Source organism: Zophobas morio, unplaced genomic scaffold (assembly GCF_036711695.1).
Source record: "Zophobas morio isolate AGI-343-1 ecotype UQ-CSIRO unplaced genomic scaffold, CSIRO_AGI_Zmor_V1 ptg000243l, whole genome shotgun sequence".
Classification (NCBI taxonomy): Eukaryota; Metazoa; Arthropoda; class Insecta; order Coleoptera; family Tenebrionidae; genus Zophobas; species Zophobas morio.
In genome coordinates, this window is record NW_026972347.1 from 311,145 (window position 1) to 440,873 (window position 129,729).

General features: G+C 35.0%; 18 protein-coding genes and 2 long non-coding RNA genes across 37 annotated transcripts; 8 read left to right on the forward strand and 12 right to left on the reverse strand.

Annotated features, from left to right (window-relative positions):
* Positions 1–2,766: 2,766 nt before the first annotated feature.
* Positions 2,767–3,139, reverse strand: LOC135146568 (uncharacterized). Its single transcript, XR_010283875.1, has 3 exons — positions 3,033–3,139; positions 2,906–2,966; positions 2,767–2,838 (listed from the first exon to the last, which is right to left on the reverse strand). It is a non-coding gene; the product is annotated as an uncharacterized LOC135146568 (long non-coding RNA).
* A 204-nt stretch (positions 3,140–3,343) lies between these two features.
* Positions 3,344–6,837, forward strand: LOC135146622 (uncharacterized). Of its 3 annotated transcripts, XM_064078750.1 has the most exons (11): positions 3,344–4,073; positions 4,364–4,440; positions 5,029–5,144; positions 5,214–5,407; positions 5,839–5,910; positions 5,974–6,117; positions 6,188–6,250; positions 6,305–6,341; positions 6,402–6,508; positions 6,574–6,672; positions 6,762–6,837. In XM_064078750.1, exons 1-11 carry the CDS (start codon positions 3,543–3,545, stop codon positions 6,768–6,770), a joined length of 1,449 nt encoding a protein of 482 aa, XP_063934820.1. In that variant the 5' UTR covers positions 3,344–3,542; the 3' UTR covers positions 6,771–6,837. The 3 variants fall into 3 exon arrangements, with proteins under 3 accessions (XP_063934820.1, XP_063934819.1, XP_063934821.1); XM_064078749.1 differs by having other exon boundaries at positions 6,305–6,508; XM_064078751.1 differs by lacking the exons at positions 6,574–6,672; positions 6,762–6,837 and having other exon boundaries at positions 6,305–6,379; positions 6,453–6,492.
* An 81-nt stretch (positions 6,838–6,918) lies between these two features.
* Positions 6,919–8,821, reverse strand: LOC135146626 (uncharacterized). Its single transcript, XM_064078759.1, has 12 exons — positions 8,794–8,821; positions 8,667–8,729; positions 8,532–8,589; positions 8,293–8,347; positions 8,146–8,243; positions 7,975–8,097; positions 7,811–7,914; positions 7,633–7,756; positions 7,476–7,580; positions 7,361–7,425; positions 7,208–7,310; positions 6,919–7,156 (listed from the first exon to the last, which is right to left on the reverse strand). Exons 6-12 carry the CDS (start codon positions 8,093–8,095, stop codon positions 7,026–7,028), a joined length of 753 nt encoding a protein of 250 aa, XP_063934829.1. The 5' UTR covers positions 8,096–8,097; positions 8,146–8,243; positions 8,293–8,347; positions 8,532–8,589; positions 8,667–8,729; positions 8,794–8,821; the 3' UTR covers positions 6,919–7,025.
* Positions 8,822–16,837: 8,016 nt separating this feature from the next.
* On the forward strand, positions 16,838–23,653 carry LOC135146609 (uncharacterized). Its single transcript, XM_064078730.1, has 33 exons — positions 16,838–16,897; positions 16,965–17,119; positions 17,229–17,539; positions 17,596–18,082; positions 18,130–18,289; positions 18,345–18,444; positions 18,492–18,575; positions 18,639–18,750; positions 18,810–18,946; positions 19,005–19,296; positions 19,362–19,500; positions 19,565–19,670; positions 19,727–19,865; positions 19,917–20,035; positions 20,089–20,247; positions 20,304–20,411; positions 20,467–20,587; positions 20,637–20,751; positions 20,802–20,863; positions 20,925–21,012; positions 21,071–21,151; positions 21,204–21,361; positions 21,414–21,633; positions 21,685–21,849; positions 21,908–22,026; positions 22,079–22,254; positions 22,307–22,395; positions 22,480–22,624; positions 22,680–22,918; positions 22,979–23,090; positions 23,145–23,251; positions 23,309–23,421; positions 23,470–23,653. Exons 1-33 carry the CDS (start codon positions 16,859–16,861, stop codon positions 23,573–23,575), a joined length of 4,863 nt encoding a protein of 1,620 aa, XP_063934800.1. The 5' UTR covers positions 16,838–16,858; the 3' UTR covers positions 23,576–23,653.
* Positions 23,654–26,467: 2,814 nt separating this feature from the next.
* On the forward strand, positions 26,468–28,301 carry LOC135146612 (glucose-induced degradation protein 4 homolog). 2 transcript variants are annotated; one of them, XM_064078733.1, is made up of 10 exons: positions 26,468–26,543; positions 26,687–26,777; positions 26,893–26,952; positions 27,090–27,157; positions 27,215–27,353; positions 27,458–27,538; positions 27,623–27,672; positions 27,726–27,834; positions 27,902–27,998; positions 28,057–28,301. In XM_064078733.1, exons 1-8 carry the CDS (start codon positions 26,527–26,529, stop codon positions 27,787–27,789), a joined length of 570 nt encoding a protein of 189 aa, XP_063934803.1. In that variant the 5' UTR covers positions 26,468–26,526; the 3' UTR covers positions 27,790–27,834; positions 27,902–27,998; positions 28,057–28,301. The 2 variants fall into 2 exon arrangements, with proteins under 2 accessions (XP_063934803.1, XP_063934802.1); XM_064078732.1 differs by having other exon boundaries at positions 27,726–27,998.
* A 5,360-nt stretch (positions 28,302–33,661) lies between these two features.
* On the reverse strand, positions 33,662–34,386 carry LOC135146640 (uncharacterized). Its single transcript, XM_064078769.1, has 5 exons — positions 34,207–34,386; positions 34,089–34,156; positions 33,947–34,017; positions 33,801–33,846; positions 33,662–33,748 (listed from the first exon to the last, which is right to left on the reverse strand). The coding sequence occupies exons 1-5, from the start codon at positions 34,350–34,352 to the stop codon at positions 33,705–33,707; spliced, it is 375 nt and encodes a 124-aa protein (XP_063934839.1). The 5' UTR covers positions 34,353–34,386; the 3' UTR covers positions 33,662–33,704.
* Positions 34,387–36,676: 2,290 nt separating this feature from the next.
* On the forward strand, positions 36,677–39,168 carry LOC135146620 (uncharacterized). 5 transcript variants are annotated; one of them, XM_064078748.1, is made up of 11 exons: positions 36,677–36,773; positions 36,841–36,879; positions 36,952–37,019; positions 37,121–37,196; positions 37,324–37,364; positions 37,548–37,583; positions 38,403–38,486; positions 38,537–38,566; positions 38,628–38,698; positions 38,759–38,843; positions 39,029–39,168. In XM_064078748.1, exons 2-11 carry the CDS (start codon positions 36,867–36,869, stop codon positions 39,143–39,145), a joined length of 621 nt encoding a protein of 206 aa, XP_063934818.1. In that variant the 5' UTR covers positions 36,677–36,773; positions 36,841–36,866; the 3' UTR covers positions 39,146–39,168. The 5 variants fall into 5 exon arrangements, with proteins under 5 accessions (XP_063934818.1, XP_063934815.1, XP_063934814.1 ...); XM_064078745.1 differs by having other exon boundaries at positions 36,841–37,019; XM_064078744.1 differs by having other exon boundaries at positions 36,677–37,019.
* A 659-nt stretch (positions 39,169–39,827) lies between these two features.
* Positions 39,828–44,458, reverse strand: LOC135146616 (uncharacterized). Of its 5 annotated transcripts, none has more exons than XM_064078737.1 (17): positions 44,317–44,458; positions 44,022–44,123; positions 43,800–43,910; positions 43,449–43,527; positions 42,903–42,963; positions 42,521–42,572; positions 41,881–41,945; positions 41,590–41,635; positions 41,492–41,534; positions 41,066–41,434; positions 40,914–41,011; positions 40,782–40,860; positions 40,652–40,714; positions 40,371–40,466; positions 40,228–40,310; positions 40,095–40,154; positions 39,828–40,015 (listed from the first exon to the last, which is right to left on the reverse strand). In XM_064078737.1, exons 1-17 carry the CDS (start codon positions 44,425–44,427, stop codon positions 39,881–39,883), a joined length of 1,653 nt encoding a protein of 550 aa, XP_063934807.1. In that variant the 5' UTR covers positions 44,428–44,458; the 3' UTR covers positions 39,828–39,880. The 5 variants fall into 5 exon arrangements, with proteins under 5 accessions (XP_063934807.1, XP_063934806.1, XP_063934808.1 ...); XM_064078736.1 differs by having other exon boundaries at positions 43,800–43,919; XM_064078738.1 differs by having other exon boundaries at positions 39,942–40,015; positions 40,075–40,154; positions 43,800–43,919.
* Positions 44,459–45,434: 976 nt separating this feature from the next.
* LOC135146639 (coiled-coil domain-containing protein 6-like) lies at positions 45,435–46,377 on the reverse strand. The gene is made up of 5 exons (XM_064078768.1): positions 46,149–46,377; positions 45,905–46,054; positions 45,717–45,845; positions 45,519–45,622; positions 45,435–45,462 (listed from the first exon to the last, which is right to left on the reverse strand). Exons 1-4 carry the CDS (start codon positions 46,296–46,298, stop codon positions 45,521–45,523), a joined length of 531 nt encoding a protein of 176 aa, XP_063934838.1. The 5' UTR covers positions 46,299–46,377; the 3' UTR covers positions 45,435–45,462; positions 45,519–45,520.
* A 12,716-nt stretch (positions 46,378–59,093) lies between these two features.
* LOC135146605 (synaptojanin-1-like) lies at positions 59,094–64,330 on the forward strand. Its single transcript, XM_064078725.1, has 33 exons — positions 59,094–59,114; positions 59,203–59,261; positions 59,357–59,443; positions 59,502–59,632; positions 59,685–59,789; positions 59,890–60,004; positions 60,281–60,364; positions 60,438–60,485; positions 60,548–60,615; positions 60,667–60,744; positions 60,896–60,985; positions 61,033–61,144; positions 61,218–61,279; positions 61,339–61,428; positions 61,507–61,582; positions 61,664–61,707; positions 61,789–61,840; positions 61,899–62,010; positions 62,068–62,123; positions 62,184–62,256; positions 62,317–62,394; positions 62,443–62,507; positions 62,564–62,707; positions 62,765–62,842; positions 62,896–62,961; positions 63,021–63,142; positions 63,196–63,300; positions 63,350–63,459; positions 63,537–63,603; positions 63,664–63,715; positions 63,776–63,878; positions 63,937–64,205; positions 64,269–64,330. Exons 5-33 carry the CDS (start codon positions 59,733–59,735, stop codon positions 64,283–64,285), a joined length of 2,493 nt encoding a protein of 830 aa, XP_063934795.1. The 5' UTR covers positions 59,094–59,114; positions 59,203–59,261; positions 59,357–59,443; positions 59,502–59,632; positions 59,685–59,732; the 3' UTR covers positions 64,286–64,330.
* A 6,917-nt stretch (positions 64,331–71,247) lies between these two features.
* On the reverse strand, positions 71,248–73,877 carry LOC135146624 (WW domain-binding protein 11-like). The gene is made up of 14 exons (XM_064078756.1): positions 73,824–73,877; positions 73,699–73,730; positions 73,269–73,359; positions 73,113–73,207; positions 72,975–73,059; positions 72,663–72,857; positions 72,570–72,614; positions 72,437–72,514; positions 72,240–72,390; positions 72,072–72,180; positions 71,890–72,016; positions 71,455–71,834; positions 71,366–71,401; positions 71,248–71,302 (listed from the first exon to the last, which is right to left on the reverse strand). Exons 1-12 carry the CDS (start codon positions 73,861–73,863, stop codon positions 71,695–71,697), a joined length of 1,188 nt encoding a protein of 395 aa, XP_063934826.1. The 5' UTR covers positions 73,864–73,877; the 3' UTR covers positions 71,248–71,302; positions 71,366–71,401; positions 71,455–71,694.
* A 1,284-nt stretch (positions 73,878–75,161) lies between these two features.
* LOC135146613 (eukaryotic translation initiation factor 5-like) lies at positions 75,162–77,587 on the reverse strand. Of its 2 annotated transcripts, XM_064078734.1 has the most exons (15): positions 77,486–77,587; positions 77,396–77,408; positions 77,277–77,330; positions 77,101–77,223; positions 76,955–77,049; positions 76,818–76,895; positions 76,618–76,747; positions 76,485–76,565; positions 76,224–76,421; positions 76,083–76,171; positions 75,927–76,034; positions 75,824–75,876; positions 75,577–75,768; positions 75,467–75,516; positions 75,162–75,410 (listed from the first exon to the last, which is right to left on the reverse strand). In XM_064078734.1, the coding sequence occupies exons 3-15, from the start codon at positions 77,305–77,307 to the stop codon at positions 75,283–75,285; spliced, it is 1,356 nt and encodes a 451-aa protein (XP_063934804.1). In that variant the 5' UTR covers positions 77,308–77,330; positions 77,396–77,408; positions 77,486–77,587; the 3' UTR covers positions 75,162–75,282. The 2 variants fall into 2 exon arrangements, with proteins under 2 accessions (XP_063934804.1, XP_063934805.1); XM_064078735.1 differs by lacking the exon at positions 77,396–77,408.
* Positions 77,588–77,781: 194 nt separating this feature from the next.
* Pbp49 (PSEA-binding protein 49kD) lies at positions 77,782–79,664 on the forward strand. 4 transcript variants are annotated; one of them, XR_010283889.1, is made up of 9 exons: positions 77,782–77,926; positions 77,986–78,149; positions 78,224–78,255; positions 78,621–78,688; positions 78,746–78,885; positions 78,960–79,062; positions 79,111–79,279; positions 79,334–79,465; positions 79,539–79,607. XR_010283889.1 is itself a non-coding variant. In XM_064078760.1 (9 exons), exons 1-9 carry the CDS (start codon positions 77,910–77,912, stop codon positions 79,659–79,661), a joined length of 954 nt encoding a protein of 317 aa, XP_063934830.1. In that variant the 5' UTR covers positions 77,782–77,909; the 3' UTR covers positions 79,662–79,664. The 4 variants fall into 4 exon arrangements, 3 of the variants coding, with proteins under 3 accessions (XP_063934830.1, XP_063934831.1, XP_063934832.1); XM_064078760.1 differs by having other exon boundaries at positions 79,111–79,284; positions 79,358–79,465; positions 79,514–79,664; XM_064078761.1 differs by having other exon boundaries at positions 78,800–78,885; positions 79,111–79,284; positions 79,358–79,465; positions 79,514–79,664.
* Positions 79,665–81,014: 1,350 nt separating this feature from the next.
* Positions 81,015–81,682, reverse strand: LOC135146625 (uncharacterized). Of its 2 annotated transcripts, XM_064078758.1 has the most exons (5): positions 81,616–81,682; positions 81,517–81,557; positions 81,320–81,456; positions 81,205–81,268; positions 81,015–81,141 (listed from the first exon to the last, which is right to left on the reverse strand). In XM_064078758.1, the coding sequence occupies exons 2-5, from the start codon at positions 81,529–81,531 to the stop codon at positions 81,022–81,024; spliced, it is 336 nt and encodes a 111-aa protein (XP_063934828.1). In that variant the 5' UTR covers positions 81,532–81,557; positions 81,616–81,682; the 3' UTR covers positions 81,015–81,021. The 2 variants fall into 2 exon arrangements, with proteins under 2 accessions (XP_063934828.1, XP_063934827.1); XM_064078757.1 differs by having other exon boundaries at positions 81,517–81,638.
* A 9-nt stretch (positions 81,683–81,691) lies between these two features.
* Positions 81,692–94,467, reverse strand: LOC135146587 (uncharacterized). The gene is made up of 74 exons (XM_064078707.1): positions 94,352–94,467; positions 94,078–94,283; positions 93,633–93,752; positions 93,496–93,583; positions 93,344–93,444; positions 93,157–93,209; positions 93,037–93,094; positions 92,919–92,974; positions 92,751–92,864; positions 92,608–92,700; positions 92,487–92,554; positions 92,324–92,433; positions 92,139–92,272; positions 91,997–92,082; positions 91,786–91,937; positions 91,642–91,729; positions 91,459–91,583; positions 91,258–91,400; positions 91,075–91,202; positions 90,953–91,023; positions 90,688–90,904; positions 90,534–90,628; positions 90,386–90,479; positions 90,239–90,327; positions 90,006–90,180; positions 89,890–89,951; positions 89,752–89,831; positions 89,566–89,690; positions 89,406–89,511; positions 89,266–89,350; positions 89,167–89,217; positions 89,000–89,119; positions 88,680–88,936; positions 88,296–88,620; positions 88,131–88,241; positions 88,045–88,078; positions 87,948–87,991; positions 87,817–87,891; positions 87,641–87,766; positions 87,483–87,593; positions 87,337–87,428; positions 87,115–87,276; positions 86,915–87,060; positions 86,732–86,852; positions 86,518–86,676; positions 86,365–86,460; positions 86,218–86,313; positions 86,067–86,163; positions 85,915–86,009; positions 85,617–85,856; positions 85,447–85,562; positions 85,273–85,387; positions 85,101–85,213; positions 84,819–85,041; positions 84,661–84,764; positions 84,533–84,601; positions 84,417–84,482; positions 84,273–84,369; positions 84,101–84,218; positions 83,898–84,044; positions 83,765–83,836; positions 83,652–83,707; positions 83,545–83,597; positions 83,404–83,489; positions 83,256–83,346; positions 82,955–83,194; positions 82,816–82,902; positions 82,647–82,764; positions 82,478–82,598; positions 82,317–82,424; positions 82,186–82,267; positions 82,063–82,130; positions 81,850–82,003; positions 81,692–81,797 (listed from the first exon to the last, which is right to left on the reverse strand). The coding sequence occupies exons 1-74, from the start codon at positions 94,465–94,467 to the stop codon at positions 81,692–81,694; spliced, it is 8,406 nt and encodes a 2,801-aa protein (XP_063934777.1).
* An 8,682-nt stretch (positions 94,468–103,149) lies between these two features.
* Positions 103,150–109,142, reverse strand: LOC135146588 (tubulin-specific chaperone D-like). The gene is made up of 31 exons (XM_064078708.1): positions 109,022–109,142; positions 108,730–108,966; positions 108,537–108,647; positions 108,330–108,449; positions 108,238–108,276; positions 108,015–108,111; positions 107,748–107,866; positions 107,568–107,689; positions 107,338–107,504; positions 107,154–107,223; positions 106,923–106,984; positions 106,762–106,823; positions 106,586–106,708; positions 106,378–106,513; positions 106,224–106,330; positions 106,056–106,154; positions 105,783–105,983; positions 105,690–105,726; positions 105,451–105,634; positions 105,291–105,392; positions 105,126–105,234; positions 104,969–105,078; positions 104,762–104,907; positions 104,565–104,703; positions 104,394–104,514; positions 104,212–104,332; positions 104,074–104,152; positions 103,907–103,999; positions 103,807–103,850; positions 103,602–103,746; positions 103,150–103,255 (listed from the first exon to the last, which is right to left on the reverse strand). Exons 1-31 carry the CDS (start codon positions 109,097–109,099, stop codon positions 103,150–103,152), a joined length of 3,486 nt encoding a protein of 1,161 aa, XP_063934778.1. The 5' UTR covers positions 109,100–109,142.
* A 3,474-nt stretch (positions 109,143–112,616) lies between these two features.
* On the reverse strand, positions 112,617–112,959 carry LOC135146599 (uncharacterized). The gene is made up of 3 exons (XR_010283883.1): positions 112,878–112,959; positions 112,768–112,806; positions 112,617–112,682 (listed from the first exon to the last, which is right to left on the reverse strand). It is a non-coding gene; the product is annotated as an uncharacterized LOC135146599 (long non-coding RNA).
* Positions 112,960–116,924: 3,965 nt separating this feature from the next.
* Positions 116,925–121,650, forward strand: LOC135146607 (uncharacterized). Its single transcript, XM_064078727.1, has 29 exons — positions 116,925–116,995; positions 117,052–117,301; positions 117,351–117,479; positions 117,596–117,655; positions 117,708–117,803; positions 117,855–117,897; positions 117,957–118,072; positions 118,132–118,238; positions 118,296–118,392; positions 118,449–118,512; positions 118,573–118,694; positions 118,751–118,816; positions 118,883–118,998; positions 119,058–119,163; positions 119,226–119,312; positions 119,365–119,492; positions 119,543–119,623; positions 119,681–119,752; positions 119,812–119,920; positions 119,980–120,125; positions 120,187–120,247; positions 120,300–120,349; positions 120,412–120,488; positions 120,548–120,591; positions 120,656–120,787; positions 120,843–120,976; positions 121,029–121,208; positions 121,290–121,426; positions 121,576–121,650. Exons 5-29 carry the CDS (start codon positions 117,716–117,718, stop codon positions 121,640–121,642), a joined length of 2,430 nt encoding a protein of 809 aa, XP_063934797.1. The 5' UTR covers positions 116,925–116,995; positions 117,052–117,301; positions 117,351–117,479; positions 117,596–117,655; positions 117,708–117,715; the 3' UTR covers positions 121,643–121,650.
* Positions 121,651–125,903: 4,253 nt separating this feature from the next.
* Positions 125,904–127,475, forward strand: LOC135146601 (uncharacterized). 2 transcript variants are annotated; one of them, XM_064078722.1, is made up of 9 exons: positions 125,904–125,945; positions 126,009–126,105; positions 126,177–126,217; positions 126,271–126,329; positions 126,385–126,453; positions 126,506–126,756; positions 126,812–126,895; positions 127,059–127,300; positions 127,375–127,475. In XM_064078722.1, exons 1-5 carry the CDS (start codon positions 125,927–125,929, stop codon positions 126,442–126,444), a joined length of 276 nt encoding a protein of 91 aa, XP_063934792.1. In that variant the 5' UTR covers positions 125,904–125,926; the 3' UTR covers positions 126,445–126,453; positions 126,506–126,756; positions 126,812–126,895; positions 127,059–127,300; positions 127,375–127,475. The 2 variants fall into 2 exon arrangements, with proteins under 2 accessions (XP_063934792.1, XP_063934791.1); XM_064078721.1 differs by lacking the exon at positions 126,385–126,453 and having other exon boundaries at positions 126,506–126,624; positions 126,685–126,756.
* Positions 127,473–129,659, reverse strand: LOC135146600 (nucleolar protein 58-like). Its single transcript, XM_064078720.1, has 9 exons — positions 129,538–129,659; positions 129,315–129,481; positions 129,147–129,257; positions 128,772–128,931; positions 128,523–128,713; positions 128,151–128,473; positions 127,909–128,099; positions 127,564–127,849; positions 127,473–127,507 (listed from the first exon to the last, which is right to left on the reverse strand). Exons 1-9 carry the CDS (start codon positions 129,657–129,659, stop codon positions 127,490–127,492), a joined length of 1,569 nt encoding a protein of 522 aa, XP_063934790.1. The 3' UTR covers positions 127,473–127,489.
* Positions 129,660–129,729: the final 70 nt, after the last annotated feature.

Consider the following 129,729-nt stretch of genomic DNA (forward strand, 5'->3'; position numbering starts at 1 on the left):
AAAAGGGAAACAAAGTTTTAAATTAAAAATATACTAGACTGGTATAGCAAAGGATTTATTAAGAAGAGTTTACACAATAACCCAAGTATTATGCTATAGTCACTTGAGAAATTTTACTTTTCTCGTTTTTTTTTAGTTTACGTTTATTATGTTTCTTCGCAAAACGCATATTTCTTACAAATTTTGGATCAAGCTAATAAAACAAAAATAAATTACATATTTTAACAGCTAATTGAATTAAACAAGACCCCTTTCAGCGATCGGAAGCGATGAATTTTTGGCTTCTTGATGCCATTTCGGTGGTCCTTAGCGTTTTGGTTGTGATTTGTATGGTTTTTTGACTTAGCCATGTTGAAAGCCTAAAAATTTTTTAAAAGTTTAAGGTAAATAAATAAAAATTAATAATTACGTCGACACGCCTAAAACGAAGGGAGTACTAAAGGAGACTCAACCATACACGTGCTTTATGTTTTTTTACACAGCTTTACTAGTTAAGAAAAAACGTGTAACACTATTTTTGTGTGGGGCTGACTTTTCATTATGAGTGCCGCAAATCTATTACATGTTTGCTTTTACTTACTTTTTTTTTTGAGTTTCTCTTTTAACGCAAGTGATCGTAGAGAGCTTATCGTTATTTTGTAAGCTCTTTTGAAAATTTAGAAAAGAGTTAATTTTTACTGTTTACTAAAGAAGGTAAGAATTTGTTACGAAAAGTACTAGTCTTCCATACTTTCTCCTTCAAGTTTTAGAAAAACTGTGGCCCACTTAAGAAATTATATTAATGGGTTTTAAAAAGTATGGAAACAAAATAACTTAATTTGTATGATAAAATTTTGGAAACAAAATTAGTAGTAGTCATTAATCCTTTGACTTTAAAATAGTACCAACTATTTTTTGGACAGCAATAACAATAATGATTTTATTATTAAAGCAATATTCGAATTTACGACCTTTACATGGGACTAAATGAACATGATCGTGCCCATGAAACCTCAATGCTACTCTCGCCGAGTTAATGTTAAATGTGGGGCTTCTTGTAAGCTTCGTATATCGATACGGAGTTGATGAATAAAAAGTACCGTTAATGAGTGTTCGTTAAATAGACCGAAGGGCTTAGACAACAGGGCACCTACCAAATACAAACTAATATTTAGACGCTGTTATTATTAAGCATAGTGCATATACATGTAAAAAAACTGCGAATGTTGTACTTACGAACTTTTAGGCCAAAAGGTAGTCAAAAGTGTTGACCAGTTTAGAAAATAGTTTATTTTTAGATTTTAAGGAAAAAGGCTTAATTTCTGTAGAAGTGTGGCAAACGAAGAAAGAAAAATTTTCAATTTAGCTTAAAACTGTCCTTGAAATTCAGGTCACAGTCGAGTCACTTTTAAATGGTTTTACAAGATTTTACTAGTCTCTTTCTTCCTGAAACCCCCCTCTTCAGAAGTACATTCTGTGCCTGTACTATTGGAATCATAAAGGCTGCCTTTCCTTTTCGAAATCGAGTATAAGAAAAAAAGTTAAACAGCGTTTGCCTTCAAGGTACCACTGCTTCCATAACACCGCTAAAATAAATCCTGTTCTATTATAAGCGAATGTTGCTAATAAAATCTTCCTTAAGTACTAAAAGAGCCTAGACCACGCTGCAAACTCGTTACTTATGGCTATAACTGAACAAAGCACTATATTTAATAATAAAGTCCTTTTATTGATCTCATATGAAGATTGAGCCTTTTACGCTCAGTAATCCTTATGACTCAAAAATGCTCTTTGAAATGCAATCAACCTTAATAAGATAATACTTGAATTTTCGCAATTTATTACGATGGAAGATATCGATATTGCCTTAATATGTGTAATTCATACAGAAAACTATCATAGGATAGTCGTAAGTCGTTGACGTATATATCGCAACGATAAAAAAAGTAATACTATGACCTGAAAGTCAATAACCCTTAAGGTTATGGAGTTATTACCTCTATTCCTTGTTGCGAAATAGTCACTTTCTTTGGTTTACAATAAGCTACTAAACTGCGGACTTGCACGTTTGAAACTGCTTCTTGGTACTTGCATCGGGTGATATTAATCGGAAAGATCCGTCTATGAAGTAGTTGTTTTTTAAATTGTTGGAATATTCGTACTTGTAAATATACGCTTCAGCTATACTATTACTAGTCACTATGAACTCTGTTTTATCTAAAATCTCTCACATTAGAACTAAAGCCAGTTCCCCTGGTATTCCAGAGACTATTAAAAATATATTGAAGCTGTTGTACTATTGTGATCAAGCGAGTACACAACAGTTTATTAAGCATTAAAGAGCTGTATGGAAAGTATTATAAGCTGGAAAGATTTATAAATGAAGCCTTGGTTCTTATAAAGAGTGTATTTACTTCCGGTTCCAAGCTTCTTGCGTGTACCGACCGCGAAGAGGCGCAGAGAATTATTATAATTTTTTTTTTCCAGGTCACTAAAAGAAGAAACTATCCGCACTTTAAAGGGAGTTAGAAGATCATTGCAGTTCTATTTGCGAGAATTAAATTGGTATAGTTATTATATTTTCGAAATCATTGCGGTCATCAAATCATTTACAAAATGTAAGGTAACTCCAGCCTCACTGCGGTAATGAAATGGTTCAAGATTATCTAAAAAAAAGTCTTACAATTTATTGAGCGAACTATGTAAAGCTCTTATAAGGAAAGAGGGATAAAAAGAAGGAGATTTAAAAAAGGACTGCATGAACAAAAAAAACCTAGGTATTTACTACAGGCAATTTGTGCTGAAATTAATGATAGTTTCTAACCCCAGCAGTTGAAGTACGTTAGGCATCCCCATGTACTAAATAAAGCGCGTTAAGAACTATTAAAGCGCAAATTATTGTAACAAAATTTTTAGGATATGCTACCTTAATATGGGATTCCCTGCTCCTTGAAGGAGACCTACCACTTTTTGGCTTGATGGAAAGTCTAACAAGAATGAAGCAATGATTTGAAGGTAAGGGTCATCATTAGAATTTATGTTATACATACTACCTTCAAAGACCGAAAAAGGGGGTCGCGTCTTTGGTATCGGACCCAGAACCAAGAGTACGCGCTTCGACGCTTTTAACTGCTGAGCTACGACAACAACTCTCGCTTCAGGTATGATAGCTTTAGGCATTTAGCTCGTTAGTTGTCTTTACTAGTATATAACTATTTTTCTGGTGTTCCATCGAGTCAAAAACTTCTATTACTCGAGCTCTCTGTCGGGAGTATGGCGCGTTTATCATCAAGCGCTACGTGGCTATGTACTATTTTGTGCATTTTGGGCGCGGATGGGGTTTTACGTGGACTACCAACACAGTTACCTCTCTCAATGAACACAAACCACTGAGACAGAGTTAACCTACTACGTTGATACTTAAACAGTATTATCTAGAGTTATAAGAGCTTAAAGTTAGGGGCCTTATATTTTCGCTATCGTGCTTTAAACTTTTTATAAGCGGCCTTGGACATATACTTTTTACATCGAAAAATTTTTTATGCACCGCCGTAATATCTGTAATGCTAGAAGATGACTTAAGCCTAACTTTAAAGAAAGAGACAAACTATGTAAAAGTAAATTCTGGAATAAAAACTGTTAAGGAACTTCCCCCTTCTCCCAGGAGATTGGCTTACTGTTGTGATGGTCCTTCGGATGAACTAGTAGGTGCAGAAGAAACCAGTAATAGAAGAACATATCCTTCTCGAACTCAAGCTATTAAGTTTTTAAAAAGTATTACCCTTACTTCTGAAGTTTCTAATAAAGGATCGTACACTTTTAACTCTATAAACAACAGCGCCAATGCCTCCTATATAAGACTTTTCAGTAACTACTTACCTGAAGAAAGTTCTCCTACTAAACTATCAGTAACCGATCATTCTATTATACAAGTTGTTACTGAAAATTCAAAGGCTATCCCTACGAGTCGCTCTGAGAAAAATATATGTACATTCGAATTTCGGTGTAAAGGGAACGAAAAAAGACTCATTGAACATAATGACTCTCCTTTGAAGGCACGTCAAAAAAAGGAATTTCCAAGCCCCTTATTTAAAGTAAATTTTTAACTTGACCACCTTATTTAAAAATAGAAGTAACTAAATCTATCCTTTTTTTCTTTTCTTTTCTATCATCTAGTTAGTATTGCTTTGTTAACTTGTTGTTTTTGTTACATAAGAATATAGGGTATAATAAATCTTTAATTGCCTTTGTAAGTGCTCTTTATTTTTTATTTATTTATTTTAATATATTAAAAAAAGATATGTTTAAAAATTTAATCAGTTGTATATACTTTTTATATATATTATATCAGATTTTAAGCTAATCTACTTTATTTCGGCTTAAGGCGCATCTTAAGAAAGGTAGCGCTAGTGCAACTTCTTTTTTTGTCGACTCTAAAGAATCTAGCACCCCTTTTAAGGGGTAAGTTGTACTATTTCTTTAACTATCAATTATTTGTAGATTTACATTAATAGCACTACCGTTGTGCTACATATAATTAAAATATTTTCTGTTGGTATACTTAGTATTTACTATTTATTATTATTGTTTTTATTTTGTATATGTCACTTATCACATTTTCGACTATTTTTTAAGTCCTTTTATTTTTTCTTCCCACCAAGGGTAATATTTGCCATCATATATCCTATTACAGCACCTAGTTTACCTTGAGCCAGCAGTACGCTTATGTGATCGCCTTGAATTAAATTAGGGTGCCTAGCTATTAGTGTTATGAGTCAGGAGACTTTTTGCTATTGCAAGTTTGTCTTGTTTTGGCTCAGTAGCATAATTCTAACTAGCAAAGAGAGGGCGCTTCTCGGAATATTTTGTTTATATTTGAACCGACTACTTTTAACTAGCGTTTGAGCAGGTTTACCTTAGAAATAATATTCCTGAAAAGTGGTGGCGTACACTGAGTATTTTTATAAGGCGTTTTATTGCTTTTTTAATTTCTATATCTTCAGTTTACGTTTACTTTTTATATTATCTAATATGTATGACATAATTTAGCTCGAATACAAAACTTGAGGCCCCTCTTTCCGTGACGGTTATTGATGTAAGCCAACTCGCAGCCGCTCTGGAAGAGCGCGTTATACTGGTGTCAAAAAGATTTGCTCCTTTTGCAGGTCCGTATTTCATGTAAAAGTAATGGACATTGATTTATTTGTTTATTCACAAATGTTTTTACTATACAGCTTTCAGTGTCATTGGCTACAAAAAAGAGTCTCAATCACGTGAATCCTTTTCTGGAAGTAGCCGAAAAAATTTTGAAGAGTTGAGCACTAAAGGATTAAAGAAATCCTTTAGTAGCCATAAGTTTAAGCAGCTAAAGAAAACAGCCATTTCTTATAAATATCTTTTTGAAACAACGATTGAAAGTTTCTATAAAGTATTAATTTATTATCTATCTACTGTTTACTGCCTTCATATTTTAAAGCTGTGTTTCACGTAAAGATATTTTGAGGGAAGGTGTGAAAAAACTACACACCTGCCAACTTTAGCTTGTAGGCCTTAACTTAGCCTTGCACATCCCGAAATCTGTTGCAGTTTATTTACTCCATTAGGTAGAAAGCAGAATCATAACGGTTACCATAAAGGGACAATGAATGAACTGGTTTTCTCGACAACTTGGCAAGGCGAATAAAAAAAACGATTTAATATTTGAGAATGTAACTTCATAAGAAAGTTCAACCGTGTTAGTATAATAACTGCCTTTTGGTGTAACTGTGAAAGTTATATTAATACTTCTGCTGAAAGCGTGTACAGTGTTAAACCACCTTCGTAGTCCTCCCACTTAACTTTATTACTTTCATTCTTAAGGGCTTCGTTTTAGATAATCCGGAATTTCAGTTGGGAAAGCATAAAAATGTAGCCTTCCTGTCGTCTTATGTGGTACTAACCAAAAGTAATTAACTATTATCGCTCTCTCTTTATTATTCTTCCTGTCTATATCAGTCTTCCGTTATACAGTACGTAAAGCCTGCTGACCTTAAAAAAGATTTAAATGAACAATTCAGAGAGAAATTTCCGGATGTTGTTATTTCACTTTCCAAGTTAAGAAGTCTGAAACGTGAACTTTTTTATATTATTGTAGTAGAGGTGAAGTTATGTATTTTGTCCTGCTTATTTTTATAAAACGAAGATATTTACTGGAACTACACATATCAAGTGTAAGCTGGAAGTGTCCTCTGTAGCGCTGGCAGAACTTTATTTTGAGAAGTTAACCAAAAAGGCCCTTCTATTATTATATTATATATATCCATTATACTAACGGCCAGCTTTGCAGGGATTTGTTCATAAGGGCAACCGCAAGTTAGTTGTTGGTATATACTCCTCTTTGCTCTTGCAAACACTATATAAGGTGAGGTTCCTCTGTTCCACAGCTACATGTGGACTCCTGGCGGTTAAGTTCAATGACCACAAAACGGCTACAGGAAGCATAAAACAGTTGTGCGACTCTCTAGAGAGAAACTTGCACGTGTCCAAAAAGGTCAGTTATTCTTCCACTATCACTGCAGCGGCTGCTTCGGTTTTATTTAATTATATACTGCAAAGGAGATATTTTCATTTGAGTTTGAAGTGTTTTCTAGACTAGAGTTCTCTCTAAAAGCTCCTTTGGATAAAGTTATGGAACGTTACAACAAACTTGTGGAGGTAATGCTATAAATCTTCCTGCTGCTAATACTTAAGTGCCATAAAAGATTGTTCGTTATATATGATAGCTAATTTAAATTATTTATTAGAATCTCTAATGATTTTTACTTTAAACTCATCATGGAGCAACTTTGTTACCTCAACTAATTTAAAATATAAACTATTAAAATAAAATTTTTGTTGACATAAATTAAGTTTACCGTACAAAATTAAGAAACATTAAAATTGATATTTTGAAAATCACGATAGGAGGAAACCAATTTATAATATACGTTATATAAACGGAAAGTGCAAGTTAATTCCGGCAAAAATTCCTATGAAAAACGATGCTGAGTTGCTATGCTATGTGAGAGCTAACCATGCGAAAGACGAGTCGCAGCCGTTAAAATCCATCCATTTAAAAGAAGATTATGTTCGTGCTGACACTTTACTAACTTTGCCATGAGATCGGCACTTATCTCCATTTTTTCTCCAGTCGAAGATGCTTATAAAAATTTACCACTAAAAAAAATAAAGACCAAACATGGTACGAAACTGTATTCCTTTTCAAAAGAGTCTTCATCGCTAAAAACAAGCGCGTCCTCGTTGTTTCCCCGCCAACACATTTTTACGGGATCGAAGACCATACCATTTTCCACCTTATAACATTATAGTTGTAACAATAACAATTAATAGCAATAATAATAACTCTTGGCAATAAAGTGGACTGAGTGCTTAACGGGGCGATCAAAGCAGGTCGTTTTCTTTGAAGTCCTTATACAAGTATGTAAAGTGCAACGTACTTGCAGTCGCAACGAAGGTACCATTGTACTCTTCCAGCGAATCACTTCCCTTCTCGCTGCACTGGCTGGCACGCCAAGAGTTAGTTTCTCTATCAAAGGACATCTTTCCTACTACAACGCTAGAAGCTAAAAAGAAAATAAAAGTTTATTTTCTAGGAGGCGTATCGAGGTGAGTTACAATTAAGCTTGCCATCAAGCGGCACGGAAAGTTGTACTGACTCGCCCTCAAACTCTTCATCAAATTCAGAGAAACTAAGACTAACGCTGGATGGAAAGTCCCTTCCTCCTGAGCTCAGCAGAGTCTACAAGTCCACCATGGAAATTTCGTACTCAAAAGCTTATATGCGTATCTTTACAGCAGCTTTAAAGTCGGTGTTTTCTGCTTGTGTTGTACTCTGGAGAAGAGCTTTTCTTAAGTGTATCAAGTCGTTCGGTAGGTCAGTTGGTTTATCGCGTTCTACTAAAATATAATTAAAGTATAATTAAACTATAAAGCAAATCAAATAAAAAGTTATAAAACTTTTTGCATAGCGCGTGCTAGTGGCTTTATGCAACATATCCGTGTTAAGGCCTTCTTTAGGAACTACCAGATCATCATAAGTTTCCTCAGTGGGAGGGGGCACTATCGGACCGCTAAACATCTCTAGTAAAAGCATAATAAAATTAAAAAAGGTACGCGATAATAAATTACGTTTTGGTGTTATTTCCTCTTCACAATCGGAATCAAAACTAAAATTGGACGCTCCAGAATTTTCTTTTGATGTTTCTTGTCGATCAGTTCTTTTATTTCTAGGAAATGCAAACTTACTTTAAGAAGAACTCGTCATAAAAAACTAACAAGGAAAGCTGGCCTAGCTTCAAAACAGGTTCCTCATCCGAAAAAATAAAATCTTCTTTTATTCAAAATATATGAAAAAAATTCAAAAAAGAAATTTTGATTAAAAAACTTAGATGAGTCTAAATAATAATAAAAAAATAAAAAAAAAACATTCATATAATATAGACAGCGCAATAAATAAAATACAATAAGTTAACAATACTAAAGAAAGAATAAACAGTTGTAAGATAAAATTTTACCTTCAGCATTCTCAAAAAACTTGCCGTCGCCAGAACAAATAATTGGCGTTGTAGACAACTAATTGATCAGAATTAAATTGATAAAAATAGAAATATAATGTTAAAATTGCTATAAATTCCGAAAGAAATATAAACTTTATTATTAGTAAATGAACTTTTCCTTAAAGCCAGAACATCAGGAGTAATAAGAATTGGTTCCTTTTTCATATAAAATATATCAATGTAAACAGTAAGGAAGTAATTATATTGGCCTGAAGCTTACTTTGCTTTTTAGACATTTCCCATATTTATAAAACAAAAGATCATTTTCAGTGCTTGGTCTAGTATTAGAATTTAAAGTGGTTTTGGGAAAACAGTACTCTTTTTTATTACTATTTTGGTCATCAGTTACTTTCATGTTGTTTTCCTTTTCAACTGGCACTTCATTTATAAATTGAGCTTCTTTCTCAAAAGAAGAACTGCCAACAGGCAAGTTTATTTCTATAAACGAGTCTTCTCGAGAGAAGTTGGTTGGCTCTGAAGTTGCAATACTCGTTCCTTCATCAAAATCTAGTGTTTTTTTACCGTCAACTAAAATTTGACGAAAATTCAAATGTCTTTTCTTAGGTGTAGATGACATCACGTACGTTGAAGGACTACTAAATTCATGCGGATAAGCTTCCTTATAAAAACTTTCTTCCTTTTTACTTCTAGAAAAATGGTTTTTTTCATTGTAAATATTGTCATTGTAAATACTGCTTTTAAAGTCACATCCCCAGTAATTTAAATCGTCCTCAAAGTCACTACAGAAGCTCAATGTTTCTTCAATGTCTTTAAATAAGTTATGACATTGGAGTGGGTTGCTATAAACTTCTTTTTCTTTATTAATCTCCTTCATATCGTCTGAAATAAATTGCGACATAACCTATGAGAAAAATTCACTTTGTGATACATACAAACTTTCCAAGGAAAAATAAATATTACAACTATTCCAATAAATTTAGTCAAGGATAGGATGAGATAAGCCGCTAATACATAAAACAAAACAAAAAATAAAATTTCATCCTTATAATATTCTTGAATTCCTAGTAAAGTCTTAACAATAAGGAATAAAATTAGCTTTAAAAGGTAAAAAGCAGAAAAAAAAGTAAGGTAAAAACATATTCGTTAAGACTATAATATTATTTATAATAATTGAATATTAAAATTGAGTTATGTCCCGAAAAACTTATATAAATACCGTTTTCAAAGGTGAGCTGGAAATCTGCCACCGGTAGAACTCATGTTTATTCAAAAAGTATATATATATGGAAAGCATTGAATGATAAAATATAATTGTCAAAAGAACTATAATAAAATATTTTAAGTTAAATGCTTTTAAAAAAATGTCCATAATGAGTGACAATAGAGGGCATAAGACCAAAGAAAAACACAAGTCATCTTCTAAATGGACGTGATGGAAATGTAGTCTAAAGTGATAAAGCTGGTCTTAATTTTCAAGACAAGCTGCATGTGCTCCTGTCTATAAAAAATGCCTATGAAAGTTATATCATATTACAACAACGTACATTTTACAGCTAGCAAAAAATTACTTTTAATAGATTTTCTCTTTTATACTTCTCATTACACTCCCTACAATTACTCTTTATGTATAAACGTTTAAGAGCTTGTATGATACTCATATTTTTATTTTACCAGCTTTTAATAATAGTATAAAAAACCTTTTGTTGACAATTATAAAGTGTAACAAATTAGTGTCACGAACTATTTTTCTTTTATTAGAAGAGCATTATACTTATAATCTTTTTTATTTCTTTATTTAATACAGAGAAGTTTGTTTAATAAAGAAAGTAAAAATGCTCAACTAGTATTCCCTTCTATAAATGTTTTTAAGGGCTTTATTTAGAGCTTACTTTCAAACATGCAAATTGAATAACTATAATCAATACTTTCGTTATTACATGGTTATTAGTAATCTCACAGTTCAAAAAAACATTAGAATAGTAATTTAACCTTCCTATCAAATTAAAAACAATAACGCGCAGACCTTAGGTTAGGAAATAAATATATTTTACTATAGGAAAATATAATAATGATATTAAGAGATAGAGAAGTTAAAACAGGTTTTATTAATAGGGGGGTTTCTTCAGTCCAACTCCATACAATTAAAGTTATATCTACACCCTCTCCACCATTCGATCACCGTAAGGAATCCAGAGGTAATTACAATCACCAGATATGACTCTACCTTAAAGGGGAAAGCCCTGTTAATAAAAAGCATTTGTTATAGATTACCCATTTTCGTACATTTTAAAAAGAAACCTTATAATGTACCTGCAGCATTAAAAAAGAAATAGCTGGATAGAAACTAATACTAATGGAACATGAACAAACTAATACAAAAGTATATATTAACGAAACACTGAACGAGACGCACAAGAACAACATAAAGAATCTGACTTCAAAAAACTGTCTCGAGGCTGGCCGGTTAAACCATGAATAGAAGATAACGAACCAAACACTAAATTGGAAAGGTCTTAGACCGTTAGAGACCGGTTCCTGAATTACCAATGATCTTTAAAGGACACTAAAGCATTTATGACCCATAACTGCCTAATTTTTACTGAAGGGATGAACTTCACAAACTCCAGAGGAAAAAGTAAATACAAAATTGTAGCTTCGATGAATTTAGCTCATTAATGGATCATGGCGGTTTTGAGGTTTAAGAAACGGCGGGTGATTATAACCCCCATATAGAAGCCTTCAAAAATTTAAACCAACGTGCAAGCTAACCTTACAGCAAAAGAATGTAAAAAATCTCCTTAAATAGATAACCAGAAAACTTTTCCTTCCTTTTAAGTCATCTTTCGCCTTCTACTATCTATATTTTTCATAATATTCTTATACATTTTAACTGATATAACTACTTTTTTTTTTACGAAAATTTGTCTGTATTCATAGTCCACGAGAATTATACCTAGTCATGCATAAGTTGCATCCTAGACAAAGAAACTTATTGGGAATTGTGTCTTAAAAAATTAACGAAGTTTCATACAGCCTAAAAGATTTTGAAAGGCTTTTTTTGTAAAGATTTTTATTTATAAAGATAAAAAGGTACGAATATATTTTGAGCAAAATTAGGAATACGTTATCACCATAAATATTAAAGCATATGTTTGTATGTGGACGACTGTGTTGTACTGGGAAATTATAAATCCTCTTTTGAAAAATGAAATCAGAATGCAAAATATAAGAATGCAACAAACTTGAGAAAAGGTTAGGGCTTAGGGATTAACATAATGATCTATAATGATCGAGCCATGAACCAAACAGTATTATCGAACAACGCGCTTCTAAATTTTATATTGGCATTAAAAAAAAAAAATTAAAAGTATCAATCCCTACCTGCATTAAACAGAAACTCCCTTTAAAATCCATTATAAATCATATTTACCGAAGTTTAGTTGAGTCGCTAAGCAAGTCTGAAAAATGGCAAAGAGTTTCATATACAAAATTTTTAGTGAAATACCCCTCCTTCCGTGCATCCATCCAGTGGGGTACAAGAAACCCCAACCTTAACAGTGGTCACAGCTGTACAGAAATAGACAGGGTAAGCAGGTAACTTCATGTTTGAAATCTTCTTATAACACCAGGTTATTTAAGAGCTCTCGTCCTGGTTAATTAGTATAAACTATACCTGACTTCTAACAAAGTTAATGGTTGCATAACAGAAGGGCTAAATTAAATAGGCTAACTTTTTCATTTCAACTCTTTTTAGCTAGTTTTGACTTAGTAAATGAGGAAAAGGAAGCAAGAAATTAAAGATTTAATGACACAAGAAGGATTATAGCAGGCTCCCTCTATGAAGAGTTAAAGCGATTTTGGAGTCTTTATCACTGCTCCTTGTAGGCATTGTATTTAGGGTTTTAGATTGTTTTAACTGAATCTTTATACGAATCCTTCCACGTCCACCCTATTTAAGTAACCTCAAAAATAACACTTTAGTTGTTTGTATAACTAATAATTTTCGCAAAGATAGTTTATCAGATACCATAAGGATAAGAGCTTGAAGGAGGTTGCAATATGAATGTTAGTTTCAACTACAACGAGTTTAGTTCAATGCACCGGTTAAAAGATTTAACGTAGACCAGTTAGCGTTTTTTTTACGATTATATGTTAACTTAACGATATCATCTCCCTATTTAACGGTGACAAAAAAGATTAGTAAAGCTAGTAAGCTGGGGGAACCGCTTACATGAAAAAAACAACGACTACTCGAAACACCACCAAACGGTAGATCATCTAAAACCAGGCACAAGAGCGGGGGGGTGGGTGGAAAGTTCTAGTGCGATAATTTAAAGGTGTGCAGCTTTATAAATATAACTTAGAACTACACCCACCCCAAATTAATATAAAAATTAGTAATTTTAAAAACTTTTAACTAAAACAAAAATAGAGAGGCAGAACAAGTCTGAGACAAAAGTAGCTAAAATTGGCCCGACAAAAAGAGTAACAAATTTCGCTTTAGTCTCTGTCAGGTACGTAGTAGTTTTTAATTTTTGTAAACGTACAAATAATAAGAGCTACAAAAGTATTAGTATTAAGATTGTCAGTTAATGAATTTTAACGCTGAAAATATCACAAGTAGGAGAATCACACCCTGGAGACAGGCAAATTAGGGTATAAGACACCTTTTGAAATTTTATTTCTCGGCTAGCCCTCTCTTCATTGATTTTAATTATAATAGGGTTAAGTTTTGTTTGGTCGGTTTTCAGCTTCTATATATATATTCGTTTTATAATTTTTCTGGTTATTATTATAAGGGTGCGGTTAAATTACATTTTACTATTGGTACAATCTTGTTTTTAGCTTTTAAATCAACTATAGTAAAGTAAATTGCGGTTTACTATCATCGTGTTCAATATTGCTATGCCGAAAACGAACTGTCGGAAATAACTAGAGTCTTCAGCTTTAAAATCCAAGCTCACTTTCCTAAGCACGACTTAAAGAGGATGAATTAAGCAGTTCTTGCGGCTATATAGGCTTATAACTTTCTCAATTTGAACGTTTACAAAATCTTTAAATATTGCCTTATATATGTAAACCATTAGTTAGCCCTCTTTGTATTTTTAAATCATTATTCCCTTTCACTATTAGCCCTTCGAAGTATGTGAGAAGTCATTTCATTGTTAGTTTTATCAGTTGAAAGTTAATAATAATATACTTAATTATTTTAAAGAAATGATCTTTTGGGTTAAAGCTGTTGAATTTACCAACAAATTAAAAACCCCTTTTTTTATCAGCTTAAGCTAAGGTCGCACAAAAGTTTAAAATCCTTAAAAAGAGAAAGTAGAGGTTATAATTACTATCTGTTTATTGTAGTAGGTACTAAACTTTATACTGCTGGTCTTTTAAAAATTAGCTCATAGCAATAAATACAATTAACTATAACCCTGCTTAAACTTTTCTTAGGCTTAATATATATAAGCAAGTTTTTTTAAAGAGAAAATAATATCATAAAAGTAAGTCGTTTGTTTTTATGATCGGTTTTAAATTGATAGCTATAGTATATTAGTCTTATACCATTTCTTAGGGAATAAATAGTAAGACATAACTTGGTCGCCTTGCGTTTAAAGACTTCCTCTCTTGCGAGCTATCGTGAACAAACAAACCCGCGTACTGCTTAAGTGTACAAGTAGGGTTATCCTTCGAGTATAATCATAAATATAACCCATTTATTAGTTTTAAACTCAAGTTGAATAGGTATTATAATCTATACTTCTCGCTACTCTAAGTTATTAAAATTAACGTTATAGAGTTAATATGAGAGTCTTCAGAGCTCTTTTATTATAGAAATAGCATAATTGTATAAAATATATAAACGTTTACGGTGCTATATGATTATATGACCACGCATCACTTAGTTATATTTTATTATTTCATTATAAAACCCATAAATATATTCAAAAAAATTATTTTTTATTAAGAGTCTATGAGTATCTTAAAATTGCGTTTACTAATTTATTACTAATTTATGAAGATATACAATTTAAGTATTATAGTTAAGCGTAAAAAATTCCTTTTAAAAACTAATCAAGCAAAGTTTTCTAAAGTAAACAATTCTACTATTTAACTTCAACACTATTAATATATTGACTTAGAGGATGGTAAAGATTAAAAAATTGTCTTAAAATTGTAACTTAAAACCCACACATTAATTAAAGTAAGGCTTTATAGCCTTAAAAAGCTAATTTTTCCCTTTTTTAAGGAAGGCCTCCACTTTACAATGATGGTTAAAAGCTAACATTTATATGCTGAATATAGTGCTTTAATAATAGCACTGCCTCTCTTGCTATAGTACAACACTTGCCCACTATTATCACTTGCATGACGACACAGTGATGGTAGGTGTTAATGGAAAAAGTATGTACACAATTTTTACCCAAGGTCCCTAAATTTCGCTTATGATCTGCAGTTTATCGTTGCCCCCGTTCTAAAATCGTTCATCTTCTTTGGTCTTAACTATCGCCAGTTCTACACTCAGCAACTTAAAAATGGGCGAGCAAGAAATCGTGTTAGAAACACCCCAATTTGACGCTCGCTTCCCGAATCCTGATCAAACGAAAGCATGTTGGCAATATTACATTGACTACCATAAAGTAATTCTATACAATAGTTTTTTTTTATTTTAATGATTCTGAATAATATGCCGTTTGCGGTTAAACAGATTTATAATATTGCCTTCTTTATAATATTTGTTTTCTTCATACTATTATTAATTACTTTTTTCTTTTGTTTAATACAAACATAATAAATGTAAGTATTTTAAAATTATAATGTTCTAGTGCATAAAAATGAAAGGAGGGGATGCTTCTCCCTGCATCCAATTTTACAGGGCATTTCGTTCCTTATGTCCTAGTAGTTGGGTGGACACATGGGACCAGCAAAGAGAAGATAATAAATTTCCGTGCACTATTTAATAGGAGAAAAAAACTATTAAAAATTTATTAAATTGAATAAAATTGTCTACTTGTAATGGGTTTTCGCAAGTTCGTAATTTTATAATAGCTTTCAAACTTTATGACGAGTACTTTGAAACATAAATTCGCTTTTTCCGTTCTTTATGATTTTAAATTCTATGACAAATATTTTTCGAACCTCTAATTTCACGTTAAATTACTAAATAGTATGACCGGGCTTTATTTTATATTGGTTTAAATCAATATAAAATTCATGTACTGCTAATTATTGAAGAACCCCCTCCCGAAAAGTGTTATAGATATTAAACTTAAATTACCTTTTTTTTTAAAATAGATCGAGATTTCTTTTATGTTGTAAGGTTATGTAAAGGATCTATGATCATTCAAATCAAAACTGAAGAACTGAATAATATTTCTTAAAACTGAAGGCAAAGTTTCTTTAGCCTTATGTTGCATATATTCTTATATTAACAAGCCTGCAGAAAAGATATTCACTAAAAAGTGAATCTCCTCCTGAAGTACGTAAAACAAATTTTTGAAATTCTAAGTGTCTTTAGCAGCTTTAATAGTGATAGCGCAACGGCACGTTAGCTGGTTATGAGACAAATAACACAAAGGCAACTCCAGTAAAGGCTTTATTAAGTAAGTTAAACTAGCATGTCTTTCAAATATTTGTAAAATTGCAGATTTAATAATATGGGTTCCAATAAGTGAATATCTTTTTCTTTGAATTTTTCAAATATTTCAAAACTTGAAGTTTGTGCTGAAGTAATTATGTAATATAAATTTTAAAAGCGGTATATTTCACAACAGGAAAACAAGTATTGTTACTTAAAGCTTCTAAAAAAGTATATAGTTAGGATAATCAATACTGTACTTAGATTTACTTAGTGCAGGCACAACACGCCATAAGGAATCAAGACCTAAAGAAAAGAATCGGTAGATGAAGGTTGTGGAATTAAAAAAGGAATGCAGTTAGACAAGTGCAAACACACGTACTTACTCCGGTGTATCAGCAAATTAGCATAAACGAAGAAGCCATGTTTTTTAATAAAAACTAACTGAGTTCAATAAACGATACGTCAACAAATCTAACCAAATATTTTTAAAATTCCTCATCCATGATAATTTTTTATATACCCATTTTAAAATTCATACTTTCAAAAATATAGATTATACTAAAAAATATTTTGGGTCGGACTAACAAGAACAATATATTAATACATTCTTTGGTTCGGCGCAAAGTAGCTGGGGGTCCTCGAACTAATTTTAGCTGACCTCAGGGCTTCTTATACATGGAGGCCCTACGGTCAAAGGCTCTGTGATACACTCTAATTAGCTTGAACCTTTAGGCTGCTTTATAACACAATGGTGTTGAAGGGGGAGGCCGACTTAATTTTTCATCAGGTATTATGACATATAAATAAAGCATTGTAAGTTATTGCTATTATATCTAACATTATTATCTTTGAAGATATCAAGCGTTTACTTTGGTATTTATGATGACCAGGAACTTGTTAAGTTAAGCGTTAAAGAAATAACCAACCCCATTCCCTTAGATGACTTGCTTAATCCTACACAAAATGGCTTGTATGATCCGGCTTTAGGGCCTTTTAACCCTGGAGACATGTAGTATACTTACCCATACAATATTATTTAATCTAAAATTTTTCAATTTTTATTTTAATTAAACTTTGCCAGTTTACCTTTATTTTTCTAATTGAACAATTTCTTTTAGATGCAAAACTTGTTTTTTAAGTTATATGCATTGTCCGGGTCACTTTGGTCATATTAAGTTGTCGCTTCCTGTTTACAATCCAGTTTTTTTTAACACAGCCTTTCTGCTTCTTCGAGCTTGCTGTTTTTATTGCTATAACTTTAAGGCTAGTAGACTTGAGGTCTACGAACTTCGTTCTCAATTATTGTTGCTCCAGTACGGCTTACTCAAAGAGGCCATTGCCCTACCATCGCTGTTAGATAGTTACATGGACAGCTTGGAAGAAGCGGTTGATGAAAATAATTTGGGGAAGACCCGTATACACTGCATAGGTATAAATATTTTTTTACTTTATACTATTTGATTAGTATTCATTCTTTTTTATCAGATTCACTTTTAAAAAGAGTTTTTAACGAAAATAACATTTATAAAGAAAATAAAAATAAGTCTGTCAATACTATTCATATAAATGCTTTTAGACAGAAATTAGTCGCAGAGTTTTTAAAAAATTCAAGCTTTTCAAAATGTAAAAACTGCTCTGGCATTAACCGTGTGCTAAAGAAAAACAAGTCGAGCAAAGTCTATGTACTTCCCCTAACTCAGAAGGATCGAAAGAAAATGCTGGCACATAAAATATTTCTGCTAGATAAAGAGGCGCCCGACTCAGCTTTTGTTTTGAACCCGAAAGAAAGTATTTTGCAGGAAGAGACAACACTTCTTTCCGCACACAATGCTAAATTATTGCTGGAGAAAGTGTGGGACACTGAGCATCCTTTGCTGTGTAAGCTCTTTCGTAAAAGCGTCTTGAGAGCGCAGAGGCGCCTACCGTCAATGTTTTTCATCGAAACTTTGGCCGTTTCGCCTCCTCGATTCAGGTTGGTTATTTACCTCATTTTCACATAGAAGTTTAATCTTTTTTTAGGCCCATCTCTCGTTTAGATGAGAAAATTTTTGAGAATCCCCAAACAACCTCTTTAAAAAAAATAATTGAGACGAGCAACCAGTTATTGAAGACTCGTTATGAAGTTTTTCAGGTCAATAAAAAAAGACAAACTGAAGGGGCAGAAGAAGGCAATGAGAAGGTTTCAAATATGCAGCCTGGACTTCTAACAATAAAGTTTACTAGTAAACTGTCAGCCCTTGTTTGATACGTACCTTTTCCTTTGGAGTAAACTGCAGAATGCTGTTAACGTGCTAATTGACAGTTCTTTAAGCAATACCAGACAAGCGCCTCCTGGTTCTATCGTAATTTTTATTTTTCATATACACTTATCTTGCGCGCAGGAATTAGACAGCTTTTGGAAAAGAAGGACGGCCTCTTTCGAAAGCACATGATGGGAAAACGCGTGAATTATGCCTGTCGCTCGGGTCTGGCGATTTAAATAACTGTTACCTGTTGCTTCTTATATGCTGTTTGCGTGGGGATCACAGTTATATCGCCTGATCCGTATATCGGGACTCACGAGATTGGGATCCCCATGCTCTTCGCCACGGACTTAACCTACCCCCAACCGGTGACAGCATGGAACATTAATGAGCTTAGGCAACTCCCTCTTGTGTCTTTCGGCTCCTTTGAGAATAATGTACTGCCATCTGACGAAGGCAATTGGTCATCAACGGCCCATTGGTCCATCCAGGAGCGACTCACCTCATCACCGAGAAGAATGCTACCATCGCACTCGGGAACATAACTTTAGAGCAGCGGACGGCACTTGCAAACCAATTACTGACCCCTCCAGGTATACGCACTTCTCTTTTTATCCTAAAAAACCATTTAGTCGTAGAGGCTTTGTATAGAAGACGGATATTTCTGTAACGGGTCCAACAAAAAAGTTCTGCGCCACATCAAGAACGGGGACATCGTCCTGGTTAACCGGCAGCCAACCCTCCACAAACCCTCCATCATGGCTCACACTGTTCGCGTGCTGCCCGGAGAGAAGACCCTGCGTCTGCACTACGCCAATTGCAACACCTACAACGCCGACTTTGATGGCGACGAAATGAACGTGCATTTTCCTCAATCTGAGCATGCTCGCGCCGAGGCGTACTTTATAGCGAACACTGATAACCAATATTTGGTGCCCACCAGGTTGCTTATGCCTGTTGATAATTTCGCTTTCGCGTGTGTTTTGATGACTGCGCGCCCTTCGACAGTGGGGCCCCGTTGCGAGGTTTGATACAAGACCACGTTTGCTCTGGAGCCGTATTGACTGCACGAAACACTTTTTTTTGTCGAGAGCAGTACCAGCAACTTTTGTATGCAGCTCTTTCAGATCAAGAATCAAAAGTTAAGGTTGATTCCTGTTGTTTTTGTTGGCGCTCTTAGTACAAGCATAATATTAGCGTCTATTATTTAGTTACTCCCGCCTGTGATATGGAAACCCCAGCCTTTGTGGACCGGAAAGCTTTTGGTTTCGACTATTCTACTGAACGTTACCCTGAGAGACCGTGACGAATATATCGGTTTTACTGGTCATCTTTCATGGTGTCATCGCTTGAGAGACTGCTTTATTTGTTAGGCATCTGTTTAAATAGTATCAGCAAGACACCAGCACATGTTTGGGGCCCAAACTGTGAAGAGAATGAAGTTGTTGTGCGAGGCGGAGAATTGCTGTGCGGGGTTTTGGATAAATCACAGTTTGGTGCCTCCTCTTATGGGTTCATCGTTCTTGGGGCTCTCTCTCCGCCTGCCTAGGACAATCGTTATAGACTGGTCCACGCCGTTCAGGAGCTGTACGGCGGGGAGGTGGCGGGTGCATTGCTTACTTCCCTCGGGCGTTTGTTTACGGCTTATCTTCAGTTTCGTGGCCTTTCTTGCGGTGTTGAGGGTAAATTATTACTTCTCATGGCCTCCTCCTAGTCATTACATATTGTATACTAGACTTGGTGCTGACCCGCAAAGCTGAAAAGAAGCGAACTGAATTTCTCAAAAGGTCGCATTACATTGGGAAAGAAGAGCTCGCTAACGTGTCCTGCAATGCCTCCGTTTTAACCGAGGAGAGAGCTTCAAGAGAAGTCTTACAAGAAATTTATCGGAGCAGTTAGTTATATCATTATTTATATTTTGCCTTAAATTCTCACTACTACTTTTCTTAGGCGAAAAGATGGCTGCTTTAGACGCCGCCATGAAGTCAAGCCTTAATAAGCTTACGAGTGACGTTATTTCAAAGTGTCTTCCCGTTGGGCAGCGCAAATCTTTTCCAGGTCCCGCCTTTATACTAAGTTGCTGCTTGTGCCTCCGAGGGTTGATTGTTTGCAGCCAACAACCTCTCCCTCATGATTTCAACGGGAGCAAAGGGGAGTTCGGTGAATTTGAGTCAAATTTCTTGTCTACTTGGCCAGCAGGAGCTCGAAGGGAGACGTGTCCCAATCATGAAGAGGTCCGACTACACCGCTTTCGCTTTTCTTCTTACTCTAAACATGCGTCAGTGGGAGATCTCTACCCTCGTTTCTTCCCTACGACGCATCCTCTCGGAGCTCCGGCTACGTTGTCAACCGTTTCCTTACTGGCCTGAAACCGCAGGAGTATTACTTCCACTGCATGGTAAAGCAGTGTACTATCGACCTGCACCGGAGCTTCGTTATTCTTTGCAGGCTGGTAGGGAGGGTCTTGTGGATACTGCCGTGAAGACAGCTCGCTCTGGCTACCTCCAAAGGTGGGTCACATAGAATTTTCTTCTCTCTCTTTCTTCTCTTTTTACTGTTTATCGTCCTCAGGTGCCTCATTAAGCATATGGAAGGGTTGAAGGTTGCCTATGATCTTACTGTGCGTGACGGCGACCAATCCATTATTCAGTTTATATACGTTACGTTCACGTTCTTTGCTGCTTTGTCTTCTACGGTCTCTATTATTTGTTTATTAGGGGGAAGATGGTATCGATGTTTTAAAGACCTCGTATCTCAACAATTTCGACTTTATCAAGATGAATGAATCCTCGATGCTTGTAACGGGCGTTATACACACACTATAAATGCACCTGAAAACGTATATTATAGGCGAAACTAAACTTTGTGCAAATGCAAAGAGCAGTAGACACAACTAAAGCTATAAAGTATTGGAAAAAATTGAGAAAGTCCAAGCGTAGTGGCAATCAGCTTCCACCCGTTTTATCTGTTTACTCGCCTTCACTTTTTCTGGGATCTGTTTCGGAGAAGTACGTTCATAGCCCCTAAATATCTCCTTTAGCATTTCCATCCTCTATAAAGGTTTGCAATTGATATGAGAACTTTTATTTCCCGCGACAAAGAGTGTAAGACCAAGAAAGAAGCCGTTAGTCGCCTTCGGTGGCTGTCTTACGCGAAATACCGCCAGTGTCTCGTGGAGCCCGGCGAAAGTGTGGGTCTGCTTTCCGCTCAGTCTCTTGGGGAGCCCTCCACCCAGATGACATTGAATACTTTCCATTTTGCTGGCTTTGGGGCTATGAACGTACCTGCCTGTCATACTTTTCTCTTCATTCGGTTTATATTTTTATGAAAGGTGACTTTGGGTATACCTCGACTGTGTGAGATCTTAATGACGGCCAGCCGTAACATAAAGACCCCGATGATGCGCGTTCCCATAAGAAGCGGCCCTCGTTGCAAGGAGCTGGCGGCTAATATCAAGCACAGGCTGAATAAAATAACCCTTTCCCAAGTCTTACACGTATGTTGGTAGTAGTCAAGCATCTGCCCCACTGCTTCCTAACCGATAATTTTTGGAGAATGTTGAAATCGTTGATTGGATCTCCGTTGATAAAGAAACGGGAATCCAAAAACGCTTCTATCGTGTAAGACTTAATTTCGACAAGGACGTGCGGAAGATACCAAACCTGGATCTTTGGTTTCCTTAAAACGGCCTTTGCCTGCTCCTTGTAATAACTTTTCCGCTGTAGCACTTCCACTCTACTGAATGTTGTGGAGAACAGATTTATCCGCCTTCTACTCACATTGATTACAAGAACTTTAAAAATTAAGTCATCTTTCGTGCGAGTTAAGAATGCTGATCTTCTTGATAACACCGGCGACTCCAAGGGCGCCGCTGACAACCTCGGAAATTCGGGGGTTGATGGTTGACCTTTTCTTTTTGTTTATATGTATTGGTCACTATTCTTCGATAATAGAGGATGGCGAAATTGACATCGAGGGGGGATCAGACCACCACAAGGAGCCCTTCACGACTAACCCCATGCAACTTAAAGAGGAAGGCCTTCTTTACGATGCGGAAAACCTTTTCACAGCAAAACTTCTTTCATTGCCTTGTCTTTGATTACTATGTTTACAACAGGAGTCTGACGGAGACAGCAGTTCAAGCGACCAGGAAGAAGGTAGCACACTCTCTATTGACAACGACTCGGACAGCTCTGCCATTTCTGACGATGACGACAAGGCAGTACAGTTCGCACCCTCTACTCAGGATTTACCGGAAAGTTTAAACTACGGTATTGCTGAGTAAGTTATAATTTTTAAATTTGTGTAAAGTTATTCGCTCGATAGACTCTTCTTTACGCTCGAAGCGGATCGCTCGCTTGCATGCATTATCTTCGCACATTTCTGAGTATGACTATGACGAAGATGGCAACTGGGCTGAACTTACCTTGAACTATCCTGTGAGCACGCGCAAACTCCTGCTTACTTCACTTATCGAAAGTATGGCGGACTCTGTGGTTATTCGTTCTACTTCGGGCATTAATCGCTGCGTCGTCAGCGAAACTTCTGTCGATAATGTAGACCAGGCAAGTCTATTGGGCAGAAATACTTTTTTTAAAAAAAAAAAGTTGCCACCACCACTGTAGTTACTACTGCAAACAGAAGGTGTGAACATCCCCGAAATGTGGAAGTATTATAATATTTTGGAAATGAACAAAATCATTTGCAACGACATTCATCAGATCCTGGAGGTCTACGGTGCGGACAACCATCCGCTTTACATTATTCCGGGATAAATTTTATTCTTTGTAGGCGTCGAGGCTGCTCGAATTACAATTGTTAGAGAAATTTCCGAAGTTTTTAAAGTTTACGGCATTATTGTTAATGTGCGACACCTCTCCGTTATAGCGGATTTAATGGCTAGTGCGCACACACTTTTGACGCTCCACTGCTTACTGAACAACTTTATAAGATAGACTTTCGAGGGCGGTTACAAACCATTTAATAGAATGGGCCTCCAAGCTAACACTTCGCCTTTCTTGCGAATGAGTTTTGAAAGCACAATGAGTGTTTTGCGGGAAACAGCCTTGTATATAATCCACTTGCTTTTGTACTATTTCTTTACATATATAAGTAGAACTGGTGATTGTGACGCAATCCTCACCCCATCCTCGAGTTTGGTCGTCGGCAAGCCTGTAGAGTGCGGAACAGGCGCCTTTGAGCTTGTTCAAGCTTTTTGTTAAGGATCTGAGTTGTCCGGTTATACAACACATTTATTACCGAGTCGCATAACTATTACGAATAAAAACTACGTCTGAGAACTATTTTTTCCCTTTCTTTTTTTTATCATATGCATTATTTCCCGATCTTTTGTCTTGTTCTTGAGTGCAAGCTATTTCGGAGATATATGTTAAGGGTGATAAATTACTTGTATGAGTGTATACAGTCAAAAAGTAGCTAATTCTCTTGTGGCATTCACTATCTAACTTTATGAGTCCATACCATAGTATTATCAAACATAAGTAACATCCCTATAAACCGAGAGTTTTCAGAAGCATTTATTTACTGAAAGGGCTAGCAAGTCTCACCAATGAGTTCATAAAGGATCGACAGGTTTTTTTTAATTACCTACGAGAAAAAATATACTACTTCTGCAGGTAAAACTAGTATACAACGCGTAAGTCGCAGCAAGAAAGCAGCTCCAGCTACAGAAGTCGTCAGTCAAAGACTAAACAACACAGGGAAGGGACTAACGCAACCTGCCCGAGTAGCACAAAGCCGAAGCTACAGTCCATCATGACAGGTAAGCTAAAACCTACCGTAAGGCTAGAGGGGACATGGAATCCTCATTAATTTTTTAAGAGCAACTTTTACTAGCCGTGGAAGAACGCACTTATCTCTCCCCCATATATGTTGGCCTTAACCAAGAGCTTGACATAAGAAGTTATTATAATTAAAACCATTGGCTTGTTCGTTAAAGGAGCTTCTAAATTTTAATACTTATACTAGCTATCCAATTTCACCTAAGAATCATTGAGGGTGACATGACAAAAGCAACGGTAGGCGAAATTCAACATGCATTCCATAAATGGGACGGCTCCCTATTGATCAGCTTAGATATTGCCACCCATAGGTTGATCGCGAGGAATTTTATCCACAACGCGCATTTCATATAAGGGCCCTCTCTTCGGACCCACTTTAGGATAATAACCTGGAGGCAGAGGGCAATTCCCACTTCACTAATGTGCAGTAATGGCACCATAAATGGTCACTCTAACAGCCGTACTCCCACTAAGAGTGAAAGCCTACACCGTTGTCTTGGCCTTAAAAAAAACCGCTGACGCGTACCTCGCGATAACCTTAGGACTCAAAGTTAATAAGGACCTTCTACAGGTCTATTGCCTGCTTAACGTTCTACCAAGTTTAAGAGAAATTGTTTCCCACCGTGCATCACACACTTATTACTCTCCGAAGTACATAGTCACTAGTCGCTCCCCTAACCTTAGCCCAAAGGACTATAATAACCGTATTAATAAACCATTGTTGGTAAGGACCCCATTGTACTCTAGCTTACTATTTTCTTTTAGCTACATTACTAAGCCTCAATGTTCTTCAGTAATCCCGTTGAACTTGTAATTATCCCTAGCTGGCATTACGACTTTCGCCTCAAACCACGTTAACCGAAGTCAAAGAATAAGTATCGTAGATTAATGCAATGCGGTTAGTATAATTTTACTATATATTTGTCACTCTTGCACTAAATATCGTCAAAGCAAAGTTTGTCAGTTTCTTAGTTGCTTGCTCTTTGGAACTTAACGTGCCTTTTGTTTATCTGTCCATCCGCCACTGTTTTATCGGTGATTTTGACTCCAGTGGCCCTCGCCTTGAAGTAGTTTGATTACTTTACTACTACGTAAGAAAGTTAGCAAGCATGACTCTAAGAGTAGCTTCATAACTATTTTCCACGTTACTTTTACTTATAAATTACTGACTAGTTTTAAACAATTCTTTTTAATGTTGGATGGTTAACTACAGTAAGGTTCTCTACTTTAACGGAATGAAACTAACTAGCACTCGAGAAATGCCAGCTAAATTTTTCAACTAAATTATAACGAATAGATATTTGTAGGTTTTTTCTTTTTTATTACAGTTTTGTATCGGTGGGGGAGCCATCAACTGACGCAAAGACCTCTGGTCGTATTCCGCAAATCGTTCTCACAGTTACTAATACCCAGTTTTTAAGCCTGTTAAAACATTGTTTTAGTAATCACAAAAGTTTACTGTACTATTTGAAAAAAAAATCATTTATTATGATTTAATAAAATGTTCTGGTTTTCATTTTTTTTAAATGAAATTTTTAAGAAAATGATTTGTCTACATATGTCAAAAGGGGTGGCTAATGTGGTAAAGCTTTGAATTGTTTATTTTTTGGAACCATTAAACTTTTAAATTTACGGAGAACTATAAATACCGTGTAGGAATAAAAACGTTGTTGAGCATAATTAAAACATTTGTATTATAGTGTTTTTAAGAAATGTTTTCTCTGTATATTAAAATATTATAAAGCAAGTAAATCTTGGTTTTGTAGTTTTCATAATTACTTATAAATTTAATATAGAAAGGTAAAACAGGTTTCGATATGTATAAGGGGGAAAGAAAGCTTTAATAATACTATGGGCGGGTATGCATGGCTGTTAACACAAATATGCTCGTGCCTTGTAAATGTTGCTCTTAACAGTTGCCTTAGAGTTAAAGTAGCTACCTTCTATATTAATATGGAACCTTTTAAATACTTTCATGGAGGTTTAGATAAAAAGTCAGCCCGTTTAAGGGATTCATCAAAGTTCTATAGTAGTAAAGTAGTGTTTTTAAATCTTGTTTTGTCCTTAGTTTCTTGGTTTAAAGCAGTAATTTGACCTACCTTTTTTTTTACCGTTTAGAAATTGTAAAAGTAGCTTATAGAGGAAGCAGGGCCAATTTATATATTTTACTATATAAGAGTTGTAATTTGTTATTTACTAAATAGATAAAAGACTTAGGCTGACTGCAAGCGGTTTGGGCGATTAAATAATCTTTTGTTATTGGTTTAAGATAAGCACGCGACAATGATTGAAACCGTTTCAGTTGGTCGTTGAAGTACGTACAGTTTATTTCTTTGCCATTATCTAAACTCTAAAGGACGCCCCTAAGTTTGATGCCCGACTCTCGGCCGTATATTTTTATTTTTTTCGTTTTATTTGTTTTTGTTTTAAATCCATATGATAAATGTTAGCTTTACCTATTTTGCCACTTCGTTGTACAGTTCATATCAGCAATAAATATTTTATTAATTTTTATTATTATTGGTTAAAAAGGAAATATTTTGCTTCCCTTTTCCCAGGAGCTCATTACGTAGGCCAGCAAAAGAGCAATCACAATAGTTTCGAAGTTGAAGTGGAGATAAAAGTATTATTAATCCCTTTTTTTAAAATTTATTGTTATACTAATGTTTATGATCTTTATATTTTGAGTGATATATTTCCCACTTAGCTTTCTTTGTTTAAAATTTTTATTCTTTCAGCATGTAGATCTTAGTGATTCTTTTTTATGTGGTTACCTTCGCATAGAACATCTTACCGAGGTGGTAGCCGTTTTTTCTATAATTGTTTTTAAAGATTACTATTTTATCCTCATTTTTTTTCTTTTAAAGCTACGACTTTTGCCACTTATTGAGTCACAGTAGTTTTTGTAATTAAGTTATAATTATCGTTAATATAGGAGTTTCCAGTTATCACCACATTTTTTGAGGCGGACATTATTGGAGAGAAGTACTCCTTTTTGACAAGGTATGACTCTATTAAATGGTTTACAGTTTAATATTGTTGTAATTTCTTTGTAATCAGAAAATGGGATACTAATGAAGAGGTAGACCGTAAACACTGGGAGAAGTTCGAGCCCTTTAAACAATACAGCCAAGTTTTTAACAACGAAGATTTCCATTATGACTTTTATAACTCGCAGTACATTTTTATGAGATGGAAGGTTACTGTTGTGCAAGAAAATAAAATAAAAGCTTGTTTGAGCTTCTGTGTTAACAAAATTTGTTTATTATCAAATATTTACTGCTGCTTTTTGTGTAAAATTAGGAACAGTTTCTTGTTCCCGACCATCGCATAGAGGACATTGCAGGCGCGAGTTTTTCAGGCTTCTACTACATTTGCTTTGATGTTTTTATCTAAGCCTCACTTTTTCTTTTTTCTAGCATATGTTTTTTATTGATGGTCTACTTTTTTATTATATTTTTTGTTTAGCGAGTCTCTGAAACTTTTCAGGGTTTCTACTACCACCAGAAGTCTCAGTGGTAAATATATTGTTTTATGCGTAAACTTTTAACTGTTTAATACGTGCCATCAGGTTTCAATCTCTCAAGTTAAAACGCATATTGAACAGAACCTTTCCGGTATTTGAGTTTCGCTAGATTTTACAATATCAAGTTTATTGTCTGCAGCACCGACTTTTTTAGGTGTAACTTATTTTATAATAAAGATTTGTGTCGCGTGGGAAGTGTTCTTTTATCCTTATACTTTTAGAAAGAGTTTATCGAAGTATGATTGTTATGGTCTCAAAGAAACTGAAAGGGATATTTAACGTGCTACAATTATAAATCGGGCTTAGATCCCGCGACCGGTCAGATAAAATAATAGAAAAGCTATCAAATAATTGTTTCAATTGTTTGTTATTTGAGAGCTTGGACTATTTGTGCACACTCGACACTCTGTTACCAGCTGGAGAGAGACTTGAAAATGAAAACAAATTTAATGCTTTATACTTTGATGTCACAAGTATTGAAAAGTACTCAAATGTCGACTCCAATCGCGCAATAACCTGACAAATTTAACCTTGGATTTCGTAGTGTTTACACATTGGACGCGTCAAAATGGCAGGCTTAAACAAAATTGCTAAAAAAAACCCCCAAACCCTTAAGTTCAAAAGGCCGTTGATACTAGTACCTACCATTTATTATAGATACAGAATTATTGACCGATGTTCAATAGTATTGTTAACACTAAGTAGTAACACTAGTTTACCAAGCGACTTATTTAATTTTTTTAAACAAGGTAAACCATTTTGAATAGGTATTTTAAGCATAATCTTTTTTACGTTGCTATCCTAAATACGTAATAAGAAGAAAAATGATTACCTTAAAATCCAGCAGTGACCACGATGTTTAAGTAAATTGAGTGTGAGCCTGTTATTTTCAGAAAACATATTAGATGTTAGCACATAAGCTACTCTTAATTGATTAATAAGTCTTGGACTCTTATCATGCTGTCTAGAACATACTTTTTTAAAAAGTACCCTTAGGCAGGTTATTATCAAAATAGATAGCTTTATTTTTCCATAGATGTGGCCTTGAAAAGGCAGCCCGTTTGCAGAGAAAGAACCGCTCCGAAGCCTCTCACGTGGGGGAGTTAACTTAAGCGGTTTTTTAAGTTATTACACTCTTGAGGACTTTAGCAAGCTAGTGCAAAAAATAAATATATGATCCAAATGAAAAAAGGAGCAGGGGTTACTCTCAGATCTAAACCCCTTAACTAAAGCAGCTGGCAGTCAAGTTCGAGACTTGTTCAGAAGAGGAAATAATTCTAGATGAACCGGAGATCTATGTTTAAATTTAAAACATACCGGATTAAGCAATGCATTAGGTCCCCAAAAAAAGACCTGGCTTGTAGCAGATAAAGTTTTTAAAATAAACTAAAAAGTAGCTCTTACCCTTATTTTCTTGTTATTTACTTACACTTAGACAACAACGGTTATTTATGTATTTATAAAGATCGTTTTTTAGGTGCTCAAATGAGTTACCATCTCCAATACTCGAGCCCTCGGGCAGATTCAGTCATCTAGGAGTATGAGTTAAGCTATCAGCATATTACGTGTCCCCCACGTTTAATTTAAGTTTTTACCGGGCACTACCACGTCGACCAAGGTTTTTGTGCGCCCCCCTCAAGACCTCTAACATAGGTAATCCTCTTAAAGATGATTAGTGTGTTCAGTATCCGTTCGTAAAAGAAGACGGCATTGAATTTGAAGCCTGTTTAGCGGCCCAATTCATAGTTCGCAGTGTGGTGCATCATGGCGCCTTTGGTAAGAAGTGCAGAAATTTACTTTGTAGCACATGGAGCGAGGACGCTCATGTCGGTAAGTCGAAGGGCCAAGCAGTAAATGCATACTTCATAATCGACCGAATAAACAACGCATATAGACTTGACTTTTTGGGCAAGAAAAAGCTTACTTATTTTTTTTTGCTACACATTTGATTATATACACCTCACTTAGGTCGCTGCCTTGACCTTTGGCACCATGTAATTACACGCGAACGCCACGCCAGATTACAATGATGCCCTCTAGGTATTTCGCTTAAAGGCATCTTGAAATTCCATGCCTTTGAAGGTCAACAGCGGCTTTCAATGTCGATACCAGCTAGCAAGAGCGTCAAATTAAAAAGCTATAGATGTTGACATAGCAGGCCGGGTAAATTTAATGAATAATAAAATATTCTATGACCAGAGTAAAGGACTCCCCACCTATAAAATTTTACTTGGAATAGGTCTGTTGCTCTTATAGGAGAGGTGATAAAGAGAACTTTGCGATCCCTCGCTGCGAGACAAAGACAGTGGAGCGTCCACTCGCACACTGTGATTGTTTGGGTGCGACTAAAGCCTCGTAGTTCAAGCGGGATTGATAAATTGGGCGACCTGCGTCACAGACCTTAATGTCGTACTCGTATAAACGCTTTTTTGACGTCGAGAAAACAGTGCTATTGGCTTTAATAATAAAGTAAGCTCAAGTAGTTTACTTGCTCAAGCGGGTAAGTAGTTGAATTACAGAGCGTCCTTTCCAAATTTAAATGAAACTTTGGTAAAATTTCATGAGCGCCAACCACCGCCTTTAAACGGTTTAGAAATACTACTCTAGCCGCTCGTCCGTGACCCTTGGGCTGAGGGTAGGTGTTTAGCCTTAAAAACCAGTTGCAGGGGTCTTTGGTAACCTCGCGGCTACCACAATTTTTCCATGGTACGCGCCATAGTCACTACCGGCAATTGGATCTCATCTATTATATTCATTTCCAGAGCGTAAGCTGTTTTGGCAGAAAATAAAAACTTGGTTTAAGAGCGCATTATGGGCAATATTGAGTAGGTAGACAGCATTGTCCATCACTTTTAGCTAGAAAACGCTATTGCGCAGTGGTGGATGTGAAATATGCGGTATATTCAACTTGCCACACGAATTCCCAAGAGTAGGCTCGACAATTGCTACCCCGCCTCCACATTTTATTTGTCTATTTACGATTAACATTATAGGTGCACCATCAACTTTTTCCTAATGCGTTAGGTGCTACTTTATCTTCCACACGTTCAAAAAGCTAAAAGCACTCGGATGACGCACCGCGCTCGTATATTAGCGTCTTTAGAACCTTAAAAAGGCAGTAAACACAGTTTATGTAACCTTACGTGCCCTCATAATATAGGTGTGAGCTTCTGTCATCACATCATCAAAATCGGCAACCCCTTTGCTTAGTAAAACGGAAGTTTCCAGCAGTGTCAGGAACGACCGAAGCGCCTATTAGGTTCTCGGGTTTATTTGCTCTAATTTGTACCACTTGAAAATTATCTTTAATGCTTTCTTTCCGTCGCCCAATTCGGGCAGGATAGGTGATCATTTCATGCAACCCCTTTATACTCGTTAAAAGACATTTTTAAAACGGCAAATTTAAGCGATTCAGCGTAACTCTAAATTCGAGTTTTCAGCAAATGTATTTTTATTACGGTTTGTTGCTCGACGATCCTTTGCGGTTAAGATCTTAGCGTAGAATGACTGAAAATTTATGTACAGTAAGTGCTTTAAGACCAAACGGCGTTGAGCGGTTTATTGGGGTCTTATGAATTGCAATCACACTCACGGGCACCTGTTTAGCCAAGAAGAGGATATTCTCTACTGCCTTAACCCCCTGGAGGGATGGCAGTGTTTTTAATCGGTGTTAAACTTTTTATCAAGATAACAACTCCCCGCCGCTAGTATAAACTGATCCTGGTGAATATCAAATGGTGGAAAAGTTAATGGCACAATCAAGAAGGGTTTGCTGACAACGCAATAATCTTTTCGCTTTGCAATTACTCCTGCAACTCATGTTTTTTTATGTTGGACCCCCCCTCACATTCCAGGATAGAATTAGGATGGTCGACGCGTTTGTGATTTAAAATGCATTACTAACAAATCCTAAGTCTCTTGTTATTGTTGCCAGCTTTGAAATTATCAGGGTGAATGACATTAGGGATTTTAGGAGACTCGGTGTGATTTTCCTTTTATGGGGCGCATATAGTTGGGGTAACGATACAACAACGAGCGTTAGGGTCGACTAGAATTTCCTGCTATCAATGACCTCCGCGCGTCACACTTGCAAGTCGCGGTAGTTAATGAAAAGGGTCACGCCACAACCGCTCATCAAGTGGGTGTTTCATGCAAATGGCGCACTCCGCAGTCAAGTGGTCTTTACAGGATTAACACATCGTAAGGAAGCAGCGGAGAAGCTTGCAATATGCTATGAGGTCTGGCAACCTTGGCATCAGTCAAGGCGTTTGCTGCTTCGTAGTTCTTCCACTCCGATTTAATTAATGAGACACTTTTCATTTTTAACAATATTGGCTGTCCGGAACAAAGTAGATGCAATAACACTAGTATTAACGGACGCTTCTCCGTTCATCGTTATTAATGTCCTTAGTGTGCAGTCGTGCCACTCGAAGAAGTATGGATGTGTGATGCGCGCAGATCCGTCTCGACCATCAAATTGTTGAGTTCTCAATAAATTTCGGGGTCAAAAACATGTAGGTCTTTTCCTCAGACAATTAATCAATAAAGTGTTGTAATTCTGATTACGCATGAGCGTTTTTATAACGCTCGTTTATTAGTCGTTGCCGAAAATAATTTAATTCTACTTTTGCGTTTTAGAAAGGGTAGTGAGGGGGGGGGAGGGCTATGTCGCAGGATGCTGCTACAAAAAATGACTGTTCGAGTGTAATAAGGGCAGTGTAGTAGCGGTGTCCACCTATGACTACTAAAGCTTTTGAGGTATCTCTAAGTATCTAATAACTTTAAAAATTGGCATTACTAATACTAGTGTTATAATTACTTTATTACACTGATGTACTTGTTACTATTAACATTACCACACCACAAGAATTTTATTTATTCAACCTTATATTACTATTATATTTGGTACTATCATTTATATTATTTAATAACGCTCTACCTTAGAATTTTTGTTCATAGGTATTTACTTTATTAATCTTTTTCAAGGTTAATAGCTTCGTTTTCTGTAGCCTTTATAGTCTCACTTCCTTTTAATATTACTTAGAAGACCTGAAGCTGTTTAGAATCTGTAAGGGCGAATAATAACTTTTATTGCTTGTTATTAATCTAAGTTCCTTTTAAATTCTTTAATAATAGCTAAGAAGTTAGCTTTACGTGCTCACTGCTCGTCTTCAGCAAAAGGAATTACTATTTAAGTAAATATATATAAATATTAAGCTTGATAAGCTTGAGTGAGGTTAGCACACCTACCTACCGCTCTTCCTATAACACTAACTTAAACCTATATCCAATTGTACTTTCACTCACGTTGTTAGCTAGGAACCAACCACTTTAAAGAGGCTAAAGGTAAACGCGTATTATTTTTCTGAAGAAATAATCGAGATCTAAAAAATATTTTCGTAATAGGAACTATTTCCTCATCTAAGTTATGACATAGAATCTTACGTAATAATGTTAAAAGAATGTTTCACCAGTTCAAAAGGCTAGTCAACTTAAGCATCAAATTACGAATATTGTCAAGATCCCTGTATCACGACTACGACACAATATAACTCGTAGGTCTTAAATCATTCAAATTATTCAAATATAAAAAAAGGGGAAAAAAAAATTCATCACTAGGGTGTCTATTCTTTAGTGCCAATATAACCTTAAGCCCTTGATAATCATATGAAATATTAACTTTCAATAAGAAACAGAATAAAAATCCATATGAAAAAATTGGAAAGCGAGAGGCGGCCTGTCTTCGCTAAAAAATAGAATGTAACTCTTTAACCTTTACCATTGCAGGCCTTGTCTAACATAAATAAAAGTTACGGTTAAGCGCTTCGAATAAAATCCTTTTAAGAAAACTATTATAAAGTCCTTTTTAACTATAAACGATAGATAGTTAAACATAAAAAAGTAAGGTAAGTTGACAAAGTATGGTGATAACTTAAAAATATTTATTAAAAACTCAATATTAAGAGAATGCGAAGACACAAAAACTCAAATAATAATTTTTAAAAGCTCCGCAGTACAATATTTTTATGCTTTGGACTTCTTTTTTGAAGTTAAGGCAATCTTTCTGGCTGTTGTAAACGTAATTAACCCCTCAAAAACAAATTAACACAACATAAATACCTGGCTTCGGCTTTTTAAAACAATTCCACGGGTAATCCTTCAGTTTCTAATAAAACAAAAAAATTAATAAAAAGATTTAAGGCTCAAAATACACAGCTGAAATATAGTTTAAAGGTATGACTATAAAATAGATAAGCAAATTGGACCTCTTCAAAAGATTTTATGTGCCCGATGTTTTTCATGTACCTTTGTGCAGCAAGGAAATCCAAACGCACATCTTAGCAAAAAGTAATTTTCGCATATAATGTGGTATATAAATCATATATGCAAAAAGTTTTGCAAACTTACCTGGATCAACGTAATATTTAACAAGTTCAGGGCCAATCCTCTTTCTTGTAAGATACTTTACTCCCGATCTACAATAATTTTGTATAAGTATATAATATAACCTTTTAAAAATTACAACTTTATGTTAGGTTCCCGAGAATTGTAAAAAGGCCTCTCAAACAAAATATTTTTAAAGTGAAACAGTTGATTATTGCTCGGGCCAAACTTGCAGGATGTTTCTCCTATTATTTTGGGCACCACGGGTAGTAAATTAGGCTTAGACATAACCGGTAATCCCGTAATATAAGTCAAGCTTATGCTAAATGGACTACAGGTTACCAGACTATCATCCACTTACAGTGAGGAAATAAAGCTCTTTCGCTCTTTTTGTCTGCATTGCAGAAACCAAATTTAACGAGTCCTCGTGTATAGTCAAGTTTTAACGCAACCGTACAAATTAAATCAGAAGCCTATTAAGAACTTCAGCTTCAAGCATTACCTTTTTGCATATTAGTGAATCAGCATTTTGAATTGTTGAAATATTATCTCGTCTTTACATTATAATAGCACAATTATATTAGTCTGTTTACCTAGTACTATGCTAATTTTAGAAATGAGAAGAGAGCACTATTAAATTCTAACATTCGTAAGTTAGTTAAAGCATACTTTGACTCACTGATGCACTATCCAATGTATGCAATACTAATATCATAGGCCAGCTAACCTCAAATAGTGATACCAATGGTGTTATTTTGGATTACTCGCCTTTGTAAGCATTTTCACTAGTTAATTTACCCTCGTTCACCGGTAGCTTTCGGACGCCTCTATTGACTACTGATACATAACTAACTGTAGCTTCATGACATTGATCATCTCAGATAGATCGAAAGAAAGATATACTGAAAGAATAAACTTAGGTTCGGCCAGAAGTATGTAGACAGGTCAAAGGTAAACGGCGGGTGCAATCTAACAGATTAGTTATTCAATCCGGTATCGTGAGTTGTCACTGTAGCTTAGTGGTTAGAGCATTGTTGCGCAATCTTAAGGTCGCGGTTCGACTCCCGTCGGTTATAACTCGCAGTTTTCTGGTTTATTGGTTATGTGTACAACTTACCTACAAACAAAATTCTGATACAATTATCGCTAGTACCTGAGCAGTAGCATTAGTAGAGTAAAAACCAGTGGCTTAAGTCTATAATACAGTTCTCAAAAGAAGCGTGTGGCACCATGCTACATCGGACAGCCAATATAATTTAAACGCACCGCTTGAGGTGTTGGTAGCCTTTACCCTCTTGTTTACTAAGGTTGCGACCTGTGTCAAACAAAAAAAAACTCTAAAGACCCCTTATAATTGTTTTCTCTAGCTCAAAGGTCCCTGTGTAAACACAAAACTTAATCCACATAGGATCACGTATTTCTAGTCATTTGGTGTAAAACTATTCTATCGGTGTAATAATGTTATAATCATTAGTAACTTGGGCAATTACCTAATTTTAGGGGCTCTTCATCTCCTGGAAATAAGTAAGACACTGCTTTTTAATAGGTTTATATTCATAATCTAATTTTGTAGCTTAGCTTAAAGGTGGTTAAAACCGGACCGCTATAGGTTGTGTTTAAAGCAATAAATGATTGGAACTGTTCTTATTATTGTGAACAGTAAAGGCGCCAATAAATATCCTCGTGAGCCCCCTATAGTTCGCTAAAATGAAAGTTGCGTTATCTTGAATACTGAATAAAAATCCTTTAATTGAGGATGTTAAGACTCGATACCTTAATAAATGATTTCCTGCCCCTTAAGGTGGGCGTCCGCTTTTTGGCGTGGTGAAAACCTAACAGAGGAATGAGTACAAAGCTCTATCAACGAAATAGGAACATCCAGTTGGGTCGACCCGTACAATGAGTTGTAATGCCGTATCTTATCAGTCACCTTTTTAACATCTAGAAGTACGAACGCGTTGACCTTTTACTATTTAAGGCTTTAGCTACGTGCTCAATAACTTTAATAGCTTGACTTATGCACTACTAGAAAATTTTCCCCTCTTAGCTCTTTCTTGGGTAGGTACTAGAAAGTTATTGTAAAACTATACACTTAACTAAAGCCCTGTTTTTTTAAGTTATCAAATACAGTTAAATCGCAGCGTTTATATAACTACGTTAAGTTATTTGATTAATTATCTCAATTAATTTTGGGTTATAACGTGTAATTAAGTTACCATTAAAGAAAAAATTTTTTTTAAACATGTAAGCAGCAGGCTTTATACAATTCGTTTTTAACTTTGTATCACTTTAACTTTTGCAATATTTTGATTTATTAGCAGGGAATATTCTGTATACCCCTGGGGCCTTGTTGTGACTAGCTTTCTATCACGAAAGGGCGGTAAAATCAGAGTGTTAAGTACAACCCATAGTAAGCCAAACCATGTAAAAACTGTTATATTTTCCCATACTCTAAAAAGTGATCGCCCACTTTGAGGGGGCAGGAAAATTAAGAGTCTATCAAGCTAAATAAGTAAAACCATCATACTGGGTCGAGAGTTTTTATCATAGCCGGTTAAAAGCACTGAAGCGCGCCTTAAGCTTGTGCGCGGCTGTTTTTTTTCAATCTTGGATTGTTAACTTTGCCCTCATAACTTCTATTAGAGTTTTAAACGAAAACAAAGTCTGCCGTATGTCCTCTCTCTGTGTTTGGTGCGAAATAACGGCGCGGTGTCGTGATAACATCATTTTTGAACTTAAAAATTAAATTTTTTTTAATAATCACCTAACAAAGTAGAATATTGATTGAAAAGCATTCAAGATATGAAAAACACGGGTAGATTTACAGATTTCAACTTTATTTTAACGAAGGAGAATAGCAGTCTTGAATCTATTATATATGGCGAAGAGATTCCAGAAATTGCTTCCGATGAAGAAGGCCTTGCAGGCACCTATGACCGTACTTTGCTTAACCAGGTTCTTATTTTACGGTTGCTGCAGCCAGCATAAATGGTGTCACACTTACCGCTGGGCTTATTTTCATAAAATCAATTCACTTTTGCTTTCTAACCTCCAAGAGTTCACCGGAAAGTTACACTGAAGAAAATAAGGAGTCTAGTCAGCAGATTTCAAAGGTTTTGGATGAGTTTGGAAGTAAATATTACAAATTGTTAATAGTTTTTTACTTTTAAATTGTTTTTTCACTTTCATAAACTAACTTGACAGTTATTTTCTAATTTTATATCTTATATTTTGCCTCTTATTAATGCGGTATATCAAGATAATAGCCTGGAGGGATTGAGTTTTGAACGGCCAGATGAAGTTAGTTAGTTAGTTAGAATTTTTACTGTTACATCTAGCACATATACTAACTTTCCAATCTATTTTTTAAAACTTTAAATAAATATAAAGTTATATATATATAAAACTATATATTCAGCTATTTCTAACTTAATAGCATTCCTTATGTTAACTAAATTATTTGTTTAAACCATTTTTTTACAGAAAATTCAGTCCGAAAATTTTACCAAGCTACAAGAGGTCCTCAATTAAATTTTTAAGAATAATTAGTAAAGCTATTCCCCTCTTGTTTTCAATAGAAAACTATTTGCCTAAATATACCTTTTTAAAATAAGTTAAAAGAGCTAACGTTACTTTGTTTTTAAGTTTGATATATAATTGTTCGATACCAAATCATGTAATGTGTGGTTGCTTTACCTGCAAAGTGTCGTTGATGTAGGAATATAACACAGTTATTATTCTATATTATTATAATAAGTGACTTCTCGTTTTAATCCGAGCCAAGAATTAGAATTTAACTTCTAAGTATTGAGTGTATAACTCTCACCTTTTGATCTGGTCATTCTTTAGATAATATAAAACATTTTAATTTGTATCAGATTGTTCAATTAAGTTTTCATGTGTAGTACAAACTTTATTTATTAAATACTTTTAATAGTGAAATTAATCCTTTTTAGAGTCACTAGAATTAAAGTTTATATAAATCCTAGAGGTAACGAAATTAATTAAAATTTATGGAAAAATTATTAAAATTTTTTTAAATATAACTTTTAGTGAGAATTTTTTTTTTGTTAAAAAACATAGTTAATGGTGATTTGAGCTTTTGAATTAATAAGTCAGAAGGGTTTACCTATAAAAAACTGGTTATTTCGTGAGACCATTGTGACTTTATTTGAATACTCTGTTAAATAATATATGAAAGAATGAAAAAGTAAACATTTAGTAGATTACTGTGAATCAGTTTATCAAAAAATTAACCTTTTTCTTGGAGTATGTAACGAATTTTGCAAACTATATTGTTTCAAGTTACTTTATAATTTTTTTTAAATTTTTTTATAGGTAAAAGAAACTTTAGAAGTCGAAAGTAAAAGTTTACAGCTAAATTCCAATAAGATTGACGACTTTTTTTTTCTTTTTCCGAAAGTATCATATATACATGTAATAAAATTTTTATTATTAACTACTCTAAAAAGGATTCTTTGCTGGTAGCTAAGGCCTTGAAGGTTAATACTAATTTGCTTTGATAAAGTTAAAAAGGTCTTACTATTCCGCTGCTCTCTAAAGATGATTAAGCACAGAAACCATGTGATAGCTCATTTAAAAAAACACGTGGAAAAACAAGACAGAAAACTCGAGTACTAATTTGTTTGCTGATATTTGTATTTATAAATAACAAGTAGCCCATGTTACACTAGCGACTGTTTAAATCAGCTTGAAAGACTTAAAGCCCAAGTTCGAACTAAAGATTTAATTATTGACAAAATTTTCAACGATCTGAAGGTTCTTGCTTTTTTACAAAATTCGTTAAATTATTATTTTAATTAATGTGAGTTGTTATAAGTACTTTTTACCAATTTTACATTTCTTATTTGAAAAGAAGCTTTCTTATTTTTTTTTTTAATTATTATTTTTTAATAGTTTGTAAGTCCAGCTATATAAATAATAACCTAATTATTGACATAAAGACTGCTAAACAGATCAGCGAGGTTTATTTGGGACAAATCAAGTTGTTTAAATTAAGCGGGATTGAAAAAAACTTTCTTAATGAAGAAATAAAAGGCTGTAGCTTCGGCCGCGATTGATCTATCGTCTATTTACCACAAAACCAGTGAAATATGTTTTTATTTAGAACTTGAAAGTTATTTCTACCAAAATATTACCCTTAAAAACTTTAGTAAGTTGTTTGTGACAAACCATGTAGTAGACCACTCGTTGACAAAATATTTAAGGTCAACCATGACGTATGGGTACACTTGTGTAGTTGCTCTAATTGCCTTAAAGTAATAATACTTGGGCAAAAGAAAGTTATAAAAACTCTTCAAAGGTAACGACCATACTGGGAATATTTGTAGCAATACAAGAAAAGTATTAGAAAAAAAGGAGGTTAACGAGATTATTTTCTCTTTTCCCGTTCTAAATTTTAAAGTCTAATATAAGGTTATGTAAGTCAAGGTTTTTAGTACTCGCTTTCATTAAATTACTACCTGTATGGACTAAAATTTAAAGAATCCACTTTTCTAACATAAACGAGCCATTTTAACAATTCTCTTAAAAACTTAGTTAATAAGTTGCATGGGTAATCTTAATCTTAAAAACTTTGAGTTATATACCCACCTTTGCTACAGTGCTCTTTTAAAATCAAGTTAGATCTTAAATAACTTGCTGTTAGCAGACATGCGTCACCTAAAAAATCTACCTAAAACCTTTATAAGGCATAAAAATTCATTGGTAGAGCAGAAGTTAAACCCAACCTTCCTTTATTGCAATCTCCAGATAAAAAAAGTTTTTAATAGCAACACAGATTTTCAAATAATATTTTAAGATCTTTGAAGCAACTGCACGTATTTAGTCTGCAACAAAAACAATTTTTTTTGTTGGTGCATCAGAGCAAGTTCCTCTTCTTCCAGGGCAAAGCTGTACTGCGCTAGAGAACACTTGGCTCTTGCTAATTCCTACAGAGAGTGTTAATCATTCAGCTTTATATATCCTATATGACTTTGTAGTCAAATACGTGCAGAACAAATCAACTACCAAGGTGTAATCTTCAGAGTTATTATATTCTAGCAGGGACAAGGTTTCATTATTAGATCCCTATTTTAGAAAAGTGTGATAAAAACTTGTGTTTGTTCATGTAAAAACCTTATAACAGTTAAAAAAAATTTACTAGAGTTGAAGAAAAAGGTGCAGGTTTAGCGGCACATTCCTTCCCACATGCAGCCTCAATATTAGCCAAAATGTCAGTATTTTCTATAGAATTGATAAATATATTATATAATATTTCCCCCCGTTTAAGTACAATAAAAATGCCTTTCTTTATTCTCTCAATTTTAAATTTTAGAGTTGAAATTTTTTCAGTGTACTTCTTTTTAAACCTCGAGTTGCCCTGAAGTTTCGCTTGAAGTTCTGTAGTATGAATTTAAATTTTTTCAATCTCCAATGAATGCACTTAATTAAATAACTTGATTGTACCTAACGGTATATAATATTAAAATCATAATAGTTATAGTTCTCAGAATTAACAATACATAATTTAACGACCAAACAACTCTAATATATACAGAGTGAATTTAAAAAGTTAAACAAATAACTTTTTATAGCAACCAACTTTTCCTTTAGCAAATCATTCTCCTGTTTTTTTGCCGCTAACTGGCCTGTAAAACCGGACAAGCGGGTTATAGCGACTAACTTTTGCTAATTGGTTAATAAAATAGCACTCACTTTTCAGTTTAAGGAGCTCGGAACTGCTGTTCTCATGTCTGGTTATGTAATAGTCGTTGATCAGCATGGCGTTGGTAGCCTGTAGAATTGGTAAACTGATAAGTAGACACAAATGTGGTTAAGTGTATTTACTTTCAACTCTTCTAACTCTTTGCCCTCTGCGGAGGTTATAGCGGTGGCCCCCCCGCGAGATGGTGAGGAGGCTGCTTGGAAAAACACATCACTTCCTTCTAATAAATATAAAGGGGAATAAGGTTTCCTCATTTATTGCTGTTTATGCTTACCACTGATGGCCTCCCTTCCATCGTCATATTTTCTTATTTCTTGCTCTCTCCCGCCGCTTTTATGATATTCTCTTGGTTTCTTTTCTTCTGTTTCCTTTCTCTTGAGTTCTTTTCTCTCTATCTCTTTTTTTTCTTGTTCTTCTTCGACTTCTTTGCTTTTTCGCTCAGTAATAGCCCGTTCCTTCTCTTTCTTCGCCTCCTCGAGTTTGTTATCTCCAATCTCTTCTTTTCTTTTATAAACTTCGTTTGGTTTCCCAAATTCTTCCAATTTTTTCTTTATTTCAACTTCTTGATTGGCAACTAGCTCTTTTTGCCTCTCTCGCGCAGTTGTAACGGGACAAAAACTTTTTTGAAGTCTTTCAGAGCCACCTCAGAGATAAATATAAAACTGAATATCAGTATATTTTTATAAATTATTAGAGGAACCAAAAGTAAAGTCTTCAACGCTCCTAGAGTCGTTTTCATCTTTCTTTTCAAAAATATAATTTAAAGATTCTACCAACTCAATAAGAATATAGTTAAACCTTTTTATCGACATCCTTTGGAGTTACTAAACTCTGCGCATTTATTCTGTTATAGACAATTATGAACTTTAAACATTATTATATAAATTATGTAGATCTAGAATACTTTACAATAAAGGGTAAACTTTAAGATTATATAAGTTAAATATAACTCGCAAGGCTTTAAATATTTTTAAAAACTTTTTAAAAAAAAAATAAATAATAGTCAGGTTTTTTTTTATTTAACCTTAAAGTTTTCTTAGTTTACTTATAATAAAAAAAACAAAATCAAACACAAAAGCATCGCCGGACGTTGTAAAGCTTTTTGAGGTGCTTAGATTACTCAGGCCACTTAAACAGCTAAGCGCGTCTTCCTCCTAAAATAAAGAGATATAGAACGGAATATAATCTAAAATTATAAGTTAAAAATGTTAAATTAGAAATATTAAGATAAAAACTTTAGAAAATCAAAGTAAAACCAAATTAACAATAAAATCTTTAACATAAGTACATATCAAAAAAGTTTAGCATCCAACCTTAACTTAAAAATTATTATTAAAGCAACTATAAAATACCAAATTTTTTTTAGAAGAATTCAAAAGTTTCCAATTAAGTGCGCTTTTTATAATTTTTAATAACTTATAAATAAAAAGTAAGAACGTTTCAAGGGAAAATCAGTTATTTTCTAATTATTATTTATATATTAATAATTTTTTGCTACACAATTGATTAAAAAAAATTTAACCATTTTATTAGCCACTAATTAAAACCTTTTATAACTTCGATACGATTTTTATTAACTAATATAAACGCTGCAACAACTTAACTAGAAAAGATTGCCTCATACTATAAAATAAACCGTAAAAGTAATCTCTAAAGCTTAAATAAGCCCTGTGCAATGATAATCACTTATAATATTATAAAAATAATTGAAGAAACTAAAAAAGAGAACCTTAACATCGTCTTTGAGAACATGAGCAACAACGCTCGCATGGAGGTAACACCTGTGTATAATAGAAAAAAAGATATCGCCAATAGTAACTGAAAATAGCATGAAAAAGACGCAACAGTAAAATTACTAAAATTTTAAGGATAATAGTCAGAATCGATCTAATCAAGAACAAAATAACTCTTTTTTAAAAATTAAAGAGCCAGCTTCACAGAATAGAAACAATGTGCCAAAATATAAGTTTAGTCATCGATAAAGAGGAAAATATGAAATATAACCACGGGATACGCTGATATATAAATTTTATTAAAGTATAATAACTAAAGCTAGTAACGCAAAGAAAGAGGAGAATTTAAATATTCAATATATATATATGATATACAACTTTAGAATAGCCCACTTGCTTTCTTTAGGCGCTAGTTCGACAGTTAGATTTTTTTCTTGAGCTATATTAATAATAAGTAAAGAGAGTGCTCAAAAACGCTATAGAAACGTGAAAAATAAGTAAATATTAACTTGTTTACGTATTAAAATTTTTTAAAAAAGTTTATACTAGCCTATGATTTCAACCAACTCTTTACAAGGGAAGTTTACTCTCAGTTAATGTTAGATTATGATTAAAGTTACTACAAATATTTAGCTTTTTTACTACTCTCTAACAGTAAAACAACAGAAAACTATTTTGTTCAAACATTAACGGTTTATTAAGCGTTAAAGTTGCTGCTTTTATAAAGTAAAACATCTCAAAACAAAAATACGAAACGATCTGGTCTCCTATTGGTTTTAGAGATGAATGAATTAGTAACAAAGTATATATAGCACGAATATGTTATAATTAAAAATTTATTAAAAAAAATAATATACAAATATGAACTAAACTATTTACCAGCTCCGAACCCCCTCAAAAATTTAGTAGATATTAAGGACAAACCAAAAATATTAAGGTGAGGGCTCAAATCCACCACGTTAGCGCAGACTTTTTTCCTTAAAAACATTTTATCCTTGTTGTTCTATTATAAGGTATAGTTAATTTTATAATTTAGAAAAAAAAATTATAAATGTTTTCAACCCAATTTTAATGTGATAAAACAATAATAGTCTTTTTTCTCACTAACAGAACATATTATGCATTGCAAACATTATATATTTATTAATGACTCGATATCTAAAAGTATATTCAAAAAAACTTATTCGTAGTTTAATTTTTTTTATGACCAGTAGTGAAATTAAAGTTTATAACTGACAATGAAAAAAACTACACGATACTATATATAAAGTTAACCTTAACGTAGACCAAAGCAATCTTGTATTCCTTTTTTTCGAATTGATTATTGGGTAACTTTAGTAAAGTAGAATTCATTGAAAGTTCTTCATTAAAGTTGATAACCCCTTTCTTATTATTCTTTTTGAGCGAAAAAATACAAAGTAAACGCTTAAGTTACAATTTCAATTTAGCGTTAATAAAAATTTAATTATTTATTAGTATTTAAAGAATAAAGTTTACAGTCATGGGTATGAGCAACTTTTCGGTGGTCTCCTGGTTTTTCGTTTTTTTTTTCCAATTAATAGTAAATCTGCCATCCAATAAGGCACTTTCTTTTTTAAACTAAAAAGGGTATTACCAAAGTATTTGTTTGCATTAAACACTACTTAACTGTTACTTAAGAATAATAAATTTTATATTACGATATAACTTTCTTAAAAAACCAAAACGTTACTCTGGAAGCAAAGTAGTTAAAAATTTTTCGAAATAAAAAAAAATTAATTGAATACATCCATCAAACGAAGAGAAATACTACCTCTAATTCACACTTTTTTATTTTTAAAAAAATTTGCAACTGCGTGGCTGACCTTCCGCTGCCAAATAATACTCCCCTTTCCTTTTGCAATTTTAATTTAAGTTTTTTCATATTTTTTGCTCAAAGAACGTGTACAAAGCAACAATATCAAAAGTCGAGGATAAAATCCTAAGGTCAAGGCGTACTGCACTCTAAACAACTAAATTAGGAAATACTGTGGTTAATGGCTGAAGGTTGAAAACCCTTTATAGTGTCCCCACCATGCTAAAAGGTGGGCGCCCGCCTTACGGGGCAGCAACTCATTATTAAGGTACCAAGTTCTAACAATGCAAATGAGTAAATCACTAAAATCTGTACTTTTTCTTAGAATATATTTTGAGGTGAGTCCTAACTTTCTTAATAATTATAATTGTATTATGATAAATTTGAATAGGCCTGCTATATCGTGATATATATTTAAGGTATATAACAAATTATCAAGTTAAGTTAAATATTCGTTATCGGAGGAAAAAGTTAATGGATTTTAAGTATTGGAGGTAGTGTTGTTAATGTGGCGGTCATATGCCTCTACTCACTGTTCATGACAAGCTTAAACCGAGTGCTAATAAGTTTACTGCTTTCAACGTCTTTAATAGTTTTAAGCGCAATAACAACAATAATTTTTCAATCTATGTTTTGCAGGGCGGGCGTAGAAATTCCTATCTATTTTTTAATAAAAGTAATAATTTCTTTTTATGAAGCTTTAGAAGCAAAAATATAGAACTTTGCTTGGTTAAGCACACTGCTACGCAAAGCACGGAAACTACGTACGTGATAACCTTTAAAGATACTACTGTTCGAGAATTAAAGTTTTTTAAGAACTTAAGTTTATACAAAAATACGCGCTTATTAAGTATAAACATAAAAATTAATAACAAAAACTATTATATTTATAATACTTAAATACTACTAAAAAGGGTTAAAAGAATAGTAAGCGCCCTTTATGTAGAAAAAGATCTTATCAAAAGTCACATAGTAACATATAAACACATTTATAACCATAATAATACAACCACTAGTAAAGTTATTAGTTAAATATTAGGTTAGACGACCAATGTTCATCTCTTTAAACTCTCTTTTTAGGTTTCAAATAAACCTTTTTTAATTCTGTTAAGTATATAAAATGAATAAATAATTTTTTTTTAAAAGGGTATAAACTTTACTCTTAATCATTCTTCAAATCTAGAATTTTTTTTCGTAGACGGTTTACAATAAATTCAGATTCTTGTTCGAGCACATTTTCAAGTTCAACTTTTTCTCTATTGACCTTACACACGGTTACGAATTAGACTTAAATACAGTAGACTATTAGAAATAATATTTATTTAACAACCCTCTTGAAGCGGAAAATCTACACTTACCTTTTCTACCTCAGCTTTAAGTCTCTCGGTCTCCCTTAAACTTTTATTGAGGTCATTGTTTAAACGAAGAGTTATGTTTAACCTTTCTTCTTCTAGTTGTTTTTCAAGATCACTTTTTTCTTTATAAAGCTTTATAAGTTTTAAAAAAGTAAACTATAAAGGTCGATTTTTAAAACTAGAAAAAAAACTTGATCAAGCTTTTTTTGAAGCGAGTTAGTCAGATATTCTTCTTCTTCCTCAATAGACAAGATAAGATTTTCCTTTTCGGTTCTAAAGTCTTTAATTTTCTTTAAAAAGGTGTTAGACATGTATTCCTCTTCTTGCTCGACTTCTGAGTGCTATAATAACGTATGTTTATCATTAAAATAGTAACTTGTAACTTTTAAGATGTTTAAGTATATTAATAGTTTTATATAAATAGTTTACACCGACCAAAGCAACTCTAGATGCCTTCAACGCTGAAATTTCGTTAGTTAAAAATTTGGCTTTCTCCCTTTCTTTGGAAAGTTCAGAAGTAAGTCTCTTTACTTCTAGTGTAAGTTCAGAAATAAGTTCGTCTTTATTTAGAGCCAAGGAAGCCATTTACAAAAATGTGCTGATGCAGTGAAAGTTTACAAATTTAATAGTATGAAGTTTGACCTGCGGTGGTAAGAAGTTTGCTGGTAAACAGGTCGTTCAAACGCACCTACGGGGTAACAAAAGTAAACATTTAAGGGCGGTTTGATCCGAAAAATAAGGGAAAGCATAAGCTTAGTCGGCGAACAAGAGGTCAGACTAAAGCGTGTGAAATTTACTTTATCCAATCAGAAATTTTTACTTAGATAAAATGTTTAAACCTTAGTCGGGAAAGAACAAAGTGCCTATTAATTATAGTTCCTCTTGGAGATACAAGGAAGTTCATCATTAAAAAATATTGTGGCAAAACAGGTTTCCCCCGTAAATATTTGTTATTATTCCAATAGCAAATGAGTTGTGAGACTTGAACAGCTTTATAGCCGTCACTACCCATTGGTTCGTAGTTTATTTTTGTATACGTATATTTATTTGTTTCAGTAATAATTAACTTCCGGAAGGCACCTCCTGACCGGGGAGGTGGGGTTGGTCTTGTATCTGTGGCATTCCTCTCCCTGTAGGAATTCGGGCCCTCTACTTTTTCCTCTTTTCTCCAGACCTCTGATATGCCATCATAACTCTTCGGGGCCATTACTGGTGGCCCCTTGTGCCTCAACAGCTCTCTAAGGAAGGAACACAGATTAATAGATTTACGATATTTTTGGATATGGGCCGTAGTTGGACAGTAAACCCCCATCCCTCGACTCCCCTTCTTTTTTTTGGTGTACTTGTCTAGCTTGCTTAGAGAAGTTGCTTGTTCTCCAACTACTGTCTACGTTAAGCAGGTTAAAAATTCATATTAAACGAAGGTTTAAGTTTATACAGGTCAAAAAAATATGTAAATGTTAAAAAGTTAAATTGTCTCACATCTAGCACGAAAGAGAGCTGCAAAAGCATTACGCTCCTACATTACGTTCCTAGTCGTTCAGAAATCCCAAGATAATAGGCTTAACCTGAGATGTAAATTTCACCTCTATAAATTAATCTTCTTTCTCCATAGTAAGGAGCTCCTTGAAAGTAAAAACTAATTATATTTCTACAAAAGCAAAGTGAATGAAGTAGAATTTCTATTGAACCCGTTGAAGCGACAATGAACTTAAAGATCCCAGCCTGATTCCTTGAAGAAACCCTTTAAAGATAATGAAACCTATTGCATTTTATCCGACTTTGAAGATAGGTTTAAATAATTGATCGCAAGCTTCACTCATATAGCGAAAGCTACACCTCACAAAGCATAAAATTTAATAAACTTATCTACGGGCTTCTGGAAAAGAGAATTGGAGCAAATTGAGGGATGGTTAACAATTGCCTACAATTAAATTAAATGACTAAGGGGAGGTCTTGAAAGCATTAACTAGGACCAGTTACCATGGTAAATAAAACGCAAAAAGCGTACCATGCTTACTTAAGAGAAATAAAGAAGACTTTATGTAAAAAGAATGGCCATCCTAAAAGAAAAAGCAAATTATTCGCCAATTTTATAAAACAAACACTCCTTGCAAACAGGTTATTAATAGAGAAACAGCTTTTACTTCAGCACCTAGTAACAGTATTATATATAACGACAGACAGTATACTAGATATTAGCTGTCGTGTGGTTTATAATAGGAAACTTGTTGAAAAGTATAGAAAAGCAAGAACTGTCGGAGATTTCGAATGCATGAAGAAAAAAGTAAGTAAAGCGATTCGTAATCCCGAGTCTAATATTGTATTGTAAGCGTGGAAAAAGTCTGAGTAATCTTACAATATTTGATGTCAAAATTGCATTTTTAGTAAAAAAAAAAATTGCCATCGGGAAGAAAAATTGGTTTATATTATAAAATATTTAAAACTTTTGTAACCATAATTTAGCACGAGTGGCGCGAAGCATTGGGCATGTTGAGCAAATTAGAAGTGCTAAACTGATTAAAAAGCTGGGATTGAAATATATGGAGATAGTTAGAGACATAATTTGAAAAATTTCCGCAAAAACTATTTAAAAGAAAGTAAAGTAGGGGGAGACACCGTATTGCCATTTAGACTTTTGAAGAATATTGACTTAACCTCCACGGCCTTTGATCCCCCCCTACCCTTTTCATCCTTGAGCGGCGTAAGATGAGCTCGACATATTCTCTGACTAAAATAGCTTAATATATGGCATACCTTTGACCTTAAAGCCGTAAGAGTTTTTTGAAATATTGCGCAAGTAGTACATAATAAACGAATAATAAGAGCACCAAACACGGGCTGGTAAATAATAATAATTATTAAACTAAATAATGTAAAGCAAGAATAAGCTAAAAAAAGTACAATCAAAACTAAGGAAACAAAAAAAACTTTACTGGCCTTAAGCTTCTCGTCTAAGACTTAAAAGTAAGGAAAAATTTAGGTGTTTGAGGTAATAAACACGTGCACAAATCCATTACTTAAAGCAATAAAACTTGAATTTAAGTCATTGTAATAATTATTATTATGGTAACGACAAGTATTTAATTAGAAACCAAGTCACAATTAATAATTCTGTGCAATAGCCAAATTTTCTTTAAACGATTATGTAGAGACTTAAGTGTCTGTGAAAAAAGCCAGCTAACTTTGAGCAATATCGTATAAATACAAAACAGACCGAGTCTCAAAACTTAGCGTGACAAGTCTTAGTTGCATAATTTTTAATTTTTTTTAAATATAAAGCAGAAGTACGAGAAAAAAAATGTACTAATAGCATTTCACGAAAGCGTCGATAGCATGCGCCTATCCAGGGTGTGCTTGAAAGTATTCAACTGCGGCTCGATCTCTACTTGGCTGTAAACAGTGAACGCCTGATATTTATAAAAAAACATTAAAGTTGCGAATATCCAAGTCTTTATGAAAAGTTGTTGTTGCGAAAAAAGTATGACGCACTTGTTAAAAATTTATTTGTTTACGCACTTGCAGTGCTGCCACAGCTTTCATCGCATTGTATGTCCAAACAAGTGAAGCGCATGCTATGAGATGGATTCGTACAATTAGCACATATAAGCATAATTTTTGCGCAAGGCCACGCTGCTATACGCGCAAAAAGACGTGTGTAGTGTGCTTGTGTAGCTGTCTTAACTTTCGCTGCGATCTTCGCGACGGAGTCTTGCTTTTTTTTATTTATTCTTTATATAGTTGCTCGGTTAAATCAAGAGTGACTGCTTTTGCTAATAACTCAAAATATATTGCGTAATTAGTATTTAGTTTCCGCAAAAAAATCTTGTTCTACTGAAGTAGATCGAAAAAAAGATAAAAATTATCGGTTTTTTACTGGCACTGTATCCTTATCCTCGACCACAGTAGAACTTGGAGTAAGGCAATTTTCCGGAGGCTGGGGTGCAATAGGGAAGAAAACCTACAAAGTCTTAACATATTTAGTTTTTCTTTAGTAGAGCATTCTAATCACTTTAAAGCCAATAATTTATACTAAGTTTACCTATTTGCTCTGATTATAGAGGTTACTGCTTAAAATGGTATAGTAATAATTATGCTAATTCTTATAAAAAATTACACTTGTAACATCTTACAACTGCCTAATTATATGGACTCCTAGTTCCTACAAGGTTCACCAGCCTTTAGCTAAATTCTAGAAGATAACTCTTCTCTATTGGTAAACAAACTGACACTTTGAGTCTGTTTAGTTATCATGAAATAGTGTCATGCACTAGTACTTACTTTAGAGTTTACCTACTTAGGTACTATCACTGTTTTGATTATTTATTTGTTTTTAATTAAATAATACTTCTAAAACTACCGAGTAGAAACACATAATTAAGCTTCCCAAAATCTTGTATATAGAGGGGGCTCCTCTAGTTCCAATGAGGAGCATGTGCTTGCATCCTGCTTTTTCTCTGTAGCTTTGTCTTATTTTTGCGAGGATAAGCTCTGGTATTCTTGACCAAAGCGAGCTTGGCTACTCAACTGTCATAAATTAGGGTTCTCCCTCAACTGTATAGGCCTTTATATAGTGTATTAAAGTTCTTTTAGCTTATATCTTTCGAGCCGCATTTTAGTCAAGAGCGCTCTTTAGCGTAGTGAGGATTGCCTTGTACCCTAGGATAGGGTGTGCTGTCGTTTAACAACATAAAAAGGTCGCTCTTAGATAAATATGCGCCTGTTTGAATGGTACTCCGCGGCGAAACCTATAATATCTAATAGGTATGATGGGTTGCTGTGGATGCCAAATTTTAAATGGAATTCTAGTTCAACCTGGGTTTAACTCGGCTAGGGACATGCTACCCTTTATTATGAGTTAGGAACGGCTTACTTGGGTTTTGAGCTAACGCAACTCGCTTGCACTCATCGGATGTGCTGGGTTAATTTAAAATATTTCTTTGGCTTTGTAAGCACGCTTTTGTCTACCTAAAGTAATTACCTTTAAGTTCAGTATTAATTGGTAGAAGAAACAAGCTGGAATATACGACTTTATTTTCTTTACTAGCCAATATCTCACCAGGAAGCACTGATTTTACTTATACATTCCAAATAAACAACACTCATATAGCTCCTGGCTAGACACATAATGGGATATTAAGGTTTTCAGAACAGCGTTCGTTTCTACGCCTATTATTTAGGGGTAATGACCTAATTGTTAACTGTGACCACCGCGGGATACTCTTTGGCAATTTTTTAATAACTTATGCATAGGATGAGGTAGGACTTTTATTGTGGTTCCTTGTCTGAGAAATAGTAAATTAGGAGCCTTTGAAATAGTGATACACTCTTCAGGGAGATGAGAATTGCTTTTTGTTTTAGGTTACTATATTAGAATTTATGAGGGCGAGGTTTGAAATACGCGACCACCAAAGACCGAAAAAGAGAGTCGAGTGGGTGGGAATTGCACGCACGGCCTTGAGTATGCCCGTCAATGCTCTTAACCGCTGGGGTACAAAGACAACTCTCGATTCCGGCATGATGGTTTTACGTATTTAACCTGTTACACTACACATACTAGCGTCTACCTAGTCACAAGTTAGCACCTACAGGTAAACTAAGGACGGACTTATGTCATCCTATATGATATCCGGGGGTCATTAGTATATATAATTTAAAAAGAAATTAACACCAAAATAGAAATGTAGGTTATAACCAGCCATAAATTATCTTTATGTCGTATTACTCCATTTGATTAAATTATATTTTATATGCTAATATTAATGCTTTGATTAGATTAAATTATTGAAATTCCTTGCTCCTTAAAATTTTTATTAATTTATTTTTTTTCCTATTCCTGTCACGACGACATATTAGTAATGTAACTTTCAAATTTTTATAAAAATTGTAGTAGTTTGTTTAGTTTGAAACTTGTTTCGCTTAGTGATCTGCATAATAGTTATGGTGCAAATGCGTAGGAGGGACTTCCCCTATGTTAATTACAGGTAGCAATCTGCTTGTATGCGCACTAAATTTTGTTAACTAAAAAAATATCATTCATAATTTTTAGTAAAATATTAATACTTGCTAAATCATTGTTAAAGTCTATATATTGTGCTTCACATTCAGGTGATTTGCTTTTTCTTGCTTATCTTTCCAGTGAACAAGGATATATTTTTTGAAATTGTGTTAAAATACATTGCATTTCGATCATAAATATCTCTCAAACTGTATCTCAATTAGCGATTGAGAACAATATATATTAGTATAATTTTTATTATAAGCTAAATTTTAGATTCTATAATTGGTACAGAGAAAAAAGTTCGAAACTTTAGTGCGATAAAATTAATACAGTTTGTATTGTTTTGTAGAATTCCGTTAAAAAATTGGTCAACGCGGGATGAGAGCAATACTAGATGAGCGTTTGATATCGTCCTATACATTGCTATTGAGGAGTTTACTTAATTAAAAAAAAAGGTATTATGTTGATAGATGTCATAGGTCTACTATGAAACTCCACTCCTAAAATGAAAGGAGGAAAAGTTCAACTGTATAGCACAGGCTAGATGACTTATATTAATACTATCCCGTCATGGTATATGAGAGAATTTTTATGGTGTTTAACTTAATAATTGATTTTACTTATATACTAAGATTTTAGCCGCCTCTATATAGCCAGATATAAATAATGTCTTTTTCCTATATCAAGCTGATACTAACTACTACTGTTGGTAGAATTTTTAGAAACTCTTTTTACTTCGAAAAGCTTTATAATATGCCTTGGTAACTTCTATAAAGATTATATCGTTGCAGGATTGTGCACTTAAACAAATCGCCTATAAATCGAAAGATACTTTTTGAAAAAGGCATACCATTTCCAGTTACACTTGTTACTAACCTTTAAATAGTACATGTCATTAATCATGATATTTCGTCCATTAGTTATGAAAATACTGAAATTGTATGGTCGCGTAACCTTTGTCATTTTCATAAATAATGCAAAATACGAATTCAAGGAGTTGGTTTAGCACTGTTCCTTGAGGGATAAAACTCCGTACGAGCTCATAAGTAGCTTAAAAAAGTGCCATAAGGCATCTGCTTCGCCGAAAACAACGATTTGTCGACAGTTTGTTAAGTTTAAGCAGATCGTACAGTCACATAAGGTGCTGAACGCTTTGGAAGTCCAAATGAGTTATTTACTCCATAATCATGAAAGATTCACAAATTTCGTAGATAAGCATAAAGTGAAGTTGAGTGAGTTAGCTGACATCGCAAAGATATCAATGGAACGTGTAAGCTGTATTATGCACAAACTTTAGGTATGAGAAAACTTTATCCGCCGCATGTTTATAAGTATACTGGTTAATTACACTATTTAGTTCCTCGTCCAAATGCACGGTTAGCTAGGCCGATTCACTTGATAAGCAACTAACACTGATGCGGTTCAGATAGCATACTAATGTTCAAGATTGATGAACCTATTATTTTAGTTACTTAATAATTGCACCGAAGGCTCCGGAATAAGCAGTGTTATTAGTCATTACCCATTGCTAGGGGGGTCACAACTTTTGCTTTCGTCTTCGCTACTTGCACATAATATTGTTTTACTTTGGCAACTTAGCTAGTTTCTATAATGCATCACTAAAGGTTTCAACATGCTTTCCCTAGGCTATGTATCAAAATAAATAGCTTCGGAAGGCAATGCCACTATAGATCACTTAAGCCCACGAGAAGAAAGCTAAAGGTTAATTAGCCTGGTCGCCAAACTTGTCAAAAAACAATAAAAGCCCATCCTAGAGCAAAACAGGACTCGCTAGTGAGCACAAAAGCACCAGGCACAAGGTATGCTACTAGTCATCGTGTTTCACCCTCAGATACAGGTAAGCTAGAACCTGCCACAGGCGCCTTTTTACCAATTTTAAGTGTATTTCTTTCGAACCGTGCGTTTCGCAACTTTGGGACCCTCCGGGGTGAGATAGTCCTCTCGACTCAGAGCTTGTATCAGGAAGATACCATAATCACGATTCTTTGGATTACATAGTTAATTAGCTATTTATGTTATCAATGTGTCCAAGTCTCAAGTGAATAGTAGAGTGTGACATGACCCGCTACGAGATAAGTTTACTTGTAAATCTCCTTCAATAGACGGAAGGCAGCAGTGTAAACGGAAAGAGCACTGTAACAAGGACCTTTAATGAAGAAGTCCAAGTTAAACTCGAACCACAGAACCTGCCTAGGGTATATTGTCTGAAGCAGGTTAACCATCTTCCAGAGCAATTTATTACAACCGTGCTTAAGCAACTTTAAAGCTCTCTGTGGCACGACCACCCTATTCACCGTCCGGAGGGGTTAACCATTCCTTTGAAGCCAAGGTACAAAGATATTACATAAGCCTACTTGATGTTTCAGCTAAAGGGAAAGGAAGCCCAGGATGGTAGAGGGTTACTATTTAGCACTAGAGACTTAGGCAACTGCTCTAGGACATGTGTCCGTCCAGTGCACAGATGGATATCCAACGTTGAAGGAGAGTCTAATCATGAAGTAGCTCTATGACAACTACATGCACTTTGTTGGAAATTACCTTAGAGTAGAACTACCGTATTTCTACATAGGGCTGATCCTTTTAGGCCAACTTACTATGCATTTTTACCAATTTTAAGTTAGTTTATATAAATCGGATGGATTAAAGATATAAGCGCTAAGACCTGATTTCACACTTTACTAGGCCACTGGCGCAAGACGCCAAACCTAAGTTAGTTTTTCTACCAATTTTAAGCTAGTAAGGTAGCCAAAGTCAAGGTACTTGGGATGACTCATCTGTTCAATTAAAAAAGCTCAACTTAGTCACCCCTACGCTTGAATATTAGGTAGATGTTCTGTTTCACCCCCTTGAGGGTCCCTTTCAAATCTTCCTTCACAGTACTTAACAGGTTGGTACTTCTCCTGTGAGCTTGTTTCGCCTCAACATAGACTGTTTAGAATCACCGAAAACTTACTACTTACGTTTCAGAAAAAGGTAAAATTGCTACCGTGTAAATTAAGAGAAAAGTTTTACGTTAGTTCAACTAATGCGAGATTAAAGTTAGCTGCCGGAGGGCGTAGCAAAGGCTAGAATTATTCAGTACTTATACACAATTTTTGAGCAATTATTCTCCTTAGAAGAAACAGGGAAGTTTGCCATGACAGCTTGTCGGCGAAGGTAGAGCAAAATTTTCTTGGCAGTTATGCTTAAGAATAAAGTCGAATCAATGACATTACATGGAGTAAAGTTATGCCACTTAACTACTTTAGCAATTATATAAGTAAGTTTTACTTTAGTTGAGCAAAATAAAGAACTAATAATTTTTTAGAAATGCTAGCTTTAAGATGTTCTACTAAAGTCGAAAGAAAAAAAGGTAGAAAAGTTATGTTTCTCCTTTTTACGATCATTATTTCTTTTTGATGAAAATATCCTGAGTGAACTCAGAAGCTACTACTCAAACCTTAAACGCTAACGTCCTGCTATATACTCGCTGCATTTGAATTAAAGTCTTAAAGAATAACCTTTCACTATACTTCATTTTTGCTTTACAATGAAAAAGATATATTATGAATGCTTACATGAAAGCGAAAATGACAATATAAAGGCCTTTTTCAGCTAATGAGTAATAAAACAATGCATATAACTGCAATTACAGAATTTGAATGGAATAGCTGTTTTTAAAACAATAAATTTTGATTGAAGTTTATGAAACTGAAATATTTTATAGAAATAATTACTGTGGGCAATTATTAGAAGCGATACCTACATTTTTTGGCGACTAATTTGTTGTAATAAAGAAATAAGTTATAGCTTCTGTACAGTCCTTTTTTTTTATGGTATATGAATTTACTGGTCCAATGTAGATAGCTGGCCCACCGTTAATAAATTTAATAAGGTTATTTTGTTATATATGTTATACAAAACTTTTAAGTTTAAAATATCTTACTAAGAAAAAGATTTATAACTAATCACAAATTACTTCGAGTAAATGAACCGCATAAAAATGTATCTTATAGTACTTCTAGAGTTTTGAGGGAACAGAGTGGTTTTTAATACTAGTAAATGCGCTATTTTCCAAACTATATATTTACTTTTCTGTTCCCAAGTAAATGGTGCATTCGTTAAAAGTATAGCTTGTAAACCTGCGTATCTATGATTATTGTATGCTTAATTTTTGAACCATTTTCAATAGCTGTGCTAGCGTCCATAAAAGCAACACTCAGCCTTTGTCATATGAAAGCTACAATAGATAATAGTAGTAAACTTACTTTGTAATAAAAAGTTTATATGAGTATTATTTTTAAATTTAATTGTTAATCCATTATTTTAAGTCACTGCTATAAATGATACCAATTTTAATGAGTGGGGGAAAAGGATTCTTTTTGTTAAAATAACACGTTTGAATCTTTGTATTTTAGGTGATAATTAGTAAAGTTACATATTTTCTCATGCAGTAGACCTATTTAATGTTGAATAGCGGTAGGATTTGCGACATTTAGCCCTTTTTTAGAACTTAACCTTCGTAAAAAATTCTCCGTTCTCGTAAGGTGATCGTTTACATAAGTCTGCTGAAAAAGCTAACGCTATCATTTACATACGATAACGACACAACAGAAGTTTAGTTAAAACCGAGGTTAGCAATTGCACCCGAGGGCCCCTTTAATTTTGTTATCTCTGCTCATCCTATCACAAATCCTGAATTCTTATACCAAATTAAGGTGCTAATATATCCGTGACTATACTTAATATGTCCAAAACATTCCACTTAAGCTTAATTTGTATTACATGTCTTCGCAGGGCGTTTAAAGTTCCAACAGTTACCTGGCATGCAAACAAGGATTTATAGGTTATGGATGTAAGTTTAAAGAGTATTTAATAAATCTGTTATTATTTATATCTTGTTGTAGACACTTTTGTACCTTCGACATTAAGCGCAACCCAAAAAAACGCCCCCAGTTGAGTGCATTTATACCTTATAAGGAACACAAGCACTACACTCCCCCTTCAAATAACGAGTAAGTTATCTAGAAATTTCTTTCTTTACTGAAGTAGGGGTGAGCAAAAGTTCAAGAGCCTCCCTTCTCGGAGTTGGGGTTGTTTAATGAGGTTTTGAAAGGCTTGTAACCGTGTAAGGGATGTTGGTCCAGTATATTGCACTCTCCAAATTTATTTTAAGGCGACTAATGTCTGGGTTGTATACTATTAAGAACTCTTCAGCAGTCTCCGCATGTGTCTGTGAAGGAACTAAAAAGGATCCTTCCGTTCCATTGTTAGCCAAATCCCCTGGTTTTAAATCATATAAGCAAATAAGCATTCCAAAATCTCTCAGTTTAAACAAATTTGTATTAATATTTTCACAAGCTTCATAAGTCTGTTTTTAATATACTAACGGATTACCTCATTGCTTTCATTAAAAACTGCGATGGTGAGGGGGTCTCCGGTGCTGTATGGGAAGGGTTTTAACAATTCTAATATTGCGCAAGCGAATCGATTCGAGTGACTTAAATTCTCCCCGGTCGGGCTCATTATAGGGTATACTTGCAAATAGCACTATTGTATTGGTCTACTTTATCCTACCATACCACCTAATCAATGTGTATTTTCTTCAAGTTGTAGCGTAATCAAGATATTCCGCGACTTTAAGGTAAACTTTTTGCTTTGATTTGACAAAGACAACCCGAGTGAATTTTGTCATTTGCACTCTGTCGTTACAGCCTGGAGAGCTCCATTCAATGACCCTCGATATGATCCTTGAAGATTCAAAGCTAGTTCTTCGCTCACTCACGTCGGAATCAGAGTAGTCATTATTTAAAATTCTGCGTATGCGTTCTTTTTTTATACTCGCTTCTCTACAGGTCGCATTTAAGTTCGCGGTCGCTGTCATTATACTTGATGTTTGATTTCAAGACTAATAAACATTCCTTCAACTTATTATATCCGACATCTTTTAAGAAATCATGTCAATTTACAGTGTCCTCGCCGAGGTCTTCTTCTTTTAAAGTTGCAGTGAATTGCGACAGAATTTGAGTTTAATTCTCTGTGGGAACAAGGATTTAGAGGCAAACAAGTTAATGCAGTTTCTAGGAAAAGGTCTTAGAAATTTTTAGTGCTAGGTGGAGAACCTCTCCCTGCAGGGAGGGGGGTATATATGGGTGCATAATTTTTTTTTATCAGCAATGGAGATGAGGATTATTTTTTTGTAATAGCGGGGCAGCAGAGAAAGAGAGAACTGAAAGGGAGAAAGAAAATGAGGAAATATTTTCTCTCTTTAATTTTGAAGGTTGGTAGTTTCCCTAGGGTTAGTAAATTTTAGCCAAGTTTTTAGTTAGCCTCCTAAACCTAAAATCTTGCAGAGCAGTCAAGACCCAGATAAAGTCCACACTTGGATCTCTGAGCTACACCAGTTCAGTAATCAAAAGTTTTGAACAAGTTATTCATCATTTGGGGTAAGGTGGAGTGCCGAACCTGTGTACGTTTACAACGGATTAATCGCACCCAACTAATAGCGTCCTCTTTTTGGAGTTGCGACTAAGCTCAACAGCTACCATTGGAAACCTCTTGGTATTTAACTTGACGCGAAGAAACGAAATTGAGCTTTTAGAAGATTCAGAAGGCATGGCATTGTCCTACCTATCATATAGTTTTTATGGCTACTAAAAATTTTTTTTTAGTCTCCTTAAAAAAGTTAATTCCTTAACTTGTCGGTAGGAGCTACGATTCAACGGTGGGTGCGTTTGGGGTAATACTAGGGATAATATAGCGTCCGGCGTCCTGTGTCGGCGTTAAGCTGCTCAAGATCTAGTCTGAGAAATAAACCTATAATCTCCGTTCTTAGGGATTTTTACCCGGTGAATAATTAGTGCAATAAGCTCTCTAACTTTTTTTAGCTGGTTTTTTAAATGTGAATAAGAGTAAAAGTTGTAGAGATGGTTTATAATTATTAACAAGCAATCCTTTTAGCGCACCATATATAAGGACGAATTAACTTACACTAAACTAGAATTCGTCTGACAAGTGTACGTATATCGTTACCAAAAAGCATAACCATGCAGTGATACAATCAGTTTTTCAACAAAAAAGTCAGTAACCTGTTATTTGTATATTTATCCATAACTAGCCCTCTACACGAACGATGAGCATTAAATAAAATAGGTAACCTTCCTTGTAGGGGCAGTTCAGGACCCTAGTTGTACTAGGCTCTGCTGGTCGATAATTTTCGCTTGTACTTCGAGCTGTTCGCCTTTTTAGTAAAAAATCATCAGTGGCTGTTTCGCAGTAATTGTATAGTTAGACATCAAATTGATTATGAAAAGAAATTTTTAATAATCTGCACTATTTGAAATGAACAACAGTAATTTGCTTACTTTGTATAAGTTCCCACCACATTCTTTGGCAATTTAGTACTTTTTATATGAGACCTATATTTTTTATATGTAATAATATGTATGTTATAAATATTTCTATATTTTATCTTTCCCTTTTTAACAGTTCGCAGAAGGACCAAAAAACTTTAATTTTTGAAGACAACAAAATTGCTCTAGATTGTGGTTTTTTTTTGATTGACCATGTTTTAGTTTTGTATAGAAAAAATTGTTCAAAACCAGTAAACCTATTATTATTTAAAACCTTTTGCTTATTCCAGACTTTAAACCGGATGGGGTTTCGGAACGCACTTTTGTTCGCGTTGGTAAGGTATTTGGATGCTTGGGCCTTTTTAAGGATAAATTGGGTATAGTTATGTTATAAAACATGATGACTACATTTTACCTTAATGTTTTCGTATTTAGGCGCTGTGCTAGTTGTGATAACTTCTTGCGAGGCAGAGGTTAATCTTTCAGGCGCTACCATCTACCAAGTGAAATCAATAGAACTTCATCATGTTTTTAAGCAACGCTTTAGCCACTTTGACTTTTTAAAAGTTTAAAACATTGGTTTTTACGATATACCATTTTTGAGCTAATATACCACAGAGATTGCAAAAATTTTTCGAAGATGGAAGTTTCTACTTTTCATACCATATGGATTTGTCTTTGAGCCGACAGCGTTATCATCAACATTCTTTATCTGACGATCAAGTTAAGACTTTATTTTTATTCTATTAACTTTTAAAAAAAAAGAGACTTGAATTTTTTAAAATTTTATTATTTTAAGATGGCAATTACATATATATTGCAGTATTTTTGGAATAGGAATCTCCTTACGGACTTCTACGAAGCCTACGTTCCTAAAACTTTTTATGTTGAAGTTATACGTGGGTTTGTTCAGTTTCAGACATTATGGGCTTCCGGAGGTTTGTGGCTTCAAGCTTTCTTTTGTGACTGACTTTCCTCGTTATTTAGCTCATCTTTTAATTAATCATATTGTAGACTATAATATTTCGTTTAGCACACTACTTTTTTTTCCCAGTATTATTAGGAAAAATTTAAAAGTCTAAGTATATTTTACAATCCCATTTCTTATAATTATGCTGTTTCTTTCGTCACTTTGATAATAGCCTGTTTTCCACTCATCCCCCCCCCTCCCTTTTTTTTTTTTCTATTTTAAACTTTTTACACTACTTCTCAAGAACGATATGTAGTGGGCCTAATATCCCGCACAAGTTGCAGAAGAGCAGGCACCCGGTTTTTAACACGGGGGATTAATGATGAAGGTTGGTTTAATTATTTATGTTAAGTACGTTCTCCAAGTACTTTTACTATTCTTACTCTTTTGCAACAAATCAGGCTTTGTAGCGAACTTTGTCGAAACCGAACAAATATTGGAAAATAATGGTGTTTTAATGCATAAAATCTCTTTTATAATTTGATTTCCGATAATTTTTGGCTATGAAAAGATAACATCACCTCATTCTGCCAAATTCGGGGGTCAGTTCCTCTTTTTTGGGAGCAAAAAGGCTTAAATGTAAGTTTTTTATAACTCTGTGTGCACCGATGACTTTTACCTTTTGTTCAGCTTGGGCGGCATAAAATTCAGTTTTCCCGTTCTTTGGAGGCCATGCTGCCTGCGTTCAAGAAACATTTTAGTCATTTAGTAAGGCTTTTTTGTTTTTTTTCTGTTATTCACATTGCTTGTGGTGGGCGAGTAGTGTATTTCGGTCCAGCGACTTTTTAGGGTGACTAAGGGTCTACAGGGTAAGAAAGGAATTTTTTACTTATTAATTTCTGCTCTATTATCAACTCAGAATTCCGTATACGGTCCCGTCATGTGTGTGAATCTGCTTGGTGGCAAGGATGCGGAGAAGATGTTGAGCGTTGCTTACGAAGAATATATTGTGCTTTATAGCTTGAAAGTTGGTTTTTTTTATAACTTCATTTTAAGGGGAAACTTGCTGAACTCGGCATGAGCGTTGGATTAGTATCGTTTGATTTTCATGCTGAATGCGGAAGTGGAAAGCTTGATACTCTTTATAGCTTGCTCACGCTCCTTTGTGGTACTCTGCTTCTTTCTCGCTTTCTTTGTTTTTGTAGCCTTTATTCTTTTTTAACTGCTGTTTGAATGCTTAGACACAATTGTTAATGGCAATTTTTTTGTTAAGCACGGGAGTTGCGCCCCTTCCCTCTTGCAGGTTTGAAAGCACGCTTTAACATCGTTTCAAAATTTCCATAACTGCCTTTTATGCCTCAGAAAAACATTTTGCGAACCAACTGCCTTGACTGCCTCGACAGGACCAACATCGTTCAGCAGTCTATAGGTGGCTTTATGTTAGAACTGCAGGTTCCTCCTAATTTTTAAATTCAAATTTTTACGTATCTCTTGTTAAACTTGACTTCTATAACTTTTTCAATATATAAGCTTGACGCGTTGGGCCTTCCCTCTAAATACTATGAGAGATTTTCAAAAGTATTTCGACTAATTTGGCATAACAATGGTATTTTATTGTCTGCCCATTGTTTTTAGCATTCATAAAGAAAATCAAAAAGAAAATAAAGTTCCCTTTATTAAAATGCAGGAAATATGATTAGCAACTACTACACTGGAACAGATGCTTTAAATGTTATTCTTTATTTACTTATGTTTACTATAGGAAATTCACCGGAAACTTATAATAAGTAATACTTGTTATTATTTCCATAGAGTGAGCTTGCCCTTACTGGCAGACGGACAGCTCGCAGCATCGTGAATGACGGTGGCTCTTTCTATTATTATCGATAAATGTTATCTTTACTTTGTTTCGATCCGCATAGGGATAAAGTCGGTCACCCGCATCTACAAGAACAACGTTAAGGATGCCAAAGTCCAGGAGCTTATCGATCTAATACTCACTACTCCTCATCCTTCGTACAGTGCCCCGAACAGGCCTCTGCTGCTTAGTTGACTCTTTTCATACGAACTTTAACCCTTGTTTTCTAAAAGTGAGTTAGTCAGTAAAATTCTAAATGAGCGCTTTCGTGAATATTCAAGGACTGAAGGTTATTTTTTTCATCGATGTGCATGCGTCTTCTTTCTTAAGTCATTTATTAATAATCAAGAGATTCGGTTGTGCATTGCAACGTACAATGTTAACGGCTTAGCTTGCCCGGCTTCCATTTCTTTAGGTCCCTGGTATCTTCTGCATTCGGCAATGTGTAATTTACCACAGCTATTGGCTTATGACAACTATAGGTTGACCGACTATGTGGTTGATGACCCTCCGGACATATATGCCATCGGCTTCCAAGAAATTGTTAATATAGATGTCGGGTAATTTCCTGTTTACATTACTTTTTTTAGTCCTCATAGTATATACAGGAGCATACTTAAAGAAGATTTCTCAAACAGTACTCTTTGGGAGTGCAAGCTGAAGTTGACTCTCGGTTTCTCTCTTATTCGTGGAATACTCACAATATGACTTTGTTCGTTTTGGCCTTAGACACGCTTGGCACTTCTTACAAACTTTTAACTCGGCAGCAGTTGGTCGGTGTTTGTTTATATTTATTTGTGGCCGACTCGCTTCTTTGCGACGTTCATGATGTGATGGTAGAAACAACCAAAGTTGGTCTTCACGGTTTCGCAGGTATTTTTCGTAGTTGCCAGACCTGTTAATATTTAATCTTCATTTCTTCGAGCACAGGCAATAAAGGTTGCGTTGCTGTAAGTTTCCAGGTCAAAGACACGGCGATCTGTTGTGCTTCGGCTCATCTAACTGCCGGTTGCGTATTGCGTGAAACTTCAAAAGTTTTCCTGCTATTATTTGTAATGAAGGGCAACTAAATGTATACGATCGGCTTAGAGACTTGCAGGATATTAATCGACTTACGCTCTTCAAAGGTATTTAATGCGTAGCGCTGACCGCACATCCGCTATTTACAAGGACCTCACGCTTTAAGGAAAGGGAATATTATCACATAACTACGTATTTTGGTTTGGCGATCTAAATTTCCGTATTGACCTGCCTGCCGACTTCATAAGGAAGAAGATAAAAGAAAATTGCTTGCAACCTTTGTTGAAGGTTGTTTCTTTATACCCGTTTGCTGAATGCCAGTCCTTTTTTTTTTAATTTAGAAAGATCAACTCTTGATGTTGTGCTCTCCACGTGGCGCCCTTTCTTACTTCCATGAAGGAAGCATCCACTTTAACCCTACTTACAAATTTAATTTAAATTCTGATGTAACTTTTCTGCGGGTTCCACCATCTTTTTTACTCTTATGCTTTTTAGGTTTATGATACTAGTGAAAAGGCTCGCGCGCCGGCCTGGACAGATCGTATCCTTTTCTTTGTAAATAAGCAAGCTGTCTATGGCAATGTTACACAGTATTATTACAATAGGTCTTATGGTTTTTAAGTCTTTCTAAACATTTTAATATTTTTAAGTTGCTATAGCATTCACCTTATTTTACGCTTAGCTGTAATCTACGCATCTCCGATCATAGGCCCGTCAGTGCTGTCTTCGACATAACTGTGCTCGAAATAGTAAATTCTTTATTTCTAAGAGAATTTTTATCTAACTTTGCATATCTTGCTTATCGCCAGGACAATGATTTACGCCAAGAAATTATTAAAAATTTCTCCTCTTCATCTAGTGGTCACCTTTGTGACATTCCTTCACCGTGATTCTTGTAATACCTATACTGCTTCAAGCTAGATGACAGCAGCCGTTTCAGTTCAATAAGTAGTGCGTCCTCTCAGAACTTAATAGCTCCAAGAAGACCACCTTTACCGAAGAGCTATCAAGTACACCTCAAGAGGTTAATATTTCTACTCCTCTTAACGAGTAGATTATGTATCCATATTTTTTGTCTCTAGTCGCACTGGCGCAGAGGAAACGCTTAGCAGAAGTATTCCGGAATTAAGTCTGCAATCTGGACTTATTTCCAGAGACCCCAGCCCAGGCATTGAAAATGCGAAAGTCATAGACCAACTGTTGTCTTTGGAGAACGAAGAGAATAGCTCGGCTTCTATTAATCCGACAAACGATTTGTTTACTAATTGTAATACAAGACACCGTGACGAAAATTTTTTTCTTCATAGTAATTTTAATAACGGACGTGATACTAAGTCTTCACTTAACCGGGGTATTCATCGTTTCTCGAGGCACTTCGACCTCTTCTGTGTTTTTATATTACTTTTAAAATTAGAAAATTCAAATTATTAGCCGCCTAGAACTCACTGAAGCGCGCTTACAGGAAACTCATAGCCATTCAAAAAAATAAATACAATTGTAATATTTATAAATGATAATTTATATGGCCTTATGCCGTTATTTATGTTTTACATACAGTCTTTACAGTTAAAAAGTATTAAAATTTACATATTATATAATTTATAAGCCCCTAAGGTGGCAGATTTACGAGAACTAATATAGGACTTGTGATTTTTTGGAAGGTTTATAACCACAAGAAAACTTTAAAGTCTAAGTACGTTTAGTGGAAGATAGCGAGCGATAGGGCGGACTATAAGCCCAGTACTATTTGCACTAAAGCATTTTCGAGTTAAATAAGAATAGCATTGATTATTCCTTTGCATTAAAGAATCTAACGCTAAAATATAATTGACTTTTCCTTGTGTGACCACGCGTGCCTACCACGTATTGTACTTTCCCCTACAAAATTCTTGAAATGAAGACTCGACTACGACAACTCCTGCTAAAGAGCTCGAAGTACTTAAGGCTGGTCGAGCACCAAGAAAAGACGTTTACATTTAATATCACTTAGTGGGAGTTTCTTCCAGGGTTTTATCTATCACTTTTTCTTGTGTTGATTCCTAATTTCGATGCATCGTGCCCTAGGATTAAATTATAGCGCCTTTAAACGAAATAGATAGAGAGAGAAGAAATTAGCACCCGCGGTGAATTTACATAAATTTTACACATAAACTTTCCTAATAGGAGGGATCTAAAATTTTTTAATTATGCCTGCATACATATTAAATTTCTTTATTGAAAAAAGTATATAATCGAAAGTGTGCGTATCCCCCACACTTCTACCTAGATGCTCACAATCTATACAAATACCTTTACCGGGTAATACCTTTGCGTGCATTCCCACACCTGTTAAATCTTACACTAAGGTACTTGAAGCCGAGGTAATATTATATATTCAGGACTGAGCTTCCTTATATTATAGGAGTAGGCCTTATCAGATTATCTGTTTAGGGACGTTTTATATACTTATGATATAAGGCAAATCAACCATAAAGATATCAAGAAGCCGTATGTTAGTTCGAAATATGTCATTTATTATTAAAAACTTAGAGCAATATATTTAATTAGGTTAGTAAGATTATTTTTGGTAAACCCTTTAAGTTAAACTAACACCATCGGACTATTATTTACACGGTTTATTAACCCGCTACTATAAAAATGTGAGTTTAACCAGGTTTAATAAGACGCCACGAGTGGTAGTTATTTTAACTCTTTCTTTAATTGTACCTAAATTTTTAAAGTTAAAAAGATTTTTTTTAAAAAAAAGTTTTAATTTCCCAAGTTCTCAGATCTTCCGAAGTTTAGTTTTGCATAGTGGCGACGCTAAGTTCTCCAGGGTTTAAAACAGTTTGGCAGAAATCGTAATATTAGACCTTAGTAATGTTGTCGCCTACAGGACACAATCGAATAAAGTTTTTAAAGCAAATAAAATTTTATCAATAACATAACACATCTTTAAAGTACATCTTAATTTTATGTTCCTAGCTTGGTGTGTTGTATTATTAATTCTTAAGAAGATTTTTTAGCTGTATATGCGTATTATTCAGTTACACTTTTAAATAGGTAAAAAGCTTCGATCTTGAAATTTTAATACTTGTCAATACCGAGCTAATTGCCAATCTCTTCTCCTTTCCGCCATTCATCTTTATGATAAACTTTCGCTTGGTGATAAAATATAAATGTGTTTTTCTCCTGTGCTAATTCTATCAGATAGTTAATGATACTTAGCCCGCTTAGCTTTAACGCACTTCGATGAATTTCAAAAGGCGGGGCGACTAGACAACTCTTGCGCTTCAGCAATGAATACGAGCTCTAACAATACCTTTTTACTTCCAAGTTTTTTAAACTAGACTGATTCTTGACAGTAAAATGACTTAGCATTAGTGACTTTTTTAAAGTAATTTAAATTTTTAGTCTTTACTCTCCTGGAAAAAAAATCTAGTCTTTATAATAATCAGTAATTTATCAATATCTTGACCACTATAATAATTTCTCACTAATTTTTATAATCCTGCCTAGTATCTACAAATTTGGCTGTTTAAAAGATAAAAGTTGAGACTAAGCCAACCACACAGATTATCTATCATTTTATAAAAATCGCTAAATAAGTTGTTGTCACTAAACTTCATACTACCAGCTCCTTATTATAATATGGGTTTTTTCCGCAGCTCATAAGGTTATGCATTCTTGGCAGAAGGAAATTAGAACCTATTAAAACATCAAAAATATATGTTTAAGAAATTAAAAATTAATACTAGTATATCATGTTTTTTATTCAATATGTTCCTTTAAACATAAAATTATAAGGTAACAAGGTAATAAATACTTAATAGAAACTATATATACAATTTTTACCTATACAAATTTAGTTTTAGTATTCGAGTCCTATTTGAGCGGTGTTTCGAAGCATAGATCGTATTTATACCATTAAAAAAACTTACAGTTAATATTTTAAAGCACGAGAAAATTTACTTATAACCATTATTGGTTTAGCAATTGGCGATCAGCTTTAACAAGGTTAACGTCACTCTCCTCTTCTTACTCTTCCTACCTCCCCGCTTTGTTTTCTTATACTTAACATCGCATATTTTCGGAAATTCCTAAGGTGGAGGGGTATCGTAGAATGTGCCCTAATTTAAGGTATACAAAGATTTCCATAATGACAGGTTTTATGTGTGCTTAAACTTGCGCGAGGATTAGATATAGTGGTTTAGTGTGCGTCTGTTTGTATGCCTAGCGACAACGCAATAAAAGTAAATTAATTTCTGTTAATTTTGCTACCCTTTGTAGACGCAACAGTTACACTACGCGAGGAGAATGAGAAGTGTACTTCATCCTAACAACACTTTCGGTCTAGTCCCTACTATATTTCATAGTAAGCCAATTTGATAGCCAGAAGGGTCTAGTCCTAAGATCTGGGCTGAAGTGGTGGGCCAAGTTTGGTGGTTAATGTGTGTATTCGCGGAGGCTTACAGCTTTTTAAATTAGCATTAACTTATTTAGATAACTTTCAATTTAGTGTATTTGGCGTATCTATGTTGACATTTCTATTGTTTAATGGGATGCCGAGTGGTATGTGGTATTTTGTCCGTTGAAGGGCCAGTTTTCAGGTTAAGTTTCTTATTCATTTTGTTTATAAAACATGGACCTCTTAGCTTTGAGCAGTTCTCCGCATATGTTACTATCAAAGCAGCATTTATAATAGGTAATAACCCTTAATTAGGCTTTGTATTCTTATTTTTTTAGCGTTTGTGTTACTTAGAATGAAAGAACCTAACAGGTTCTTCGTGTATACCTAAAGATGTATAATTAAGGTCGCCTTTTATCTGTAAAATCCCAGTAAATAAACTAACATGTGAAGTTTGCGTGAGTTATCTACCTTACAACTCTTACAATTTTGCCTTGCAATTAATGGACCCAATAAGTCTTACTACAATCTTGGCCGGTATGATAGACAATATCCGGAGTTTGTAGAAAGCTATTATGGTTATTATTCAAGCTTTGTACAGATTATCTTTCTTATTGAATAAGTCTTAAGTCTGCCACCATACTTTCGCAATATTCAAGAATAATATTTCCAGCTTCCAGGCTTTCTTTAACAACGAAATTTTTAGATTTGCTTTGAGAATTTACTACCATTTAGTCAATTCAACGTAATTCGTGGGTCGGTTACCTATATTAGAATAGTCAAGCTTGCTTCTTCTCCCAACTTTACTAATGTTGAATTCGAGGCATGTGCTGCATTTAAATTCATTTTATCTATCGGAGCATTTTAACTTATTTGGCTTATTTGCGCCAGATGTACCAATTTCATGCCATTCTTTTTTAGCTTTCACTAGATTTATAGATTCTGTATAATCTGGTATATATCTGAATTACTCCTTTTCGCTATAGTTTTTAAAGAAAGTTTTTATAGTTGATCATGGAGTGGAGTTATTTAGCTTTATTAATGTGTTTCTTTAAAAAATAACACAGCTACCCGTACTGCAAATTTTCCCAACACTTATAAGGTTGCTTGTACATTCGGGAATATAAGAGCTTTTCTTTGTGGAAGGCGCCCGCTCAGATGGCTAACACATTTTCAGATAGACTTCTACTAACTCCTTGGCCGGTTTAAAATCTTGAACAATTTTTGGGCTACGAAATATATGGCAACCGGCCCTGAATCTAATACAACGTTCGTTTGAGAACTCTGACCTTTTACTACGACTTTCCTTGCAATGGATAAAGAAAAAGGATTCCTTGATTGGTGCCTGCTTAGTTTCAGTTATGCATACATGTGAGTACGAGGAGCTTTTGATCTAGAGCGGCACTGTAATCCGATGAACCTAAGTTTTCGCACTTAAAACACTCTTTGTCTTTAAAATAACATATCTTCCATATGTCCAGTCATAACGCATTGTCTGCAAACTTTCACACAGAATCTGGAGCTGGTAGCTCTTAGGGACGGTCAAGTCTCATACGGGGGTTTTCATCGCTTGGAATGTTCTTTGTTCTTCAGGAGCAATGCACCTAAGAATTCATGTACGTGGCTCACCTCTGTTTCCTGTTATTTGTTCGTGCCCTGCCAGATTTCAGAGTTAAATTAATGGCTTTACGTGCAAAGTTTAACCTAATACACACTTTTGCGTTAATACTGTTCTCGAATGTATCCCATTACTCATCATCAGGTAAACTAAACAGAAAACGTTCACATTTTATCGAGTCGCTTATGCCAGTTCCGCCTTGGGGAACCTCCAGGGAAGCAAATAAATTATTAAATTTATCCTCAAACTCGGTTATTTTTTCACCATGATTGTGTTTAATTACAAGAAATTTCCTTTCTACCTTTTGTTTTATGCTGGTAGTTTTGTATTAGGGGTCGCTTCGATCTCCACAGATAAGAGCTGCTCTTCGTTTACGAGAAGGCCAGACTTTCGTTCAATTTCCTCCTTTTCTTTGGTAATTCGTTCTTACATTGTAAGATAGGCTCTCTTCATTACTGCTGATTAGAGCAACCCAAGCTAGTGATTTCTCCCTCTTATCGCTAAACGTAGTGGTGTGAAGGGCATGCCTCTTTAGGTTCAGGTAGGCGTTAACAAGAACCGGGTCAGGGTAATCATTACCATCTTTTAATTAGTTAAAACCCATTCCTGCGGTACACTTTTGTTATTGTAAGATTGTTCCTTTTTAATATACTAAATAATGTTAGCTAGAATTTTTTTTACTACGTTATTGTTAACTGCTAAAAGAAAACTACTAGCTTAATTGATAAAGCAAGGAACTTTTAATCTGTTAATATGTTTTTAACTGCGGTAACCTAGCTTATACAGACAATCATAAGATTTTCTTTTATTTTCAGGAAAAGATTATATCTGTCCGAGTTTAATAATAGCTGAGAGAAAATTAATTAAGCCAGTGCTCTGCAGGTGAAACCATATACCATTGACTTCAAGAGAGTAGAGATGCGGGTTTACTTTTAAAGACCTAAAGTTATTTTTAAAAATTATGCTTTAGATTTTTAAAAAATTTTCTTTTTACACTGCCTTTAAGTAAACTTGCGGAGTTCTATTAGTAAGACCTCGGACTTTTGTTACAAGCAGTTATTGAACGAAGCGCTACCTAAAGAGGGTTAAGTCAGCTAGTCTTTGATAAAGGTCCTGTGGTTATTGGTTGCTACAACAACTTGTATTGTTTCTTGAAAAGCTGTGATTAGTTATATTAACAACGGCGAATAAAATTTAAATACTGAAAAAATTGCTCATAGAACTAGAAAATGTTGGTATGTTCTCGCTTGATTTACTTTGTGTGTGCCCTTGTGTTCTACTTTGGAGTGATAAACTATCATATAATTAGAATACTCTACCTTTAATCTCTAAGTTTATTTATCGTATCTATTCTTACTATTCTATGTGACACAATCAAAACCTGGTAGTGAGACTTACCTAGTCCTTTAGGTGATTTTATGTTGTTGAAAGGTCGTTACAACTAAGTTTGGCCAAAAAACACCTAACCTTTTTAAGCTAGCTCCAGTAAGTTCCTCTTCCGTTATTTGTTGCTAGTATAACATTTTTTGCATGTCGCTTTTCCAACTACCTAGGCTTAACAAAAGTCACCTACAATGAAATTCATTCTTTTTATTATAGGTAAGCCCGTATGCCTGGCTATCCTTATACTTTTTTAACACTGGCATATAGCATACTACAGGCAGTACTATAAGCACTTTAAAATCACTTTATTTGTATTTTTCTTCGGGTCGCTCATACCTACCCGAAAAAAGGCACGACCGCACCGAGGGGCTGAGAGCTAGTAAATAGATATTGGGCCCAGACTTCCGCCATTTAGCACCTCCTCGAGACACGGAACAAGTACGAGGCCCCTAAAAAACCAGACAGTACATATACTAGCCAGCCCCCCCTCCGACTACGAGTTATCACGCTTCTCTTGTGCACCCTAGAAGCCAATAGGTTTTACCACACATCATTGCCAACGTAAGCGTCGCCGCAAGGATTTGCTATCTAACTTTTAAAATAATTGCCAAAGTTTATAAAAACTGGGCGATAGGAATGATTTCGTAAAAGGAGGTTATGAGCTTTATAACCACATTATTGCGCCTCCACCAAAAATATGAGCCCTCCTCAATTACAACCTCACTTAGAAGGCCTGCGTTTGTTAGAAGACAAGCATGATTCTAACGCCAAGTTTTTATGGGCGCCATCATTGTATTTTTTTTTAAGACTTAAAAAGATGCTAGGGCGCCGCAAGAACGTAAGTTCATAAACTTGTCGAGTCTTGCTGGCAAGTGTCGGGAGCAGAACAATAGTTCTATGGTGTTAGACTTCTTGAGAGTAAACAGGTAAAAAAAGTAAAAAAATATAAATTTCAGCACGTAGGGGCAATATATATGATTTGTGAACTAAAGGAGACTTAAAACTTCCACCGGCCTCTCGCCCATCTTTAAACTATCCAACAAGAAATTACCGAAATCCTCTGTTTATTTATAAAAATTACAAGCATGGTCTACTTTAAAGAGTTAAATTTTTGTAATAATACCTTTATGGTTAATACAATAAATTCAAGGGGTCACGTCTGCAAAAAATGGGTTTATAGATAAAATGTGCAAATGAAAATACTAAAGAAACCTTTAAACGGGGTAATTTATTGTTACATATGCATTGCTTATAAACTTGGAGGACCTTACTTATTGCTGTAATATTTTTAAGCCATACGGGTCGAAAAAGCGATGGTAAACTAAATGTAGCGATAAACTAGTTTAATTAAACAAATAAGAGAATAACTTCAGCATAAAGCCTCATAGGGAGCTGAAATGTCAGTGTTAGAAATACTCTCTGCTTACAAAGTACTATCTTTCTACAATAACGCTACAAATAGCCGGACATTTCGGAAACGAACTGCGCGTAAGCATCGTCGGTGGTTAGCAAAGAGGGGTCCTTATAGGGGGGCTTAGCTACATCGGGAGCAGCGATGACTCTGGGAAGTAAAGACTTTTTGAGCGCTGTTCCTACAACAAATCTGGCATAAGCAAGAGTTTGAACACACTAAAATCAAGAAGCGACCAGAGTGTAAAGATCTTTCCGGCCTTTTAGTAACTGTACTCGCTTCACTCGTTTTTTTTCTAATGGAAGAAGGGATAAATTGACGTAGTTCCTTTTCCATGTCCCTAATTTGGGGAGCAGCCGTAATCTGAAAAGAGTTAAAGTTAACAACCAGAACCACAAAGCACAAATTAAAAAAAAACCGTGGTGCTCTTAGACATTTCGGAGCCTTGTGAGGGCGTCGTGTTCTTATAAGTAGGAAGAGCACTGCTTAAACCTTCTGAGTCCACGGGCGCAAGATCACCACGTTTCCTTAAAAACGGGAGATAAAAGTAAACGCATCAACACAGATCTACATTTATAAATCTTACGTGACCGCGGGTTCTGTGCCATGAATGGGTGAAACTGTTTTCGTAAACGAGGGGTTTCCTGGCCACGGGGGCGGTGGAATATAAGATTCGTGCAATAAAGAAAGGCGTTCAACGATGTCAGGAGGGCCGTAAGAAAACCCCGATAGAGGCCCTAGAAAATATGATACACGAGTAAGTTTTAAAAAAAAAATTGATACCAGAAGGGGCTCTAAGAAGAAACGGCTGGTGAAAATTATAAGAATTGCCGGGCCCCTGCGAAATAGGCGCAGGCGTACCTGGAGGTTGCAAATACTTAAAATGATGCTTTAGATAAGGTAGAAGTTTAAAAACCAACGAAGTAGGAAGTATAATCCGCCTCGCACGGTAAAGTCGGATCTAATAAGATAGATTATGAACATGTAAGAGATCGCGTGGAACGAGAACCTGCGGACTGCAGAGTTGACAGTCTGTCCTCTCCAGGAAGAGGGATCTCATCTAAGGGGATCAAAGCATCTTCTGGGATGTCAAGCAGAGTAGGAGTCCGATTATATAACAATTCATCGTCAGAGGGCGCTCTCGACCCGCCAGAAAGATCGGAGTCATGCGTTAATAAGCTTTTGTCACGGATGGGGATCAAGCCTGTTATTTAGATCAAAGCTCAAGACAAGAAAACTTTAATAATTTATAGTTAGCTGCAAATAATTTTTAACTAAGGAAAAGAATGAACCGCTCTAATAAAAATATTTCCAGACTTACTGTCTTCCGTTATGACATACTTTCGGGGGATATGAGTTCTCAACCACTTCAAAAATTCTTCGTATCTTCCGTCGTTCTCAAGTTTCTACAGGAACATTATAGAACTAAAAAGTTTAAAAATATAAACATGAAAACAACCAAAGCGTCTAGAGTTTTAGAAAGCGTCTCTTCGCTTTTACGCTTTCTTTCTTTTAAGGCAAGTTCTTGAGCGTCACTCAAAACAGACGTCTTCACTGGTAAAGAAGAGAAGTAAAGAATTTTAAAAAAAAAGTAAATATGCAAGAAGGGATCAACATTGATCTTCAATTTCTTCAATTTCTCCTTGCAGTCTATAAGGATCAACTCGTTTTAAATTTTCTCGAACTTGCTTACGCTTCAGCTTATTCTTTTTATTACACATAATATAAAAACAAAAAAATTTGGAAAAGTCTAATAAAGTCAACTTTATAATTTTTTAAGTGACTAAACATCTATAAATAATGCCAAACTACTAGACGAGTTTAAAACTTTATAATTTAAAATATATTATCCAAAATCTTGTAGAATAAAAAAAACCTACCTAACAATCTAAGGTAACCAAAAACAATATGACCAAAAGAATTGCTACTAATCCTATAATAGAGTTAAAATAGCTAACAGTACGTACTAAGATTAAAAAAGGTACGAGCATATAAGCAAAATTATAAGTGAATAATTTAATTAAAACTTATAGTAATAATAAAACCTTCCTAATTTCCTTCTTACGTTCAGCCTTGCCTTTAGTCACAGTAATAAAATACAGTTTAGGTATATAATAGTTAGCATATTAACACTCATAAATAGTTAATAAAATAGTTATATAAAATATACGGTATTTATCGGTGGGATTCGCAAATCTGCCCTTTCCCATTGCTCTTTGAAATGGCTTCGATGCCACGCCTCAAAGGATAGCTTCTATACTATACCAAAAACCTTAACATGGAGGTGGTTAAACCCTCCCTGCTAGGTACATGCGTTTCCATTGGTTCAAAAGTACTCACTCACAAGCAAGGTTAAATAGCAAAATGAAAAAAACTAAATTCGAAATGACTGGACAGTCAGGTTGGAACCGGTAGTTGGCTATACCTGAAGTTTATATAAGCTTGTAAAAAATTATTTTTAGGTTTATTAATATACCATTGCCTTTTCAATTTTTATAAACTCCTTATAGTTTTATCTTATTCTTTATTATTTTAGTGATATTTCCTCCTGGTATGTACGGTTCACTAGGTGTTACTACTTCTCATAGGCTAAGACTAATTCTTTCCGCCTGCTTTTAACTTCTTTTTTCTTCCTTACTAATGAAATATATCATAAAAAATTTGTCGCTTTAACCATCTTACCTCTTCACCAAGTACTCAAAAAAGTTTATAGCAGAAACAATAAATACACTGATCAAAGCCTGTTATTAAATTCTGTTGTTATGGGCTAAGGGTGAGAAAAATACACTCGCTCGCAATGAAGGTTCACAAACATTTGGTAGTAGGTAGTACAGAAAAAAATATAGTAGATATAAAGGCGTGAGTGGAACAAAAAAAGCTTTAAAGAACTCAAATTAGTGGAAAAGAACAAATAATAAAATACGTGTTTTTAAAAAATATATATTAACAAAAAATTATAACTTTCCGCTTATACAATATCAATAATACAATAAATCTTAAGTTACATGCTTCTCTATAATAAGTTAAATAGCACGAGAAGCGAAATTGAAGGAAAAGGCAACAAAATGTAAAGAAAAATGAAGACAAAACATGTAGTTCACTAGGTCCAGTGTGTGGCAAGGCAAACAACATAAACTAACCTAAATTAAAGAGATCTTTCCGTCTGCTTACAGACAGTAAAACGGAAATATATTCTCGTTATTAACATAATCCTCTGTAACTATATTAACTTAACTCTTTATAACTAAAACATAATAAATGTAGTGTCTCTATACGAAGTTAACTTTCACGATAAATGAGACAAAGTATTTAAATATGAATTCAGTTCTTAAATATACTAAAATGTTACCCTAAAACATTTTTATCGCAATAGCATGAGTACCTTCGTCTCAGTGCGCACATGCATACTACAAAGTAACTGTAACTACTAGTTCTTAATATAATCAATTATTATGGGGACTAAACAAGAAAGCAACTTTATATAAAGAAGTTTATAACTTTCTAGCGATAGAACAACTTAATAATTTTATTGTTTATAAATGTATAAGCACACGAATTCTCTTCTCTTATTATAAGACTACCTACAGGCAGTGACGCTGTACTTTTATATCCGACAAACTTGTAAATCCTTATATGCTGTCAATATCTAATTCTTCAACGTCTGTGTCGCAGGGTTCATCACGCGCACTACTTGCGTTTCCAGTGTCTGCCAACGATATGTAGACTTTTCGTTCAAACTCCTTGCCTTTATCAAGATCTACTGAACATTAACGCACTAGAAAATTTTTATAAGTCACAAAGCATTTTATATACCATGCAAAAAGGTGACTTCCTCTTCACTATCTGTTTCACTTTCAGCGTTCCTACAGTTATTTTACTTAAAAAAATCGTGATAACAAATATTTTAAAAAAAGCAAATGCACTCAAGCCATTCTATAAACTTTGAAGCACTTCGCAATATTTTCTTAAACAAGGCATTATTCGTCGTATAGGACGAAGACAACTGGTGAGCCCAGCTAATAATAACTCCTTCTTCTAAAACATCTTTTTCGTACAAGAGTTGCAAAATTTGATTAAGTTTTGGTAAATGTTCTGGCCGTGTGGTTCCAACGAGACTAAAGCGCCATTTAAGTTGACAGAGATAAAAAATACAGTAGACAATAAGATAACCGTTCTAAGGCACCTAATAACACCTTCTGTTCGCAAGCTTTATCCTGACAAAACTTATAGCAAACGTTAGCCTAAAACCAATGGAAAGATATATATTGCTAACTGTTAAAAGCAGAGGCATATTAGATTTAATAGACTGAATGATGTCTTTAGAGTTCAGTTTGCTCTCGACAAGAGCCGTAATTCCGGAATCCATCACATCCAGACGTTTCTTAAAAAAAATTAATACATAAAAAACTTTGAAAATGGAATTTTATACCGCTTCCTCGAACATGGCCTTAACAGTAACCGAGTCGTCACTGATATAGTCTTTGAATAAATTCAAACGCTCCGCGGCAGGCAGTTGTACTATTCGCGATCAGTGCGCTATAAACTAACAGTTTCAAGAGTATTAGCTTACTGTAATCGAGTTCGTTAGCGATCATGTCCTTCACGGCGTTGCTAAGGCTTGCCTTGTGCGCCTCCCGCCTCCTTCGAACTGCTTCTTCACTAGTGTCAACAACCCAGTCATCGTCGTCGCCACTATAGCCCTCAACTCCCAACTTTTTTTCTCTGCTGAGATGCTCAATGGGAAGATGTTCGGAGCGCTCCGTATATGCTATGCTCAGTTTTTCAAAGTTAACTATACACGAAAGCTCTGAGTAACGTTATTATTCAATACATTCTTTAGCTTTGCTCTTGCTCTTCTCTTTTTTATTGGGCTGGCCTTTTCCCATTCTCTCTGATTTATTATCACTTTTCCCTGTGAGAGAGTAATAAATAACATATCCTAAAGTAAGTGTCACATAGAAGACCTCTTCTGGTCAGGCCAAAGGGATTAGGTGGATTCTTTAGAATATAAGATATCAGTTTATGAGAGTTATCTAAAGGACCCGCCCAACCACAGGCACCACAGGAACCTTGGTATAGGCCTGTCTTTACACCCTTTAAGAAATTTAAAAAGTAGATAAAAAATTCGAGTATACATTATAAACATATGTTTTACTCAAAATACCGTAACAAGTTCTGGTAAATCACAGTGTGGACAAAGGATGTACTTTCGAATAAACTTATCAAGGAGTTCTCTGAGAGTCTTATAGTTTTATAATATAAAAAGTTAAAACTAATTTTTAAGTGGCTATAATAACTTACTTGATCCTGATGACTGCCATTGACAATAAAGCGTGAATTAGCATCGTCTAATACTGTTTGAGAGCCAAGCTCGCAGCCAAAAAATTTTGTGGGGTCTGTAATAAATTTAGTTCAATATACAACTTCGAAAAGAAAAAAATACTTACAGGAGGGGGGACAACTAAGAGATTTAGCAATTTCGGCCATATTAACGATCACAGTTTTTATGCCATTTCCGCGACCTTCTATTTTAGAGATCAGTTTTGGCATCTTGTACCGATAAAACTGATCTAAATTTTTAAAAATATTAATAGATAATATAATGTTGAAAAATACGACGGACCTTCTACACTGGTGTTAATATTAACGCTCATTTGGTTAGTTTAACAGAAAAACCCTAATAAAAGGTAAAAATGACTATGTTAAACCTTCGTATCAGCTAAAGTGCTATACATTTATAACCTCTTGTGACAACCTTAAAGTATAAACAAATATAACCAAAATTATAAAATATAAACAAAACATAACAACGAGTGCTTTTTGAATTGTAACCTAATACTAATAGAAAGTCCAACAAAATTTCAATTTTCAGCCACTTAGTAAAAAATTGCTTGCTCATAGTAACCCTCCGCTTCAAACGATACAATAAGCAAACTACTTAAAAGCGCAGTGATGGTGTACATCCTTTTCCTCCAAGACGCGTGGAAACATTAGAAAAGCAGTTGCAAAATTTAGCACGCGACCAATCTTCTGCAAGAAGGCCGATAAAATTCCAAAGTGACGTTAAATTTCTAAAGCGGTACAGTGGTAAAACTTCATGAGTTTCTTTTTGAACAACAAAAAGCGGCGAATATGTAGAACTGAAGAAGCTTCACAATTTGGCCCCTTATTAGACCTGACATTACTAAATTCTGAATTTAGGACGCATGTCATTAATGAAATTAATAAGTATAAGGTAAATGATGAAACTTTTCAGATGGAAAGGAGGTGCGGGTTAAGCTAAGTTTACTGTTTCCAATAGAAAATTGTATTTTTATGTTTTTTGGCATTAGGTCTCATAAACTTGAAAGTGCATTTTTTGCTTCCGTTTATAAAAACAATCTTCAAGGTGATTTAAGCTGTTTAGAAAAGTTGAATTCCTGCACTCCCCATGCTTTTAGTGCTGAAGAATACTTTCAGTGGAGTAGATGGGTGGCCTATAATAACTCTTTAATAGGTATTTATTTTCAAGCTAAGTTTTTAAAAGTCACTTTGTTTGTAATTATTTTTTTATTTTTTGGTTGCTGGAAGTCAACGAACACAATGAAGAATCTGTTTCAGAGGTAAAAGTTATGAATTAATATTATAGTCTACTCGGCTAGGTCAGGGTAATCTACTTCGGGTTGGCCACGATCGTAAAAGAGTTGAAATATAACTCTTATTTATTTTTTCGTTCTACTTTAGTGGAGCATTCTAATTAGCTACCATTTCTAGGTTGTTAGTTATTTTGTTCTATTAAAGTAGAACTTTTTCGTCTTTTATAGGAGAACTTGAAATTAACTTATTCATACCTTTTTATAAAAGATAGTCGCCAATTTTTTAACATGACACCTGATAATAAAAATATGTTTAGTTTTTTTTATCTTAAATCTCTTTTACTATTTAAAGTTTATCATACTCAACACAGTATATATATTGTTTTTGTGAGGTTTCGGCTGAGAGGCTTGAGAAGGATGAACTTATTTTAACTGTGGATGTTTTTTCTCTGGCTGGAAAGTATGGCTCTTGAGTTTTTATCGATTTCATTTTTTATTAGTTTATTTATCTATCCAGTAAGCTTCCTGTAATAGTCGTTGTGTTTGAGTTGTCCCGTTATTTCTGGCGTAGGTTTTCTCAAAGATTTGAAGTTTACGGCACCCAGAATTTAAAACGCTTGAAAGACTTCATATATTGTGTCAATAACCTTAACGAAGGTTTACTTGTTGATTTCAATAACTTGTTTGTTTAGGATGTTTGGTGATACGCTTTATTTACTGACCTTCTTCAGGTGCTTTAACCGTGAATTCTGAGTTTTTTTACATTGAGAATACTTTTTATATTGACTTTGGTGTTGACTCGGAGAACTCTCTTTGCTATCAGGATTATAGCAAGTACTTGTTTTATTTAGCCTTGTACTTTCTTTAGGAAATTATATAAAGGGACATATTGGCCTGGGCAGAGCAGGTCAGGCATCCAGACTTTCATAAAATGAAAACCTGGAAAGCGCCAATGCATTTCGTGACTTTTCTTGAGCTTTCTATCCGCTTAGGGTGCCCGTATCTCTACCAACATCAAGGCGACTGCCAGCACATATTAAAGTTTTCTAAGGTCAGGTGTGTACCATGTATTTTTAATTATAAATTTTATTTTGTGTGATTATAGTGTGAATATTCTATAACATGTCAGACTTTTGCACGAAACGGATAGTATCTGGAAAAGCAGCTATCCGCTCAATATTATCAAAGAAAAACTTTCAATGAGGAAGTGCTCCATCTGTTTAAAGTTCCCAGCGAGGTTTTCTATTTACAGCAATATTTTGAAAACTATTTATTCTTTTTTTAGTAAAGTTGTTTATAATGATGAAAAGGCTTTAGAGAATCCCATGTTTTACTGCAAGTACTGCTTTGGACCCCTTCAAGCAGGTGATGAACGAGCCAACCACACGACTCCAGCTCCTAGTTATATTGCTTATAGTTATTTTCACGATTGAGCAAGCCCGTTTCATCAATAAAGCTGATGCTAAGATTAAGCTTCCATAATTGAAACCGGAATTTTTTAAGACTTTTTTATAACCACTAGTTCAAGCCGACATTTGCTTGCAGTTGTTTTGAAGGGAATACTTATTTCTTTTTTTTTAAATTTGAGTAAATATGTTATTGAATGCGTCTCAGCTCCCTGGTTCAATGAAAAGAAGATTGCGAGCTAGACGACATTGAGAAAACAGCGGGGTAGATATTAAGTCACTCTAGGTGCTAGTCACTTTATTGATTATAAACTAAAGCAAGTAACAAGTAAACCATTTTCATAAGCGAGAAAACATTTTGCCAACTTTGAAAGTTTTATAACCAAAGTGTTAAAGAAACTTGGTTATCCAAAAATTTATTTATTAGCTTATTGGAGTCATTTGATGTGTTTTTTCATATGTTGGCCCTACTTCGCACCTAAGGACCTCGGACTCTTATTTAGAAACTTGTAAAAATTAATTTTTTGTCTACGAAATGTTCCAATACACTTTCAAATGAAACAAGTCGTATAAAGTGTGGACTTATGCTTATAGATATGCAAAATATCATTAAACAAAAGTTTGGCATCTTCTGAAGGTGGTTAGAAACTACAGAGTTATCCCGACTTCAAGTGATTTTTTTATAGACCTTTTCTCTATTGTGCCAGTCTTTGCTGCACTTTATGTCAAATTTTGCAAATAAGGTAGGTTTATAGGACCCGTAGGTAGAAAACAATTCGTTACAGACGCCACCACGTTAGTTCCAACTACAAATTTTAGCTATTATTACAACTGGTTTAGTGAAAGTTCTAAAAGTGTTATATCTTAGTTGTATATATTCCAGCTAATACATAAACTCGCATAATATAGTTTAGATTCAGTAAATTATTACGAAAATTACTTTTTTAGTTACCAGAGCTACGAAAGAAGGTACTCCTCTACATAAATAAAAGGACTTGAGTGAATGCTCTAACTAAAGCTGGCGATGTCCTTAAAATAAAGAGAAGACCAGGAAGAAGGTGTGAGCTTAATGTGTCAACTGTGATATTGTAGCTAAGCTGATAGGTTAAACTTTACTAGAATGTCTATATTAGGGGCCACTAACAAAGTAGAAAGGCTTACATTAAAGGCTTACATTGAAAAATGTTTATACTTTATAGCGGCAGAAAATAATATAGTAATAGGAATTTTCTTAAAAAACAGCTCGGGAGTAGTTTTTTCAAAACCTGGTATTTACTAGCTAAAAATTAAAATATGGTAATAAGTAAAATGGTATAACTTATATATTTTATTTAAAGTCAATACATAAAGTTTTATTTAAGAGTAAAAAGAGATTGATTAAACAAAGTTAAGCATTCGTGGAAGGTGTGAATTTTGGAGCAAGTATTTCGTACAACTTAGTTAAACACAAAATTTCAGGGAAGCAAGTGACGGGGAAATGTCCATGAAAATAGCTGAGCCATGTAAACTGATATTGACAATAAATATAAATGAATGGTTGATACTACGAACGATAATGATTGTAAACTACCCATTTTTCCTTTATAATACGACCTATTTCACCACAAGTTGAAACTTCTTTTATAAAAACGACACTATTAAAAAAATTTATTAATTCCTTAAAAAACAGAGGGATAATAACGCACCTGAAAAAGTAGGCTGCCAACGAAAAGGAACTCGACAAGTTGTTAGAGTTCAGACACAAGAACAATAAGTCGTCTACAAGCAAGACAAACTCTTTGTAAAGTTTTTCTTCTTGTGCTTGAACTGCTTTGGGAAGGTCCTGATGAATAAAGTAACTTTATTTAATATACACAAAAAAAATTGCTTTTGCTCTACTAACGTTCTCGTGGGTCATTTGGACGGTGGTGACACAAGAAAACTCTTGAAAATTGTGATATAAAAATCTTCTCAAATTCTGGAGGAACAACAAAGCGGAAACCTCAAGTTTTTCGAAGTTTAGAACGCACTGTCAGTTAGTTTGTGAATCGTAACTATATTATATTTTTGTGCAACTTTCATAGTATCGCTGCCTTTAGAGATGTGTACAGCGGACCGTCCGGAGTGTGAAATCCATGCAGACCAAAGGAACAACAGATGCGAACCGTCTCCCTTTCAGTTAACCTGTACAAGTTCCAATACACTTTTACGAACAAAGAAAGGTCTCTGCTACCACCTGTCCTTATCAGCGCTGCATAGCGAAAAGTAGTCCTCCTTGTAAGCTCCGGCAAACAATTTATCTTGATTGCGCCTAATAAGTTCCCAGTTCGGCTTGACTTTCAGGTCAACTGAGCTGCTAGCTTCAATGCCTATACACTTTAAATCCACGTCTAATAATGATTCCAGAAGTTTAGAAAAAAAAAAACAATGCAGATAAATATATTAATACCATGTTCGCAAGACTGCTCGTCAGCCCTGACAACAGTGAAGTGCCTTGTAAAAGTCCGCACGAAGCAACTTGTTTAGGTTACGCAGTTATGATTTTAAAACGATACATCCATAAAATATAGACCTTATCGGGGAACTTGTGTTATTATACACGCTTAACAAAGCCTCTTTAGGGGAAGCAATGATAATATCACCAGATAAACTATCTACAACAATTTTCAAAAATTATAAACTTTAATTAAATATAATTAGTACCCGCTAGAAAAGAAAAAAAATGCCGGGAAAGGGAGAAAGAACTGCTACGAATGGTAGCTTTTAATGTAATATAACGACAGCAATTTTTGACCAAACTGCAATTGATAGCTGAAAGCATTAGGTGAAGGCAAATTTGTGTTGGTAACAAAATAGAGTTTTACAGAGCTCAAAGGTTTTCTCCTCCCTTTCGCTATTACAAGAGAACCTGGGAAGTAGTATAAAATACACTCGAATGTTTGATTGGGCCATAACACAGACAGAGTCGCAGAGGACCAATGAGTCCTAGTTATTAATTGGCTGACATGTACGAATGCGGGAGAGTGTGCAGACCTGAGAAAGGGACAAATGAAGTTCACAACCCCCAAAATCCAAGCTACCCCATTTAAAGGTGAATTCCGCAGGCACCGAAAAGTGATTTCTTATCACAAACGACCGGCTTTTATGTATTCTTTGATGACCATTAGAAAGTAAACTCGCTTTCCCAACACGAAATGCTTACTTCAAAGCATAAAGATCTGCCAAGTTGAGGATATGCCTTGACGGAGGAACTAGCGTGCCGCCAGGAACTATAACTTCAAAAAATTCCCTATGCTCCCGTGAGAGAGAATTACTAAAAAACATATTAATTTGACTGGCACGTGTAATGGGAAAAGCTCTTCTTCAGGAAAGACAGGTGCCCGCCCCCCAAAAAGTTTTTCATGCACTCCGGGCTCCCTTTTTCTTCAGCGGGGAGCATGGTAACCTCCATTTGAACACGCAACGTGATGAAGTCACAAAAATTGGAGCAGTTTTCCACCAGTACGTAAGCCACCAACTTTCCTAAGAAGTCGGTAGACAAAGTCAGCATAACCCGATGGGCTTCTTGCCGCGCAAGAGTCCTGCCATACATATATTAAGTGAATAAAACGGGATTAGTAGTAATAACGAAAGCAGACTCACCCTTCAGTATTTTTAAATGAGAGCCATGTGCTGCAACAGCCCAGAGCTGGGCGCACCCGATAGCTAATTGTATGTTGTAAAGAGCCGTTTTCTGGCAGAGAAAAAACAGAATAGGAAGCAATTCACAGCACAATGAACTGGAAACAACCTATGAGGATCTCTCGCTGCCTGGGACCAGTTTTATAGGTCTGTTGGCCGATGTTGACTTCAATTAACAAGTGGTTTATAATTGGCCTTATGTAAAAATTAATAAGAGGAAGGCAGTATAATTGGATACAGAGAGCTAAACTTGGAGTTGCGACACCGAACCCACAAAAAGGGCAGTTGATCGCCTTCGATACACTAACCACCACAGATGGTAAAACGCAAAATAAAGGTGTAACCCCTGATGAAGACCTGCTCTAAGGGAAAGGACGGACTTCTGTTAGAGGTAACAGGGAAAGGCTGTTGCTCTAATATCATAGGCAAGTAGGACAGCTGATTTCAAAGAGGACTCGAAACCAGTGTACTTTTCTGGACTTGGTCCAACGCTAAGTTTGAGCCCGAGAGGATTTTTACCGTCAAGGAGCGCTGGGCAATGCCTGCAGTATCACAATGTTTAAGTTTTATAAATTAGTCGAACGGAGGTAGATTTATAAGGGCCTTGTCGGGCAAAGAGATCGATAATATCGATTTTCAAGGTGCAGGACGTTGTCACCCTTGCCCGCCGTAGACGGACCTCTATTCGTTGAGAATTGCCTGGCGCTATTACCCCACATTCGGGAAGGACACAAAGCAGGGCGTTCTCCTCTACGCCAGAGGCCAAGTTAAAATCTTGCATGTGACCACAAAAAATTATAAGAAACCATCGCACTCCCGATCCGAAGGGGCCCTGAGCTTGACTCGAAAGGACAACGAGATCTCATTGGAAAGGTTCAAAATGAGAAACTGTTTACTGGTCGAGGGAAACTTCGGTCTTATTTCCTGTAAGTAGATTGAGTATAGCGCTAAAGAGGAGCCAAATAAATTGCACAGAACCTGCTGAGCGTCATCGGTGTGGTCAGTTCCAAAGTCGGAGGGGTAGCTGCTCAAGGACGACAATTGTATGGATTTTGGAAGTATAGAAAAGGTGGGCCTGCAAAGAAATTAACCTCTAAAGAGGTCAGGTGAAAACCTATGTACCCTTCAACAATGCGAGCGTAGACCCTGACAATCTCTGGCGGGAGGGGTTCCCTGTCCGCCAATGACCTAAAAGCACTACATGATTAAATATAAAAGGTAAAATTCAAGTGGGCAACCGAAAGCAGAGCTGGCCCACGAGGACAGGATGGTCGCTCACAAGATAGTCTAAAAGACGCTGAGGCAAACTGGAGAAAAGCAGACGCGCTACAAAAACTGCTTAAACACAGCTTTACGGCAAAGTAACCGAAGTTCAGGTAAAAGACTTAGACGGACTCGCGCTTCAACAACCTCTAAACTGCCCAGAGAAATTTCTTTTGGAAGAGGCGCATTCGAGTAGCGCGAGTAAAGCTATAAGTAAGTTCGAGGGGAGGAGGAATATCGAAAGATACCAAAAGGCCAAACCTCTAAGAAAACGAAGCCTTGAACCACCTCTTCCAGAACAGGAGTTATACTGAACTGGCTTGTATAGACTGAATTTAGAATAAAGTTGTCCTCCAAGCTAGTCTCTCCGCTCGAGACAAAGGGAAGATCGCGAATGTTTCTAAAGGTAAACCATGTCTCACAAGGACGGCTAAAGGAGGGCGTCGGGTAAAACAAGGGCGGGAGCACAATTTCTTTCTCTGCTCTATTATGAAGAGATACAGAATAAAGGGAAAAACATACGGGCAGCCCGAGAACAGAGACCCGATGCGTCCAAATTTCAAGTCGAAGAGGGTGAGCTGCGCATGAACTGGTAGCCTATAAATAGTTGAAGTATCATTCAGATCAAGCAACTCCAAGGCCGTCTCAAAGGTAAACTGTAAAAAAACATCGAAAGGTGAAAAGGTAAAGACGCTGCAACTCTCAGCGCGCCTACTCTGGACTCGGACTGCAACTTTTTGGGGTCGAGCTCAACGGTGAAGTCCGCTGAACAGTTTGCCTCGAGGTACAAAGTTTGGTCCAAGGGAAAAACCTGGTCGCCGAACTTGTCGCTGTGTAAAGCAAAAGTTTTTAGTCAGCAGTAATGAAAAGAAAAACAAAATTATGATACCAACTAAGTATTGTAAGATACGAATTTTTAGAGAACATATAAGCCAGTGGCATTTCGGAAGGGTTACAGACAGTGACTTGTATCCTCTCCTTCTGCCACGAGTTCACGTGACCCATCTGCATCATTATAATATTAATTAAGGGAATAAGCTTACTTTCCCCAGCCAATACCTTTCCGAACCTTATTATCTTCGGCGATACCGTCATAGTGGAAAGGCCGTAGACGCAATGAATATCAATGACTTGGACACAGCAGGTGGAGGGGGAACAGGGGGAAAAGTTCACGTCACGAGTACTGACGCGTTCAAAAAATAAGCAGCCATGATGCTTATAGGGGCGACGGGTCAAAAGGTCTTTCCACTGCTCGGGGGTTACGGCCGCCGGTGATGGCATGCTTACAAATACGTTGACCTAAGAGTTTCCCGATAAAACAACATAGAAGAATTAACGCTATTATTAGCCTGCATACCTCTTCTCCTGCGCGCAGTTCATAAAGCTTTCCGGCAGTAAAGTAATTGGATCTCGCCGTTTCTTTATATAAATTCGGCTGGTCTAATTCTTTTACTAGAAGGGCATACCGTTAACACAAAAAAATATTAATATAAAAGAAAAAAGTATTACTCTGCAGCGATTTCCAGACAACTTGTAGCTTCATATCAGACATCGGAACCAAAATCACTGGACTACTAAGATTGTTTTTAAGGCTAAAGCTCACATACTGAAAATTAAAGGAAAATATAATTGAGGGTTCATTGATAACGAATAACTAGACCTGTCGTTTTTCATGAATACTCAAAGTGACAAATGGGTGAATACGGCTTAGTGAATCACGGACATATTGAAAACCGGCAACCCATACAGCATTGGGCTAAAGGAGAGTGTAAAAAAATAAGAAGACAACAAAAGGGTAAAAAGCAACCAGATAGACATTGGGTTGGAGCGAGGAGGACTCTACATTGGGCGTCAGATATAACGTCTGGAAGTCCAGCAAACAATTCACATCGCAACACTTCGGCTTTACACAGGAGCAGGTTTACTAGTCCTTTAGCGCACGAGAAAAGCGGCTTCGTACCAAACTACAGTGGAGACTGCCGTCGTCCACATACAAGCTGACCGTGATTAACAAGTTTTGCTCAGGATTACAACAGTTGACGACTTGTATCTCTCTATTAAATAGGCCGTACGATGAGCTCGCACACGTAAAGGAAATAAACATTTGGTTTTGAGGGTGCTAAAAGGAAAGATTGAGGGTTAAAAATAAAATTATCTTATGTGTTCTAATGGACCGCTTTGGCAGGTAAAAGCGTTCCTGCATCTTCTATAAGTGTCACGCCTTCCGGAGCGAGAAGCTTAAAAGTGGCGGGAAGGTCCGAACTTAAATTTTTTAAGGTGAAGCCCGCTGAATAGCTAAATACAAATTAAGGGTAAAGTTTTTTTGAGTGCCTCATAAGAGAATAACTACACCCTACACTCTTCCGGGCGTATAAGAAGATCCAAGAAAAAGCGAAGAGTTACTCACTGCAAGAAAACTTTTACCAAAAACGACACGAAAGCCCAAAGAGCGTTCAGATAGCAAAGATGGCTTTCCAGTTGCGGACACCGGATTAGCGTACGCCTTTAATGTGGAAAAGTTAAGGGCTTCCGCGGCGCACTGTAACGAAAAACGCACATGAAACCGGACACTGCCCTTTAAAGTCTTGCACTTTCCCATCTGCAACTCTTCACTAGAAACTTTCGGCTTAAAACACACGTACGCATAAATCCTTTCGAACGGCCGAAGAGGAACATTTTCCAGTAGTTTTGCGCAAGTTTCGTCGCAAAATAACCAAACCTAAGCATATATGAGGGTATGGAAAAAAAGAAAATGCTCCAATGAGTCAGTAAATAAGACCTGTTTGTTCAGGTTAGATGACCCAGTAATATATATTGTAGTTTCCCATATGGACTCCAGAGCAATTTCGACTTTTCCGCAATACAGTTGGTCTACAAACATGTGGCGTCAATTCCTTATTTTTTGATGAACTAAATTGGCGCCACCCGAGCGGATATAGCAGTGTTCCAAGATGAGCTCAGGCGGGGTGCTTCTAGCATTATCACGAGGCTGGGGGTAATCAGGCAGAAGAAAAACTTCAGGTCGAAATATGTGAACTTTTGGACGTGAGTAACTATACAGAAGCCACATTGTAAATGTGCACCTGATAGATTTACTCGTCTCTGCTGAGTAGATCCAGACTCTTGAACAAGCAATGATAACTTTTTGAAACCAACCTCATTATAACTTTGAAGTAAAAAAGGTATTCTTAATTTTTCCAACGGAGCCACTAGAAAGTTTCTTTTAAGTAAAATATAGATAAAGTTCTGAAATGAATACCCGTTCCCTCGTAACACTGCAAGGAAAGCAAAACGCCTCTCATCGAAGCCTTCTCTTCTGAATCGGATTGCGTACCTATAAAGAGGTGCCAATAGCCTCAGAGTTTGAAAGCTAACATGACTGCAGTTTACAGGGGGTCGGAATATTCGAGGTAAAAAAAAAATTGCCAATGACACTGAAAAAAAACAGATCATAGTAATAATTGGTAATATCCAAAGGAAAGCTAACCGGCCCGTAGAAGCCTTTAGATCTTCCAAATGTTCTGTAAGCACGGGTTTGAGGTTGTATATTGTTAGCAAAATAACTAAACTTACGAGGAGGACAAGTCTTGTCTACAGAGAGATGAAGGTCTTGAGACAAACTTTCACAGTTAATAAAATTTGTTAAAGTTTTAAAGACGCTTTCATTAATTATACAGAATTCTCCTTCGTTATCAAAGTTAGAAAGTGAAAAACCACCGGTACTAGTAGCCTTGCAACCGGAAACCATGTGGCCTACAGAGAGTGTGTCCAGGTTCAATTCACTAGGCTCCACCGCAAAATAGGGAGGGTCGGTAGAGACCATTTCGTGAACCGTCACGGAGGAGTCCGTAAAGTATCTTTCCCCGCAACCTTTTCCACAGGGCGGAGCTTGACAGAGCGCACCGTCATTGTCCTGCTCGTATTCTCCAGAAGGAGCGGGTAAAACCTCCAAAGATGAGTAGGGATGTAGCCCAATGTAGTGGAGGTTTGGCGGACAGAGCTCCTCTGCCTTGCAACAACATATGTTGTACGCTATAACTTTTACAACTCCAGCGTACTTTTCCTGTGAAAAATGACGCATGGCCTTATTAACTAAAAGGTAGCAAACCCTCTTAAAAAGACCTCTCTCACGATTAGACCACCAATGATAAGTTCGTAACTATTTCTATGATAGAAGGCGGTGTCCCCGAGGGACGGGACGGCAAGACCTTCTCCGGGCTTACAAGGAGACCGCGAGTCTTTAAAATTTTCGGGATAGAACTGCTTCATAATTTGCTTCCATTTCCATGTCTCCCTCTGTTGAGACATGCGCTGTCGCTGGTATAGCTCCCTTCTCTGCTCCTCATCTTCCAGTTCGCGTAAGTGGACAGTCGCTCGAACTAATTAAAGAAGAATGAGCAATGAAGCGATATTGACCCTCGAGGCGCTGGAGCAGGACTTACTGGTCTGCGCGCTGTGGGGAGCCACAAATACGGCTATTCCGTTCTCCATTTTCTTAAAAGTGTGAGCGTAAGCGGTGGTGGCATCCTCAACTTGGCCCACTGAAACTCGTTCTACACCAGCTAAAGGAAAGTTATCTCCTGGTAAACCCCATCCACAGAAAACTTACAGCGCAGCTTGCTCAGTTCGTCGTTTATTTTCATTTCCTTGTCCACGTGCCCTACAATTCTCTATAGAGTAAGCGGAATCTAAGTTATAGGTAATGTACCTTTACGAGCAGCTATTTTTAATTTCTGTTCCAAAACTTCAATTCTCTCCATATTCTTTTCGGATAAGGCGATCTGCTCTTCGTCCTTCATTGCGGCAACATAAAAAGTAACCAGTGGAAAGCAACGAGGCTCATGTTACCAATTCGAAGTCAAAGACAGGATATACCGCCGCGCACGTGGACAAAACGCGAGTTGCTTCGATGATAAAGTTTTTGGGGACGTTCGTGTTATTCGAAATCACAATCCTGAAAGAAATGAAAAATAAATTTCTAAGGATGTAAAATAAAAAGGAGAGGAACCTCTGTGGTGGCGAGGGGGCTCCAACCACTACTCTCTTAAAGTCTATGATGAGAGATTGCAGAAAAAAAGAAGCGGGGCGAAGAACATTGGCTTTTAGCGTGACAAGCTGGTTGTTGTCGGGATCCTTAAGCAAGCAAGCACAGAACGTACATAGACGACAAGAACAGTTCATAAAAAAGGAAGACCAAAACGTTTGCTATTTTGAGGGTTTCCTTGTAGACGCCAGGCAACGTAGGCTTAAATATAAAGTCAACATTCCTCTTTTCTAAGATAAAAAAAACATAATAATAAGAGGGGAACACAGAATGTATATAATTTCAAACCATAAGGGCGTATGAGTCCCATCCTTCCGGTTTTTATCTGCAGATCCCCAGACGCTAGTGAACTTTGTTCAATCAAGTAAAATTAATATAACGTGGGTGTCATGCATGTTTTATACCCAGACTTTACTATTTTGTACAGCAACGGAACTTCTGATTCGTTATAAATAACCAAAGACTTGACTTTGGCGGTATTTTTTTTTGTCCAATAGCCAAAATTTATATTGCGCTGGCCGACTTTCATAAATGAGCAGCAAACCTTAGAGAATACTGAAAGGGAACTTTTCTGAGGGACTGACAGAAGAGAAGATAGAATCATTCAGTAGGGAATATAGAAATACGTGTCACTAACCATCAGGCACGTGTTTAACTAGATCTCCGTCAATATAACTGTCCAGAGTAAAATTAATGGTTGACTCGACTTTGCGAAGTTTGGGGGAGCTTTTACAAAATATGACTGTTTAAGTGGGGTGCATGAGTAAGAAGTAATAACTAAAACCGCTGATAATTGTCCAGAGAGGGCATGTAATAGACAAACACTTCCACAGTGCCCTTTGGCGGTATAACACATGTGCTCACAGGTAAAAGAAGACCTCAACAAAAGCTAAAATCAACCATTCTCAAAAGAAAAGACGCTAAGCCAGTACCAGATTGGAGGTAATGTGAAAGTTCACGTCTACAGAACTGTAGCTTTTTTATAAACTCTTCTTCCTCTTCATTAGTGCGCAACTTCTGAAAGTCGCTATTTTGAAAGTAGCACCAGCAAATATATACGAAGTAAAGAATATAGCGTGTCCATACGGATCGGAAAAAAGTATATGAAGTAATGAGCGAAGAGCTGCGAGGACTGAGCGTCCAGAGAGCTGCGCTTTCAAAAACTCCGCAGAGTGTGCCTGTGAGGGGAGCCTATCATCGGGTCTAAACACCCGCCGAGAAGTAGAGGAAATATTCTCCCCACTGCCGCCCAAGACTTCCTCGAGGTGAGAGACCAAAAGCCTTTTCTTTTGTAGAGCTGTTTCTGTAAGTAATAAGCTTAACCCCAACAAAGCTTCACTGAGAAGCATACCACGTGTTTCAAGCGGAAGGTGGCTCGCAAGATCCAAGTAGTCCACAGCAAATCTTTCGGAAATTTTCTCTCTGCAGGGGTAAAGAAAGAAGGAAAAAGAGAGGGAAAAAACTCTCCAATACGTTGCGCAAGTTGGAGATAGCGGAAAAGTCATCCTGCTCTTCTCTATATCGTCCAGCATGGCCTCAACAAGTACTTGTCCCACCCCGCTCGCTGTGCAGTCCTCTTTCGGGCGTTGACCAGCGGAGAACTGCCAGTCACAATGAAGGAGACCGTTTGATCAGAAGTGTAAGAACAAGCGGTACGTTCGTCAAATATAAATAGAGCTGAGAGGGAAGAGACGAAATTAGATTTATGGTCAAAGTATGCTGCGTCAAGTTTTTCAGTAAAAAAGAAGAAAGAGACGCGTTGTTGACCACAATATTTCCCAAATAGAGGGCGTCCCCACCTTGTTTTTTCGACACATAAAAGAGGCAGCGGAGAATATAGAACTAAAAAGATAATACCAAATGTTATAACTTTAAAGAAGTTTTGCTCGTAAAAGCTGTAAAGCTGGGTCACGATGTTAGCAGTGATTATGACGGTCGAATCATTGGAGCTATTTCTCAAATTACTGACTACTATTTGCGTTCTTAAAATAAAGAATATTAGCGCAATTATAATAAAAAAATAATAAAGAAACAATAAACCTAAAGTTAGGGTTGACGAATTTGGGGGAGAGCTGGACAAAAACTTTTCCGGAGTTAAATGGGGGAATAACAATCTCAATGTTGCTGCCTACTCAAAGGTAAGAGAGCAGCGGCAAAGGAAGAATCATATGGCTCTTTGAGAACCTGGAGTGGCCTGCTGGATTGCTTTCTCGTCAAGGTCCTTGCAGGGCGCCAACAACGTTCGATCACCCTCAAAGTAATAGAGAGCAACTGTTGCCGAGTGGGAAACCACGGAAAGCACGGCGCTCAAAGCAGAAAGATTGGTGAGTATAAAGCTGGAAAAAAAAGAACAACCATTGAGATAGCGAGTATATAAAGTGACAACCGCAATGACCTTGAGTAATAAACTGTACCAACGCCAACGTCCCCGTAATCGATGTGAAAAGTAGATAGAGAGATGACAGATTTGCAGATGTGAGCCTTAAATTATTAAGAATGAGTAGAAATAAGCAAATTTTAAATAAGAATAATTATACACTGCATTGGACTGCTCGAGTTTCCAATAATTCTCCCGAATTCTTATTTTTACACAAGAATTTCAAGCAGAATTGGCGACGGGTCAAGTAGAGTGACAAGTTCTGAGCAAGACTCTCGTCCAAGTCATCCTCAACTAGAAATAAGTTATGAATACACAACTTTTACCGCACATAAAGATGAGCACCTGGACAGAATCGGATAGCGACAGAATGCGGTTTGTTAACGTGCAAAACAAACTGTTCAATCGATGTCTGCTCATCGCTCTCGCTAAGGTCATACTGCAGGCGAGACGAGCTATGAGAAGGAGATTCAGGCTAATCAATGGGCTGTTTAGTCAGCAGCAATACTCGTCGATGTGAGACAGAGAGTGCATGGTAATCCCGTGCTGAAGAAGCTCTGTGCGACAGATAACATCCTGAATATCTTAAGCAAAAAAGAGATGGACAGTAATAGCAGAGAAGGACTTACCATAGGACAATCAGTGGAATTGCAAAAAGTCAAGACCTTAATTACAGGATTGCCGATATAGCAGTTTCCAAAATCTAACACAACTGTGCTCAACTACAAAAAAATATTTATAACATCATATGAAATAAGAAGAACTAAGTAACCGTGAGCGCAGAGGAAGGGCATGTGGAGGTAACAGTCGCATGAACCACAACTTTTCCGATGTTTTTTTCGTCTTTGGCATTTTCAAACTGGAAAGTGGTTTTGTACTGACCTGCCTATGAAAACGCAAAGGGGATGATAAGTTCTTCACGCGTAAGCCTTGCACTTACCTGAAGGGTCTTACAAGCTAAGCGCAACTGAAACTGCGAGAAGCAGCTGACGGTAACTGGAAAGCAAATGTAGGATACAATAAACCAGAAAATAAAGGAAATTAAATTTAAAGAAAACTTGGAGAAGTTATGTCTAAAGCACGGCCAGTGCTCGCATCAGAAAACTCAAAAGACAGCTTCAGAAATAAAAAGACAAAATTCTACAAACTTATAAATAGGCATCAGTAAGCAAAAAAACCTTAGAATCGTTATAAATGCCATCGCCGTTAATATGGAACAAAAGAGGGACCTCTTAAAAAAATAGTAGTGACGAGATAGTAAGAAAATAAAATAAAATTTATAGCGGCTTCCGTCCCCTAAACGACACTTCTTGAACAAGTCATTACTGTAGCTTTAAATGAATAAAGATAAGAGACATAACGCACCAGAACAGTTATAAACTGTGATATTCCGGACATATGACTCGTTAAGGCGACAATTATCAAAATAAATTTCCTCATCCTCAGGAGCCACCCGAAGGACGGACCTGCCAAACTGGGAAGCTGACTTTGCACGCAGATAGAAACGCTTATTAAACCTGCAAACACAACTTTTAATTAGTATTTCCGCTTGAAATTCATCCCCTTCACTCTCGTTAAATTTGTGGGCAAGAAAAGTTATTTTGCCTTTTTAACATGTTAAGGCTTGTTATTTAATTAGCTTCGGAACAAGTACCATTCACGTCAAAGGCTTTGTATGATTCTTGCTGAGGATTTTCTGGGTAGTTAGTGTCGTTAAAACGCTCATCGACAAGGTCGTTGGCAAAACATTCAATATCAGGTTTGAATGCAAGAACTGCAGAGAGTAAACTTATAATAAGACAAGTTAAAAATATAATATTATTTATCAAAGTGCTTTGCTCAAGAGTTTAAAATAATATATGGGCTAGAGAAGGCAAGCTAAGAAGTAGCGTTAAAAAAAAATCATTTCAAAAAACAACTAAATAAAACAAGAGAATGGGCTTTATCTTCTGCTACCAAATAATAAAGTTTTTAGAAAGTCAAAATGAAAGGGTTTTGAAAAAAGTTAAAGCGATATATATATACGGATGTTACCCTATGTAGAAGAAATATATTACTCAAAGAATATTAATAATAAATAATTAAAGTCTGGTTATAACCTATGGGAAAAAAAGAGGCTTTAGCCGGAAGTAGAAAACTGTCGATATACCCAACTCTATTAAATAGCTCGTTAGCGTAAGGGCCTTCGCTATAAGTTAGATCGTCAGGTAGATTTTCGTTTTGCAACTGAAAACTTAGTTGTTTTCCAAGATTGGTTTTGAGTTTTATAACAAGATCTTCATGGAGTTCATTTCTTAAGTGTAACCTATTTGATGACAAAATGAGTTGGTGAACTCGAACTTTATCTAGCAAAAAAAATTAGAAAAAAAATACTTCTTTAAGACGTGAGCACAACTGGAAATGGTCTTAAATTCAATAGAATTATTTTTAATATCAACAAAAGATAACCACAAGTTTGGTTTATGTTTAGCTTCTGCTAAAGGTTTCATAGCTAGAGCAAACGTAACTTTATTATCTCTTATAAGCAACAGATTGATATGATGTTTTTATAATAAATCTACATTAACAGTAAAACCTATCCGGCTCTAACTGACCGTCACACGGACGCAAGGAAAAAATTTATTTACCCTGTTTCTTGAGAATTCTGAGCCCTGCTGACGGGGCCTAACCTTATTAGAATTTAAGAGGGCAAATGAAGTAAGCAGTCATAAAAGTCCAAAAAAAAGAATAGCGTGATGGAAATAGAACGCGGACAACTCTCGGTCATGGTATGATGGCTTTACGTAGTAAACCTGTTAAACTTAAATTATAGAGCATCAATACAATTTATGTTATATTTTTTCAGCTTTTTTTGTTGTTCCTTAGTTTTAACAAATGTGGAAAATAGCCTTTACTTCTGGGTTTTGTACTAGTTTTATTATCAGTTCCTTTACATAAAATTTTAAAGAGACAAGATTGCACAGGTAAGAAAACGAAATTAACGTAGACCCATGTTCCTAGTTTTCTCAAAACCCCTAAAGTAAGGCGCAAGGACATGTCCCTCAATTTACCCTTTTTTGACACACACCTTGTCAAAACTGATCAAAATGTAAACTGCATAACTTAAGGTGCTTATATAACAAGCGTGGATTTCCATAAAAGTAAATAAATGTAACCAAATAGGTTAAAGTCAATAATTTTTTGAAATAGCATATAAAATTCTCTTATATAAAGAATATATATATATAAACTGGTCTCACTTCAAAAAAAATATTAAAAATTTGCTTCATAAAAGGTTTAGTAATGTATCAAATTTAATTTTTAGGGTAGCCTTTTACCTCGAACCCTTGGAACCACTCTAAATTTGTTTGGGTCAAGTTTGAGGTACCATAGCCTATAAGCCTTTTATACGACTACTATTAATCGGTTCACACTCTCATTAATTTATTTATGGTAGCAAGCTTATCCATTAAGTTTACAAACTAGTGCCATTATCTTAAGTCATAATTCCGCTAGTCAAAAGTGTATTTAAAATATTACTAAATGAGAGAGAGAAATTATGCAGGCTTTTGTAATTTTCGCAAAAGTCACAAATTATTTTTATATATAAGTACTTTGTTTTTTTTAAAATATAAGGGCAAAATCCTTATTTTTACACAATTATATATATCATGTAATAAAGTTAGTTTATTAACACTATTATATAATAGCTCCTGTTCTAAACGTCAATATCAATTTATTTATATAACAATTTAGGCATATCTAATTCCTAGATGGTTACGTGTTAATATTTTTGATTAAGAAAGAAAGTGAAGGTGAATAACACGTGCAAAAAGAGCACATGCAAGCCCGCGATACTCATCAGGTGAACATACTTCAACAACATAACGCAAATTGATAGTACAAATCAGCCAACACTGCTACAATACTGTGCAAAATATCAATACCTATAATTACAAATGTTTAGTCCCCAGGATTTTGCCGTTTATTAATCGAACAAAAATTTAGGTATAATTTGGTACTAATAAATAGACTATTGGATATATACCTAATTTACAGCCGAAACAATGCCAGTATTGCCTAGTATTTGAAGTATTGACCCGTAAAATTAGTGTCGAGGATCCGATTTTAACCATTACAGGCCACAATTACTGATCTTGATGACGACGAGTACGCCTTATTTATATAAAATTTGGACACATGAACGTCATAATGCAAATAACGAGGTTCAACTTGTTACAATCTGGCTGTAGTCCACGCCTTTTTACCTGCATACTACGCATAAATCATGACTTCCAGTGCTTAATGTTATTTTCTCTGTTTTCGTAGGGTTGGAGCCCTCCAGTAATTATCTTTAGAATGGTGTCACACTTGTCCTTGAGGGCTGTGGGTCAGCGGTGAGTTTTTAGCGAAGATTAGTTAATTGCGTAGCAAGTAGGAAATTCAGAGTTAATGATTCAAATTGCTATATCCCACCAAAAAGAGATCGGATACCATACCCAGTTTTCTGGCCTCCCCGAAGCCTTCAAACCTGTTCAACGAAATATTTTACAGCGGGTAAATCTCTACTGCAAATAGAAACACCTAAATCGCTCTTAGTTGCTTAGAGGCGCCCTGTGTAAAATTGGTTTTATATACTCTAGTATAAATATGTGTAAATAATAAACAAATTTAGTTATCTTTTCTTTAGTTTTGAACTACTATTACCGGTTTTTTAAAAAGACCCTTAAATTGCTTGATATGGGATGCCTCTTACTCCAAACGAGATTTTGCACCAATAGGCTGTCGCGGACCTTCAATGCCTAGGCAAGCGGTTAGGGCGGAACCCAACTTCACGTGTTATGGTGAGGTCGGGGTAACTTAACAAGATTTAAAAAAAATTAATGAAAATTTAAAGCGTTCTATTGAAACAAGTATTTGATTCAGTCCTTAATAAACAATGATATATAAATTAATACAGATACTTTAGACTATTTAATGTTAAAAGGTAGTGGCATATATATAAATATGAAAACACGCACTAACACAAATAAGATAAAAGTAACAAAGAAAGAAAGAAAAAACGAAGAAAAAGAGTAGGGAATTCTTTTTATTCGAGAGGTCAGTATTTGCTTTATATATACATTCGATAAGCTTATCCAGCATTTGTTTAAATTCTTTTACATAATAAATAAACAGGAAAATGTTCATTTATAGAGATGCGTTTGCACTAACTTGTTCAAATCTATTTTGATATCTGATATATTAAACTTAAAAGAATAACAACAACCATAATGGTTAATCTAATAGTGTCTCCTTGTTTCTTTATTTTGTTTTTTTATTTTATTTCTTTTTTATTTATATTTATTTAAACTTATGTATATTCTTTATATTTGTTCATTATTTCTATATTTTTCTCTAAATACTAATACGTTATAAGCGCGAACTCTTTACTTTCATAATTACAGAGCACAGTAAATTCAAACGTTCAAACACACCATGCCACACTCTGCTGGCATTTTTAACTATTACAGAAACCTACTCAACTGCGACCATCGATCATTTATATCAAAGTTACCCCAGCTTGCTACAATTTACAAGGTCTTTTTTTTACAATGAAAAAGTTGGAGAAATCTAGCTTCCTTCCTATGAAAAAAATTGCAAAAAACAGCTTTTAAGATACAATCAAAATTGAGCAGTTTACACGAGGAAGTTTTGAGCAAACTCGAAGCAATAAATGCATTGCACCCAGAAAAAGCAAATGAATTTACAAAAATGTGTTTACGGACGGAAATCTTTGATTTTACTTTTATGTGATTTATGCATGAATTGTGCACAATCTTCAAAATAGAATAAGAATCTGTACAACAAAAATATGTCAGCAACTTAATTTCCTTGACCAACAAATACAAGAGCAACGTACTATTCCTGATTTAGCGCACCCCACATATCTAAAATAATATCTTTTCACAAAACTATTGCTCTTATATATAGAAGCGGGGACGAATTTAACTATGAAAAAATTTTCCTGGAGCAATATTTTAGTAACAACCATGAACCCTTAAATTACAACTACATTTATAATTTCCTTCTTCAAGCAGAGACAAGAAACAAATATAAGCGAACCACCATAATACTACATTGTCTTAACGCCAAAGTTAAAATTTTGCAAACCTTTAAATAAAATGACACTGTTCCAGAAAAATAACCGTTACAACTACATATGCAACAGTTGAAGGGGAAATGAAGAGTTTGTAATAAACTTGGTCATATCGAAAAGGTATGATGTTTCACGAAAGTAAAAGATTACAACTTAGTTCTCGACTCCGCGGCCCTATTCGCATATCATTGAGAACAAGGAATTACCTAATAATATAAAAGAAGAAAATGAGACAATAAATAAAATAAACGATTATACAAATGCTTCTCAAGCCGGTCATTTAAAAATTTTTGATAAAGGTAAGTCAATTTACATTCCCAATTTCGGACATAACTTAGCTTCAGTAGGAAAATTAGACGAATCTGAGTATTAACACCAGATTTGGAGATAAAAAAGTGATTATTAAAATGAATAAGACTTCTGTTGCCCATAGCTTTTTAAAAAAAAAAAGGGAGTATATAAACTAAATCCGAGTAACATATAATACAACGACAATAAATACTTTACAATTTGAAGAGGGTAACAAAAATACCTGAAGAGCACTACAAATATGGATGCATAAGTTATAAATATCCGAAAAATATCATACCTAACGTAGGACCTTTTACTACTGATAACCGTGAAATTTGTACAAAATGTAAATTGGAAAAAAAAAAGAAGATAAATAAAGTAAGCCAAAAAATTCGCCTTGTAAACTTGGTCTACAACTCTATGTTTACAATCTACAATGGAACAAAATTTTTTTGGTGGTTTTCAATATATAGTTATAGGTACTTATGCAAAATCTAAACATGTCGTTGCCTTGTTCTCCAAAAGCAAAGAAGATATAAAATATAAACTGTTGGACTGGCTAAAACACCAGAACAAGTACATGAAAAACAGGAAACTAAAAACATCCACTGCAAGCATAATCGAGGGAGTAAGTAGCGAATACGTCAATGACATACTAAAAATAAATTAAAGAGCGTAGGATCCTATTTACCACCTTTCCCAGGAATATACCTCAGTATATGCTAAGTGAACGTAGTATACAGACCTTACGCAATATAGCCAAATGCATTTTAAGGCAATCATGTTTACCTCCCAAATATTGGAGTGAAGCTTTCAGGGATGCTGTTTTATACAGCAATATTTCTAGAGGCAGCAGTACTCTTTCATCTACCGAGTTATTTGGCTTTAAAACTACTAATAACTTAAAAAGATATATGCCCTTAGGTTGCAAAATTTATTTTTATAGTCCCGAGCACAAAAAGAATTCTCAAGGTAGAGCAACGGAAGAATCCCTACTTTCCAAACCAACAGATTCAACAGATGAGGAATATACCACCCTAATTTCCAGTATGAAATAAAATAATTCGGTCGAGGGATGCTCTCTGTTATGGAAACACACCTTCGTACAAAAACAATTAGCCGGAGACTGACAATCTTGGACTAAAAAAATTTGACCCCATATCTTGGTAGTACATCAAAGTTATACCCATTACCAACAAATACAGTGATGTTAATGATTTTGAGACTAAGCCAAAAAATATAAGGGTATTTCAATGTCAGTAAACAATATTAGAAATGAAAGAACCAAGACGAATAATAATGAGAACACACTTGCAGAAGCAGAAAATATAGAACCTAAAACACAGCAAGTTTTTTCTCTGTGGACCCAAAACTTCAAGGATGTACAATATCTCTTCGCCTGCAGAATGCACAGCTCCTAAAACAAATAACCCCCTCAGATCCTTTTTTTTCCTCTTTACAAACCATTTATACAACCACAAATTCAAATGGAAACATCTTCTATTTACCAAACAGTCTGATTTAACCAAAAATTTATAACCTAAAATCAAAAAATTAAGCCAAAAATTATAAAAAAATTGTTATAGAAGACAAACTCTGATGCTGTAAATATCGTAACTCCTTTAGACACTCCTAAGTATCTTCATATTATTTTACTAAAATCAGAATTTGACGATAAAGATTTCGATAACATAATTTCAAACACCTCAGAGTCTAATACCCAGTAAAAAACGCCTCCTGAACAAAAAATAATCGATAAACTTTTGTTTTTTTGTTTGACACACTAATAAAAGAAATTTTAGGTCTTTTGAAAAGAACATAGATAAGGTTAAAAAGACTAAAGAGGATACTTAGCAATAACCTATCTTACTTTAATGAAGCAAAAAAGTTTGGAACAAAAGACATGTAGATGCCGCCACGAATGCACTTCACTCTTTAAGCATGGAGGGTTTAAAATTATTACCAATGATGGAGTTCCTTCGAATAAAAAATTTTTATCCACAACGGTGGATGCTTCACAGAAAGAAAAGTAACAATCATTATAAGGCACGACTGACAGCGAGAGGTTATTAAGATATAGCCGGTGTTGATTACAATGAAATTTATTCTCCATTTTTATCTAAAGGGCCCTTCCTTTTACTACTCAACATTGCAAATTATTAGCAGATGCCTATCCAACGTGCTGATATAACAACTACTTTTTTGTATACAAAACATAAAAAACCAGTGTACACTTACATGCCTCAAGGTATGCATTTAATTAAAATTTACTAAACTCAGAAGAAAAATGATTACTAGGTGGGCACTATAAAAAAAGTAGTATACGTAGTTGATCGACCTGGAATGTGAGTTGTTCACCGAAGCTCAGTGGTTAGAACATTGTCGCTTAATCTCAAAGTTGCGGATTTCGGTTACCGTTTTCTGGGTTGGTGGTTGCGTTTACAACTTCTCTACACCACAAAATTTGATACACTACTCTAAAGAAGTCTAGTAAGCTCTAAAAAATAACGTAGCAGTTTGTTGCCTAAAAGATCAGCCAGCTTTTTTATCTTGGCCTATCTAGATGGTTACAGGAATATAGCTTTAAACCAAGTGTGTGGGACCAATGTATATTTTACTCAAAAAGTTTCGATGTGATTGTTGGTATATATGTTGACGAAGGCATTATTTTGGAAGACGCAGACAAATTTCTTTATATTATGTGCCAGGAATACGTAATTAAGGACTTAACTCAATTGGGTAAGATTTTGGGAATAGATAATAACGTTAATCTCCCTTAGTCAATTCAGCGACTTAAATATGGTATAAACAGAACAACCAAGGTATACGAAACTCAAACCTCCCAGCAACACTGAAAAGAAGCATATCTAACAGCACAAGGCCGGATATAGCATATGTAACTAGCATTTTAGGAAGGTCTCTTCAAAACAGTAACGAGGAGCACATAAAAACTAATAAAAGAGTTTTAACTTACAAACAAGGCATATGAAAATTATAACTAATAATTTTTCAACTAATAACATTATTTTAGAATGTAGTGGTTACTCTTCTTGGACCGATAATTATGATTATCGTACTACAACGAGTTAAAGAACTTTTCTAAACGGTTATTTGTTACAATGGAAAACTAAAATTTGGAGAAGCACTATAGATAAGTAATCTTGGGAAACTGAGTATATAGCTCTTAGTAACTCTATAACCAATACTATAGCCATAGAAAATATTATAAAAGAACTCCCTGAGGCACCTATTATAGTACAAATTTATGCCGAGACTGTAATGAATATTTTTTAGTGGAAATGCGTCAGAAAAAAGATTACGTCACATTGATAGAGCATATCATTAAGTTTAACAGCTGGTAAAGCGAAGAAAATATTTTAAAACATCTTAATTCTGAGCAAAAACATAGCTGATATTTGCGCTAAACCACTCTTCCTTCCAAAGACGGTACTTTTTTTAAACAAATATATAAACTTCATTAGGGGTAGTACGAGTTATATCAAGAAACAAACCAATAAAAAAAAAATTTAAGCATTTTATTAAGAAAAAGTATTTAATTGAACTCCAGTAAACAATGATTTATGAATTAATCTAGCTATTTGATTATTTAACTATATATTAAACTTAAAAAAATAAAAAACAACCGCATCGGTTAATCTGATTATCTCACCTTGTCTCTTCATTTTGTTTTTTAATTATACCACTTTACTATTTACTTTTCATTTAAAAAAACTTGTAACCTTTCGAGTTCCCTAGATCGAAATCAGCCTGCTCCCTATATTTCATATTTACCCATGTTTCTCTAAATTCTAGCTAATAGTACGCCATGGTCAAAGCTACCTCGCATTCATGACCTTCTAATGCTATAGTTAACAATCCTTACAGGCTAACGAAATAAATTAACAAGTATAAAGGTTTACCGTCAATACAACAACTTTGTAATTATTTTTTTAAGGTAATATCGAAATGCCTGAGCACAACGCACGCCACCTAAAATAACAAACGAGTGTGGGCATGCCACCCCTTTAAATAGTCATTTCTAATCAAGTTCGAAGTTAAAACTACTATATTAGTTTGGTATAATATTTTTGTTTTATTGATTTAAATATGTAAAAGTTACATACTTAGGATATATGTAAAGGGAAGGGGGAAAGATTTTATTTATTATGGGGTCAAATATTAATTAGTAACGAAATCGAATTAAGTTTTTTCATGTTCATGTTCCCTTTGTGGTGATTACAGATATGCCACGTCTCTACCGAAAGCAGCAGTTTACTAGGTACACGCCCACATGCACGACCCTGCAAGTCGAACAGGCGTTACGATTCATCTTTAAGAACTACTACTATAATGCCTAAACTAACAATTATTATCAATATATTACAAAAAAGGCGATTTTTTTAATGCAAAGCTATATCTAAAGTCCAAAATGGTAAACCGTTTTTTTAGTTTACCATAGCCGGTTTAGCAGAGGCTAGAAAATAGCACACCTCATTAGGAATAACTCTAGATTATGTTGTCTAGTTCTAACTTATTTCTTTCTTTTTGTTTTGTAGAAAGTAAAAATAATGCTAAAATACCTCTAAGCTACCAAGTCTTGTAGTATAAATTCTCGCTAACATGGAATTGACGACCTGGTAAGTTACTCCAAAAGCTACTGTTCATAATCAAAAAACTCTACAGCTCAGCATTTCGCAACTAAAAGCTCGGAAACAACCTCCTCTTGTATAATAAAACAGTAATCAAATATACATACTTTTTATTAACTCGTGCTTGATGCCTCGACGCGGTAATGCCGCGGTAGCAGGCCTTGCTCTGATAATATTTCGATTAAGGAATTTCTTGAGCGTTCAAAATAGTCGGAATTCCTACGCGTGAATGCCGTATTATAATAGTGTTAATATAACTTTTAAAAAAATTATAAAATAAAAAATGATGGAAAGCACAAGGTAAAATAAACCTTCAAAATAAGATTGCATTATTACAAATTAAAACCAAACTACCAGCAATGGTAATACGTGATAGTTTCAAAAACCTAAAAACCACAAGTCTTGAAAAAACTCTTTGCTGTAAGAGTAACACTAAGAAGAAGAAACCTACTCTAATATAATAAATCGTAGTACCAAATGCTTTCTAGTAAAGTGTTGAAATTTTCAATCTTACTTTAGCGATATTTGCAGTAGGCAAGACAAAGTTCGCTAATTAAGTAAAAACCAATCAGTAGTGGAAAGGAGATCCTGTATTTCGTCCTTATTTTGAATCGAGTCCGAGAAGAGCAGATTTTCCAGAAGTTCTTTCGCGGCAAAGTGCCGAATCGAACCGTCTTTTGAAGAAAGAAAACAGAGGAGCTGACAAAGCCCTGTAACAGCGAACACTACTGGGGGTGTACACAACCATTTTTTTAAGAAAAAAAAACTACCATCACTAGCAAATGGCGGGAACTGGATGTTAACAAAACATATCCTACGAAGGCGTTATAAAATAAGAACAAAATATACGCGAGAAAAACCACAACATACACTTTAATACAGAGGCGTATCCTTTGATAGTCGAAGGCGTATTTGCGGGTAATCCGCTTTACTAAGGCTAGCATAGCAGCAGGCAAAGTAGTCCTAAGTAGCCAGATTGTAAAAAGGACGAGTTCAATGTTTAACGAAGAGCTGTCCTATAAGGTCTTTGCGGTAACCTGAGTGGATTGCCTTCGTTTAGCATCGAAAAAGAGTCATTAGAAAGCAAGACATAGATAAATTTAAGAGCATTGTTTCCTAAAGAATAAAAACGGGTTAACCGCAATTCCAAAAATAAAAGTTTCAATTAAGCTAACTTAACCGGGCGGCTTCTTTACTAACACCAGAAAAGTGAAGTAGAGTTTCACAAAATAAACAAAATTCTCTACTTGCACAGGTTGCCAAATACTGTACTAATGTAGTTGTTGATGTTCTGGACTATAAAGTGCAAGGAAAAAATAAGGATAAATAAGTTAAGTGTGGAGTGAGAAGGGCGAACCGTAGACTCAGTAAGTCCTCCAATGCATATAATAAAAGTTTTCATAATGTGATGGCGAAAAAAGTCAACGTCTAAAAGTTTTGACAAAAAATCAAAGCATTTTTGGACCTCTGCGCCTTCTCTACCCATATAGTAATAGTAATATTAAGGCAGCAGATAGTAATCGCATGCCTCAATTCCACTTCTTCAACTAGCCGCATTAGAAAAGGATAGCCGTGAATGTGCTTTGCTAGTTTGGAGGTGTGCAGAATGTTTAGCAGAGCCTTGAGAGCCACAGAACGCGTGCGGTCAATACGGTCGCCTACGACGCCTGAGGCACATGCGAGTAGCAATGCTGTGCACTCTTACTATAACAGATATAAAAAAACCCAACAAATGAAGTAACAGCGTATTTGAGGTCGTAATAAGATTCGGATCGAAACAGTTCTGATTGTTAAAAAGCGAGAAAAAAATTTCAACTCCCAGAGAGGCACACTCTCGGACCCACGAACCGACATCACCGCGTTGATCTGCCCTATCCGGTGGCGCAACATTATTTATTAAAGGTTTACAAAAAAATAATTTAAAAAGATGACCTAAAGTCGAGCATACCAAACAAAAGTATTTCTGAGAAGAGAAGGACGAAGTTTTCTGGCGCTTTGAGTTGTAACTTTTCGTTTTGAGAAAAGACGGACATCCGTTTAAGCTACAATAATAATTAGAGGCGAATAAAGTCACTAGGAAAACGAGAACCAGGAAATTTATCGCCATGAAGACATGTCTTCTTACTTCGGAGTCTTTACTATTATGAAGCAGAGAAGACAACTTTTCTATAATTTTTAAAAGAAGAACTTCATTAGCGCTAAATTTAATATTAAAATTAATCGCGATTTTAGTAAAGTGGGTCGAAGGTCAAACCAGGGCAACCGGGAGAGTGCCAGCGCGAGACCTTTTAGCCCAGAGGTCTTATCTTCAAGGCGTAAAAGTACAGTTTTAAGAAGCTCATGACAATGTTCGATGCTAAATGTGACACTTATTATAAATATAGAAGCTATAATGATACCGAATATGTACGCACCTCAAAACATTTGTACCTAAAGTTTCCAGCGCATTCAAAGCGCTTTCATACAAACTTTGCTCGTCAGAAATGTTTTCGAGTACAACTTTAATAAAAAAAGTTGACTGCTTTTGGGGGAGAGGAAAGAAGGAAAGAGATCTGATCAATCGTAAAACTCCGCAACGAATTAAACCCGCTCCGGGCCCTCCATAGTTAAGAATTATTAAGACTTTTAATATTTAAAACGCTACTATCGTTACCATGATATAAAGAGCGCGAAGCGACCAATTTCTCCAGCTAATATAGCCCAATGAAAAAAGGTACAACACTGTTATCACTAATAGTATAAGAACCTGTTCAAGTAAAATAGCACTCATCTCCATTAACTCATCAGTAATGTTCCTACCAGAATTACTGCCTTTTTGGTGTAAAGTTTCCATTATTTCGGCCACAGCTAAAAGCGTTCCGTGTTGGGTGTTATGATTCAAACTAGTTATTTCCATGCTTAACTGCCCAAGAAGGCCTTTTAAAAACATCTCACTATCGATGTTTGCCTGAATAATTATTATGAAAACAGGAAAAATGATAAATAAATAACAAGAGAAAAAATATAGAAACGTTAATACAACAATCCCCAGAAAACGCGAGCTTAATAATCTTATATGACGATCCCAATGACCAATGAGATTGTTAACGGCGTAAGAAACTAACGGCAGACGGTAGCACTATAAATATTTATCATTACTTATCGTTATAAGTCAATAAATATTGGCCCAGCTTGTCTAAAATTCCACCTCAAAAGAGGCAACGGCGGGAGCCACTTTAAGAAATGCACGCCCTATTGGGCCAACGTTAGAATAGTCGGCGAGCGTCACGAGGGCGAAACCATGCGGGAAAAGGCCTACAAAAATTCAGAAACCGTTCGCAACTCGTTTCAAGTCAAAGAACCCTGACGCCCCACGTGTTCTTGAAAGGCGGCTGAGGCTGCACGCCTGCATGTGCCTTCTCGATCAAAACATGCAAGAGTCAGCAGCCACGTAGAAAGCTGGGAAGCATACGGCCTCAAATGGCGTGGTTCATAGGCCTAAAAGCCCCGTAGGCCCACAATATATAAAAAATAATGGGGGCTGATCGCACTACGTATTTAAGAAAAAACCCTAGCAAAGGCCCAGCAAACGTAACAGGCCGCATCACGAACGTGCGAGCCCACGCGGCAGTCACCAACCACGTGCTCATAAACCAAGGCGCGCAGTACAAGAGGCATTACAGAGCTTAAGTGCTTTGTTGGTTATATAAGCTACGAATGATGTTTAACACAACGACAGGGGCTACTTCTGGAAGAAGGAGTCCTCTTCTGGCAAGCTCAGCCAAAGCTAAACACCCGCCATGCCAGCCTGCATATGCCATACAAAATTACAAAGAGTATTGCTTATATAGTATAAGCTCAAGAAGTAGTGCTTAACTAGTTAAGAAGAGTAATAAGTTTTACTTACCAGTATGAGATGTAAAAAGAGAGAAAATATTCAAAACTCCCCGAACTACTTCGTCTGCGTAACTATTAAGATAAAAAAAAGGTTATATAAACGACAAAAATATGACTTAAACTGCTCTAAACATTACTACTTCGAGCCTTAAAATGTTTTAACTAGAAGATCCAACTCGACATCCACAAAATAAAACAAACAAAAGTAATGAACTGTAGTCAAAGTTAACATAAAATCTACTTTAGCGGAATCCTCTCTGTTATACGACCCAAATACTTTGCTGAAGTCCAGCGAACTACTGTAGAGAGATCTATCGTTAATAAGTTAGTTAAACACTTTCTCCGATGCTGAAATTGTACGCAAAAGAGTCCTTATAAACAGGCTCACTGTAAGATCACATGGTCTTAATAGCATAAAGACTCACCTTCCAAGCCAACCAAAAGATAGTCAACTATATCATCCAATTCCTCGGGAATATTTACTGTAGAGGAAGATTCGTCAGTAAAGGTATTCGGGAGAAAACTATCTGAAAGGGCTTCGGTTTTTGGTTCGATAAATTCGTGATTTAAATTTCGGGAGCCACGCGAGTATCTATAAGTTATATACAAGCAACAATGAACTAATAACTAAAAGTGAGACATTGATAAACGAGGCCTCCACAAAGGAGCAGAATAGGGCAGCCGGCATAAAGCGATTCTCCCGAAGGTTTTCAGCACAAGCTTTCGAGAAGACGAGTTTTTCATGCATAAGAGCTGATTAATCCACTTGCTCACATTCTAGTGTAATAGTTTTCTTACGCGCTTTAAGTAATAAGAAACGATACAAATTTAAAACCTGATATATATCACTGAAAAAGTGAAAAAGTGTATCCCTCTGGGAAAATTTCAAAATGTAACAAAAAGACTTAAGGACACCGTTAATTGCGATAACCACCTCAACGGAAGAATTATTAACTAAAGAATATAAGCTTAAGATATTCAAGTAAAGAGGCTATAATAGAAAAAAAATAATAATAACGGCGATAGTTAAGTAACTAAAAAATTAATTTAAAACTTTCATAATAATTATCACTAACAAACTTTTCATACAAATGAAGAAGACCTGAAAAATTTATGGCCAAAGAAGAAAACCACTTCAGTAAGTTTGGTAAGTATACATCGCATAAATCTTTACGTGACAGAAGTCGCCCTAATAAGACCTAAATTTTAAAAAGGAAAAGGTAAATAATAACATACAAACCTTTTTATTAAAAAGAAGTATATATATAAAAAATTTTATTTTACTAGTAGAGTATATATATTAGATAAAATATATAAATGTAAACCGCGGCGCCCTCTCCAGTTTTATCAGGCATCAGGAGATACTACGTTGCAAAAAATTAACAACTTCAGAGAGTAGGTAATAACATAATTAAACCATTCTTGTATGATCATAAATCTCGTTAATAGCCAAGTCGCTGTCCAAATTTCGTATATCAAAAGGATTCATACAAATAACGGAAAGCCATAACAACAACATATATCGAGATTCCCATGCCTTAAAGTATATAAACAAATAATAAAAGCTAAAACCAAAATATAAATAGAATAATTAAAAGTATTTAATAAAACTGTCCGAAATTACGGAAGTGTAACTAGAATTTTTCTCGGTAAGCTTCATTAAGAGAGAAGTCGCAGTTTTAAAGTATTGAATATGTGAAGGTAAAAACTTGATAACAATTTTGTACCCGCAAATCTTAAAAAACAATTAATTAAAGAAAACACATTAAAAAGTTAACTAACGCGTAGATAATAATAGCAAAAAACATATGAAATACCTTCGTTAGGTAATACAAGATTCTGAAAGCTAGTAATTTTCGTGGGGTAACATTAACTGTTTCGGGTGCTTCAACGAAAGCAACCAAAGAGAAAAGAATTTGGACGCTAATCTCAAGGCAGGAGTCTAGCAAACAACTTTGAGTTTGATACTTATCTAAGATTTTATATATCCGTCGCTCAATTTGAGTTACATTGTAAGAATCACTACGGTTTTCACTTTCTTTCAGCTTATTTAACTATTTAATGTTGATATTAAAAAGAAAACAAAAGCTAAGGAGTTTAAAAATATACCAAAGCACAATACTCGTCATATTCGGCAAAATAAGCAGTAGCATTATTATAAAAAGGGTGTGCAGGTTTTACAGTCATAATTTTCAAATTAACTAGTACTAACTATGAGAAAGGCTCTCGTGGGTCAGTCAAACTAAATTCCTTTCGGGGGATCCTAAAAGGTGTTCTAAATAAGAATGCAAGCCGAACGGTTTAAGAATTTTAATAATAGTTGGTCAGTTAGTGTTGAGAGCTGGTAATCTCTTATACAGATTTTACACGTTTTTGCTACTACCCTTGGATTAGCAGTTTTAAAATTTTAATTTTTCATGGTAATAAGTATTTGTTTTGCTTTTTTAATCTTATGAAACAATTTAAATGGTTTTGAAAAATATTTCCGATCGGTTAAATGAACTAAGACTACGGACTACATTTAGAGAGATGATGTAACTCTTTACTTAAAGCAAGATAATTATAAAAGAGATTAGTGTACCTTGTGTGGGTTAGTTATAATAAGTGCGATATTATGGTAAAATTAGCTGCAGTGGAAGCCTTTAAAGATTAATAAAGCCCAACCATTTGTTTACATAAAAGAAAAAATGACGGCGCCAAAAATAAAAGCAAATATTTGGCTAAATTATTTTATTATAGTATTTTGTTCGTAAAGACATGTGGCGTGACATTCTATTAGATATGTATATTGTGACGCTAATTTTATATTAACGCCTTTAAAGGTGTTGGACATCATACCAAGTGGTACATTCTACATGCCTGTACTACTTGGATTTAATTGTGTGCATTCACACGTGTAGTTTGCCTAACATTTCGGATTACTATGCTTACTCCCTGATTGCTCCTCCCCTTTCAAAAAAATCCTTAGGACAAATTATAAATCCAACAAATTTTTAAAAAGAGGAGTTTGGTAAATAGTTGTCGATGCTATACATATTGCCATTGCTGGAGTAATAAAAGTAATTTAGAAGCCTTGCAAAAGAGTAAACTGCAATAATTTGGTTAGAAAGGAAAAGATATGTTAATGTTTGCCCGATTGTAAGCGAATTACAATTTATGGATATATAACTATCTTTCAAAATTGTTTCAATGTTTTAAATTTTTTCGTAAAAATTTTATAACGCTTTAATTAGTAATTGGTTATATTTACTGACATGATTGGTTGCTCGAAGCCTTGATTTTATTATAAATACTACGAAGCTCTGATAGTAAAAATAAGCTCTCATTCTTAATTCTTTTTTTGTTTTTCAATATATATTTATAGTTATTATTTATTTTGTATAACTTAATTTTTGTAATTTCTAACACATTGGTGACACGAAAGCTCCAAAACTTAAATTGATGGGAAGAATTGAAAAAGCTTTGTTAAAAAATTTAGAAAAAAATTAAAAATTAGTAGCATCTACAGATCAATATTAATTATATTGAAAAACGTAAATCTAAACCAGATGCCACGAAACTTAAAGAGACCACACAAGTTTCAAAATATGCTTTAAAATATATTATATGGCGACCTTCATAAGTGACTTAAAAAACGTTTTTTATTAACAGAGAAAAGAAAAGAGTACATTGATTTTCTCCAACAAACTTAATCATCTTGCCAATCGCATTTGTCGAACACTGTAACATAAAAAGCTGAAGAAGCCAAAAGGGACATTTTGCTGGAGTCATCAAGACAATCGCGCTAAGAGATATAACGCTTTAACGATTATAAGTACGATAGAGTATTACTAGGCAACATTATAGTATATATCTAATAGAAGTAGATTATGAGTACGCCTTTGACGCTCTACTTTTATTTAAAAAGAAATATTTCTTCCAAGAATAATAACTTTTTCAAGAAAAACAAGTCAGCTTTTCAGGCTAACGTGTTTTACAAAACTAACTAAGAAGTGAAAATTAGTTAAAAAAAAGTGTGCATACGATGCAACAAGGGACATTACTCTAATTTATGTTCTCACAGCATGAACACTGCACAAATTACAATAAAAGGTGGGCATTTTAAGAGCGCCAGTCTTACAACTTAACATCGGTAGGTATGTTAAATATGATCAGTTACTAAACGGGGTCTTAAATATTAGTGGTCAACAAAAAAGTGTATTATATGCAAATTCATAATTAAAACCTTAGCCACAACAAACTTATATATATGAAAGTAGGAAATTATACATTTTATAAAAAAACCACCCCACCTGCAGAGCACTACTAACTCGGCTAAGCTTCATACAAATAACTCGAGCCAAGTTTTAAAAGTATAAAATCCCATTTACAAATGTGAAATATGTACCAGTAGCAAAATAAAAAGGAACAATATTGGTAAGAAAAGCCTTACGCCTATATCTCGACATTCTGTAAGAACAACTCTCCTACATATGACGGCAAAAATGCAGTAGTGTGAAGCAGATGCTAGACCAACGACAACAATTCCATTATCCGTCAGCGTAAACAACCGTAAAAAACACCTTAAAACCCTAAAGTTTAATAACAAAAGCATCGAAAGAGCAATAATTGAAGCAGTGAGAGAAGAAAAAGAAAGCGATTTTATAAACACTTTAAAAGAATAAACTAAACAAAGCAGGATTTATACTTAGTTCTATTACCACGAATACACCAGTATATGTTGAGCGAAAGAAATATACAGGCATTATGTAACATGACGAGGTGCATACTTAAACATTAGAAGCTACCAAAAAATTAATGGATTGAAGCATATTCAGTTAGAATTTTCCCCACGAAGGACATGATAAAGGGAAATGAAACCGCTACTCCCAAACAAAATAAAAACTTTAGAAGATAAACATGATATTATAAAAACCTCACAAGCTTCATTTGTGCCATTAATTATAAAAGGAAATCAGGTGACAGGGCTATAGAAGGTATTATTTATCTAAACCCTGCAAGCCACACGGGATGAATACTGGAGGCTAATCTTGGCTACAAGAAGGTTTCTTGGTGTGCTTTGTAAATATTTTTCTATGCGAAGGGGAAAAAAAAAATCAACATGACTCAAATTTATACACAAAGGGATTGAAAAATATTATCTTGGGAAACTGGGAACAAAAAATTAACAACAATCAAATTATTTTTTAATAGAACGAAGGAAAAATCTCACTTAAACAAAAGGGATAAAGAAAACAGAGACACTACTAACATAAAAAAGAACAATTATTATTATTTTACCAAAAACAACGATAGCAAACACAGACATATTATTACACAAGAAAATATATATATGAAAGCACAAAAAAACACCACTTAAATTAAAAATCTTTTCTAAAACCTTGGAAAACAAAACAAATGAAATTAATATGCAATAAAAAGAATATGAATTCAATATAGACGAAAACAGATATTAAAATTAAAATAAACACCTGAATGAGGTGAATTCATTAAAACAAATGCAATCATCTGCTAATGAATAATAACAAGAATGATAAAAAGAGACAATTAAAAATGATCATTATTAAGAAAACCACCTCAACGAACAAATAAAAACATATATACGTAACAATATTACAAACCAATTAATATAAATACTGGGAAGAAACTGTTAAAACAAAAAATTATTAAAGTTATAGCAGAAAATTATTAAAAAACTTAGTACACAAGATCAAGCATTTTAATACAATTTAGATAACCAATGTGACTAGTTATTGGCAACTTCAAGCCCCTAAATATAAATAATATATCATAAACTAACAGCAGTATTAGAAAATACCAAAGCTAAAGAGAAAAAAATGAAAATTTATATTCACATTTTTTCATCAATCATAGATCACGACGGAATTATAATCCTTGACGTTGCAGTAGTTTCCAGTTATAAAAAATTATTAACCACTTGGAACTTGCAAATTACAAAGGTAACCTATCTAAAGCACGTCAGAGGTTTTCAGTAAAAAACAGCCGGTATCGACTATTACGAAACATATTCACTTATTCCATCAATAGACTCGTTTAAACTGTTAAGGGCAAAAAAAAGTAAATGAATGCTAGTAGACATCACATCCGCAGTAGTAAATACAATACTTATGTTCACAATTCGCAGGGGTTATACCCCGTAATTCGTAATGAACAAAAAGGTCTTTCTAAAAAAAACTAAAAAAACAAGGGAATGGTAGAATTTTTAAGAGATTTTAGTATGGTTACAAAATTTAATTATTGACTTTATATTCTATTTAACTTATTTGAAAACAAAAAGGATTTTGTGTAGATGACTGTATTTATGCTTGAAGATATTAATTCTTCAATAAACAATTTAAATAATGAATTAACTTAATACTGACTTCAAAGGTAGCATACTCGAATCGATTTAAAACAGCAAGATGACCATAACGTGCACCAAACAGAAAAGATTGAACAGTTACCTACACATTTCCTATTCATACAAAAAACATCAATAGATTTTGGTACCCGACTATACCATTTTTACAAGAAAATCAGGAATACTGCAGTCTTATTGACTCACTACGGAAGGTAGTAGTTAGCACCAAACCAGTTTTGCATATACTGGAACTATGTTGGGATTTCTATGCACGATGACGATGATTCACATATGACTGCTGCTAAAAAGAGTTTTAAGTTTCCTATACAACATGAAGGCCAATTATAAAGAATTATTAATAAACGATAATTAAGGGGTAAATCAAAAGTGAATGCTAGTCAAAGCACCCTAAACTATTATGGGCTTTTTAATTTTTATTAATGGCGGTTTTTTCCCTTGGAAAACAAAAATTGAGAGGGCCTAAATAATAATTTGGCTTGCGAGGTTGAATACACAACAATTAGTAAGCCATCATTGGATCAATAGACTCAGAGAACCCAAAAAAAAGGGTTTGTAACCTAACATAGAAGCAAAAGCAATATTTTACACGGATAGCCAGGCAGTTAAAAGCATTAAGTGCGACCCATTTAACAAAAGACAGACAGAGACACATTGTGAGAACAACCCTAAAGCCGTAAGGTTCGTATGATAAAAAAACGCGGAAAAGTTACAAAACGTAAAAAGAGTAAAAGCTTACTTAAAGCATAAAAAACAAACTAGTAAATATATTTAATTGTATGACAAAATAATGTTATAAGAAACAAGAAAAATTCAAAAAAAAAACTACAAAAAAAACTAGAAGACAAAATGATCAAAACCAAAATTAAATTAAATTAATAGAAAAACTGCACGCACTTCACTATAAAGAAGGTCTCAAGAATCGAAAAGCTTTTTTAACTAAGATTTGACCTAAGGGTTATGTGAAAATTTAGGAGCTCGAGATAACATTTTGCAGCCGTGACCTAGCGTACCGCCACGTAAAACGTGAAATTTTTAGCGCAATACTTAAACCTTAACACATCTATTAACAACCCTTCATAAAGCGATACACTTACGAACTTATTAAAACAAAACCATGGATAAATTACTAAATAATTTTATAAAACTGAATATATTGTTTAACGAAAAAATAATTGTACATTGTTATGAAAAAATAATTTTTCAAAATTACTTCAATTAGAAAGTAGAGAACCTTGGTAATATTACTGATATTGTACGGCATTCGGAACTGTATATTAAGTATCAATACTAAGAGCTCTTATTATTAAAAAAACCCTCTCGCTTCATCTTATTATTTATATTACATATGCTTTTGTTGATCATATGATCCAACTACAGTGGGCAGTTAGAAAAAAAAAAGGTAGATGCCATACAACTGAAGGTATGCTCTTTGCAAATATAATTAATCTTAACTGGTAGATTTAATCTACCAAGAGTATTTTAAAATTGTGTATAGATACTCATTTCAATTCATTAAAGAAAGATTCGATCTTTCGTTTGTGGTAGCTTTTCAGTCCATAGGGCCGAACAAAGTGTTGATAGTAACGGTCTACAGGAAGTTTATAGGGAGCCTAAAGTCTAGAGTGCGTGTGTATTAGTAAAAGAGTCTAAAAGCTTAAAAGGAATTTTAAACAACTTTATCTATCATATATTCATGTAATAAAAATTCTAGTATATGTAGTCAGCATTAGGGAACCCCTCTGGGTGGGTGCTCGTACTTGTGGAAACCTGACACACATTTTGCTGGCCAACCGCCACAAGGCCTAATCCCTAGGGCCGCATTGGTAAAAATTTCTTGACTCGATACTTCCGCTTTTTCCTAGTTTTTCGAAACGGCCATTGTAACTTTTCCATGAACATGTACTGATGAATGCTTGTGCCCTAACTCCTCTTGAGTGAAGAGCACAAATTATGCGTTTTAAGATCTTTATTAAAGATCAGCAGTAAAATGCCAGTGATAAAATAAAACATAACTTTAACTAGAAATCGCGTTTATTTTTTGTATGGTCACGACGGTAACCGTGCTTTTATATATACATCTCGATTTACGGTTAATTTTGAAAAATTAAAAAAATTGATACCAGCCTCTAAAGGTTTAGATACCGTTTGTAAATACTTAGAAAAATTATATCTTATTTAGCGATATTTCTATACTATTTATGTCCCTTGCATACGTTATACATTAGTATAATAAAAAGTAATATGATTCTCGAAGTTATCAAACTTTATTGTTTTACGGAAATCATGTGCGCATTACGCATTCGTTAAAAATTTTAAAATACATACCAGTTAACAATCTCTTGTGCTATAAAAACTTTATGCGTAAGTGAATACTAAATTGTGTTTATTTGCTTTCCATAAAGCCAAAACTTTTTACGATTTTTATAGCATAAGTCTTAAGTATTGCTATTATTCTATATTACCATAATTATGGATAGGTAGCCTACAAATACAATAAACAATTTTCATGAAACTTTAAAAAATTTTTTTTTAAAAACCTGCATACCTATAACGAGCATTGCCAATAATTTTAATAGTTAAGTAGCCTTAGGGAATATGTTCCCGACAAAATTTATGACTCAATTATAAAAAATTATATGAATGAAAATATTGAATAAATCAGTAAAAAACCTTGGAATAGTACTGCTCTTACGCGGTTCCAGTTATGCATTACTAGTTCTTACAATATTGCGTTTTAGTTTTTAGACCTACTGTTTGTCTCAGCCGCCCACTTGCCCTAGTAGTTAAGGCCGTTGCCTTAATAAATGCTTTCCTCTACCCCTAAGTGGTTGTTCCACTTTTAGGCATAGTACGAAATCTAAGAGATATTAAGTATAAACTAAAATTGTAAAATTAAAATAGCACTCAGTACGGTACATAGATTGTAATAAAAATTATTCCTGCTAATAACATATAGTCCCACTATTATCATAAGGGTGTTTACCTTCAAAACAATTTATCAACTTAAAAGCTCAAAAAAAAATTTACCTTCCGCCAGATCACTACTATTATACTATTAAGTAGTTTAAAAAGAAAGTTAAGCACAATTCTATACTGATGAAAGACAAAAAAAAATATTATAAGAACATACCACCGAATGCAGTATGCCAAAGTAGGGCCTCACCATTGGGACGCTTCACTTTACTCCCTTCTAGTGTGAGTTGATCATATGAAAGCAGCTTTGTCTTCCTTATCGTAATAATAATCAATCTTAATCTTTTTTTTGTAGTAGAGCTTAAATGAGACTGGCAAGCAGTTAACAGTCAGTACTTTAAAATAACAGTTAAGTAATAAAAATTAAACAACTATGGAAACTGAAGTACAGTTTAATTAAAACATCAATTATAACAAAAAGGCTGTCCATTGTTGTTCGAGTATAATGCCAGAGTATATACTAATATAGGATGGTTAACTTCCTGTGGTATCGTCACGTATTGCTATTCGTAGAATCTGAAGCGATTTTTTATGGCAAATACCAATACCTTAACTTTTCAATATTAACTTATGACCAAAAGTAACTATGTATTTAAGTATATCGATTGAAGTTAAATATACTTGCCTTATGAAGGATGGAAAAGGCATCACTTCCTTCTTCTCAACGGGACGTTCTCCCTCAAAAGCACTACTCAATAGTAGCAAGCAATAAAACGAAAAATTGCGAGGTTATTTCTCTCTAACTTTTTTTTGCAACTTAAGTATGTAAAAGGTGTTTATTCAGTTGCTTTTAGAGTTTAAGTGGGATGAGGTGGATTTAAAAGTTCTACTAGTGCGCGCCCTTAAACTAAAATTTTGTTTCGACGAATTTACTGTAAAAAAAAATTTAAACGATAAAAACAGCGTTAACTCGTCTGATGAACTATATGCAACTCGGAGTTTTTGGCTGGAATTATCAATATACAATGACTTTAATAAGAGAACGATTGTTTCCACTGTAAGCAGTTGTTACGGAAAAAAGGATCCATCCATTGGTTTCTTTTGTTAGAGTTCTACATGATAAAGCTTACACAATTTTATTAGATAGTAGGAAAGTTCTTTACAAGGCAAGTTGGGAAGACACTTTTTTGATCGACTTTACTAAATTTTATGAAAACAACCATTTTCTGTTTCTTGGAGATTTGCCGCCTATTCGCAATTTAAAAAATCAGTGTAGCTGTTGTTTTATTATATTTTTACTTATTTCTTCAAGTTTTACAAACTGAGTATTATATACTTTTAACTACTTTGACACTTAGAAGTTGACTATTTACATTTCATTGTTATAGTTTCCACAATAAGAAAAAAGGAAAGATTTTTTAAGAGGGACAAAGCGCTCCCATATGAGAGTTTTTTCATGAGTAGCGATAGAGCGTTCTATTATACTGACTGCTTTTTTAGGTTCCTCAATGCGCCTGCTTTTTTTACTGCATTGTGACGAGGTTCCCCTTCCTCTGGGACAAATAGTTATACCTGTCCGCTCTTTATTACACTTTGGTGGGTTCTTGACTGCACTTTACTAGTCACTGCTATAACTTTTTCCCACAGGCCCAGCTCCTCAGTGGTACTTATTTGCGCTTCCAACTGAAAGGTTTTTTTAAAAAATATATAACAGCATAAAGCAACGCGTTAAAAATTTATCGTTACTAGTTTTACTGGAAGGGAATCGGAATCACGACCGAGGCGCAATCTGCCGGTTTGTTGCGGGTCTTTCGAAGGGGGGAAAGTCACTCGCAAGATTTTTACTATTAATCAGCTGTTTTTAGGTCCCTTTTAATCCTACATGTAGGCCTTCTTTACTTACCTTGTGCCTTTCTTGGCGTAGGAATTACAGCTATTCAGCTAATTTTTGTTGTCTCGTGCATTTCGTTTTTGTTGTATCGCTCCTCGCTAGATCAGTTACAGTATTCGGGAGAGCTTATAGCTGTGCAGGTTTCTTTCATGACAGAAATGTTTTATTTAAACACAATAGCCTGATATTTCTATAAGATTGTGAATGAAGAGCTGAAGGCTATACAGCTTAGCTTAAAAACTATCGAAATAGAACTGATGCTCACCGTTCCTGCGCTTGTCACTTATTCTTCCAGTTCTCTTTTCTGATGCGCTGCTTAGCGTAGCCTTAATATTTCTGTCCCGCCGTAGTGGACCCGGCGCGCTCTGTTAACGTTATGGCCCACACTCTCTTGTCTGTGTTTAACAGAACTTTGTAACCCGACTTTAAACGTCTTCAGCCGGCTTGCTCTCTTACTTTGTACCTGCATACCAGTTCCTACGGCCTTTCCTTATATACTGTGAGCCCTGACAACCGAGTTATTCTTGTAACCTCTTTGCTGACGGATCAGAACATGAGCAATTCCCACCATTTTAATAAAAAGAAGTTGGAGGATTGTAATTGCCGATATGCTTAACATTATTACTAACTAACGTTTTATTCCTGTATTAAGACTATTACAGGGAAGAATATATAGGCAACGAAGAAAAAGGCTCTAACTATTTACTTGGCTTTGCTGGTTCGTGATTTGCTGGAGCACAAACTTTGTGGCTGTTACAGTTATGTTGACTCTTGGCTTCAACAGAAAGTCCGACTCAAAAAATGGAGTTTTATAAACTCAATCCCCATTGCCCCACTCAAAACTGGGATTGCTCTGTGATACAGTCGTCTCCCAGTAGAGTTGCTTGGTATACCATCCCGGTTAGCTTCTCCATACATCTTTTACTTTGAATTTTTTTTAAAGCGCATTTTTTTAACAGGCTGATAGTTTTAAGAACAACGTAAGTGTCTACAACCAAGGCACCGATTACTCTTGGACTTCAGTATACAAAAACACTTTTGACTCCCTCCTAACTATTACGGCCTGTTAGCTTACTAAGTGTCCCTTAATCCATTTTCTATTGCTAGAGAATTATTATTTTTTACAGTTACGCGAATCCCCCTTAATATAAAAGAGCCCTTAAAGTACTACTTAGCACTCAATTTACCGATTTTTTCCATTGGCACTGTTCTAGGTAATTACTAGCGCAGCTTGTGCTACAGAATATTATCTCTTTTCTTTGGTAGAGCGCTATTTCTCTTCTCCTCTGGGTTATATTTTTGTTTTTGAATTGGACACCTTACGTTTGGTGGCCACCTCGTTGAATTTCTCCGATTTGCTTGCTCCGTCCGGAGAGCGTTACACTATATACAACGTAAACTTCTTTACTCACAAGGAGTATTTTTTCCTTAGTATTTTTTTTAGAGCCCTTCAGAAGATTTAAATATGATTGGCCATTTCATTAACCGAACGGGTTTGCTGCAGTCGAATTTTACTAAAGAAGAGGTTTAGCGCATTTCAACTGCGACAGTAGGCGAGTAATAGACTTGTTAACTCTTGCAGACTTTTGAGTACGAAGGTAGCATCGTTGCTGTTCAACCGGCGAGATACACAGATTTTAACTGGTGCATTGTGGTAATTTTTTTTTGTCCGAAACCTTTTTATTGGAGTATTTTCATAAACGCCTCCGAAAGGGTGTAATCCCTGTATCGTATTTTTCAAGATACTTTAAAATTGTTTTGTTTGACACGCTCTTTGCTAGCCTGAATATAATAATCACTTGCCTTTTCTTCTGCATGTTTGGTACTACATTCTGATAGATATTATTTCTGCGCATTTCTTAGCAGCTTTTTGGTAAACAGCCAGCTCCAGGGTCACCACTCCCCTCTACTATTGTACTAAAAAACTGAAGTTTCTCGCGACATTTAATATTAGTGTAGAGATGGAAAAAATATTCGAGGACTCTTCTATTAAAGAGATTAGCAGGATCTACGAGAGCCTCGGCTTGGTCCGCGCTATATGCCACATTTTAGCGTCTGTTAATTTTTCGGCAATTATATCTTCTATAGATGCATCGTACGTTGAGTTCTTTTTCAAAGTTTGTTCCTCTAAATGTAGTTAGAATGCTCGGTATTAATTTAACTGTGCTATCTTTGGTTTTGCACACTACTGGAAATCATAGTTAGCTCCGGGAGTGAAGCAGAGCTTTTTTGTGAACCTAAATACATGACAGTATACTTTTTTAACAACAACCGTGTTTTGGCTTTCATAGGTCTTAAACAAATATACAATAGTTTTTTTTCTCTGACATTGCAGATTTTACCAAGATTTCCGAAAAGCTGGATTTGGATGATCTCATGCTAGTTTTGAGGTTTGCATTTGTTAACTTTTAAATTCGTATAAAATTTAAACACTTTTCACGCGTGGGAGTGAGTATCTGGAAGAAATGTCTCGTATTATGGAGGACAACGAGGGTAAAACACTTTCACCTGCGTATTGTTGTTATTGATGTTTAAAGCGGATTTCTATTGTCCGTAGGGGTTATAGACAAATACATTGGCGATGCTATTATGGGACTTTGGAACGCTCCCGATACTGTGGTGGACCATCAAATGAAGGCATGCGAGGCTGCTCTTTTGTATCAAGCTAGACTCAGCGTACTTAGAAAAGGTAAATTTAATAAGTTTTCGAAAGTAAAAACATCGATGGGGGGACTTGCTATTAGCTTGGAACGAGAAGGGGTTTCCCGACGTTCGAGCACGCATAGGTCTTCACAGCGGTTATGCCCTCGTAGGCAACTTTGGCAGTGAAACACGACTTAATTATACAGCTATAGGAGATGCTGTAACACTCGCGTCGGTGGGTACTGTAGTTTCCTTCTAACTAGAAGCATGCTGACTTCGTTGCAAAGGATTTGGAAGGGCTAAATAAAGACTACGGAACTAATATTATGGTCTCTGAGACGACCTACTCGGCCGTTCGAGACTACTTTGTCTTTCGTCCATTGGATTTTATTGAGGTCAAAGGCAGAGAGGATCCCATACGCGTTTACGAGCTTATAGACCACAAATTGACCGCCTCTCAAGCGCAAGTATACGCTCTGCCTTTCACAAGATTTACCTTTTGATCTGCTGGTCAACCCGTTCTTTTTGCTGTTTGCCCAATTAAGTAGATTGACGCGTCAAAACTCTTTTCGGAGGCTTTTGAAAATTATGCTCAAAAAGAATTTTATAAAGCAGCTGAATTATTTAAAAAATATTTAAAAACGGTTGATGAAGTAGACAAAACCGCCCTTTTACACTTGGAAAGGTTAGTTACTTTTTATTGACTATTATCCTTTATTCTTTTTCAGATGAGCAGTGCTACTCATAATTTACGTAAAAGTAATTTTTACACATGTACTTTTAAGTTATTTTTAATAGAAATAATATTACTTATTAAAAATACTGTTTTTACAGTTGTCGTTATTTCATCAATAATCCTGTTGACGAAAACTGGAAAGGCCTTCGGAAAACATCTGTTTAAAAAATATTATTTTGATAAAATTTAGTATTAATAGTTTTTCTGCTTTACTAAATTGATTAAAGTTTTAACAAAGATTCTTTAACTTTATAAGCTCTTACCAGTAATGACTTAAGCCTTTTAAAGCTCAGTTTTTATTATAGCTTAAGGACTTGCCTGAGCCAACTTAAGGTTAGTAGTAGTACCAGCAGAAGTTTGTGGTCCTTAAAATTCCAATTTAATTTGTCGAGTTTACCTGTTTAAAGTTAATCTAAATTTGAGAAGTATTATTTTGTAACTTTAAAATACTTCTTAATAACCTTTCTATTACTTTCTCATTTCTTACTCACAAGTTTTCGTTTATTTAATAATTCTCAGGACACTAAGTTAGGTAAGAACTGCAAATCCGTCCTATAACTTCAACTGAAAAGTAGATTTCGATGTTATAAGTCGCAATATAAGCATATCACTGCGTTGCAAGTATCGTTTTATAGAGACATTTAAAAACAAACATATCAAGTCATTTCTCTTTTAGTGAATAGTATCGCGTTCAATACACTGGTCCAAAAAAGCCATCGATTGTGAAATCCGTGTTACAATTATAAAAAAAATTTACTTATCGATCCATAGTAGCGTGACAAACATGAAAAAAAAACTTGTTTATCGTCTGAGCAATATTTTCAAGATTTCGCATACCATAACTGCCAAGAAGAGTTACATGGAGAAGAAAGGGAGAGGAGGGAAAGGGAGAAAGGAAATAAAACTTTCGGGCATACCCATGACAAACTTGCTACCGTATTTAAATCCTGTTTATAAGACGCAGTAAAAATGAACTGCATTAGTTAACGCAACGATTTATGGGTCATTTACGAGAATCTTATCTTTCCAGTGTTCCATTTAATCTTAGCAACAATTCGACAGGTAACCCGGAAACGACTCCATAGAGTTCGGTGGAGGCGCAGTAGTTTCATCAAACCAAGCAGGGTTTCCCTCCTCTAGGACTATCGGACAGGAGCTCGTGGTTGTAGCTGCAGCTTATGAGGCCCTTGGCAAACTGTTAAAGGAACTTATTCCTTAACTGTCCTTCTAATAAACATCCTTCAGCTTTTCCATGCAAAAACTTAGCAGGCACCCCGCTTGCAACAACTTTACCAAAAATCAAACGATCGCACACGAAAACTTTCACTGAGGTACGCAGGCTATCACAACGCTAAAAAGAAAGATAAGAAGGGCTAAAAGCGGGAGTGGGCCACCTGCTACTTTTTCTGAGGATGAACAAAGGAAAGAGTGCAAAGGAGACTAGTCTAAATATATTACGGACAGGGCCAAATTCGCCGAGTTTTTCGAGAGGTGACCTTCATACACGACTTTTATTCTGACCTCTAAATATTGTTGTTACCTAATTTCAACGAGCTGTAACTTTAGCTTACCAGACGCCGCGATGATATATAAACTTGAATACCAACCCAACCACCTGACTGGATGGTAATACCTTTTGGTTATATCAATGTCCCTTTCGAATATCAAAAGGGTATTGGACATAATTACCGCTGGGTTGGAGGACTCTTGTACTTGTATAAACTAATGTTTAGTTGCCAGTGAATCGAAGAAAAGCACTATCGAATATTATGTTATTTAATTGAACGGTATAAAAAAATTTTACGTCAAAATTCGCCTAGAAGAATGTATCTTAGCTAAATTAGCGTCCACGGGAGTGCGATTGTTAAAATAGCGCGTTTAAGCCTTAAAAACATATTGAAACCTGAGAACAAACATAGATTTTATTGTTTTTTATCTTCTTGATTGGTGCAACCTATGCTATTATAACTAAGTCGCTCGGTAGGTTGCTGAAGAAGAAAGTTAAGTTATATGGGGTGACTAGCAAGAGGTCGCATGAAATAAGGTAATGCAATTATTAGATAAAGGCTCATATGTTATATACATATATAATAAGTACGAATTACTTTTGAAAAAATACGCTAGTGATATAGGTATTTCTGGTGTTTTATTTCAAAGATATAACAGGCGGGTGCATTACATTACATATTTTAGTACTAAACTTACGGAATCCCAAAAAAATATAGTGAGACAGACCGAAAGTATTGGCGATAGCCTGATGTACTAACATTTTAATGAAGTATATATAACTAAGTGTTAAAACTTTACTAATAGAGACAGATCATAAGAATTTAATGGGAAATTTGAAAATGAACTTGATGCTATAACGGTCAGAGAAAAAAGGATTAACAGAAACATGTAACGAGTTGTATAATGGGCGCCTAGATATATTCGTGAAAGGATAATATAATCGCAGAAATGTTATCGCATTTTCCACCCAAGTTATTACCTCTCCATAATGCATACCGTAAAGCTGGACAGAGAACATAATAACTATGAAGTGGTGAAGCGGTCACACAAGAACGGTACCCAATGTCGGAAAAAAAAATTAAGAACGTTAGTAAGAGAAAGCGTGCGATCTCCTGAGACAACTTTGATTTGCTCAAAGCTCTACAAGGTGACGTAGAAAAAGAAGAGGAGCAATCATTTTCTTGTCCCGAAGAGGAAGGGTATATATACCTTCAAGGGAGTTATACAAAAACAGAGGTGAGGTATAAGCAAGTGGTACAGACTCATGCTGCATGTACGACGTGCTTTAAGAATGTAATTTTTAGAGTTACCTCGAATAGAAGGTTCGCTTCTTTAGCATAATTGCCCCTTAAACTACAAGCGGCGGAGGTTCAGTTACGGTCTCTTTTGTCCCCCTTGCTTCTTGCTTTAACCGCACAAACCTTACACCGGTCCCCCGCTGTTAAGTATCTGCCGTGCTATCTACCCGCAATTGACTCGTATCACCTATGAAAAATTAATTAAAGCGCATAAAAAAAGAATACCCTTATTTTACGGAAAATGCCCTTTTTTTCCACTGTCACTGAGCTTTAAATTGTTATGTAACTCTCTCCTCCCTCCTGACATGTTTAAGAGAAATATATAGGGGCCAACAGTAACAATAATTTGTCATAGGAGCGGCACGTGGGCTGTAAGGTGGAAAAGTTTAGAACGGTGTCGTTCATCAAGTGACGCGTAGTACCCTCCTCGCGTTAAGTGAAATAAAACGTGCGCCTTAGCCTGTACGAAACTATGCTTTGCGTGAAGATCTCCAACTAACAGCTTGTTGGCAGTGGAGCCCATTGCTGCTATTATTAACATCGATATCTGCTTCACAGTTTTCAGAATACTGACGCGACTCTAAAATTATAAAAATTTAAATTCATTAAAACCAATCACCATGAGATAGCGGACTTTATTGACGTCTTCTTGATGTACTCAAGATTTATAAATCTAACTGAAATTAAGTTTAAAATTATAAATATTAAAGTTCAATAAGAAATTTAATTTAAGTTACGCTAAAATAAAACATTTGCAAAAAACCGAGGAAACACCATTATTAAATAATTAATAAACACCCTACTAATTTTAGTTTTTTGGTAATCGCATGAACTAGCTCCTTGACCTTGATAAGACTATCTTCATATCGTGTTACTAAGAAATTTTCGATTTATACCCCGTCTGAGGGAGAAAAATTGCTTAAATAGCCAGGTCTTCCGGGAAGAAGCCTATTACTGCCAAACTAGTCTCCTTAAGTCTTCTTGTACTTAATAGGATTATTTAAAATCTCAGTGGCATATGTTTACCTGTATAGCTTGAAGTTTATATGAATCTTTCTATTACTATTATAATTATATATTTTTTTTACAATTTTTTTCTTTCATTAGTTCTACGTATGAAAGGTCAGATTATTACTTAATTCTTAGTGTTATAGAGGTGCCAGTTTTACCAGTTACCTAAAAGGGGGACAGTAGAGCTCGTGTGCCAAATTTCTCTAAAGGTGACATTAAAAACATTTTATCTGTAAGTGGTACTAACTATGTTTCAAAGTTTATCAGGACTATCATAGTCATCTAGGCATACGTTTAGTATATTGTAAGGCAAAATGGACACCCAAAAAATTTTAATAGGTTATATAATTTTTTTTACTATTTGAATGCTCTTTTTCCTATCATATTCTTTTTATTGCTCAATCCTTAGATATATAGATATAGTTAGATTTTTCTTCTGGGCATTTTTACAAGACAATTAGTAGCATACTCCCCCATAAACATCCTCTTTTTACTTCAAACCACACTCCCCTCAAAAACACCAATGTCACTACGCGACCCCTGTAGAAAAAGATTAACAAATTTGTGTAGAGGTCTTAACGAATCCCTAATTATAATTAAGGAAAAGAATTTTAAGTGACCTTTGTTAGTAATGAGCATAACTTTAGTGGGTTGTATATTTTTTTAATTTGAAGTTTTTACCTTTCTCTGTTTATTTATTTTAATGTTTTTAGTGCGTTTGCAATTCAAAACTTTCTTTCGAAAGTTTGCTACTTCTAAACAGTTATATTATTTTAACATGAAACAACAGGAAGCTAAAAGACGAAAACTGTGAATTATTTTACTACCTTACATATTATATTATACTTGTTAAGTATTTCTAAAAAAAATTTTTAATCTAGAAGAGAAGAAATTAAGTGGGGTTTTTTTGGCGATGTAAAAGGTAATTTTTTTTATTCACTTCTCAACTTTTCAGTAGTTCATAGAATTCTTTAGAATATCAGAAAACTAAAGGAAAGCTATTTAGCGCCGAAAAGGACCTTATTAACTCCGTGGTATGGTTTAAGTGTTTAATAACTCTGTATAAAATTTAAAATTTAGTTATGAAAGTTGCCTTATTATAAAAGTAGTCCTTTTGTATCGAACTGTCAAAGCGGACTTCTTTTATAAATATTTGTGGTAACATTAACTTAAGATGGGCACGAGTAACCCGTAACGTTTGTAATAATAGGAAGCTCCTCTCTTTCCAAAGTTTGAAGCTAAGTCGATTACAGGAAAAAAAATTGTTTTTCCCGATCTTTTAAAAGGAAAGTGTAGCTTATTATCTATTGTCAGCAGGGATATATCCATGGAAAGTTTTTCTTTATTAAAGTTGTAATATAGTTTGTATATGTACTTCTTTGTATTACAGCCACTTTCCAAGTCTTTTTGTGACCCTTTTGGGAAGAATTTGGCGAAGATGAGGAAGTAACCCTTTATGAGGCAAAGTTTACCTTTTTTTTTTAAAAAAACTTGAAACCCTTACTTTTTTATAAAGCTTTCTTTGGTTCAAGGCTACTGGCGTGTATTTTTACCCCTTTTTAAGCACTTTTTCAAGGTTGAAATGCCTATTAATAGAAAGGTTTCCCTACTGCTTTTGACTATCTAAATATTATTTGTTTCGTTTGCGAGCCACCAAACTTAAATTTGCTCGGCGTAGTTGTATGTTTTTTTTAATAAAAATTAGCCAAAACATTTTAAATCACCAAAATTCTTTTTATTCTAAATTTAATTCTTTAAATTAGAAAAATTTTATAGTAGAATCTCCAGGAACTTTGTTGGAAGCACTTTTTATCAGAAATCCCTGCTTTAACTATATATTTTTAACGGATAAGAAAGGTAGGATAAGATGGAAAGCAAGCGGAAAGGCCACAGAAGAAGAACTTAATAACTTGTTTTCTTTTGTTCCTCGAATTTTGGGACGGAATTACGAGAAAACTATTACTACAAAAAGAATAAAGCATTAAGCTGACGCTAATTCTCTGCAGTTATTTGCACCATTAAAACTTTTATGCTGTCTTTATTATAATAAATCTTTTATAAAACCCAATACGTTTTTAGGACTTGCCTGGACGTCAAATCTCTCTAAAAACAATTCCTCCGCATTTATAATAACTTCATATACAAACAAAAAATTACAAGATTTTCCAATTACTTGCAAAAATATTTGCCAATCTTAATATTCTTTCTGCTTCTGTGTTACAAAAAAGTAGAGGAGGCAGGGGAAAAACAAATAATTAGTAAAATTACCTTTTTAGATTTTTTTGACTTCTTTGAGGATGTGGGAATATCAGTGCTAATTTCCTGAATATTAACTTTAGTAATTTTACTTTTCTTTTCCTTCTTTTCCTTCTTAGACTTCTTATGCTTCCTTCCGAGCTCTATAGATTCGTCTTTGCGAATGGTCTCTGTTACGCTCTCAAGCTCGGCAACTTCAGTGTGCTTTATTTTTTTTGATTGACCTTTCGCAGTTTTTTTCCTTTTTTTTAAGATCCCCACCGTGGAGTCAGTGGCTGGATTGTATAAAGAAACAGGCCTGAAAGAACAACACAACGTAACTACGATGAAATTATAATGCGATCCCGCCGCGCTTACTTTGGTTCATACTTTTCAGCTTGAGCAAGGGACTTTCCAAGCCCAGATAACTTAACCGGCCTTCCTTCCAGCTGTGAGAGCCGCGACTCCACTTTCAGTCTATTTGCAATACCAACTGAATTATCCTCCACCTCTCCAAGGGCGTCACAGCGAATAGATAGAGCAGTCTTCGCTGCAAGCACTCGCGATATCTCAAGAATGAAAATCAGTAAATAATTATAACTGAAATCAAAAAAAAATACTTTTCCTTTATGCTTTGGGGCGGACTGGCCCACTAACGAAGCGTGATAGATAAGCCCATACTTGGGAGTATTAGACTTATTTTTCAGAGCACGGAACAAAGCCTTTTCAGCGCCCAGAATCTGAACGGTGGATGCCGGGCACTTCGCCAGATTAAGCAAGGAGCCAGCGTGGGCAATTAACCGAGCGCCTACTAGTTCCCCCACCATCACGGTAAGATTTGGTGCTACGGCATTCATTCTGTTCCGGAGGTAGTCAAAGAGCTGCGCCCTGTACTCGCTTAGATTCACAACTTGCTCGCAAAGTGCACAAATGTTGTTAATATCTATTAAAAAAAGTAAATCCATACTCGACTGAGACAAATCTTAAGGTACCTTCTCCGCTTATGTCGGAGCCCATTGAAATTTCTGCCGCCCGCTTTACTTCTTCTTCAACCTCTTCGGGTAGAATGTCGGAGAGGTCCACCGAAGAAGCGTTACAACGAGTTCTCATTGTAAGAACGCTCCGTGCAAAAGCAACGTTGTCGGGTATAAGCTTAGAACACTCTGGGAAGTGCAGCCCGTACCTGAAAAACAATCCGTATGAGTCACGGAGAAAACTAGCAAGATATAATTAAAAGTCACCATTCTCTAGCCCGCATTGAACAAGTATTGAGCTCTTTGTCGAGATCATCTAAAAGATTGATAGACTGGATTATCATGGTGTCCACTTTCTCCGGTGAAAACTTCAATTTATAACGAGAAAGCGAGTGGGCTAGACCAAGATTCATTGCGCGAAAATCAGCTAACAATCGCGATGGACAAAACGTAGAAAACAATTAATAATGTAGAAACAAGAGAGTAGAAAGTGGGGCATTAAAATGAAAAAAGGTTTGCTAATAAAGAGTATACGACTCATAATGTTGCTTAGTAAGAGCTAAAAATAAAGGCTAATACCATAAAATTTACTTAACTTATTATAATGTAAACCATTTTCGTAACAAAAAGTCGTCTTATTACCATCAGGCATTCCAGAAATTAACGAAGTTACTTGACCTCTTATTCCACGTAAAACTTCTTTAACGGATTCTTCGGTGGAACAAGAGATACCCAACTTTTCTTTAAGAGATCCTATTTAGAAAAAAAAGAAAATAAAAGTACTCCCTAACTAACAAGTAATTGGCCCACCAGCAAACTTGGCATCAGCAACTCCAAGAACATCAACTTTGCCTTTTTTAACCCATTTTCTTAAAAAAGTATCTAAATCACTACTAACCTTTCCCTCAACAATAGCAGTAGAATTAGCAAGCGCCTCAACTGTATCTCGAAATTTATGAAAGTCAAGAAGTTTAACGCTGGTTTGTATAAAGATAAGTAAAACTCGATAAAATAACAGAAAAAGGAGAAGGACAATTCATTGGCTTTCTCCACTGTAGTAAAAGATTTCCATAAATCTTTAGGTTTGCTTAGCTTTCCTTCCTTTAAAACTTTAAAAAGGGCGAAACCAGCTGGAGTTTCCAGGAGAATGAGCATATCAGTGTACGTTGCTAAAACGATATTCTCAACAAGCCCAAAAAATTAAGTTATGGCTCCATTCACGTGG

Coding starts and splice junctions, on each gene's coding strand:
- LOC135146639 (XM_064078768.1), bottom strand. CDS start 46,298: ATGGCTTCCTTGGCTCTAAATAAAGACGAACTTATTTCTGAACTTACA. Junction 45,846..45,904: donor TTCAAAAAAAGCTTGATCAA/GTTTTTTTTCTA, acceptor AAACTTATAAAG/CTTTATAAAGAAAAAAGTGA. Junction 45,623..45,716: donor TTAAAGCTGAGGTAGAAAAG/GTAAGTGTAGAT, acceptor ACCGTGTGTAAG/GTCAATAGAGAAAAAGTTGA.
- LOC135146624 (XM_064078756.1), bottom strand. CDS start 73,863: ATGGGAAAGGGCAGATTTGCGAATCCCACCGATAAATACC. Junction 72,858..72,974: donor GTATGTCATAACGGAAGACA/GTAAGTCTGGAA, acceptor TCTAAATAACAG/GCTTGATCCCCATCCGTGAC. Junction 72,391..72,436: donor TCTTCTTAGAGCCCCTTCTG/GTATCAATTTTT, acceptor CATATTTTCTAG/GGCCTCTATCGGGGTTTTCT.
- LOC135146625 (XM_064078758.1), bottom strand. Junction 81,269..81,319: donor TTGGCAGCCTACTTTTTCAG/GTGCGTTATTAT, acceptor TTTTTTTAATAG/TGTCGTTTTTATAAAAGAAG. Junction 81,142..81,204: donor GTATTATAAAGGAAAAATGG/GTAGTTTACAAT, acceptor TGTCAATATCAG/TTTACATGGCTCAGCTATTT.
- LOC135146587 (XM_064078707.1), bottom strand. CDS start 94,467: ATGAAACCTTTAGCAGAAGCTAAACATAAACCAAACTTGTGGTTATCT. Junction 90,629..90,687: donor CATATACTTTTTTCCGATCC/GTATGGACACGC, acceptor CTTTCAAAATAG/CGACTTTCAGAAGTTGCGCA. Junction 82,765..82,815: donor GCAGATCTTTATGCTTTGAA/GTAAGCATTTCG, acceptor TGGTCATCAAAG/AATACATAAAAGCCGGTCGT.
- LOC135146613 (XM_064078735.1), bottom strand. CDS start 77,307: ATGAGCGTTAATATTAACACCAGTGTAGAAG. Junction 76,422..76,484: donor CAAGAGCAAAGCTAAAGAAT/GTATTGAATAAT, acceptor AACTGAGCATAG/CATATACGGAGCGCTCCGAA. Junction 75,517..75,576: donor AAGTTTATAGAATGGCTTGA/GTGCATTTGCTT, acceptor AAATAACTGTAG/GAACGCTGAAAGTGAAACAG.
- Pbp49 (XM_064078760.1), top strand. Junction 79,063..79,110: donor TGCTATCAGGATTATAGCAA/GTACTTGTTTTA, acceptor AATTATATAAAG/GGACATATTGGCCTGGGCAG. Junction 79,466..79,513: donor TGTTTAAAGTTCCCAGCGAG/GTTTTCTATTTA, acceptor TTCTTTTTTTAG/TAAAGTTGTTTATAATGATG.
- LOC135146622 (XM_064078749.1), top strand. CDS start 3,543: ATGCTAGAAGATGACTTAAGCCTAACTTTAAAGAAAGAGACAAACTAT. Junction 4,441..5,028: donor TCTAGCACCCCTTTTAAGGG/GTAAGTTGTACT, acceptor GACATAATTTAG/CTCGAATACAAAACTTGAGG. Junction 6,509..6,573: donor ACTTGCACGTGTCCAAAAAG/GTCAGTTATTCT, acceptor TATACTGCAAAG/GAGATATTTTCATTTGAGTT.
- LOC135146607 (XM_064078727.1), top strand. CDS start 117,716: ATGCGCCTGCTTTTTTTACTGCATTGTGACGAGGTTCCCCTTCCTCTG. Junction 119,493..119,542: donor AGCGTTACACTATATACAAC/GTAAACTTCTTT, acceptor TATTTTTTTTAG/AGCCCTTCAGAAGATTTAAA. Junction 120,126..120,186: donor TCTACGAGAGCCTCGGCTTG/GTCCGCGCTATA, acceptor TATCTTCTATAG/ATGCATCGTACGTTGAGTTC.
- LOC135146620 (XM_064078744.1), top strand. CDS start 36,867: ATGAAAAACACGGGTAGATTTACAGATTTCAACTTTATTTTAACGAAG. Junction 37,020..37,120: donor ACCGTACTTTGCTTAACCAG/GTTCTTATTTTA, acceptor CTAACCTCCAAG/AGTTCACCGGAAAGTTACAC. Junction 37,365..37,547: donor GTTTTGAACGGCCAGATGAA/GTTAGTTAGTTA, acceptor ATTTTTTTACAG/AAAATTCAGTCCGAAAATTT.
- LOC135146609 (XM_064078730.1), top strand. CDS start 16,859: ATGGTGTTGAAGGGGGAGGCCGACTTAATTTTTCATCAG. Junction 20,588..20,636: donor CGTGTCCCAATCATGAAGAG/GTCCGACTACAC, acceptor AACATGCGTCAG/TGGGAGATCTCTACCCTCGT. Junction 21,634..21,684: donor CTGGCTTTGGGGCTATGAAC/GTACCTGCCTGT, acceptor TTTTTATGAAAG/GTGACTTTGGGTATACCTCG.
- LOC135146612 (XM_064078732.1), top strand. Junction 27,158..27,214: donor AAGTACTCCTTTTTGACAAG/GTATGACTCTAT, acceptor CTTTGTAATCAG/AAAATGGGATACTAATGAAG. Junction 27,354..27,457: donor ACATTTTTATGAGATGGAAG/GTTACTGTTGTG, acceptor GTGTAAAATTAG/GAACAGTTTCTTGTTCCCGA.
- LOC135146616 (XM_064078736.1), bottom strand. CDS start 44,427: ATGAAAAAACTTAAATTAAAATTGCAAAAGGAAAGGGGAGTATTATTT. Junction 41,535..41,589: donor CAAAGGATGTCGATAAAAAG/GTTTAACTATAT, acceptor ATTTTTGAAAAG/AAAGATGAAAACGACTCTAG. Junction 40,155..40,227: donor CACCTTTTTCTTCAACTCTA/GTAAATTTTTTT, acceptor TTTCTAAAATAG/GGATCTAATAATGAAACCTT.
- LOC135146605 (XM_064078725.1), top strand. CDS start 59,733: ATGGATTTGTCTTTGAGCCGACAGCGTTATCATCAACATTCTTTATCT. Junction 60,365..60,437: donor ACGGGGGATTAATGATGAAG/GTTGGTTTAATT, acceptor GCAACAAATCAG/GCTTTGTAGCGAACTTTGTC. Junction 63,879..63,936: donor TATCAAGTACACCTCAAGAG/GTTAATATTTCT, acceptor TTTTGTCTCTAG/TCGCACTGGCGCAGAGGAAA.
- LOC135146626 (XM_064078759.1), bottom strand. CDS start 8,095: ATGTTTAGCGGTCCGATAGTGCCCCCTCCCACTGAGGAAACTTATGAT. Junction 7,915..7,974: donor TAGCACGCGCTATGCAAAAA/GTTTTATAACTT, acceptor ATTATATTTTAG/TAGAACGCGATAAACCAACT. Junction 7,581..7,632: donor GCTTGATGGCAAGCTTAATT/GTAACTCACCTC, acceptor TTTTCTTTTTAG/CTTCTAGCGTTGTAGTAGGA.
- LOC135146588 (XM_064078708.1), bottom strand. CDS start 109,099: ATGACTGTAAAACCTGCACACCCTTTTTATAATAATGCTACTGCTTAT. Junction 106,709..106,761: donor GAGGACTCCTTCTTCCAGAA/GTAGCCCCTGTC, acceptor TAACCAACAAAG/CACTTAAGCTCTGTAATGCC. Junction 103,256..103,601: donor CTCCTTTCCACTACTGATTG/GTTTTTACTTAA, acceptor ATTCACGCGTAG/GAATTCCGACTATTTTGAAC.
- LOC135146600 (XM_064078720.1), bottom strand. CDS start 129,659: ATGCTCATTCTCCTGGAAACTCCAGCTGGTTTCGCCCTTTTTAAAGTT. Junction 128,474..128,522: donor CTCCGACATAAGCGGAGAAG/GTACCTTAAGAT, acceptor TTTTTTTAATAG/ATATTAACAACATTTGTGCA. Junction 127,850..127,908: donor GCTGAAAAGTATGAACCAAA/GTAAGCGCGGCG, acceptor TTGTTCTTTCAG/GCCTGTTTCTTTATACAATC.
- LOC135146601 (XM_064078721.1), top strand. Junction 126,330..126,505: donor AGGACCTTATTAACTCCGTG/GTATGGTTTAAG, acceptor TTGTAATAATAG/GAAGCTCCTCTCTTTCCAAA. Junction 126,625..126,684: donor GTCAGCAGGGATATATCCAT/GGAAAGTTTTTC, acceptor CTTTGTATTACA/GCCACTTTCCAAGTCTTTTT.
- LOC135146640 (XM_064078769.1), bottom strand. CDS start 34,352: ATGTCTAAGCCTAATTTACTACCCGTGGTGCCCAAAATAATAGGAGAA. Junction 33,847..33,946: donor ACATAAAATCTTTTGAAGAG/GTCCAATTTGCT, acceptor TTGTTTTATTAG/AAACTGAAGGATTACCCGTG. Junction 33,749..33,800: donor TTTTAAAAAGCCGAAGCCAG/GTATTTATGTTG, acceptor CGTTTACAACAG/CCAGAAAGATTGCCTTAACT.